Source organism: Coregonus lavaretus (assembly GCF_964263955.1).
Source record: "Coregonus lavaretus genome assembly, chromosome: 28".
In the NCBI taxonomy this organism is placed as follows: domain Eukaryota; kingdom Metazoa; phylum Chordata; class Actinopteri; order Salmoniformes; family Salmonidae; genus Coregonus; species Coregonus lavaretus.
Window position 1 is genome coordinate 35,031,787 of NC_140015.1, and position 115,272 is coordinate 35,147,058.

The window sequence follows — 115,272 nt, forward strand, 5'->3', positions numbered from 1 at the left end:
GTCATAGATACAAAGATGAGTCCTCTATATATGCGCTTTACCCACGTGTGTTCTGGCTCTGGCCCAGCCCATCAGTTTCTGGGACCAATCAGAACGGTTAGAATGTGTTTGCATTCTAGATATCGTCAGGGAGGTAATCAGATCCAGACTCAGAAGACACTAACATCCGTAGGCGTGGCATAGCATTTGGTCGGAACAAGGAGTTTGGTTAGCCAGGCAACATCTCAACTACTGCCTGAAACCAAAATAAAGTCTTAACAAAGCTTAAAGAAGGTATGAATGGGTCAATGTACACATTGTAAAACAGATTTGTTTTTTACTTCTGAAATGATCTGCCTTATGTTTACGGTAATAGTACTGCGTGATCATAATGTTTGTTGTATTTTAAAACATAAAGTCAATAAAGGCTACGTTTAGACAGGCAGCCCAATTCTGATATTTTTACCAATCACATCAGATCTTTTCACATCAGATCTTTTTCAGAGCTGATCTGATTGGTCAAAAGACCAATTAGTGAAGAAAAAAAAACATTAGAATTGGGCTGCCTGTCTAAACGCAGCCAAAGTGACATAGTCTTAGTTGAGATGTGTTACCTGAACACAGTGCTGTAGATTACTTGATCATCCTGGGCCTGTTTCCCCCTAGGAGTAGGTCTAAAAACAGGAACACAGTAATTATCATGGTTGTGGAATTCTATTGTTGTTATCATTGCCTTTTCCATTATAATTGCTATTGCACAAATCATTGTTGCTAAAGGCTGGTTTATACTAGGTCTAACAACATGTCTGTAGACCATTAGAATATGAAGAAGTGTCGTTGGCAAAAACGACATTTAATTTATACGCAGGTCAACTGTCTGTGGACTGTTGTTGGGACGGTCATTTTCCTTGTTGCAGAGAGGATATAACAGGTTGGTACCTGGATACTACACTGTAGAGGTCCTGCTTGGCTTGCTGCTCCCTGAACATGTGGAAACAGAAACACATATATTGTTATTGGTTATCATAATATATACAGTGAGGGAAAAAAGTATTTGATCCCCTGCTGATTTTGTACGTTTGCCCACTGACAAATAAATGATTAGTCTATCATTTTAATGGTAGATTTATTTAAACAGTGAGAGACAGAATAACAACAAAAAAATCCAGAAGAACGCATGTCAAAAATGTTATAAATTGATTTGCATCTTAATGAGGTGTCTTTTATACAGGTAACGAGCTGAGATTAGGAACACACTCTTAAAGTGAGTGCTCCTAATCTCAGTTTGTTACCTGTATAAAATACAGTATTTGACCCCTCTGCAAAAAAGATTTCTGGCTCCCAGGTGTCTTTTATACAGGTAACGAGCTGAGATTAGGAACACACTCTTAAAGGGAGTGCTCCTAATCTTAGCTTTTTACCTATATAAAATACACCTGGGAGCCAGAAATCTTTTTTGCAGAGGGGTCAAATACTGTATTTTATACAGGTAACAAACTGAGATTAGGAGCACTCCCTTTAAGAGTGTGTTCCTAATCTCAGCTCGTTACCTGTATAATGAAATGGATGAGGGAGAGGAGAACGTCTCCCCTGGAAAGAAGGTCCATTTTGCCGGAGAAAGCAAAGAGAACCAGAGGCCCGATCAGAAGCAGAGTGTGAAGAGCCAGGAGCTGAGGCTGAAGAAGAGGCTGCAGGCAGCCAACATGCGGGCCCAGCAGACCCTGGGGGAGGTGGCGAGGCACTACCAGCTGAAGAGCTGGCAGATCCTAGGCATCCGCTAGCCCCCAAAGCGTCTGCTGCATAGGGCCTGACTATCAGTGTCATGTGGATGGATGACTAGATAGTTGTCTTAGGTGTGTCCCAGAAGTTGCAGGCTCTGCTTTAGTGTTCCTGACTAACATTAGAGAGTTTCAGAGCTATTGAAGCTAGCGATCCATACCCTTTAGAGAAAATATGTAGCTTTAATTTATTTGTATTATGGTGAGTGATTTGTACTGTGGTGAAATTGCCAAATTTTGGAAGCCAGATATCTGTTTTTAGTGGTGTTTGTGTTTTTTCAACCTTAACATTTCAAATGTCTTGTTGATACACAGAATTGCACTGAAGTTATGATTTGTGAATGTGATTTATAACCACTATGTACATATTGTATGGTGGCATGAAATATATTTAAAGGGCAATGTTAGTACGTTATCTGAAGATGTATAAATAGATGTACACTCCCACATACACTTCTCTTCTGGAAATATGTAAATGTTTTGCAAATATGATATTGGGATGGGTTGGCAAACTTTGAGGCTGTTGTTTTCTGTTAAAAACAGGCACTGGTGACCTTCAACAAATGTCTGTTTGGGCAGGTCCACTTTCTGTTTAACTGTGAACTGATTGACCTTTGTCCTTAATGCTTTATTGTTCCTTTGCCCTTGAATTGTCTCCTATTCATCTAAAATTGGCATCATGTACTTTATTTTGGTTTTGGCAGTATAAAAATATAGAATAATGTATGCACTCACTAACTGTAAGTTGCTCTGGATAAGAGTGTCTGTTAAATGACTCAAAAAATATATATATAGTGAATCCTGTGAATGTGTGAGGGCCTAGCATTCAAAGTTGTTCAATCTATTGAAGTAATTGCCAGGACATTTTACCTCTCAAAGATGTTTGAACAGATGGTTAAATAATACGTCGATTTTCATTTATACCGATAGTCTAGTTGGCCAAGTCTTTTCAGTTTGTAAGTGCTTGACAAGCAAGTAGTCTAACCTAATGTATTTTGGATGGATACCATTTTGTTACCACACAGAAATAAGATAAGGGAGATGCTACACGCTATCCTAAGGAATGACGAGTCAGAATTTTGGATGAGTTCCCAGTTCATTCCAAACAATGACGTTGATGTCCTCTGTAGCTCAGCTGGTAGAGCACGGCGCTTGTAACGCCAAGGTAGTGGGTTCGATCCCCGGGACCACCCATACACAAAAAAAAAATGTATGCACGCATGACTGTAAGTCGCTTTGGATAAAAGCGTCTGCTAAATGGCATATTATTATTATTATTATTACACCTGTCCACAGAAGCAATCAATCAGATTCCAAACTCTCCACCATGGCCAAGACCAAAGAGCTCTCCATGGATGTCAGGGACAAGATTGTAAACCTACACAAGGCTGGAATGGGCTACAAGACCATCGCCAAGCAGCTTGGTGAGAAGGTGACAACAGTCGGTGCGATTATTCGCAAATGGAAGAAACACAAAATAACTGTCAATCTGCCTCGGCCTAGGGCTCCGTGCGAGATCTCACCTCGTGGAGTTGCAATGATCATGAGAACGGTGAGGAATCAGCCCAGAACTACATGGGAGGATCTTGTCAATGATCTCATCGGCAGCTGGGACCATAGTCACCAAGAAAACAATTGGTAACACACTACGCAGTGAAGGACTGAAATCCTGCAGCGCCCGCAAGGTCCCCCTGCTCAAGAAAGCACATATACAGGGCTGTCTGAAGTTTGCCAATGAACATCTGAATGATTCAGAGGAGAACTGGTGGAAGTGTTGTGGTCAGATGAAACCAAAATCGAGCTCTTTGGCATCAACTCAACTCGCCTTGTTTGGAGGAGGAGGAATGCTGCCTATGACCCCAAGAACACCATCCCCACCGTCAAACATGGAGGTGGAAACATTATGCTTTGGGGGTGTTTTTCTGCTAAGGGGACAGGACAACTTCACCGCATCAAAGGGACGATGGATGGGGCCATGTACTGTCAAATCTTGGGTGAGAACCTCCTTCCCTCAGCCAGGGCATTGAAAATGGGTCGGGATGGGTATTCCAGCATGACAATGACCCAAAACACACAGCCAAGGCAACAAAGGAGTGACTCAAGAAGAAGCACATTAAGGTCCTGGAGTGGCCTAGCCAGTCTCCAGACCTTAGTCCCACAGAAAATCTGTAGAGGGAGCTGAAGGTTCGAGTTGCCAAACGTCAGCCTCGAAACCTTAATGACTTGGAGAAGATCTGCAAAGAGGAGTCGAACAAAATCCCTCCTGAGATATGTGCCGACCTGGTGGCCAACTACAAGAAACGTCTGACCTCTGTGATTGCCAACAAGGGTTTTGCCACCAAGTACTAAGTCATGTTTTGCAGAGGGGTCAAATACTTATTTCCCTCATATAAATGCAAATCAATGTATAAAATTTTTGACATGCGTTATTCTGGATTTTTATTTTGTTATTCTGTCTTTCACTGTTCAAATAAACCTACCATTAAAATTATAGACTGATCATGTCTTTGTCAGTGGGCAAACATCAGCAGGCGATCAAATACTTTTTTCCCTCACTGTATGTATTTCTTAAAAGTAGCATTCTTACCATATAGAGCCGTAGATGGGCGTAGCTTCCTCATTCTGCTGTTGTCTAACAGAGGACATGAACACAAAACACAGTGCAGTTGGTTAAGGTAACATCACCCATTTATTTGTGTATTGTTTAATCAATGATCACTTTACTTACATGTTTGCCCTTTGCTTGGTGTTGATGTGCACTGTTGCATAGGTGACTTCTTCCTGTTGAGATGGTTCCTCCTCTCTCCGCTCTTTTGTCAGGCTACAGTCTGACGTGGGGCTGGTTACATGCACTTCTGTGGTCTAGATACAGTCAGTTAGAGACAGAGAAAACACCGGCAATGCATTTGTGAACAGCAGAACTTTCTGCACAATAGTTTTTAAAAAATCTGGGCAGAACAAAGTTAAGCTACAATATTTCCGCTTCCTTATTGTAAATGATCACACTTTCACACCAATTTCCACTGCGAATCAGCCGGTACACTTGCTCCTACCCACACACAGACGTATACAATTACGGTGTATGCTGGTTACAGGATTTTCTGCTTGCATCTCTCTAACCACGAACGTTATGGGTGTTTTTGTGGTGAAGACTCTAGGCATGCTGATGGCTGTAGCATAAATGGTGACTGCTTGCATTTTGTTCTGTACATTTTGTTCTGTACTACCATCATAACAATTAGTTTGAGGATAATGTAAGAATGATTGTGTGGTTGCAACACAAGAGCACAAATATGACAAGCGTATAGCCCAAAACAAATAGCTGGTAACAAATAGCTGGAAAAATAGCTGGTAACAAATGGTTTAAAACATGTTGTCACCTGTGTGTTCTCTTCTGAGTCTGGTTCTGGTGGTGTAGTCTGTTTCCTGAGGACACAGAAATAGACAGCACAGAAATGACTCATTTAGAATGCTAAGTAAATCATCTTAAAATATTAGTTTGAAGAAATAGTGGTTGAAACCTACCTGTTAGCAACTAGATGCCAAGCGACCATAGGCACAATGATAATCATTGACACTACAGCAAGAACTGCAATAAGTATTGTTTGTGTCACAGCTGCCATCCCCTTAGCATGCTCTGCATATGAACACAAAAGTGTTTACATTTAAATTACATTTGAATCATTTATCAGACGCTCTTATCCAAGGCGACTTCCAGTTAGTGCATTCATCTACAGATAGCTATGTGAGACAACCACATATCACAGTCATAGTAAGTACATTTGTCCTCAATAAAGTAGTGATCAACCAAGTCAGTGTTAGTAAGAAAAGGCAAGTGCATTTGTTTTTACATTTCAGTTTTCTGATTGTTAGAATTGTTACTTTTTATAACCCATGTTGTGGTTACAAAATGTTATGGTACTTACCGTTGACTCTCAGAGTTAGAATAGTAGAATTCTGTCTTCCATGCTTATTGCTGACGACACAGAAGTATTTCCCACTATTACTAGTTTGAGTACCATTAAACCGTAGCTCAGCCTGATATACCATTTCCAGACAACTGTCTCCATCTATTTTAAACCAAGTGTAGTTCAATGCTGGGTTAGCATTGCTGCTGCAGGTCAGAGTAACATCACTACCCTCCAGTACTTCAGATGACGGCCAGACTGAGAATGAGGTATTCCTAGGGCCATCTGAAAGAGATCAGACCACATCATCAGGTTGTTATCTTACATCAGTGGCTTTTTAGAAAACAGTGTTACTTGTTAATAAAACCTTCCTTTACTCACATTCAACATTGACCCTGATAACGTCAGAAAGTGGTCTATTGTGATGCTTTGGCAAACATGAGTAGTTTCCAGAGTCTTGGAAGGATATGTCACGGAGGTAAAGAGTTGAGGACTCCTCTTGCAAGGGTTTTCTGTTCTTGAACCACATAACTGCAGCTGAACAGTTGTTCATACAGGTCAGATTCACACAATCGCCTTCTTTTATTGGTCCGTGTACTTTGGGTGTTGTCATCGAAATTATCAACTCTAAAAGTGGAGAAAAAAACCTGGTAAATGTCCTAATCTATAGACAATGCAATGGTGAGCTAAGCCCGTTTCACTTCTGAAGCAAATGAAGGAAAACAGACTTACCAGAAACATTCAGTTTTGCACCATTCTGACCCGTCCACTTGCCGCCTTTGTTAGTTTCAAATCTGAATGCATATTCTCCACTGTCTCTCTGCTCTACTTGGTGGATTTGCAAAGAACAATTATGAACTTTGTTACCAACGTACTCAAATTTGGTGGCGGCATGAGTTGTGTTATTACTATCAATGATGAAAGGGCCATCAAAAGACTGTTTCCTCCCGTGACTCCACATGACCTTTTCCACTATTAGCATCACAGGATATTGATATGTGCAGGGAATGACAACAGAAGAGCCAGTTACTGCACAGATCTCTTTCTGTTGATATTCCACGAGCCAGTCGCTGCACAAAACCCCTGAAACAGAAATCTAGGTTTTATTGATTTACACTCTCCTAAGTAAATACAGTGCCTTGCAAAATTATTCATGCCCCTTGAATTGCTTCACATTTTATTGTGTTACAAAGTGGGTTTAACATTGATTTAATTGTCAACAATGTACTAAAAATACTCTGTCGAAGTGGAAGAAAAATTCTATTTTTTTTCATAACTAAAATATAATTGTTGCATGTATTCAGCCCCTTTGTTTAGGCAAACCTACATGAGTTCAGGAGTAAGATTTGGCTTAACAAATCACATAAAAACATGGACTCACTCTGTGTGAAATAATAGGGGTTGACATTATGTTTGAATGACTAACCCTTCCTCTGTACCCCATACATACAACATCTGTAAGGTCCCTCAGTCAAGTATTGAATTTCAAGCACACATTCAACTACAAAGACCAGGGAGCTTTTGGAAAGCCTCATAAAGAAGGGCAGTGATTGGTACATGGGTGACAATAAATCAGACATTGAATATATCTTTAACCATGGTCAAGTGAATAATTATGCTGTGGATGATGTAATAAACCACCCAGACACAACAAAGATAGTCATCCTTCTGAACTGAGCTGCAAGACAGGAAGGAAACTTCTCAAGGATGTTACCATGAGTCCATTGGTGATTTAAAACAGTTACAGAGCTTGAAGAATTATGAAATTCTAATATTTCACAATCCAGGTGGCTAAAGCCCTGAGAGACTTACCCAAGAAGACGCATAGTTGTAATCGCTGTCAAAGGTGTTATTAACATGTATTGACTCAGGGAGATTAACACTTATGCAACAACTATATTTTAGTTATTTAATTTATATATATATATATTTTTTTTTATCCACTTTGACATTACATGTGATTTTGTGTAGATTGTTGACCAAGAAATTACAATTAAATCAATTTTAATCCCACTTTGTAATACAAATCCAAGGGGTATGAATACTTTTTCAAGGCACTGTATTTAGACAGTGAAGCTCTATAATCCAGCATTTGGATTTGAGATCAAATGTTTTATATGAGGTGAGAGTTCAGAATGTCACCTTTTATTTGAGGGTATTTTCATATATATGTTTTACAGTTTAGAAATGAATGCGCTTTATGTATCTAGTCCCCCCATTTTAAGGTGTCAAGTATTTGGACAAATTCACTTATAGTGCAATATTGTGTCATTTTGGAGTCACTTTTTCTTATTATGATATTTATCTGTCTGTAACGGTCTCACTCATAATTTTTCACGATTCATTCAGGACTATCCGTTATCCTGGTAGCATCCACATTAATGTAGACGTGTTTAGAAACATATTTACAATAAAAGTGACTCCAAAATGACACAATACATTATATACCATTTATTTCTATTGGGCACAAAATAATTTGAAACACAACCAAAATCCAAACAGCAAATTTATCCAACAAGTTTGTAGAGTCACAAGCTTGATGTAATCATTGATTGCTAGGAATATGGGACCAATACTAAACTTTAATGTATATATAAAAATATATATATATATATGCCGACGCCCCACAGTTTGGGAACCACTGCTATACACTGATGTCTATCATTTTAAACTGTTTGGCAAAATATTACTCTGGAAAGTCTAAGCATGATACATATAATGAATTAGTTCCTAGTTGTTATAATTACATTTAATTAATATTTTTAATTTCCTTTGTCGTTCTTACCAGGCAAAAAAAGTAGAGCCAGAGCCATTTCCATCCAGATGGGTTGTGTCAGCCCAACACTCATCTCTGTAGCCACACAGCAATCTCTCTTAAGGTCCTCCACTTGAAACAGAGTTCTTCATACAGCAGTCAAAAATGCAGAGTGAACCTCAGTCCTCTAGTTTAAACACAGACATTTTGTGTCAATTAATTTAGGGGCCTGAAGTTACTCATAAGGAGCTGCGCTGCAAAAAGGCAAACTGTCTTTGCAAGTGTCATCAAAAGACAAAAAGTCTGGGTGTATCAGCTAGCTAATGAGCTGAGTGAGAGTCACCTGATGATATCAGAGACGCTCTCTGAAACCAAATCAGGTCATTTTACCACAGGCACAACGTGCCTTCAGGAAGTATTCATACCCCTTGACTTATTCCACATTTTGTTTTGTTACAGCTTGAATTCAAAATCGATTAAATCGATTTTTTTTGTCATCCATCTACACACAATACCCTATAATGACAAAGTGAAAACATGTATTTAGAAATTGTTGCTAATTTATTGAAAATGAAATACAAAAATATCTAATTTACATAAGTATTCACACCCCTGAGTCAATACATGTTAGAATCACCTACAGCTGTGAGTCTTTCTGGGTAAGTCTCTCAGAGCTTTGCTCACCTGGATTGTACAATATTTGCACATTATTATTTTTTTAATTCTTCAAGCTCTGTCAGGTTGGTTGTTGTTCATTGCTAGACAGCAGTTTTGTTGTATTATTTTTATTTCACCTTTATTTAACCAGGTAAGCCAGTTGAGAACAAGTTCTCATTTTACAACTGCGACCTTAGATTTTCAAGCTGCCATAGATTTACAACTGCCATAGATTTTCAAGCCGATTTAAGTGAAAACTGCAACTAGGCCACTCAAGAACATTCAATGTTATCTTGGTAAGCAATTGCAGTGTATATTTGGCCTTGTGTTTTAGGTTATTGTCCTGCTGAAAGGTGAATCTGTCTCCCAGTGTCTGTTGGAAAGCAGACTGAACCAGGTTTTCCCCTAGGATATTGCCTGTGCTTAGCTCTATTCTGTTTCTTTTCATCCTCAAAAACTCCCTAGTCTTTGCCGATGACAAACATATCCATAACATGATGCAGCCACCACCATGCTTGAATATGAAGAGTGGTACTCAGTGATGTGTTGTATTGGATTTGCCCCAAATATAACATTTTGTATTCATGACATAAAGTTAATTTCTTTGCCACATTTGTTACAGTTTTACTTTAGTGCCTTATTGCAAACAGGATGCATGTTTTGGAATATTTGTATTCTGTACAGACTCCTTCTTTTCACTGTGTCATTTAGGTTAGTATTGTGGAGTAAGTACAATGTTGTTGATCCATCCTCAGTTTTCTCCTATCACAGCCATAAAACTCTGTAACTGTTTGTAACATTGGTCTCATGGTGAAATCCCTGAGTGGTTTCCTTCCTCTCCGGCAACTGAGTTAGGAAGGACGCCTGTATCTTTGTAGTGACTGGGTATATTGATACACCATCCAAAGTGTAATTAATAACTTCACCATGCTCAAAGGGATATTCAATGTCTGCTTTTTATTTTTTATTTTTTTACATCTACCAATATGTGCCCTTCTCTGCAAGGCATTGGAAAACATTGCTAGTCTTTGTGGTTGAATCTGTTTGAAATTCACTGCTCAACTAAGGGACCATACAGATTATGGTATGTGTGAGGTACAGAGATGAGGTAGTCAATAAAAAAATCATGTTAAACATTATTAAATCAAATCAAATCAAATTGTATTGGCCACATGCGCCGAATACAACAGGTGCAGACATTACAATGAAATGCTTACTTACAGCCCTTAACCAACAGTGCATTTATTTTTTATAAAAAAGTAAAATAAAACAACTACAAAAAAGTGTTGAGAAAAAAAGAGAAGAAGTAAAATAAAATAACAGTAGGGAGGCTATATACAGGGGGGTACCGGTGCAGAGTCAATGTGCGGGGGCACCGGCTAGTTGAGGTAGTTGAAGTAATATGTACATGTGGGTAGAGTTAAAGTGACTATGCATAAATAATAAACAGAGTAGCAGCAGCGTAAAAAGATGGGGTGGGGGTGGGGGGACAGTGCAAATAGGCCGGGTAGCCATGATTAGCTGTTCAGGAGTCTTATGGCTTGGGGGTAGAAGCTGTTGAGAAGTATTTTGGACCTAGACTTGGCACTCTGGTACCGCTTGCCGTGCGGTAGCAGAGAGAACAGTCTATGACTAGGGTGGCTGGAGTCTTTGACAATTTTGAGGGCCTTCCTCTGACACCGCCTGGTATAGAGGTCCTGGATGGCAGGAAGCTTGGCCCCAGTGATGTACTGGGCCGTACGCACTACCCTCTGTAGTGCCTTGCGGTTGGAGGCCAAGCAGTTGCCATACCAGGCGGTGATGCAACTAGTCAGGATGCTGGTTTATTGCACATAGAGTGAGTCCATGCAACTTAAGACAATTTTTACTCCTGAATTTATTTAGGCTTGCCATAACAAAGGGGTTGAATACTTAGAGACATTTGAGCTTTTCATTTGTAATTAATTTGTAATTAACTTTGACATTATGGGGTATTTTGTGTAACACAAAATCTCAATTTATTCAATTTAACACAACAAAATTTGGAAGATATCAAGGGGTGTGAATACTTCCTGAAGGCCCTCTAAGTCATTTCCACTTATACTGTATGTTAGCCACAAACAGAGACCTGTGGAGGTTGAGGGCGTGACCCAGATTGTACTCTCTGCTCCGTGCAAAAAAAAGTAGGCCTACCAGTCACAACTGCTGATGGGGTCCAGACCAAATAAGGAGAATATAGTTACACTGAAGTGATTTTGTATGTAATGTAGTACGTTGTCCACATGATGGCAGACTACTGTGTATGACTCACATTTCCAGAAGTAAATTATTTCCAAATCTATGGGTTATTCCACACAGAAGATTAAAGAATAAACCAACTATATGAAAATGCGGCATACACGTGTGAAACCAAAAATGGATATTAGACAAAACAGAGAATAGTTTAATACTGTAATTGAAAAAACTAAAACTTTGATAAATCTATTTTTTTTTTCATTTTAGCAGACGCTCTTATCCAGAGCGATTTACAGTTAGTGAGTGCATCCATGTTCATACTGGTCCCCCGTGGGAATCGAACCCACAACCCAGGCGTTGCAAGCGCCATGCTCTACCAACTGAGCTACACGAGACTACGAGTCTATTTAAAAAAAAGCTCTCAAAAGGTTTACTGTAGGCTAGGTAGGCTATATGCTAAACTTCAGTGGGTCTCCAATAAATAAATAAAAACACACCCAAAAAAAACATCACATATTCATTATTATATAGGAAACTTGGAGCAACATTGTGAATTGTAAACCTTGTAAATCATCAAAATTAAAGTGCTTAAAGTGCTTTGATTTGAGCAGAACCTGACGTTACTACTCTTCAGCAGTTCTGACCTTTTGGTGAGTTTTATAAGCGGATACATTCGCTTCATCTAAATTAAACGTCAGATCATATCTGACACCATACCCCCCTTCAGACTAGCGTACATCCCTGGCTCTCCAACGCGTAAAACGGATCAATCCATACAGGATTCTATCAAGCGGAATATGAATCACCCACTCTATTGTAGCCTAGTTGACGAAATTTAAATACGATCACGAGGTCACTATATAAAGAAAGGACAGTAGGAATAAAACATATACCAAGTTCTCATCGAGGTGAAGTTATAGGGAGAAAGTTAAAGGAGCGCAAGAACGAGAACTTCACACAGTGTTCGACATGGAGAGGTCGGTTAAACTTGCTTTAGTAATTGTAGTTATTTCCATGCTGGTTTCTTGCAACCCAACAGAAGCGTGGTACAAGCAAGTTTCCGGCCCAAGCTACTACTCGGTGGGCAGAGCTTCGGGTTTGCTGTCCGGGATCCGGAGATCACCATATGTTAAGAGGTCCGAGACCGAGTCGGTGGCGGACAGCGGAGAGTCTACGGTGAACAGCATCCTCTCGGAACAGAGCAGTCGACTGAATTTGGTCCTTAAATCTATGGTAAGAGGCTATATTTTACATTACTTATGTTCAATTGAGCAATGGACACAGGCACTTCCTGTGGTCCATAAAAGTGCTTAAAGGTGCGTAAAAGTTCAACATTGCACAGGGCACAGAACATAAGAATGATCAAAAGTAGTCCAATTATGTTTTAGTTTTTTTGTTGGTAGACTATTATATATTTCAAACAGTTTATTTCTGAGAGCACACCCTGAAACTGGATCATGAAGGTCCATTCAGCACCACCAAGTAGCCTACAGCCTCATTTTACAGTCAAGTTTGGGATAGATTGGAAGACACCTACAATAAATCAAAAGGACACATTAGAATATCAGTTAATAAGGTCATAAATTATTCTTTTCAAAATCCACATTTTGGGGAAATTAATCTCAAATCAAACAGGCACAGCAGGTCTTGAACATCAATTAACCTTCTCATAATTCGCTTAATGTTGCATTATGTTCATTAAAATGGCTTGTTTTTTTTGCTGTTTCAGCCTATTTGTATCAAAGACATCACACCGAACATGCAGAGCTGCGAACTTGTTCAGGATGGCTCAAGCTTATTTCAATGTAAAGCAGACGTGTTCGTATCGCTCGACTCATTGGACTGTGTGGAAGCATGAGCAGCACCCCGAACGTGGATGGACTGATAATGTTCGATGGAACCGAATGTTTCTTATTTTCCATGGCACAAATATAATTGTTTTGTGTAAAAGTCTGTTTTAGCGTCCTGCCATGCGCGTTCTGACTACTACTTCCCCTAACGGGTAATAGCCAATGTCTCTGTTAAAGCATTTTTATTTAATGTATAACAATGTACATATTAATGTATTAATTTCTGAAAATGTATCTTTGTTCATGAATAAATAAGTCTTATATTGCACTCAAATTATTTGACCCAATTATTTTGCCCTATAGGCCAAAATTAATCCAGCTTCATAAATGTTATCAATAATTCTCACCCAAACACCTACAAAATAATCACCTGTGTATGTAAATGTGAAAAAGAAATGTTAGTTAACTCAAATAGGCTATAATGCAAACCACTCAAGCTTGGCATACATCTGCCTCCATCTTAAAATAATTACCATCACAAAGACAAGTAGGCCTATATATTAATTTATTGAATTAAAACGCTTATAAAATAAATGTCAACACCAACATGATTATTGGAAGAAGAAAAAAAATACAGCCAAAATGAGGAATGTCCATTCATATTAACTTAGCTCAGTCCTTTAAATCCATGATGGCAATAATAATTAACTAAAGGATATAGCTTTGAATGTCCTGAGCAACTAAATTAAGTTGGTTTTACAGATCATAACAGTAAAAAGAAATGCACACAAACACAATGACAGCTGTCTGTAGTTAGTATATATTACATATGTTAAAAAATATATATATATAAACAAATATCCATCAATAAAATCTAGAAAGTGTCGTTAAGGCACTGTTGCAGTCAATGGACCCAGGTCAGGTCTTATAGCAACGAGACCACCTCCAGGTTCTCCTTGATGATGGTGTCCATGACGACGTGGAAGACCACCTGTACGTTGTGGGTGTCCGTGGCGGTGGTGTAGTGGTGGTAGACCAGCTTGTTGGGGGTCCTGTTGCAGGCCACAAACATGGCAGTGATGTGACGCGCGGCAGCATCCACATCCCAGTCGGCTCCTGTATAAGGGGACATAGCAGAGAAGTCATGTCAATTGAGTGACATATACCCAATTGAGTGAAGTATACAAGTTGAATTTCAAGTTCAATCTCCAAAAACGGACTGGCCATAGGGCAGTTCGGGCAAATGCCTGACGGGCTGGTCCATCTTTAGCCCATGTTTAGTAAATATAATTTTTTGTGCTGTGATCATTATTTGGGTCCTCAAAAAATAAGTAAAAAAGAGCCATTAGAAATTCCCGGGCAAATATACACTGCTCAAAAAAATAAAGGGAACACTTAAACAACACATCCTAGATCTGAATGAATGAAATAATCTTATTAAATACTTTTTTCTTTACATAGTTGAATGTGCTGACAACAAAAATCACACAAAAATTATCAATGGAAATCAAATGTATCAACCCATGGAGGTCTGGATTTGGAGTCACCCTCAAAATTAAAGTGGAAAACCACACTACAGGCTGATCCAACTTTGATGTAATGTCCTTAAAACAAGTCAAAATGAGGCTCAGTAGTGTGTGTGGCCTCCACGTGCCTGTATGACCTCCCTACAACGCCTGGGCATGCTCCTGATGAGGTGGCGGATGGTCTCTTGAGGGATCTCCTCCCAGACCTGGACTAAAGCATCCACCAACTCCTGGACAGTCTGTGGTGCAACGTGGCGTTGGTGGATGGAGCGAGACATGATGTCCCAGATGTGCTCAATTGGATTCAGGTCTGGGGAACGGGCGGGCCAGTCCATAGCATCAATGCCTTCCTCTTGCAGGAACTGCTGACACACTCCAGCCACATGAGGTCTAGCATTGTCTTGCATTAGGAGGAACCCAGGGCCAACCGCACCAGCATATGGTCTCACAAGGGGTCTGAGGATCTCATCATCTCGGTACCTAATGGCAGTCAGGCTACCTCTGGCGAGCACATGGAGGGCTGTGCGGCCCCCCAAAGAAATGCCACCCCACACCATGACTGACCCACCGCCAAACCGGTCATGCTGGAGGATGTTGCAGGCAGCAGAATGTTCTCCACGGCGTCTCCAGACTCTGTCACGTGCTCAGTGTGAACCTGCTTTCATCTGTGAAGAGCACAGGGTGCCAGTGGCGAATTTGCCAATCTTGGTGTTCTCTGGCAAATGCCAAACGTCCTGCACGGTGTTGGGCTGTAAGCACAACCCCCACCTGTGGACGTCGGGCCCATGGAGTCTGTTTCTGACCGTTTGAGCAGACACATGCACATTTGTGGCCTGCTGGAGGTCATTTTGCAGGGCTCTGGCAGTGCTCCTCCTGCTCCTCCTTGCACAAAGGTGGAGATAGCGGTCCTGCTGCTGGGTTGTTGCCCTCCTACGGCCTCCTCCACGTCTCCTGATGTAGTGGCCTGTCTCCTGGTAGCGCCTCCATGCTCTGGACACTACGCTGACAGACACAGCAAACCTTCGTGCCATCCTGGACGAGCTGCACTACCTGAGCCACTTGTGTGGGTTGTAGACTCCGTCTCATGCTACCACTAGAGTGAAAGCACCGCCAGCATTCAAAAGTGACCAAAACATCAGCCAGGAAGCATAGGAACTGAGAAGTGGTCTGTGGTCACCACCTGCAGAACCACTTCTTTATTGGGGGTGTCTTGCTAATTGCCTATAATTTCCACCTGTTGTCTATTCCATTTGCACAACAGCATGTGAAATGTATTGTCAATCAGAGTTGCTTCCTAAGTGGACAGTTTGATTTCACAGAAGTGTGATTGAGTTACATTGTGTTGTTTAAGTGTTCCCTTTATTTTTTTGAGCAGTGTATTTTCTCAGTCCGCCCCTATCCATCTCTATAGGCTTGTAAGCTTATTCCATACAATCATAATCATCATCATCATCATCATCATCATCAATACTCCATCACACGATTACAAAGACTGTTCCCCATCATCATCCATACTCCATTACAAAGACTGTTCCCCATCATCATCCATACTCCATTACAAAGACTGTTCCCCATCACCATCCATACTCCATCACACGATTACAAAGACTGTTCCCCATCATCATCCATACTCCATTACAAAGACTGTTCCCCATCACCATCCATACTCCATCACACGATTACAAAGACTGTTCCCCATCACCATCCATCACACGATTACAAAGACTGTGACTCTGGTATAAGAGTGCTGTATGGAAACATGTTTTGTAGCTATCATGCACCAATGGGGTTTGCTGTCCTAAAAATGAAAACGGTGGGTGTCTACTGAGCCGTGCTCCTAGCTAGTCCTTAAACCACACAGTATCAGCTAGATGTGTGTTTGTTTCAAAATCATGGAAGGACACTTGAAAAGTTTGGGAAAATCCAATGTGTCTGGAGATGTGAAAATAAATAAAATGTCTCATTTTGGCATGATGAACTGAAACTCAGTGAAAAAGTTATTATGTTCCGTGACAAGTTCATACCAAGTTCACGCAAAACAACTTGGTTCTTATACAGTGGAAAACCAGAGAGAGAACAATCTCTGCAGCTCCACTGAAGACTGAATCACCTCTATTTTAATTATGAAGCCTCCAGTTCTGAGGGATGAGAGTGAAATATTTAACTGTTACTGAGCCCTGAGGACCAGAAAGAGGCTGTGTATAAGTGAGGTGCTATCGGTCTGCCATGATAACCCCCCCCCCGGCAAGACATTATTCTGGCTTCTGAGACAGTGGCTGCGTCTGAAATGGTATCGTATAGAGCTCTGGTCAAAAGTAGTGCACCATGTAGAGTATAGGGTGCCATTTGAGACGCAGACATTGTCTTGTTTCTTGATACTCCCATTGGGAATGCAATGAGTAGGTTTCCCCTCATGCTGCAGGGGAAACTGCAGGAGTTCCAATCTAAAGAATGTGGCAGCGTAAACCGGAATGTGGATACTGGATGTATATTCGAGGTAACAGTAACACAAGGATGCCTGCAGAGAAGGGATTCTCTCCCTATGGAGAAACTGGTCCCGCTATAAAATGACACGCAGCTTATAAAGCCTTCATAAACACTACATAAATGTATAACCGTATGTCATGCTCTATAAAGGGCTCAAATGTGGCATAACTGTGACAACCAATGTCAAATGTGCATTAACCCACTGTCAAATATGACATAAACCTGTGCTTTATAAAGGGTGGCATAAGCACTGCTTAATAAAGGCTTTCTAAATCAATAAATTGAGGCTTCACAAAGCATTTATAATCTTGTCATGCATCTTGGTAGAGCATTGCAATGCCAGGATAGTGGGTTAGATTCCAGGGACCATCCATATGTAAAACTGTATGCACATGATTAAGTCGCTTTGGATAAAAACATCTGCTAAAATAGCATATATTATTTTACTCCAAAACATTTCTAGAATGGCCCAACCGCTTTCCCTCTTGGGTGCATAGCCAATATTGACCTCAACATTCTGCAAAATGCTGTGCTGCAGGATGACAGGCTCTAAAGTGCAGTCATGCACAGAAAACCAATAAAAATGTCTAACGCCTTTTAAAACCATTTAAAAATGTGCCTAATTCTGTTTGTCTCCCCCAAATTCCGTTTTCTTCTCGGTTTTGTTTTTCCAGATTTTCACAAATCTTTCTGGTTTTCCCCCAGTTGTTTTACACACTTTAATAAAAAATAATAATAAATGAATTAGATTTTCTGTGTTCACAACAATGCTTAAACCGCATCAGGGGACAACTTGGTCTAAAAAAACAAAACTTAGATTTTTTAGTGTAGTTACCCTTTAACACACTGTTTGGTTAGCAATGTTTCTGTAGCAGAGTAAGCACACGTGATGGAATTAGCTAATCAAATGGCCATTTGTTTTGCCACTGGACAGCGAAAAATAAGTGAACCTTTTTAATTTTGTGGTAGTTAAGGTTCAAGTCAGATTACATAGCTACTTCAAATCATTATTTCAAATCATTTTGGTGACTTCACAGCAGTTGCTAGACAGCTAACATTAGCTCGATAGCTAGCTAACGTTAACAGCATAAGTTCGATAGCTAGCTAACTATACCAATACGAGATATACAGTGGGGAGAACAAGTATTTGATACACTGCCGATTTTGCAGGTTTTCCTACTTACAAAGCATGTAGAGGTCTGTAATTTTTATCATAGGTACACTTCAACTGTGAGAGACGGAACCAGAAAATCACATTGTATGATCTTTAAGTAATTAATTTGCATTTTATTGCATGACATAAGTATTTGATACATCAGAAAAGCAGAACTTAATATTTGGTACAGAAACCTGTGTTTGCAATTACAGAGATCATACGTTTCCTGTAGGTCTTGACCAGGTTTGCACACACTGCAGCAGGGATTTTGGCCCACTCCTCCATACAGACCTTCTCCAGATCCTTCAGGTTTCGGGGCTGTCGCTGGGCAATATGGACTTTCAGCTCCCTCCAAAGATTTTCTATTGGGTTCAGGTCTGGAGACTGGCTAGGCCACTCCAGGACCTTGAGATGCTTCTTACGGAGCCACTCCTTAGTTGCCCTGGCTGTGTGTTTTGGGTCGTTGTCATGCTGGAAGATCCAGCCACAACCCATCTTCAATGCTCTTACTGAGGGAAGGAGGTTGTTGGCCAAGATCTCGCGATACATGGCCCAATCCATCCTCCCCTCAATACGGTGCAGTCATCCTGTCCCCTTTGCAGAAAAGCATCCCCAAAGAATGTTTCCACCTCCATGCTTCACGGTTGGGATGGTGTTCTTGGGGGTTTTACTCATCCTTCAAACACGGCGAGTGGAGTTTAGACCAAAAAGCTCTATTTTTGTCTCATCAGACCACATGACCTTCTCCCATTTCTCCTCTGGATCATCCAGATGGTCATTGGCAAACTTCAGATGGGCCTGGACATGCGCTGGCTTGAGCAGGGGGACCTTGCGTGCGCTGCAGGATTTTAATCCATGATGGCGTAGTGTGTTACTAATGGTTTTCTTTGAGACTGTGGTCCCAGCTCTCTTCAGGTCATTGACCAGGTCCTGCCGTGTAGTTCTGGGCTGATCCCTCACCTTCCTCATGATCATTGATGCCCCACGAGGTGAGATCTTGCATGGAGCCCCAGACCAAGGGTGATTGACCGTCATCTTGAACTTCTTCCATTTTCTAATAATTGCACCAACAGTTGTTGCCTTCTCACCAAGCTGCTTGCCTATTGTCCTGCAGCCCATCCCAGCCTTGTGCAGGTCTACAATTTTATCCCTGATGTCCTTACACAGCTCTCTGGTCTTGGCCATTGTGGAGAGGTTGGAGTCTGTTTGATTGAGTGTGTGGACAGGTGTCTTTTATACAGGTAACGAGTTCAAACAGGTGCAGTTAATACAGGTAATGAGTGGAGAACAGGAGAGCTTCTTAAAGAAAAACTAACAGGTCTGTGAGAGCCGGAATTCTTACTGGTTGGTAGGTGATCAAATACTTATGTCATGCAATAAAATTACTTTAAAATCATACAATGTGATTTTCTGGATTTTTGTTTTAGATTCCGTCTCTCACAGTTGAAGTGTACCTATGATAAAAATTACAGACCTCCTACATGCTTTGTAAGTAGGAAAACCTGCAAAATCGGCAGTGTATCAAATACTTGTTCTCCCCACTGTAGCTAGCTAGCTAGCAGGCTAAACTAAATAAAAATCGCCCTAGATCCAGCCACTTCAGTCATGTCATGAGATTTATAAATGAAAGAGGATTATAACACAAATCGAAAGGAGTTTTCCCATCTCCCCATATAGAGTATTTCTGGTGCAGCACAGAAATGCCCTTATCCAGATGGTGACAAAATACTGTTTTTTATACCGAACAAAAATATAAAAGAACGCAACATGCAACAATTTCCAAGATTTTACTGAATTAGTTCATAAGGAAATCAGTAAATTGAAATGAATTTATTAGGCTCTAATCTATGGATTTCACAAGACTGAGAATACAGATATGCATCCGCTGGTCACAGGTACCTTCAAAAAAAGGTTCATAAAATCAGTCAGTATCTGGTGTGAACACCATTTGCCTCATGCAGCGCAGGCCACAATCAGGCTGTTGATTGTGGCCTGTGGAATGTTGTCCCACTCCTCTTCAATGGCTGTGCGAAGTTGCTGGATTTTGGCGGGAACTGGAACACGCTGTCATACACGTCGATCCAGAGCATCCCAAACATGCTCAACGGGTGACAAATGTCTGGTGAGTATGCAGGCCATGGAAGAACAGTGCCATTTTCAGCTTCCAGGAATTTTGTACAGACCCTTGCAACATGGGGCCGTGCATTATCATGCTGAAAAGTGAGGTGATGGCGGCAGATGAATGGCACGACAATGGGCCTCAGGATTGCGTCACGGTATCTCTGTTGCGTTTTAGCAATTTGAATGCATTGTGTTCGTTGTCCATAGCTTATGCCTGCCCATACCATAACCCCACCATGGGGCACGCTGTTCACAACATTGACATCAGCAAACCGCTCGACCACACGTGGTCTGCGGTTGAGGCCAGTTGGACGTACTGCCAAATTCTCTAAAACGATGTTGGAGGCAGTTTATGGTAGAGAAATGAACATTAAATTCTCTGGAAACAGCTCTGGTGGACATTCCTGCAGTCAGCATGCCAATTGCATGCTCCCTCAAAACTTGACACATCTGTGGCATTGTGTTGTGTGACAAAACTGCACATTTTAGAGTGACCTTTTATTGTCCCCAGCACAAGGTGCACCTGTGTAATTATCATGCTGTTTAAATCAGCTTCTTGATATGCCACAGCTGTCAGGTGGATGGATTATCTTGGCAAAGGAGAAATGCTCACTAACAGGGATGTAAAGAAATTTGTCCACAAAATTTGTGCATATGGAAAACTTCTGGGATCTTTTATTTCAGCTCATGAAACGTGGGACCAACAATTCACATGTTGCGTTTATATTTTTGTTCAGTGTACTTTAAGGTTGGAACCAACATGCACCTCCAGCAGGAAGAGAGGCAAGAACCAGTCGTCCGCCAGCTCAGGGACAAGCTACACTATTCACAGCCCTGTGTAGTGTTCAATGTAATTGCATTGCTTGACTTTGAAACTTAATTTGTATTGTTTTAAGAATGTAAAGAGAAAATGTATGGTTTAAACGGGTCTTTCAATTTATTTTTGTTTTAGCTATTAGTGATATTAGTGATAAATTTGTTAAGTGTTAACATTTCACTAAGCCTTTGCGTATGCGTTATGACCAAAGCGGTCTGACTTTATAGTAAGTACAGAGTCATATGATACAAGGCATTTATGCATGTGTTATAAAAGACCAAAGGGCTCTGACTTCAAATCAACTGTCAATAAATAGGTTATGCTTTGCTGATCGTTGAAGGTTCTCTCATGATCCACAGGTTACTGTAGGGCGTGATGTATTTCGATGAGTTGATGGACCTGCAAAATGTACGTTTGTGTGTGTCAGAGCCCAGATGATTTGCAGTAGTCCTACCAGAGACTACCACACCAGGTATTACTCTTCTGTTCCCATGGAGACCAGGGCTTGATTACAACCTGTTACAAAAGGTGCCAACATTTTGTGGCTGATCTTTCTGCAGGGGAGTGGGTGAATGGGTCAAAGACCTGACTGAGCCCAGCCCTGCAAGGTATGGCTCGTTATATTGTTGTGTCCGTGTACTGAGGAACATTTAACTTGGTTCCAGAAGAAAGACACTTATATGTGCCATGTGCACAATAGCGTACATAAGCCTGGGATATCAACCATTCAAAGTTGGCTATAGTGGGAGTGTCCATAGAATTATATGGGAGTGACCTTACTGAGTAAATTGTTTGTCGTCATCAGGCTATGTCCTTTGTTAGCAAAAACATTACCCCTGGTCATCACTAGTTAACACAGCCACAACATCTTCATTATGGCTAAACCCTGCCCATTTCCACAATTTATCTTCTTAAAAGTTGATTTTAAACCAAACTGCTAACCTTATGCCTATCCCTAACCTTAAATTATGACCAAAAAGCACATTTTTGTTTTGATGATTTAGCTAATTTTGTCTGTGCTATTTAGTGAATGCCATTCCCCTGGCCTTAAAAAAAAGAAGCTAGCTAATGGCTTCACCGAGAAGATGAAAGACTACACCATTAAAATCTGTGGTCAATGTGTGTCGCACTTGTGGGGGAAAACTATCCCAATTAGAGTTAAACAATCTCCAAAACCTTCAGACCGATACAACAGAGGCGCACACGACACGTGGGGGAAGGTGTTGTGGGAGATGATTGATTGGTAGATTAAGCCAATGAGCAATGCTTCTCACGGCACTCTGTATTGGGTAACGAAGGACAAGTTTGATGGTTTGGTCTACCAGACCGTCGGTGCATTTGGGCGGAAGGGTCTGGGAACGAGATGAGGTGTAATGGGACCAACATGACTTCACTTTAGAGCGTGTGCCATCTTTCAGCACAACATGTCACCCTTTATAAACATGTGTTTATATAATATTCGACATAGTGGGCTGTCACATTTGACATTTGTGATTGTCACAAAAACAGGCCACATTTATGAAACCTTTATAAAGCATGACATACGGTTACAGACACTTTGTAACACATTTATGTAATGCTTATGAAGGCATTATGAAGAATAAATGAAGCATTTATAAGCTGCACCGAGAAACTGGTGTATACAGTGCCTTCGGAAAGTATTCAGACCCCTTGACTTTTTCACTTTGTTACGTTACAGCCTTACTCTAAAATGGATTAAATAAATAAAAATCCTCAGCAATCTACACACAACACCCCATAATGACAAAGCGAAAAAATAAAAAATATATATTCAGCCCCTTTGCTATGAGACTCGAAATTGAGGTGCATCCTGTTTCCATTGATCATCCTTGAGATGTTTCTACAACTTGATTTGAGTTCGCCTGTGGTAAATTCCATTGATTGGACATGATTTGGAAAGACACACACCTGTCTATATAAGAAAGGTCCCACAGTTGACAGTGCATGTCAGCGCAAAACCAAGCCATGAGGTCGAAGGAATTGTCCGTAGAGCTCCGAGACAGGATTGTGTCGAGGCACAGATCTGGGGAAGGGTACCAAAAAAAATTATGCAGCATTGAACGTCCCCAAGAACACAGTTGCCTCCATCATTCTTAAATGGATGAAGTTTGGAACCACCAAGACTCTTCCTAGAGCTGGCCACCCGGCCAAACTGAGCAATCGGGGGAGAAGGACCTTGGTCAGGGTGGTGACCAAAAACCTGATGGTCACTGACAGAGCTCTAGTTCCTCTGTAGAGATGGGAGAACCTTCCAGAAGGACAACCATCTCTGCAGCACTCCACCAAATCAGGCCTTTATGGTAGAGTGGCCAGATGGAAGCCACTCCTCAGTAAAAGGCACATGACAGCCCACTTGGAGTTTGCCAAAAGGCACCTAAAGACTCTCAGACCATGAGAAACAAGATTCTCTGGGCTGATGAAACCAAGATTGAACTCTTTAGCCTGAATGCCAAGCGTCACGTCTGGAGGAAACCTGGCACCATCCCTACGGTGAAGCATGGTGGTGGCAGCATCATGCTGTGGGGATGTTTTTCAGCGGCAGGGACTGGGAGACTAGTCAGGATCGAGGCAAAGATGAACAGAGCAAAGCACAGAGAGATCCTTGATGAAAACCTGCTCCAGAGCGCTCAGGATCTCAGACTGGGGCAAAGGTTCACCTTCCAACAGGACAACAACCCTAAACACACAGCCAAGACAACGCAGGAGTGGCTTCGGGACAAGTCTCTGAATGTCCTTGAGTGGCCCAGCCAGAGCTTGGACTTGAACCCGATCTAACATCTCTGGAGAGGCATTGAAAATAGCTGTGCATCAACACTCCCCAACCAACCTGACAGAGCTTGAGGATCTGCAGAGAATAATGGGAGAAACTCCCAAAATACAGGTGTGCCAAGCTTGTAGAGTCATACACAAGAAGAGTCGATGCTGTAAATCGCTGCCAAAGGTGCTTCAACAAAGTACTGAGTAAAAGGGTCTGAATACTTATGTAAATTTGACATTTCAGTATTTGTATAAAAAACCTGTTTTTGCTTTGTCATTATGGGACATTGTGTGTAGATTGAGGGGGGAAAAAAACAATTTAAATCAATTTTAGAGTAAGGCTGTAACGTAACAAAATGTGGAAAAGTGAAGGAGTCTGAATACTTTCCGAATGCACTGTATAGCCACCAGGATCCATACTGACCATACATAGCCACCAGGATCCATACTGACCATATATAGCCATAGGCTCTATCACACATTCATCTGATTATTTTGGCAGCAGAAAGACTATACCTTTTGATTTATGTCAAGTAATGCTTTATTTTCTGATATTTTAATCTACGTAGTCCGACATACCTGAGGAATACACACGAAGAGTTAAAACTGATTTTGATGCTTATTGAAGGAATAATGCAAAAAGCTTTATTTCTTTGACACATACAATTCTGCGTTTTTGGATTGACTGACTTGGCCAACAGCGAAAACTAACCAGAATTGATACCAAGAAAGTGTATTTTTATTCTTTACTTTACCTTTGTAACTAGGGAGGTAGAGTCGCAAGTGCCTTCCTGAGTTTAAGATCTTCTCCTGGAAGAGGTCACTTTTGTTCATTAACAGAATCTGAAAAAGATTTGATGACAATAAAAATAATAAATCTGATGCGACTAGAGCTTCATTCCACAAGCATAAATAGCTAAATCAATGTCAACATTTAATCATTCAACATTTGAACAATTCCTAAGGACATAAAGATGTAATAACTCAATAAAGATAGAACTCAAAATGTTCCGAAAGTAAATCTTTAAATAGGAGCTGGAGAGCTTGTCAAAACACTCTCCCATACATTCCTTATAAACTCACTCCTGACCTATACCAACTCACATAACATGACACACAATGGCTTCCTAGAAGAGAACCAAAAAGACTGATATCGTTTTTCAATGCAGGGTCCACAGCTGGTGTCAAACCTGTGAATCACAGTGACAAATATCAATCCTTAGCTAGTAAGAGAGAAAGAGATACCAGTAATGAAACCTAAAGGTGAAAGACGAGGGAAAAGGGTTGGGAGGTTGGCCACTGTGACAATATATTCTGAACAAAAAATATATAAAAACGCAACAATTCATTTTCTCTAAGATTTTTACAGTTCATTTAAGGAAATCAGTCAATTGAAAAATGCATTAGGCCCTAATCTATGGATTTCACATGACTGGGAATACAGATAGATATGAATCTGTTGGTCACAGGTACCTTAAAAAAAAGGTATGGGCGTGGCTCAGAAAACCAGTCAGTATCTGGTGTGACCACCATTTGCCTCATGCAGCGTGACACATCTCCTTCGCATAGAGTTGATCAGGCTGTTGATTGTGGCCTGTGGAATGTTGTGCCACTCTTCAATGGCTGTGCGAAGTTGCTGGATATTGGCAGGAACTGGAACACGCTGTCGTACACATCAATCCAGAGCATCCCAAACATGCTCAATGGGTGGCATTGAGTATGCAGGACATGGAATAACTGGATTTTTCAGCTTCCAGGAATTGTGTACAGATCCTTGCGACATGGGGCCGTGCATCATCATGCTGAAACGTGAGGTGATGGCGGCGGATGAATGGCACGACAATGGGCCTCAGGATCGCGTCACGGTATCTCTGTGCATTCAAATTGCCATCGATAAAATGCAATCGTCTTCGTTGTCTATAGCTTATGCCTGCTCATACCATAACCCAACCGGCACCATGGGGCACTCTGTTCACAACGTTGACATCAGCATACCGCTCGCCCACACAACCCATACACGTGGTCTGCGGTTGTGAGGCCGGTTGGACATACTGCCAAACTCTAAAACGTTGGAGGCGGTTTATGGTAGAGAAATGAACATTCAGTTCTCTGGCAACAGCTCTGGTGGACATTCCTGCAGTCAGCATGCCAATTGCACACTCCTTCAAAACTTGAGATATGTGGCATCGTGTTGTGACAAAACTGCACATTTTAGAGTAGCCTTTTATTGTCCCCAGCACAAGGTGCACCTGTGTAATGATCATGCTGTTTAATCAGCTTCTTGATATTTCACACCTGTCAGGTGGATGGATTATCTTGGCAAAGGAGAAATGCTCACTAACAGGGATGTAAACAAATTTGTGCACACAATTTGAGCAAAATAATCTTTTTGTGCGTATGGATCTTTTATTTCAGCTCATAAAACATGGGATCAACACTTTACATGTTGCGTTTATATTTTTGTTCAGTGTAACTAACGACTGTCAGAAAACGACACCCTCGACCAAAAACTGACGATGACTCACATCCACAGTCTAAACGTCTTTTACAACCTTTTACAGTCTAAACGAGACAAATTAAACAAGCTCGTTACACGCTTTTTATAAACAGTTCCTCCGGCCTTGGCGCTGAACTGAGATTACCTCAATTATGCCCCTTGTGTGGCAATTGCCTGTGTCTGAGGCAATTAGAGGTAGTTGTGCCGCCTGCGGCTGGCTGGGCAGAGGTGGTTAGCAGGAGGCACTCTGAGGGCTTTAATCCACTGGGCTTCCCTCAGCAGGTCACAGCGTCGTGGTTTTATTTAACCTTTATTCATACAGCTAAGTCAATTAATAAAACACCATGATGCGATGGCGACCTGTTTGAATGTTGTGGAAAGTTCAGAAGGATCATGTAGAACAGACAGACGTGTAGAATAAGGCATCACGTCAGCTCAATATGTGATATGCCTGAACGTGGCCCTGGGCTCTGCCACAACGCATAGACAGCCCCGACATCAAACACATGCCATTGGAATAAAGGTAGGTGTTTCCTCTAAAACTACTGATCCAGGGACAGATATTATTTCCTCCCCATAATGGAGGAAATAAGGTTAGGATTGGGTGGTAGGCTAATCTATATTCTGATCCTAGATCTGTCATTAAGGGCAACTTCTACCTGCAGCTGAACATGGGTAACATGGAAGTGGCCAGAGGAGAAATGGTCACTGAGGTGGACAAAGTAATTTGTAATTGGTGACCTTGGTTGAGTGTGTAATGGTTTTAGTTAGGGTTGACATTAATGTTTGGGAAAGGCAATCATTTGGGAGGATGGTGTTATGGCAGAAATTAGTTTAGACTTTGTCAGACAATCTCCATGTAAAAACTTACCAATGAGGTACTTCTGAAAACTGTGTTAGTGCAGATGGATGTAAAGAGTTCAAGGCTCTCTTGTAGCCGGTTCTGAGAGGGAGAAAGAGCGAGAACAGGGAGAGAGGGATATGAACAGAGAGAACGAGACAGCGATAGAAAGGGGGGGGGGGGGGGGGGGGGGCGAGAGAGAGGAAAGAAAATCAATGATCCTGGACATAAAAGATCAAAACAAAGGTTCACAATGTCAGATAAAACACAAAATATTTTGATTTCAAGTCTAGTTCAAATATTTATGGTACCATACAAAGCTTTAGGCCTTTCTACTGGTTTGTTACATTGTTCTGATGTAGAGAAGGCATTGTAGTGTACACAACATCCCCCTCTACCTTTTAATCTAAGCTGAGACTGAAGAACAGCTCCAACTCCCATACCTTCTGCTAACTGGCATATACTATCTATTACCATAGAGCGGTCCTCCATCAGGGTCATGTCGTAGCCACTGAGCGCCACAACAAACAGCACGGCCCGGACACAGTCAAAGTAGCTGAGCCACTTCCTCCTCTTGGTCCGCTGGCCACCAACTTCATACATCCTGTAGGTAGGCAGACGGCCAGAGACCGACAGACAACTTTATTCACAACTTCGACACAGACATGAGGTGACAGAATGAAGTAACACAGGCTACAGCTTCTGGTGTCAATCATTTAATTTCCAAAGAGTTGTAAATATGATCTACATAACACTCCACAGGGGATATCATTGTAAGTTTGAGGTTGAATGCACCCTGAAACAAAATGCCATAAATAGTGTATGAAAGATGGACGGAGACAAACTTCATATTACCAATGGAAAGCTTAAGAAAGATTTGACAGAGTGGAACAGTCACTTGTGGAGAGAGTTATTGGCAGCAGTGTCCAGATGCAACATGACAAGGAAAACAAAATTGATTTCATGTCCCTGTTAACAGAACTTCAATTTCAGTAATTATAGTGTCACCTTGAAATGTGATTAACATCAAATGAAGCTAAAGAACTTAGTTATCCATTCAAACGCATGAAAATAGTCCAGAATGTTGAACAGAATTGACTGGAAAAATAAACGTAAAAGCTCCAGAACCACCCATCACAAATGTTTCCAACTTCCACATTTCATTGATTTGTCCTTCTATCCACACAAGGTGTCAGGCACAAGGGAAATGAGAGTTCCAAAATCAATGTGATTCTCCACTCCAACTCCAGTTCCGTCTTGCCATCGATAAAATGCAATTGTGTTCGCCGTCCGTAGCTTATGCCTGCCCATACCATAACCCCACCGCCACCATGGGGCACTGTTCACAACGTTGACATCAGCAAACAGCTCACCCACATGACGCCATACACTTGGCCTGCGGTTGTGAGGCCAGTTGGACGCACTGCCAAATTCTCTGAAACGATGTTGGAGGCGGCTTATGGTAGAGAAATGAACATTAAATTATCTGGCAACAGCTCTGGGTGGACAGTCCTGCAGTCAGCATGCCAAAAGCACGCTCCCTCAACACATCTGTGGCATTGTGTTGTGTGACAAAACTGCACATTTTAGAGTGGCCTTTTGTCCCCAGCACAAGGTGTGCCTGTGTAATGATCATGCTGTTTAATCAGCTTCTTGATATGCCACACCTGTCAGGTGGATGGATTATCTTGACAAAGGAGAAACACTCACTAACAGGGATGTAAACAAATGTGTACACAATTTGAGAAATAAGCTTTTTGTGCATATGGAACATTTCTGGGATCTTTTATTTCAGCTCATGAAACATGGGACCAACACTTTACATGTTGGGTTTATATTATTGTTCAGTGTATATTATACCGAGCACCACAAGCAAACACAGGAGCTCAGGAATAGGCCTACTGTACTCCAATCTCTAGGGATTAACACCAAGATGGGTAAAGTAGTAGTCTGGTCCCTTAGCGAACAACTCTTCTGAGAATTGTCTAAAGCACACACAGTAGGAGTAGAGCATGGGGAGTAAAAAAAATATATAAAAAAATAACTGGAAAACTAGTATTCAGTGTTGAATCCCTGTAAAGCTCAGGGTCTTGGTGACACAGGTCATTATGATACAGTGCCCAATCTGCATCGAACGGTCACCAGGAGTGTGATTGCACTACCCTTGTCATAGACAATTAAGCAGTTTGTCTTTGGGGTCACATTTAGTTTTAAAACCGGGCAGAGCAAGGATAGCCTGGTCCCATACTGCATACAACTCTTCCGTAGGAGTCATGTAATTAAATGAATGAACACACAACAGAAAGGAGTTAGCTACTTACCTGACTACATAACAAACATGCAACACAGAGAGGAGTTAGCCATTTACTGGACTACCAGGCTACAGCAGCGATCTCTGAGATTCCGGTCATTGAGGTAGAGTATTTTTGTAACCATTACAAGACCGCTACATGACTGGGTCATGATGCGCGTTCATAAAAGTGTTGCTTGTCATGATAAGAAAAATTTAAGTTGACATTTAACGTTGCTGAAGTTTCGTTTTACACCTGTATCCACTTCTAATACCTGGTAGTGTCATTGATCATTCTTCTACGTCGACAGCACAAGAGTGGAGCTGAAGCATGATGATGTGACGTGTTCAGAAGGCTGGAGCACAAGGAGAATCAGCAAGGAGAGAAAGGGGTGGCGGGGATTTAAAGTGGCCATTAGGAGGAAACCTCTGTTGCTATTCCTTCGCTCATAGAAGCGCAGAGAGAGAGAGCGAGCGCGACATCAATATCTCATAGGTCTGATTCATTCCTCAGTCAGCCATCTCAACCTTTCAGCTGTGAGGGGGTGTCTGCTAGCACTCCTTAGGCACCCCTGGCTAAGTCGTGAGAAGGGCCAGACAGGGCTACCATGGGACATCAGAGCCCAGAGAGTAGGGCAATCACCAGGGTAGACTGGTTTATAACCCAACCCCCTCCCACCCTGGAGACCAACCCCCTCCCACCCTGGAGACCAGCATGCTCTTTCTTTATACCAAGACACTTTGGGAAAAGTGCAGTCCAACAAATGATTCTGATCATCAGAAGGCCTATTCAACTGTTTACTACATTTGTTTTTCAGTCAAACAGAAGCCCTGGCTCTTGGTTTCCTATAAAGCTGAAGGATAGAGCTGGAGAAATGTAACAACTCAAGTTCATAGATGGAACTTTGGAGCTGCCCAAATCCATCCCCACATTTAAAAACAATTGTTGTTTCAATGGGCGCACTCATTTTGCAAGCGGGGAACAACATTCACCGCCCCCGCCCCTACAGTACTCAATACAATGGCAAACTCCACCTTCGCCACCCACATAGTTTGGCACCCCCTGGCTATTATTCACATTTGAAACATTTGGCCACATTCATTATTCAATAAGGCCAATTGAATGAGACAGCAAAACATTTCACTGTGAAATTATAGGCATTTAAAGTATATTGCATGGAGATTACAAGAAATGTCATGCAGATGTAAGGGGATTTGATTTAAACTCATACATTTCATTATTGAACAAATTAAACCAAGGGGCAAAACTTTCCTCAATATTTAATGATTCCATAGAAACACAAAACCCTATCAGCACTACATAAACTAGAATATTACCAATTGCTTACAGAAATGCCTTAATCATTTATGCAACGTTGTGCCCTTTGTCCATGGCATCACATTGTGGGAACAAAGTGATATGGCTGAGGCATGATTCACTAAGTTTCACCCACCCCTCCACGTCACAGCAAGGCAAGCCAAAAAAGAACAAAGGCGAATTCAAGGCTCTGAGGAAGGTGTCTGACAAGCCGAAACGTAATTGTTTCTGTTTTCCCCTGTAGTACATTTTAAAATCATGGTAGACATCCGAGTACTCCTTTTCTTTTTCTGATATAGTCACAATATGACGTGCCCTACTGTAATTATTATGTTTTTTTATTGTATTCATGCTGGGCTGAAGCACGTCTGGGTACGCTTGCATTTATGAATTCAAGCCTCTGGAAAACAGCATGTTGGGAAAGTGGTTGCCATCTGTTAGAATACATTACATTCTCTTATGACGTGATAGTGATTCACGGACAATCTTCTTGCACAGTTCTGCTCTGTGCATCAGGAGACCAGAGACAAACTGTGACAACTTGTCTGAAGCCATTTCTTTTACAATCACTCACAGCTGAAACACCAGACTTATACAGAGGCTTATTATACACATGCATGAAGCGATGAGGGGAAATTGTCTTCATACTACAACAGTTTACTAGAATGAGTCGATACAGAAGACTGTTTTGAACATGTATTTTTCTTGTATTGGTTTGAGATGAAGCTCCATGGACATTCAGAATAAAGCTCATTTGAAAATGGTCATACTCAAGGAACCATAAGATGACGACGATCACAAGAGGAAGTTGGCAAGCAGAAAATTGTTTGAAATACCACCATCGCCTGTAATCATGTAGTGTGGTCAGTATGACGCCTACCCTCTCTAAACAGTCATACCACAAACCCATTCACACCACCACCCACATGCCTACTGAAATAACACTATGAGACTGAACTGAGAATATATGATCACGCAGAATATTTTCTGAAGGTATCAATGGGTGTCATTGTCTTATGACAGAGGGCGTCATTCTAACGGAGTCGTTAGTTACACTCTGAAGTAAGACAATGGAGGTGTACATATTTTTTTAAAGAAGAACATTTGGAAAATAACATTTAGAAAGCAAGATTAATGTATTGGACAAGATTGGTGGGTAGACAAATTATGGACTGGTTTAGATACAAGGCAATTCTCACATGAGATAGAACCAGTGAAAACCCTTCCTTACCTGAAAACCATGTGATTGACTGGAAACCGAGTCTCGATGATTCCGGAGGTTCGCACTCTCACCCGCAGTACGTCCACCTCAGTGGGAATGTATTTGGGAGCGATGATCCGACTTATGTTCTCAAAGAAACTGTGAAAGGCAGTCAGAGGAAATCACAGTCAAAGGAAACAATCAGCTTTAAGACTTTGTGTAAATGGTTTAACTGAAGAACATGTCGGGCACTGTTGATAAAAATGTTTTACCAACATGGTGAATTTGCCCCCAGTTGTATGTTAAAATTGTGTTCAAAATGTATTTAAAATATTCAGAGGTTTCATTGATGCATTAACCAGTGAATAATAGAGTAAAGATAGAAGCATTACATTGAGATATATATATATATATATATATATATATATATATATATATATATGATGAGTTGTATGAGGTCTCTGAGGCAGTTTAATTAGTAACTTGTACAGATAGACACACAGAAAGAGAGACAGAGAACTACATTAAGCAGTCATTTGGTAGTGTGAGATCAGAGGACAGTCCACTCAGTTCCTAGCTAGGTGGGTTCCACCACCAGAGGACCAGCAGTCTAATCTATTTGAACAGACAAACGTCCACACTAAAGGTATTCCGTGAGAGATGCTTTGTGTTGAACGTGTTCATAGAAAACTCCCTTAATCCGTAGGCTCCACGGGGACTTGAGTCAAAAGATGTCCATAGTGATGAGAAAGGAGGGATTGTCAAAAACAACATCCAAAACTGTAGATGGTGTTAAAACGCAACAAGCCTTAAGGAAATGCCAAGGCTCTAGAATTTGCAATTATGAAGCATGTTCCGTGTCAACACACCTCCGAGGCCTTTACTCATCGTATGCAAATCAGGTTCATGAGCCATCATTATAAAACGCAAGCTTTTTGCTGGAATACTCAGAAGGTATAATGGTAGAACTGTATTACCATAGACTGACTGTTTCAGCCGAGCTCTAAAAGCAATGTCCTTTCCATAAGAGAGAAAACTCATCATTAGAACACATCAAAACAACAAGTCACAATAAAAAAGGTACAGACAACCATTAGAAGGGAAAGGCCAAATGAGCAGTGTTGATATAAGTGGGGAGGAATAACATGAGACATATTGGAGCTGACCTTTTGATCACAAAGCAACACACACAAGCTGGCGCAGTAGAGAACGGCACGAAGCGTAGTAAACTGATAGCTACAGGGTGCGACGGCGAGGCTTCCGCCAACCACCTTCCTACCCACGCTGCACTCTACACCTCCCCGAGCCAAGCATCCGTGACATTCCGGTCCAGTCTCTTCGTGTCAGCCACCAAGGGTTCACATCCACTCCCTCCAGCCCCTCCCTCCATTCCTTCAGCCCTCACACCCTCCCAGAATGCAGCACTCCCTACATGGCTGGTGATTTTGAGTTGCGGCCAACAGGTCCTGGGTTCAAATAGTATTAGTTTCCATTCAAATACAGTGAGCGTTTGAATGAACCTGGCCTGGAGCGTGCCGGATGGATGGGGGCTATTCCATTGGTTCCATTGTGCCAGTCAAGTTCAATTAAGCGCAGCTAAAGTATTCAAAAGAAAATAAATACAATTTAAACCCAGGTCTGGCGGCCATGAAGCCCAAACTGTCCGCTGTCCGGCAGGCCATAGTGGCATCTCAGTGGGCCACAGAGGCCCAGGCTACAGGGGCGGGAGCTCCAGGCAGACTCCGCTGCAGCGGGGGGTTGATCCAACCTGGCACCCTCAAAGAGGACACAAAGCCTGGGTACGGTCATGACACCCGCACCCCCTGCTGGGCTGCTGTCTTGGAGGATCGTGAGTTTGGAAGCAGAGCTTCAAAGTGATGGGGATGGACTGTACAAGCAGAGTTATTTTCAGCTTGGGTTAGCAGTGTTTACAGAAGCCAACAGTCCAGTTCCTCAGCCTCTAAAACCCCAGTGGAATAGTAAAGAACTACAGGTCAGGAGCAGGTCTGAGTCAACTGTCATTTCTGTAACAAAAGAAACAAGTCTGTATGAAAAAACAGTTGTCTCTTTTACATGTAAGTTGTCAGTTCACTGAACAGCCTCTTGGACAGTCTCAATACACTAAAATGGCTTCCTCTCCTCATCACCACCAATGGGTGAAATGACAGGAAAGGTTTCCATTATATTGCTTTCACCTGAAATGACCTGTCAGATCAGTGACCGGCAGAGGAGAGAAGACGAGGAAAAAAACTTGACAGAGCCTTCGAGTCCATCATGTAAAAAGAGCAACACGGGTTCAGTCAATGACAAACACCTCTTGGCATTTTTTTTTTTTTAATGGTAATTTCCTCCCTTCACTCTCCCTTAACATTCAGAGAAAGTCAAAGTGTGTCACGACTGTCTGATCTGCCAATTCATGTGGAAGAGATCAATTAGAACAGGTGGTCTAACAGAGACAGAGGACAGAGACAGGGGAGAGAACTGGGACAGAGGACAGAGACAGGGGAGAGAACTGGGACAGAGGACAGAGACAGGGGAGAGAACTGGGACAGAGGTAATCCTTAGTCATATCAAGGGTGTTTGAAATGGCACCCTAAACCCTAGTGCCTACAGGGCTCTGATCGAAAGTGCTGCACTATAAAGGGAGTAGGGTGCCATTTCAGATGCAGACAAAGACACTTTATTGACGGGTGGACGGGAGGAGAGAGGACAGTGGGAGAGAACGGGAGGAGAGGTAGAGAACGGGAGGAGAGAGGTAGAGAGCTGGGAAGAAGGAGGTAATCCTTAATGTCACATTACGACTCCCGCTCTCAGCCAGAGTAGGAGACACTTTAACGAGTCCCGAAAATGAAGCGTCATGGTGGACTGGTCTTTCCTTAGTCCGGGAAGATACTTAACACCTCACACGACAGAACCCGGCACCTGTTTCACTGATAAGAGCATACTCTCTTTCTCTCTCACAAAACATTAAAAACACATGCCCTTTCCATGGCATAGACTGACCAGGTGAAAGCTATGATCCCTTATTGATGTCACTTGTTAAATCCACTTCAAATCAGTGTAGATGAAGGGGAGGAGACAGGTTAAAGAAGGATTTTTAAGCCTTGAGACAATTGAGAAAAGGATTGTGTATGTGTGCCATTCAAAGGGTGAATGGACAAGACAAAATATTTAAGTGCCTTTGAACGGGGTATGGTAGTAGGTGCCAGGTGCAATGGTTTGAGTGCATCAAGAACTGCAACACTACTGGGTTTTTCCACGCTCTCTCCGTGTATCAAGAATGGTCCACCACCCAAAGGACATCCAGCCAACTTGACACAACTGTGGGAAGCATTGGAGTCAACTTGGGTCAGCATTCCTGCGCAACGCTTTCGACACCTTGTAGAGTCCATGACCCGACGAATTGAGGCTGTTCTGAGGGCAAAAGGGGGTGCAACTCAATATTAGGAAGGTGTTCCTAATGTTTTGTACACGGCGCATGTGCGTGCGCGCGCGCAGCATACCACCCTACATTCCACTGCTGGCTTGCCTCTGAAGCTAAGCAGGGTTGGTCCCTGGATGGGAGACCAGTAGCCCTTGATCATGACTCAGTTCCATTACATTACACATTAGAGTCATTGAATGAAGGCGTCTTCTGTAGGGGGGAGTTTTATTAAGATCCGTGACGCTCGGTCTGAACATTAACACATCGCTTGCGGTACGGTTTTGGAAGCATAAAGAACTTATCGTTCATATTGGCGATAAATAATTTTCCAAAATCAAAAAGGTTAAATTGATACACACCTTTATAGATTTATGGTTCCCACACGGCCATATTACAGCGCTTGTTTACGGAAAACAGAGTGGACTACCTGTGCTAATTAGCTATCTGCGTCTTCGAACACCTGTTTGTAAACGGAAGACTGACACCACAAACGTGTTGTCTCTGAAAAAGAGAGTGTGAAATTATTTTGATGTGATATGAAAGTAGAGGGATTTATGTTTCTAGAACCGTACCGCAATTGAAAATCAATTCACGTTTAGATGGAGTATTTGGCGGTTTTGGCTTCCAGAGCCAATTCACCCTTTAAACAGAACATGTAAGGTCCTTGGACGAAGGAGTAACGTTAGGCTGCTTTAGTCCATTATTGGGCTAAGAGACCAGATGCTGCTGGAAGTGGTGTTGGAGGGCCAATAGGAGGCACTCTTTCCTCTGGTCCCAGGGCAGTGATTGGGAATATTGCACTGAGTAGCGTTCCGTCTTTCAGATGGGACATTAAACGGGTGTCCTGACTTTGTCTTCATTAAATATTCCCATGGCACTTATCGTTAAGAATAGGAGTGTTAACCCCAGTGTCCCGGCTAAATTCCCAATCTGGACCTCATTCTAGCATGGCCACCTAATCATCCCCAGCTTCCAATTGGCTCATTCATCCCCCCTCCTCTCCCATGTTACTATTCCCCAGGTCGTTGCTGTAAATGAGAATATTCTCAGTCAATTTACCTGGTAAAATAAGGGTAAAAAAAAACTATTTTTCCATCAAACAAACTCATGAAATCATTGTGAAACATAACTAAAGAGAGCGGAGCAGAATGCTACCTCCGTTAACCCAAACCTACATCATCATAATCCACACTTTACTTGATCACTGGAAAAACACCCTATTGAGCAAATGTAAATGTCCCTGAAAACAAGGCATAAAGAGGCCCTAAATTGGGATTTGAGGACACTTGAAACAAAGTGTCGTAAAAACCCACCACGCTTCACATGAAGCGCCTAATTGCGTCGCTCACCAAGGACGTGGTGCGATGTCCCATCATATCACATGCTTAGAAACACAGCTGATCAACCCCCACAGGAGATGACGTGTGTCTATGACACCAGAACAATACAAAAATTACCATTCTGATCATGACCGCAGTTCAGGGCAGGGGTCTGTTTTAAGAACATGTAAAACGCATGCACACCTCCAACTACAGAGAATGACGCCATGGTGTTTAAGTACCCATCTAAATAAGTGATTCGAATATACAGGAGTATCTTCAAAGAGGTCAAATCGGGCACAAACTGGTGCAGATTAAATTGGAGCTGGGTAACTTTGTGTGGATCCATCACCACCCCCTCTGGCTTACAAACCCATACATAGCCCTCTAACAGTCTGATGCCACCTTACCAACAAACCTCCATACATGCCCTCTGATGCCACCTTACCAACAAACCTCCATACATGCCCTCTAATGCCACCTTACCAACAACAGCCCCCCAGGTGGTGGGTAAAGTAAAGCGGAATTGCTGTGACGCAGGACACATGGTCGCTACCTAGCTCATAACGCAGACAGTCAGAAGTCTTCTAACCAATTATCCCAGTCACAACCCACCTCTGTAAGTAGTAGTATGTATATGTATGTACTACGTAGTATGCACACAATCCCCTGTTATCGTCCCCTCACTTGCTCACTACCCAAGATACACTAGTCACACATCAGACAAGCATTTCAAACTTAATTTGCATGCCCTTTCTTCATGTCCTTTTTGAACCAACCACCACGTTTACAAAGATATTCCGCAGGCATTACATTATAATGAAGGACCAATTAAAAATGTCAATTCAGCAAAATGTCAGGATAATCATTTCCTGTGACGGATGTATTTTTAGCTACAATCCCATTATGTGTGTATCGACGAGGAAGTAAGCAAAGGCTTCCCTTGTAGAACCTGGGAGGATCCACACGGCATAGTCAGTCTGGATGAGGTGGGACAGTGCAGATAGAACATGCGTCACAATCCCAGTAGCACGATTCTTGATTTTCCATGGCAAAGAAGAAAAGAAGCCACGAGGCAGATTATTAAACTCTATGGGCCTTTAAGAACCTGCTTTTTGTCAAATGCTTTCTGCTATACCTTAAATTATAGGATGCGAGTGACAGTGAAAAAGATGAGAAACACTGCCGCTACCTTGCGCTCCATATGTTGTTTCCTTGCCATGATAATACTTCAGAGTACTGTGATACGGAGTATGGTGACAACACTACATGTAAGGTACTCACTAGAGCGCAGAGTCGTTGAGTTGGAACTCGTAGCCCCTGGCGGCTGCAGCTCTCACACCCTGGTCGGCCCAGAGAGCACAGAAAGACAGGGCCACAAACGGCAGCAGCTCCCCGTCCTCCCCAAAACACTGGCCACAGGACAGCACAGAGCGGGCATGGGCCTGCATGGGGACAACAGGCAGAGGGCTTAATGATCACCAATACTCCAGGGAATATAATGAAAATGTCCTGTCTCGGGTTGTGGTCTTTAGAGAATTAAAAACGCATGCTTTTTTATTTATTTAAGTTTTGCTATGTAAAAATGTGTGTTTCTTATTGGACTAGTCCAGGTAGTCCCTCCCTGTCTCAGTCTGTTTTCTTCCATTTGGTGCCTAATGAACAACCCAGCTAAATCATAATGGGACAGATGTAGAAGATAAATGCCAGTCCCTGTGCCCATTTGTCATTATCAGTGAGGTCAAGAAAGATGCGTCAGGCAAAGAGGCCTTTAAACTTCGAGAAATCACTTGTGATCGTGTTAGGGATGTAGCTAGGAGAATACCAGAGCAAGACTGACATCTGAGCACTAAAGTTTCAAGAAGAGGACACTGGCCAAGGGCAGAGATACAGTGGGGAGAACAAGTATTTGATACACTGCCGATTTTGCAGGTTTTCCTACTTACAAAGCATGTAGAGGTCTGTAATTTTATCATAGGTACACTTCAACTGTGAGAGACGGAATCTAAAACAAAAATCCAGAAAATCACATTGTATGATTTTTAAGTAATTAATTTGCATTTTATTGCATGACATACGTTTTTGATCACCTACCAACCAGTAAGAATTCCGGCTCTCACAGACCTGTTAGTTTTTCCTTTAAGAAGCCCTCATGTTCTCCACTCATTACCTGTATTAACTGCACGTTTGAACTCGTTACCTGTCCACACACTCAAACAGACTCCAACCTCTCCATAATGGCCAAGACCAGAGAGCTGTGTAAGGACATCAGGGATAAAATTGTAGACCTGCACAAGGCTGGGATGGGCTACAGGACAATAGACAAGCAGCTTGGTGAGAAGGCAACAACTGTTGGCGCAATTATTAGAAAATGGAAGAAGTTCAAGATGACGGTCAATCACCCTCGGTCTGGGGCTCCATGCAAGATCTCACCTCGCGGGGCATCAATGATCATGAGGAAGGTGAGGGATCAGCCCAGAACTACACGGCAGGACCTGTTCAATGACCTGAAGAGAGCTGGGACCACAGTCTCAAAGAAAACCATTAGTAACACACTACGCCGTCATGGATTAAAATCCTGCAGCGTACGCAAGGTCCCCCTGCTCAAGCCAGCGCATGTCCAGACCCGTCTGAAGTTTGCCAATTACCATCTGGATGATCCAGAGGAGGAATGGGAGAAGGTCATGTGGTCTGATGAGACAAAAATATAGCGTTTTGGTCTAAACTCCACTCGCCGTGTTTGGAGGAAGAAGGATGAGTACAACCCCAAGAACACCATCCCAACCGTGAAGCATGGAGGTGGAAACATCATTCTTTGGGGATGCTTTTCTGCAAAGGGGACAGGACGACTGCACCGTATTGAGGGGAGGATGGATGGGGCCATGTATAACGAGATCTTGGCCAACAACCTCCTTCCCTCAGTAAGAGCATTGAAGATGGGTCGTGGATGGGTCTTCCAGCATGACAACGACCCGAAACACACAGTAAGGGCAACTAAGGAGTGGCTCCGTAAGAAGCATCTCAAGGTCCTGGAGTGGCCTAGCCAGTCTCCAGACCTGAACCCAATAGAAAATCTTTGGAGGGAGCTGAAAGTCCGTATTGCCCAGCGACAGCCCCGAAACCTGAAGGATCTGGAGAAGGTCTGTATGGAGGAGTGGGTCAAAATCCCTGCTGCAGTGTGTGCAAACCTGGTCAAGACCTACAGGAAACGTATGATATCTGTAATTGCAAACAAAGGTTTCTGTACCAAATATTAAGTTCTGCTTTTCTGATGTATCAAATACTTATGTCATGCAATAAAATGCAAATGAATTACTTAAAAATCATACAATGTGATTTTCTGGATTTTTTTTTAGATTCCGTCTCTCACAGTTGAAGTGTACCTATGATAAAAATTGCAGACCTCTACATGCTTTGTAAGTAGGAAAACCTGCAAAATTGGAAGTGTATCAAATACTTGTTCTCCCCACTGTATATGTCTAAAACTGGGCTGACTAGTTACACTGTATGATCCTGTTAGGTCAACGTGTAAAATGGGGAATAGTTGTGGTTCACGTATCTGTTGCCTGGTGTAACTACGTATTTTAAATGGTCAAATCAAAAGGCACTAACAAGGTGGTCAGTAAGTAGCTCCACATGGGATGATGTTCCAAGACTAGCTACTAGCTCTTCTCCCTCACCTTGTTTTTCTTGTTGGCCAGATTAATCCGCAGCAGTCCCATGCCGCGCAGCACAAACTTCATGGAGGTCAGGAGGTTATCCAGCACTGCAGCCTGTGGAGGGAGGGAGTTGGAGTTTTATTTCAGTATACATGGCAGCTACAATCTGAAGTGTGAATAAATCAAGAAAACAAAGTAAATCAGCCCCCATACCATACATCCAGACGCACAAACTCCCTCCCTAAACTCCCAAGTAGTTATTTGATTAAGCATCAGTAAAAGCATTTCCTTACAGAATGGAAGCATATTAATCAAAGAGCTTTTCCATGTTCTCATATGGGTCTGTTAATTAATTCCATCCTTTACGTCAATCATTAATTTTTTTCCCCTTCCCATGGCGCTTGTTTTTGCAACATGGTTAAACAAGAGGGAATTAGGGGTGTACACCCTCCCTGCTACAGTAGGTGATGAAGGAAAACCTCCCTGCTACAGCCCAGATAGCCACAGCATGAGATGAAGGAAAACATGAAAACAGAGGGATTACCTCCATCACAAGCTAGTCAGGGGAAGCTGTTCTCATTCCAGATCCATGACATGGAATTTCCTTATACACTTAATAGGCCCGTCTGCTCATCCTTATAAACACATGTAGGCCTACATACAGTGCCTTGGGAAAGTATTCAGACCCCTTGGCATTTTCCACATTTTGTTACAGCCTTATTCTAAATTGGATTTATTTATTTTTTTTACATACACACAATACCCAATAATGACAAAGTGAAAACAGGTTTAGACATTTTAGCAAATGTATAAATAATAAAAAAACGGAAATACCTTATTTACATACAGTACCAGTCAAAAGTTTGAACACACCTACTCATTCCAGGGTGTTTCTTTATTTTTTACTATTGTAGAATGTCCTTGAGTGGCCCAGCCAGAGTCCGGACTTGAACCCGATTGAACATCTCTGGAGAGACATGAAAATAGCTCTGCAGCAACGCTCCCCATCCAACCTGACAGAGCTTGAGAGGATCTGCAGAGAAGAATGGGAGAAACTCCCCAAATACAGGTGTGCCAAGGTTGTAGCATCATACCCAAGAAGACTCAAGGCTGTAATCGCTGCCAAAGGTGCTTCAACAAAGTACTGAGTAAAGGGTCTGAATACTTACGTAAATGTGATTTCAGTTTTTTATTTTTTATAAATTAACAAATATTTCTAAAAACTATTTTTGCTTTGTCATTATGGGGTATTTTGTTTAGATTGATGAAGAAAAAAAACCAATGTAATCCATTTTAGAATAAGGCTGTAACGTAACAAAATGTGGAAAAAGTCAAGCGGTCTGAATACTTTCCGAAGGCACGTACACACACACACACACACACATTTCCCATTTGGGAATAAAGTTGTGTTTGTTATACTAGTCTTAACAAGCATGTTTTGATTGCCCTATAGCTTCAATAATGTTTTCATAGATACTGTATATATAGCCTACATACCTTGTATACAATCCTGTTGTGTTAAACCCAAGGTCCCTATTACTACAGAGGGCAGTATGCATTGATCATGGTATTGTGACTGTTGAAACAGCATTAAGCCAACAACATAACAGGCTATGGACCTGTCTGCTATGGACCTGTCTGCTATGGACCTGTCTGGGTCCTTTAGAATAGTGAGAAAGTAGTGTAACAAAGCCAAGAATCCCCTTTAAAGAAAAAAACTAATACCACAACACATTCTAGAATCCCTGCCAAGGAGGGTAAAGTGTACAGTACCTTGAAGCTAATTAGCTCTGGTTTGGAGAAGCCATGACTGTGGATTACCTTCATCTGCTTGACCATGGTACTCTTACCACTCTCTGCAGCACCTGGAACAAAGTAGTCATCACATCTGAGCAGTCTAATGCTAACTTAGATGATCACATAAAAATAAATACATTAAATATATTCTGCAGTGACATGGTTGGCCATATGTGATTTGCAACCAACCTGGTCTCAGAGCATTTCGTATTTTTCTGTACATAAAAACGAGACACTGGAATGAGTATGATATGTTATGTTTCGTATGGTATGTGTTCATTTGTGGATGTCTATCACCCATTTCATATGATGTTACGAATTACAATTTCTATTATATGTTACGAATTTGTAAAACATTCAATATATTACGAATCTGCAAAACATATATGTTACAAATTCTAGCTAGTTGGCTAACGTTAGCTAGCACGCTAATGTTAGTTAGGCTAGGGGTTAGAGTTAAGTTTAGGAGTTAGGTTAAAGGGTTAAGGTTAGGGGAAGGGTTAGCTAAAAGGGTTAAGGTTAGGGGGAAGGGTTAGCTAACATGCTAGTAGTTGCAAAGTAGCACGTAGTTCAAAAGTTGCTAATTAGCTAAAACTGTCCATAATGAGACTCGATTTAGCAACCGTTTGCATTATAAGGTTAGGGTTAAGTTTAGGAGTTATGTTAAAGGGGAAGGGTTAAGGTTAGGGTTAGGCGAAGGGGTAGCTAAAAAGGTTAAGGTTAGGGTCAGTGGTGGAAAAAGTACCCAATTGTCATACTTGAGTAAAAGTAATAAGACACCTTAACAGAAAATGACTCAAGTAAAAGTGAAAGTCACACAGTAAAATAGTACTTGAGTAAAAGTCTTAAAGTATTTGGTTTTAAATATACTTAAATATCAAAAGTAAATGTAATTGCTCAAATATACTTAAAAGTTTCAATATGTAACTTTTTGGGTGAACCGACCAAAATCACATAAAAAAATGTGAGTTATAGATCTATTATTCTACTTGAACGCAAGTCTAAGAAGCGGTAGATCTGTTCTATGTGGGCTATTTCTATGCTTCCCGTTCTTAAGTTTTGTTTTTGCGTCTTTTACTTTCGTTTTGTACACCAACTTCGAACAGGTAAAATAAAAAAATTTAGTTATGGAAAATATATTTCACAGCGGTTTAGATGGTTCAATGATTCACAACACTATACCATCTTATCTTGTCAAAAACTGAAATTAGGCTAACTATACTGAACAAAAATATAAACGCAACATGTAAAAAGTGTTGGTCCCATGTTTCATGGGCTGAAGTAAAAGATCCCAGAATTTTCCCATATTCACAAAAAGCTTCCTTCTCTCAAATTTTGTGCACAAATATGTTCACATCCCTGTTAGTAAGCGTTTCTCCTTTGCCAAGATTATCCGTCCACCTGACAGGTGTGGCATATCAAGAAGCTGATTAAACAGCATGATCATTACACAGGTGCACCTTGTGCTGGGGACAATAAAAGGCCACTCTAAAATGTGCAGTTGTGTCACACAACACAATGCCACAGATGTCAAGTTGAGGGAGCATGCAATTGGCATGCTGACTACAGGAATGTCCACCAGAGCTGTTGCCAGAAAATGTAATGTTCATTTCTCTACCATAAACCACCTCCAACGTTGTTTTAGAATTTAGCAGTACGTACAACCGGCCTCCCAACCGCAGACCACGTGTAACCACGCCAGGCCAGGACCTCCATGTCCAGCTTCTTCAACTGCGGGATTGTTTGAGACCAGCCACCCGGACAGCTGATTGAACTGTGGGTTTGCACAACTGACATTTCTGCATACTGTCGGAAACTGTCTCAGGGAAGCTCATATGCATGCTCATCGTCCTCACCGGGGTCTTGTCCTGACTGCAGTTTGGCATAGTAACTGACTTCAGTGGGCAAATGCTCACCTTCGATGGCCACTGGCACGCTGGATAAGTATACCCTTCACAGATTAATCCCAGTTTCAACTGTACCGGGCAGATGGCAGACAGTGTGTATGGCGTTGTGTGGGCGAGTGGTTTGCTGATGTCAATGTTGGGACCAGAGTGCCCCGATGGTGGTGGTGGGGTTATGGTATGGGCAGGCATAAGCTACAGACAACCAGCACGATTGCATTTTATCAATGGCAATTTGAATATGAAGAGATACCGTGACGAGATCCTGAGGCCCATTGTCGTGCCATTCATCCGCCACCATCACCTCATGTTTCAACATGATACTGCACAGCCCCATGTCGCAAGGATCTTTACACAATTCCTGGAAGCTGAACATTTCCCAGTTCTTCCATGGCCTGCATACTCACCAGACATGTCACCCATTGAGCATGTTTAGGATGCTCTGGATCGACAGCGTGTTCAAGTTCCCACCAATATCCAGCAACTTAACACAGCCATTGAAGAGTAATTCAACAATCAACAGCCTGATCAACTCTATGCGAAGGAGATGTCGTGCTGCATGAGGCAAATGGTGGTCACACCAGAAACTGACTAGTTTTCTGATCCACGCCCCCTACCTTAAGCTATCTGTGACCAACAGATGCATATCTGTATTCCCAGTCATGTGAAATCCATAGATTAGGGCCTAATGCATTTATTTCAATTGACTGATTTCCTTATTAACTGTAACTCAGTGAAATCTTAAATTGTTGCATTTATATTTTTGTTCAGTGTATTACAGTTTTAGTAACCAACGGCTGAGCGATTTCTGCATAGTATAACTTTAAGTATCAAAAGTACAGATACCCCAAAAAAAACGACTTAAGTAGTAGGGCCTACTTCAAAGTATTTTTTTTCTTAAGTACTTTACACCACTGGGAAGGGTTAGCTAACTTGCTAAGTAGTTGCAAAGTAGCTATCGTGATGAGATTCAATCTAGCAACCTTTGGGTTTCTAGAAATTCGCATTATACCCACCCACCAAAACTCCTTTCATATTTGCCTTAAGTAACCATCTGTCTTATGTAACCATACCAAAAGGTATCATGTATTAAAGTCTCTCGGATTTAGATACAGAATAATACGAAATAATATGAGACCAGGTTGTTGCAACACACACATGGACACACCGCACGCACTCACAAACTTACCAAGCAGCAATATTTTGATCACGTTCACCTCAAGTTTCGCTTGCTCGAACAAATCTCTTTCTATTTTAGAGTTTTGAATTTTCGCCCTTTTCTCCTCCTCAGTAACGTCGGAGACGGGGTGAATGCAAATTGATCTCACGCACATCTAGGTTTGAAAAGTCAACTTTAGTCGAATATATTTTCTGTTAGGATGTCACATAACGACCGTCCGGAGACGTGTACTTGTTTTAAAATGTATTGAAAAACAAATTAGGTGTACACATTAACACAAACAAAGACAAGATTTGGAGATACCTGCAGGGGGGCTGGCAGAATATTGAAAAAGCGAAACATCTTTGAGGTAGCCTACCGCATAGAGCGCAACGTTTGCAACAAACTGGGGCTGAAAATTCAACACGAGATAAAGCTAAAAGAGAAATTAGGTAAGCCTAAAGAACAGGGAATATGTCCAAGGAATTTATATAGGCTATACTACTCTGTGGTCCAATCTTGCAGCTAAACTTGCAGTTTAGTTCCACATGGGAGGTGACCAAACAGAAAACACCTGTGCTTTATTAGTGGAGAGAGCCCTGCTCATTTCATGAAGATATCAATCACGGGCGCGAAACTTAATTAAAGCCTACAAATACCTATTACAGTGTTCTATAACTAAGTTGATGGCTTTATTTAAACAGATACACATGCATAGTGCTTTATAATACATTAGGATTATTTTGATTTAATATAGAGTATTAGCAAACGCGGCGCAGGGTAACAAACCCCGGGTCGCTGGCGTTAAAGGGGCAATCAGTAGTTGCTAGATCTATTTTTGGATTTATAAATTAATTATATGTACCCATTGATTAATGAAGAATATAACATATAAATGCCTCATGAGCTTAGTTCAACTGTCTTACCCCATCAGAACCCAAAATATATTCTTGATTTACTCCAATGTTTGTAAACAAAGTAAATGTAAACACACACTATATAGCCTCAAAACATGGTTAAAACTATTATTTTGGATGGTCAGTCCTTGCATCCATAGCTCTGTCTATGAATCTGAGAGTGGTTACATTTCTCCAGCCCCATCCCTCAACATTTTACCGAAACAGGGGCGGGGAGTATGGTGCCAGGAAAATAACCTCTCACTCAACATCAACAAAACAAAGGAGATGATCGTGGACTTCAGGAAACAGCAGAGGGTGCACCCCCCTATCCACATCGACGGGACCGCAGTGGAGAAGGTGGAAAGCTTCAAGTTCAACTAGGCAGCAAACATTATCGCCCTAACACACTTACTATTAGTCAAATCCTTTTTAAAAGAGGGAAACAAACTCAAGATGACCAACACAGTTTTTCAGATGGAATTGTTATTATTGACAATGATAATATACTGTACCAAATTCCACAGCATTTGTCATTTAGGAGATCAGAGTTGTCAATACCATACATATGATAACGCTGTAGCCTATACAGTACATTGAATATATTCCAACTTTACAGACAGACAATGTTTTATATGCTTTTGAAACATATGAGGTGATCTGACTGAAAAATATACATTTATGAAAAATATAGTATTTAATCCGATTTAAAGTTTTGAAATTGTGATTACTTCTCCAGAGGTTTACTTAAGACTTTTGATCATATGACAGTATAAGGTCATTAGTTTATCTAAGTTAACAGCACCGTACATATTTCATAATCTCCTATCGTTTAAAATAATTTGCCATTAAAAGCATCTTGTTAAAACTCAGTACAGTGCTCTACCAGAATGTGCAAGGATAAGTAGTGTCTTTTAAAGAGGAAGAGTGACCTGCTGTGGCTAAAACAAGAAGTGCGGTCGAAAGTTGGGCAATGGGTCCTGGAATAATAGTTTGCATTTGGAGTAGTGGATAACCGTTCTATCTATATAATAGATTCATTCTATAACATAGAACAGTCCCAAGGCTTTGCAGTCAGTACGTGCTGGTAGTATTATCTACATGAGGTCCCATAGGTTGGCCCATCTACACAAAAGGTGCTATATAGAACCTAAAAGGGTTCTTCAGCTGTCCCCATAGGAGAATCTTTTCAAGAACCCTTTTTGGTTCCAGGTAGAACCTTTTTGGTTCCAGGTAAAACCTTTTTGGGTTCCATTTACAACCCTTTCCACAGAGGGTTCTACATGGAACCCAAAATGGTTCTACCTGGATCCAAAATGGAACCAAAAAGGGTTCTACTTGGAACCAAAAAGGGTTCTCCTATGTGGACAGCCGAAGAAGCCTTTTGGAACCCTTTTTTCTAAGTGTAATATTCAATACTGTTTCTCTACTAGAAGCTGATTAAAACTGGCCGAAAGCTGAGGGAAGTCTCTGATAAAAGAAAGCTTTCAATTGATGATTATCCCACAAAACATTATTGAATCATTAATGACCTCATCTTTTCCCAAGGTAAAATCGACCAATAGAATGCTCTCACAGACATTTTCAAACCCATCCCTGAACACCTCTAGTGGTTTCAACATCTTCCAGAGAGCTCTCCTGGTTAATATTCATTTATAATACATACATACAGTACATATATACAGAGATAGATTAGATAGGACTGTAAGTTGTGAGTGGATCAGCCCATTGCCACGACGACAGCAGCAACAGTACCTTGGAGAATGACAACGGCTGCATTCAAAATGGCACCCTATTCCCTATATAGTGCATTACTGTTGACCATCGGGCCCTTGTCAAAAATAGTGCACTATATAGGGAAAAGGGTGCCATTTCAGACGCATCCAAAGTGTTGGCTGCTCAATAATCGCTGTACGAGGAGCAGCAGAGGTGGTTTGATGGGTCACCAAAGCAACAAGCCCAAGCCTCGGCCGACCGACCTAACCACTAGCCTCTCGGTTCCCCTGTCCGACTCACTGAGTCGAAAAAATGCCCATAAATGAATAATGAATAATTCTCCTGTTTTATAAAGGTCAATCAACCTCAAGAAAAATAACTTCCGGTATGAGAATTACTTGGAAAACAAATATTAGTCTGGCCTTAACTTACGCAGCCAGACTTATTTAGAGACACACCTGTCTGTTTCCACAAGACTAGGCTGGGACTTCTGGTTCCTTGTCTGGTTATAACTCAGTGACTATGTTGGGCCTTCTGGTTCCTTGTCTGGTTATAACTCAGTGACTATGTTGGGCCTTCTGGTTCCTTGTCTGGTTATAACTCAGTGACTATGTTGGGACTTCTGGTTCCTTGTCTGGTTATAACTCAGTGACTATGTTGGGACTTCTGGTTCCTTGTCTGGTTATAACTCAGTGACTATGTTGGGCCTTCTGGTTCCTTGTCTGGTTATAACTCAGTGACTATGTTGGGCCTTCTGGTTCCTTGTCTGGATATAACTCAGTGAGGGAAGGGTAGATAGTGAGAGGTCTACACTGTTTGGGTGGTCCGTCAAACCATAAGAAATAAAGGACATGTAAATGCATACATCCTGTATTAAGACAAAGGAAACATCCTCACCTAACACATTACCATGTCGAACCTACAACAGAACTCCCATTGTAAGAATACTGCATGTTGTAAACAAAGGCATGCTGTCTGTCGGGGCCGGCTGTTGGTAAGGACAGTGTGTGACCTGGAGGGTGTTGGTTGGGAGTTGGAACACAGGGGAGGTGGGTTGACTGCGCTGCATTGGTGGTGGGGGTTGGATGTTTTGGGTTTAGTCAGTCTCAGATTGACCCTGAGGGTGGTCAATGGTTCCTCGGTGTTGGGAGTGCTCCTTCGGGCCTGTCGTCCTACAGCACAGCCTGGGCTCTCTCCTTGCTCTTCTCCTCCTCTCGCCTCTTCATGGCCTGGATCATAGCCATCTCTTTGGCCTCTTTCTTCTGGTTCCTGGCCTTGAACTGCAGCCTGCATCACAGGGGACACAGAGGGGAGGTTTCAATAGTATGCAGAGGGCTATTAGTTAAAACCATCATAGTAAAGCATGGCATATTTACACTTCTGTGATTTCAAGTATAGTATAATTTTAATGTCTTGGTAGAGCGTGATTCTTGCAACGCCAGGATAATGGGTTCGATTCCTGGGACCACCTGTACGTAACATTTATACACGCATGACTGTAAGTTGCCTTGGATAAAGATTCTGCTAAATGGCATACATTATTATTATATCTAAAGTGGGAGCTGAAGACGCACACCCAAAACGCTGTGCAGGTTCAGACAAATGGTTCATACACTTACAAAGTAGAGAAAGGTTACTGGGAGTAATATAGTATGTGACTTTCTTGACTTTTCCCCAATATTATCATGATGACGTGACCTTAGCATCATTGAAACTACAGAGATATTATCATGATGACGTGACCTTAGCATCATTGAAACTACAGAGATATTATCATGATGACGTGACCTTAGCATCATTGAAGCTACAGAGATATTATCATGATGACGTGACCTTAGCATCATTGAAACTACAGAGATATTATCATGATGACGTGACCTTAGCATCATTGAAACTACAGAGATATTATCATGATGACGTGACCTTAGCATCATTGAAACTACAGAGATATTATCATGATGACGTGACCTTAGCATCATTGAAACTACAGAGATATTATCATGATGACGTGACCTTAGCATCATTGAAACTACAGAGATATTATCATGATGACGTGACCTTAGCATCATTGAAACTACAGAGATATTATCATGATGACGTGACCTTGGCGTCATTGAAACTACAGAGATATTATCATGATGACGTGACCTTAGCGTCATTGAAACTACAGAGATATTATCATGATGACGTGACCTTAGCATCATTGAAACTACAGAGATATTATCATGATGACGTGACCTTAGCGTCATTGAAACTACAGTGATATTATCATGATGACGTGACCTTAGCATCATTGAAACTACAGAGATATTATCATGATGATGTGACCTTAGCATCATTGAAACTACAGAGATATTGCAGTTCTCTAATCTCTCTAGCTGGCTACAGGACATACCAGGTTGTCTCACTTCTTCCTGCCCTTACCTGTTTTTGATGATCCTCTGAACAATGTCATCAGTGGTGAGGCTGTTCATACTGTCCACAGTGTGCAGTATTCCTTTCCTCCTGGGCTGCTGCATTTAGAGAAACACAGTCCAGACTTAAACATTAACTTAGACATTGCACGCTTTGGATAAAAGTGTTTGCTAAATGGCATATATTATTATATATTATACTGTATATTATATTAGTCTTCCAAATTCATTGTAACCACTATGTAACCAAGTAACAAATACTTTTTAAATTAATAAGTTCATCCCTCTGTTTTTCTGCGAGATTGCCTTGATGGGAAAAGTAAGCCCCACGATTAATTTTTCAACATTTTTCGTTAACTAAGTTAACTAACACATCCTTTGGCCGCCATTCCTTCGAGTTCTCTGCTGCCAATGACTGGAACGAATTGCAAAAATCTCTGAAGCTGGAGACTCTTATCTCCCTCACTAACTTTAAGCATCAGTTGTCAGAGCACCTTACCGATCACTGCACCTGTACACAGCCCATCTGAAATTAGCCCACCCAACTACCTCATCCCCATATTGTTATTTATTTTGCTCATTTGCACCCCAGTATCTCTATTTGCACATCTACAGTGAGGGTAAAAAGTATTTGATCCCCTGCTGATTTTGTACGTTTGCCCACTGACAAAGAAATGAACAGTCTATAATCTTAATGGTAGGTTCATTTGAACAGTGAGAGACAGAATAACAAAAAAAAGTCGAGAAAAACGCATGTCAAAAATGTTATAAATTGATTTGCATTTTAATGAGGGAAATAAGTATTTGACCCCCTCTCAATCAGAAAGATTTCAGGCTCCCAGGTTTATTTTATACAGGTAACGAGCTGAGATTAGGTGCACACTCTTAAAGGGAGTGCTCCTAATCACAGCTTGTTACCTGTATAAAATACATCTGTCCACAGAAGCAATCAATCAATCAGATTCCAAACTCTCCACCATGGCCAAGACCAAAGAGCTCTCCAAGGATGTCAGGGACAAGATTGTAGACCTACACAACGCTGGAATGGGCTACAAGACCATCGCCAAGCAGCTTGGTGAGAAGGTGACAACAGTTGGTGCGATTATTCGCAAATGGAAGAAACACAAAATAACTGTCAATCTCCCTCTGCCTGGGGCTCCATGCAAGATCTCACCTCGTGGAGTTGCAATAATCATGAGAACGGTGAGGAAACAGCCCAGAACTACACTGGAGGATCTTGTCAATGATCTTGTCAATGATCTTGTCAAGGACCACAATGTGGTCCTCTGTAGCTCAGCTGGTAGAGCACGGCGCTTGTAACGCCAAGGTAGTGGGTTCGATCCCCGGGACCACCCATACACAAAAAATGTATGCACGCATAACTGTAAGTCGCTTTGGATAAAAGCGTCTGCTAAATGGCATATTATTATTATTATAATGATCTCAAGGCAGCTGGGAACATAGTCAGCAAGAAAACAATTGGTAACACACTACGCCGTGAAGGACTGAAATCCTGCAGCGCCCGCAAGGTCCCCCTGCTCAAGAAAGCACATATACAGGCCCGTCTGAAGTTTGCCAATGAACATCTGAATGATTCAGAGGAGAACTGGGTGAAAGTGTTGTGGTCAGATGAGACCAAAATCGAGCTCTTTGGCATCAACTCAACTCGCTGTGTTTGGAGGAGGAGGAATGCTGCCTATGACCCCAAAAACACCATCCCCACCGTCAAACATGGAGGTGGAAACATTATGCTTTGGGGGTGTTTTTCTGCTAAGGGGACAGGACAACTTCACCGCATCAAAGGGACGATGGACGGGGCCATGTACCGTCATATCTTGGGTGAGATCCTCCTTCCCTCAGCCAGGGCATTGAAAATGGGTCGTGGATGGGTATTCCAGCATGACAATGACCCAAAACTCACGGCCAAGGCAACAAAGGAGTGGCTCAAGAAGAGGCACATTAAGGTCCTGGAGTGGCCTAGCCAGTCTCCAGACCTTAATCCCATAGAAAATCTGTGGAGGGAGCTGAAGGTTCGAGTTGCCAAACGTCAGCCTCGAAACCTTAATGACTTGGAGAAGATCTGCAAAGAAGAGTGGGACAAAATCTCTCCTGAGATGTGTGCAAACCTGGTGGCCAACTACAAGAAACGTCTGACCTCTGTGATTGCCAACAAGGGTTTTGCCACCAAGTACTAAATCATGTTTTGCAGAGGGGTCAATTACTTATTTCCCTCATTAAAATGAAAATCAATGTATAACATTTTTGACATGCGTTTTTCTGGATTTTGTTGTTGTTATTCTGTCTCTCACTGTTCAAATAAACCTACAATTAAAATTATAGACGGATCATGTCTTTGTCAGTGGGCAAACGTACAAAATCAGCAGGGGATCAAATACTTTTTTCCCTCACTGTATCATTCCAGTGTTAATCCTAATTGTAATTATTTTGCACTATGGCCTATTTATTGTCTTACCTCCATAACGTACTACATTTGCACACACTGTATATAGATTTTCTATTGCGTTATTAACTGTACGTTTTGTTTATTCCATATGTAACTCTGTGTTGTTGTTTTTATCGCACTGCTTTGCTTTATCTTGGCCAGGTCGCAGTTGTAAATGAGAACTTGTTCTCAACTGGCTTACCTGGTTAAATAAAGGTTAAATAAAATAAAAAAATAAAAAATAAGTGATGGCCATTATCCCCTTTGGTTTTCTACCAGTCATAGACTTCCCTTTCAAAGAGCACCTTATACCAAGTCCCCATGGCCTTATAGTTTTTTTATCAATTGGAGTGCACCAGCACATTGTTTTTTAGTAACAGAGAGTTATGTGTCAGAAAACTACGCAGGGTACTTACGGCATAGGGGTCAGACCCGTCTTTGTCAGGATGCACCTCTGTCTTCCCATGACACACAAGGTCCACCTGCAGAGGCAGACCATGCAGGATGAGACCCAACACTAACCCACTGTAGATACCATGCAGGATGAGACCCAACACTAACCCACTGTAGATGGATCATGTAGGGTGAGACCCAACACTAACCCACTGTAGATAATATGCAGGGTGAGACCAACACTAACCCACTGTAGATGGATCCAGTAGGGTGAGACCAACACTAACCCACTGTAGATAATATGCAGGGTGAGATCCAAACTAACCCATTGTAGGTGGACCATGTAGGGTGAGACTCAACACTAACCCACTGTAGATACCATGCAGGGTGAGACCCAACACTAACCCACTGTAGATACCATGCAGGGTGAGACCCAACACTAACCCACTGTAGATACCATGCAGGGTGAGACCCAACACTAACCCACTGTAGATACCATGCAGGGTGAGACCCAACACTAACCCACTGTAGATACCATGCAGGGTGAGACCTAACACTAACCCACTGTAGATAGTTACCAATGGAGTGTCCACAAACGTTAGCATGCTCAGCCTGGTTCAAATGGCTCTGCAGAACAAGTGTAGTGTCTTGAGCCCTTACCTTGAAGTGGTCCAGTAAGTCTCTTGTGACTGCATAGGGCGCACCGATCACCACCTCAGAGACATACTGCAGACAGCAACAGAACAGAACATGTTAGATTCATCCACTCATCACTTCTGCTCATTATTTTACTTTAACTGGGAGTCCCATTGAGACCAAGGTCTCTTTCACAAGGGAGACCTGCATACACACTATTTACAAAACTACTCTTATAAAAGAGATGTACAGTATCTCTTTTGAAAGAGATGTACAGTATCTCTTATGAAAGAGATGTACAGTATCTCTTATGAAAGAGATGTACAGTATCTCTTATAAAAGAGATGTACAGTATCTCTTATAAAGAGATGTACAGTATCTCTTATGAAAGAGATGTACAGTATCTCTTATGAAAGAGATGTACAGTATCTCTTATAAAAGAGATGTACAGTATCTCTTATGAAAGAGATGTACAGTATCTATTATGAAAGAGATGTACAGTATCTCTTATGAAAGAGATGTACAGTATCTGTTACGAGGAGAGCGAACTTACTCGACAGGCCAGCACACTGAGTGTTCTCTCATGGACATTCATGATTGGGTAATTCTTCCCTTTGTAGCGATTCACCTCCTGAAAAATACACACAAAATCCAAAAGTAAGAATAAGATTAAGCAAATCTCCACTATTAAGGCCAGGACTTAATTTGACTGTGGGTTGGTTACAGGCATTGCGGTTTTTAAAGGCAATTTCAGAGTAAGCCGACATATGCAGCGTTTACCGTGAATGGGATCACCGTGAACGTGGGAACATTGCCTTTGAAAGCCGAAATGCCCATAACCTGCTTTCAGATTAAAGGCCCATTTTTTAAATCAGTGTTATTTCCTGATAGTTTCTGGTTGAAAATACAATCTGTTTGCATGGGCGGGGGTTTCGGCTTGGCTGGTGACATCACCAGGCGGTAAATTGGTTAATAGACCAATAACAAAGATATTTCCAAACCTCTCTGCCAATAACAGCTAGTTTTAAGTTTCCCCTCCCCACTCAGATCACTCCTAGTCAGTCCTTGCAAAATTCTTGCTTGAGAAATAGTTTTTTGCTAAAAAAGCTATTTTTGTCAATTTTAATGGACAATTATTACAGTAAGGTACTTAATTGTTACCCCACTATAACATATGGCTTGTCTGACTCGCCTGGTCAAAGTGTAACCCCAATATAACATATGGCTTGTCTGACTCACCTGGTCAAAGTGTAACCCCAATATAACATATGGCTTGTCTGACTCACCTGGTCAAAGTGTAACCCCACTTTAACATATGGCTTGTCTGACTCACCTGGTCAAAGTGTAACCCCACTTTAACATATGGCTTGTCTGACTCGCCTGGTCAAAGTGTAACCCCACTATAACATATGGCTTGTCTGACTCACCTGGTCAAAGTGTAACCCCAATATAACATATGGCTTGTCTGACTCACCTGGTCAAAGTGTAACCCCACTATAACATATGGCTTGTCTGACTCACCTGGTCAAAGTGTAACCCCACTATAACATATGGCTTGTCTGACTCACCTGGTCAAAGTGTAACCCCAATATAACATATGGCTTGTCTGACTCGCCTGGTCAAAGTGTAACCCCAATATAACATATGGCTTGTCTGACTCACCTGGTCAAAGTGTAACCCCACTATAACATATGGCTTGTCTGACTCACCTGGTCAAAGTGTAACCCCACTATAACATATGGCTTGTCTGACTCACCTGGTCAAAGTGTAACCCCACTATAACATATGGCTTGTCTGACTCGCCTGGTCAAAGTGTAACCCCAATATAACATATGGCTTGTCTGACTCACCTGGTCAAAGTGTAACCCCAATATAACATATGGCTTGTCTGACTCACCTGGTCAAAGTGTAACCCCAATATAACATATGGCTTGTCTGACTCACCTGGTCAAAGTGTAACCCCAATATAACATATGGCTTGTCTGACTCGCCTGGTCAAAGTGTAACCCCAATATAACATATGGCTTGTCTGACTCGCCTGGTCAAAGTGTAACCCCACTATAACATATGGCTTGTCTGACTCACCTGGTCAAAGTGTAACCCCACTATAACATATGGCTTGTCTGACTCACCTGGTCAAAGTGTAACCCCACTATAACATATGGCTTGTCTGACTCACCTGGTCAAAGTGTAACCCCACTATAACATATGGCTTGTCTGACTCACCTGGTCAAAGTGTAACCCCAATATAACATATGGCTTGTCTGACTCACCTGGTCAAAGTGTAACCCCACTTTAACATATGGCTTGTCTGACTCACCTGGTCAAAGTGTAACCCCACTTTAACATATGGCTTGTCTGACTCACCTGGTCAAAGTGTAACCCCACTATAACATATGGCTTGTCTGACTCACCTGGTCAAAGTGTAACCCCACTATAACATATGGCTTGTCTGACTCACCTGGTCAAAGTGTAACCCACTATAACATATGGCTTGTCTGACTCACCTGGTCAAAGTGTAACCCCACTTTAACATATGGCTTGTCTGACTCACCTGGTCAAAGTGTAACCCCAATATAACATATGGCTTGTCTGACTCACCTGGTCAAAGTGTAACCCCACTATAACATATGGCTTGTCTGACTCACCTGGTCAAAGTGTAACCCCACTATAACATATGGCTTGTCTGAGAGCTTGGAAACTGCCTCCAGAAAGTCCACATGGCCGATATCTGAGAAGACAGTGGTCAAGGCTGACAACAACAACAACAACAACTATAGTATCTATGAACTAGGCCTCTGAGCCCAGTCTATAATCTCAAACCTCTCCGCATACTGTAGATGACTGGGCCCAGGTGTTTTAGCTGACCACAGGACCAGCTAGTTATAGAAAAATAGAACATCTAAATCACATAATTGTAGTGCAGCTAGGTAGCATTAGGGGTGTTTGTCTTTCTATGGCCCAGTTTTTCTTGGTCAGGTCACATGGTCAGAAAATAAAAACTCCTTGCCCTAACATGGTAGATATGAGTGTATAGAGTCACCTGACATTGATGTATCCTACCATCAGGGCCTTCAAAGCCGTCAAAGAAGGCCTTAGTTACAAGTCAAACCATTCTTATGTACATGTAACTGCCAAAATAAAGGAAACACTTGAGTAAATGAGGGATACAAAGTATATTTCCACGAGTGGTCACTGAATGGTTTGATGAGCATGAGAACGATGTAAACCACAGTCCATGGCCGTCTCAGTCACCAGATCTCAACCCAATTCAACACTTATGGAAGATTCTGGATCGGCGCTTGAGACAGTGTTTTCCACCACCATCAACAAAACAACAAATGATGGAATTTCTTGTGGAAGAATGGTGTCGCATCCCTCTAATAGAGTTCCAGACACTTGTAGAATGGATGCCAAGGCACATTGAAGCTGTTCTGGCTCGTGGTGGCCCAACACCCTATTAAGACACTTTATGTTGGTGTTTCCTTTATTTTGGCAGTTAACTGTATCAACTCACATCATATTATAGACATGGTCAGGAAAGGCTCCTGGCCATAGACATGGTAGATATGAGGAGGCTGCTGGAGGGAGTAAAAGCTGGAATGCAATGAATGGAATGATATCAAACACAGTGAAAGTAGTGCATTCATGGAGCCACCAGACAGAGGATACGGAAGAGGTCGAAGGCTCCAGCCACATAGATGATGGTGTCCCCAGGCTGAGGCTCCTGTCCTGAGGCAAACTGGATGATCTTCTGGGATGTCTGGAGGAACTGGGACACTCCCGTCCATGGACTATGGCCCTTCGGACCCTGCAACACCCATAATGCACAAAGAGCACAAATAAATACATTGTAACACTTGACAAACCACGACTAAATGTTAATTCCAAGCCAGCAATGAATGATATCATTACACTGAGTAATAGATGATGCTGTATGATATTCCATACAGAGGCTATACAGCTGGAACCTCTGAGGGAGTTCTTGAGCCAAATGTATTGTCCATAAATGAGTTCATTGGGCAGAAAGGGAACACCACACCACGCCAGTATGTGGCAGCTTGACTTATTCAAATCCTATAGCATTTGGTATTCAAAGTTGGTATTCAATATTCACTATGGTAATTTCTCATAGGAGAAGATGATCACACTTCGCCACCCAGTGGCCAAATGAGTAAAACACCATCTGAGATCCCTCTTCTTGGACATCCAGTAGCCAGTCAGTCGGCACTCTGAGGTATATCTCAATGTCCGTCAGAGCCCCCCAACACATTTATTCAACACTGGCCAAATACATGTATTTTTTTCTCTCTTTCAACGTTTGAAAAATACAACCCTTGTTATGTAACGGTGATCATTCTAAAGTACCATTCTCTTTCCCACCCCCATTTAGAATCCAAACGTTGTTAAAATGTAGATCCTCTGGTCAGTTTCTGCATTCAGAGGGAACAGAGGTGGTAGTCATTACCAACTGGCCCGGCCCACAGTTTTGATTATCAACTGGGCACCACAATAACGCCCTTTGTTTCAGAGAGAGTTGGCGAGAGTTGGGGGGGGGGGGGTACTAAAGTTGTGTCAGAGAAGAGTCTACCCAGGATTTGGACACATAGTAGACCATTACAAAGCGGTTGCTATGGTCAAGTGCACTCTGATTTTTAAAGGGCTGTTCGTCATTTAAATTATCAAAAACAGCTGTACATATCACAGAGTGAGCCTTTGTGGAATTTTTAAAGATATCACTTGGCACCAGCCAAACATTTCTTAAAGTTGTACTTGTATGAGAGTAGACATGGGACCTACCTTCCCAAAGTTGTCTGTGTGCTGTTGATAGTCTGAATGGCCCTGAGGGGGACACAGGAGAGAAAACAGGCATGAGTTCATCTATTATTCAACTGTAACAATAGGAGCTAAGAGACATGACAGATAGGAGCAAATCATCACTTCTACATTTTCACTTAGTGATGCATTGATGTCAATAGGAGACTAAGTGGAAATTCAACTGAAGTGGAAGAAGAACTCCTGGTTCTATTGTAGCCTATAAGGGTTTGCTATACTCACTATGGTAACCAATGAGGGGTTGCTATACTCACTATGGTAGCCTATGAGGGGTTGCTATACTCACTATGGTAACCAATGAGGGGTTGCTATACTCACTATGGTAACCAATGAGGGGTTGCTATACTCACTATGGTAACCAATGAGGGGTTGCTATACTCACTATGGTAGCCTATGAGGTGTTGCTATACTCACTATGGTAGCCTATGAGGTGTTGCTATACTCACTATGGTAGCCTATGAGGTGTTGCTATACTCACTATGGTAGCCTTTGAGGGGTTGCTATACTCACTATGTTGCTGTGGTGTGCTTTGGTCATCAGGAGCATACGACCAACCAGGTCTGTGGTAGAAACTCCCTGGGTTCGCTTGCACTCCCTGGAACAACACCAAGCCATGACACAAAATTGTACAATTGTAGACAGAGCATAACAACAGCAATAATAATATAATAATACAAGAATGTATTAAATGAATATATAATATAGTGAACAAAAATATAAAGGCAACATGCAACAATTTCAAAGATTTTACTGAGTTACATTTCATATAAGAAAATCAGTCAATTGAAATAACTTAATTACGCCCTAATCTATGGGTTTCACATGGCTGGGAATACAGATATGCATCTGTTGGTCCCATTTGCCTCATGCGGCTGTTGATTGTGGCCTGTGGAATGTTGTCCCACTCCTCTTCAATGGCTTTGCGAAGTTGCTGGATATTGTCGGGAACTGGAACACGCTGTCGTACACGTCGATCCAGAGCATCCCAAACATGCTCAATGGGTGACATGTCTGGTGAGTATGCAGGCCATGGAAGAACTGGGACATTTTCAGCTTTCAGGAATTGTGTACAGATCCTTGCGACATGGGGCTGTGCATTATCATGCTGAAACATGAGGTGATGGCGTCGGATGAATGGCACGACAATGGGCCTCAGGATCTCATCACGGTATCGCTGTTCATTACATTTGACATTTTAGTCATTTAGCAGACGCTCTTATCCAGAGAGACTTACAGGAGCAATTAGGGTTAAGTGCCTTGCTCAAGGGCACATCGACAGATTTTTCACCTAGTCGGCACGTGGATTAGAACCAGCGACCTTTTGGTTACTGGCACAACGCTCTTAACCACTAAGACTACTTGCCACTTAAGTATCACTGTAACCTATTTTAGTTTCTCATCACTGCATCGCATGTCCCTGGCGGCATTTTGATTGCCCCATCATGCTGCCGTCATTCCATGTTAATATAAATTAATTCACTTCAGATACGGATGGAGCATTGTAAATGCACGTTTACGCATAGTCCCCAGGGCATTTTCAGACCCACTAGGCCTGTCAGGTAAACAATATGTTTGTTGTCTTGTCTCCGCCATTTCCAGGTTGCTCAAATTCGAATGGTTCGCCAAATTTGAGTTTGTGACAAAACAAGCAATGTGTAGACAATCATTGTACCATCTAAACCCCAGTGAAATATATGTTCAGTAACCAAACATATTGTATTTTCAGCTGTTTGAAGCTGTTGTTCAAAACCGAAAGTAAAAGATGCAAAAACTAAACTTAAGAACGGGAAGCATAGGAATAGTGCACATAGAACAGATGTACCGTTTCTTAGACTTGCTTTCAATGAGAATAACAGATCTATTACTCACATTTCCATGTGCATTTGGTAGGGTCGCCCAAAAAGTTACATATTGCAGCTTTAATATGTCTGTTTGCTAAATAACATGATGTCTTGTGTCAAACTTTATTTTGCAATTTAGCTATCCTCTACAGCAGGGGTGTCAAACTCATTTTAGCTCAGGGGCCACATGGAGGAAAATCTATTCCCAAGTGGGCCGGACCGGAAAAATCATGGTATATATAACTTAAAAACAACAACTTCAGATTGTTTTCTTTGTTTTAATATGATCAACATACAATATAAAGCTGGAGCCTGAGGACAGTGTGTCCAAAATAGTACAAGCACAACATCACTATTAATCATAAAACACGTCAAGTTTATTTGAAAATTCTAAAGAAAAAGAACACACAAACACACAATGCCTCAGTGATTAACAGAACTGTTTCACAGATCACAGAACTATATCAGGGGTGTCATTTCTCAGGCAGAAATGTAGATAAAAATAATGAAATCCTGTTCCCCAAACAAGTGCAAGAACCACAGAGTCAAGAATAGGTTAAATATACAAATAAAATAAAATCAATTAAAAACAATAGCACATCAACATAAAAACATATAAACATAAAGCTGGAGCCTGAGGACAGTGTCCAAAAGCACAACATCACTATTAATCATAAAACACCTCAAGTTATTTGAAAGTTCTGAGGACAAAGAACACACAAACACACAATGCCTCAGTGATTCACAGAAGTATATCACAGATCACAGAACTATATCAGGGTGTCATTTCTCAGGCAGAAATGTAGATAAAAATAATGAAATCCTGTTCCCCAAACAAGTGCAAGAACCACAGAGTCAAGAATAGGTTAAATATACAAATAAAATCAATTAAAAACAATAGCACATCAACATAAAAACATAAACATAAATCTGAAAGCGTTGCTCAAACTCCCGTAACAGTCCCGTTATTTTATCCTTGAACCGCTTCATGTCTGCCACATGTTGGGTCGCGCACACACTGACAGCGCGGGACCAGTCCACTCCGACCCTGTCCAGCGCGCCGACGAGTGCGGTAAAAATATCAGCTGCTGTCGTTGTATCTGTCATCGGCACCAACTCCACGAACTCCTCGGTGACGGTCAATGTGTCATCAACTCCGCGGATGAAAATGGCCAGTTGTGCAACATCTGTAATGTCCGTGCTTTCATCAATTGCAACCGAAAACGTAATAAATGACTTTACTTTTTGCTTCAACTGGCTGTCCAAATCCACTAAAAGATCGGAAATCCTGTCTGCAACTGTGTTTCTTGTCAGGCTGATATTTGCAAAAGCCAGGGCACACAATCTCCGCTGCCTTCATCATGCATGTTTTTACAAATTCACCCTCACTAAATGGTTTTGAAGCCACTGCGATTTCATTAGCAATGAGGTAGCTAGCTTTCACTGCAGCGTCACTGATGTCTCGGCTTTGATTAAACACAGACTGCTGTTTCTTCAAACCCACCAACAGTTCATTCACCTTCTCTCATCTCCGCTGTCCTTGAAAGTTGTCATATTTGTCGGCATGAAGACTCACATAGTGGCAACGAAGGTTATATTCTTTCAGCACTGCAACATGCTCTGAACACACCAAACATACAGCTTTCCCATTCAATTCCGTGAATAAATAGGATGACCATTTTTCTTGGAACACTCTGCACTCTGCATCCACTTTTCTCTTTTTTGACAGAGACATATTGGGGCAATGAGGGTGCCAAAGCATATAATGTTAAAAGTAGAAGCCGTAATAAATATTGCGGGCAAAACAAAGTAGCTCATTGGCTGCACGTGCTTGACCTACTTGCTCTGCCCCGTTATAAACAATTTGCTTGCTTAACACAATTGCTATTGCGCCATCCAGTGGACGCAATTGGAACAGCAGTTTATTTTATTGAAAAATTGCAGCGCATTTTTATACTTTACAAAAAAAAAAAAAACTATTTTTTTTTTTCTAAAAACATCTCGCGGGCCGGATTAAACCCGTTTGCGGGCCTGATCCGGCCCGCGGGCCGTACGTTTGACACCCCTGCTCTACAGGGACAAGGGAGAATCTATGCTGTTGATAGTGGCTCAACGTATGGAACGCCATATAACACTGGAGCGTCATCCATGGTCGTGCCGAAAACTCCTGTTCACTGATCTACAGCTGTGCTGTTCAGAGCTACTTGGTTGCATAGGAGTGGACTCTACTAAGGTGAACTCGAGAGCTCGTCGAACGGCCTCTCCGACAATCCATCGCAGAAATCGTAAATTGGTATCGCATAATAATCAGAGACCACAGGTTTCATAAGTCTGTAAGCTAGTTATTTATATTTGATATTAAGTTGGCTTACATAATCGTAGCCTTGCTTAAGTGGTGCTTTGCAACATTATTCATTTTATCAATTGATTCATCAGTGATTTAAATGGAATATTTCCTCCTTAGACCTACTACTGACTTGAACTCTCATCACTTGGCATTTTTATGTCATTTGTATTTAATCTCGTCATAAACAAAATGTTTTCCGTTTACTTGATATGTCGTGTCAGTCCCTGCAATCAGTTCTATCTCGAATAATGGCAACCTTTTCTAGCAGCAAACTGTGGCAGGGTGGCCATCGACAGTAACATCAATCAAGAACTGTGGATTTCATCTTCAGTTATGTTGCCCGTAGCTTATTAATGCAATTTCATGTTTTTGTCTTTTGGCAAACTCCATTTCCTTCACGTGATTTAGGGTTTCTGATCTGGTCTTTTCACCTTAAATCACTAGCCTCCCTCCTAAGCGTTCTGCTGTAAACTTCCGACTTCAACTGTGTGTGTATATATATACAGTGGGGAGAACAAGTATTTGATACACTTCCGATTTTGCAGGTTTTCCTACTTACAAAGCATGTAGAGGTCTGTAATTTTTATCATATGTACACTTCAACTGTGAGATACAATTGTGAGATGCAATAAAATGCAAATTAATTACTTAAAAATCATACAATGTGATTTTCTGGATTTTTGTTTTAGATTCCGTCTCTCACAGTTGAAGTGTACCTATGATAAAAATTACAGACCTCCACATGCTTTGTAAGTAGGAAAACCTGCAAAATCAGCAGTGTATCAAATACTTGTTCTCCCCACTGTGTGTGTATATATATATATATATATATATATATATATATATATATATATATATATATATACACACACACGTACAGTGCCTTGCAAAAGCATTCATCCCCCTTGGCGTCCTTCCCACCCTGATGCACCACAACCTGTAATCAAAACGGACTCTTATTTGGATTTCATGTAATGGACATACACAAAATAGTCCAAATTGGTGAAGTGAAATGAAAAAAATAACTTATTTCCAAAAATTCTAATTGCCATCGTTAAAATGCAATTGTGTTCATTGTCTGTAGCTTATGCCTGTCCATACCATAACCCACCGCCACCATGGGGCACTCTGTTCACAATGTTGTCATCAGCAAACTGCTCGCCCACACGATGTCATACACATGGTCTGCGGTTGTGAGGCCGGTTGGACATACTGCCACATTTTCTAAAACGACATTGGAGGAGGCTTATGGTAGAGAAATGAACATTCAATTCTTAGGCAACAACTCTGGTGGACATTCCCGCAGTCAGGCGTCACTACAGACCCCCTGGTTCGATTCCAGGCTGTATCACAACCGGCCGTGATTGGGAGTCCCATAGGGCGGCGCACAATTGGCCCAGCGTCGTCCGGGTTTGGCCGGTGTAGGCCGTCATTGTAAATAAGAATTTGTTCTTAACTGACTTGCCTAGTTAAATAAAGGTAAAATAAAAAAAATTAAAATATATTGCACGCTCCCTCAAAACTTGAGACATCTGTGGCATTGTGTTGTGTGACAAAACTGCACATTTTAGAGTGGCCTTTTATTGTCCCCAGCACAAGGTGCACCTGTGTAATGATCATGCTTTTTAATCAGCTTCTTGATATTCCACACCTGTCAGGTAGATGGAATATCTTGGCAAAGGAGAAATGCTCACTAACAGGGATGTAAAACGTATACGCTTTTTTGTGTGTATGGAACATTTCTGGGATCTTTTATTTACATGTTGCATTTATATTTTGGTTCAGTGTATATTATTAATGACAGCTTTAGTTCAAGGTTCATTCCAGCTTGAGTCACTCTCACCTGTACCTCCCTGACCTCTTCACCTCTTCGTATGTGTCCTTCCCATCCACTGTTAGTGTGATGTCATCTGAAATCACACATTCAACATGTCTGCTATACTCTGATCAAGGTGACAGACATGAGATACTTTATAGCAGGTCAAGGGGCAAGATAGAACCATTAGATATTGGTAATACACAAAACATGATCCTGGTTAAATAAAGATGAACTGAATATTCAGAACCGGCCCACCCATTCAAACATCTCAGCAAACTCACCTCCGTGCACACAGAAGTCACTGGAGTACTTGTCCAGGGTCTCCAGTGTGGTGACGTAGGGCGCTCCCTCCACTATCTCATCCACCCACTTGATGGCTCGCACCATCTTGTATCGTTCAGCCTGGGTGAAGACCGGGGGACCCTTGTGCTGTGAGATCTCACCTACAGGGTGAGGAGATATTATTACTAATGGTCATTGATATTCATCAAAGCACACCAACCACCAGATGCTAATAGCTTTAGAGAGTGTTTACACTTGGCATTAAAGGGATAGTTCATCTTTTAGTATTTTGTTCATTAGAACACTGTTAACACAATCACCCAAAAAGTGTGCATATCAGCAGTCAAGTTTTCAAGATAGAGCACTTTCAATACAGAGAAAAAGCTGTGATGATGCCTTTTGATCATGATGAAATTAGTTGAGTGAACTATCCCTTTAACAAGCATCCTGTGGTCAGTTTCCGGTCCACATTCAGATCCATATGTCTGGACATTCACAGCTGATGGTAAGAGACACATTTTATGACCATGTTTACTATAGACAAGTCATGAACAGATAGTGATCTGAACATCTTGATCAGTTAAAAGTATACTCAGCGAGACGTTGCAACGAACAGCACCGCAGATATTGAGATGAACGCGATGCAAGACTTTGCTCTCACACAGTCTCACAGAGTATCTGTGCATGTGCACCGGTGTGCTTCACACTGCTACAACGCGGTAGCTACGGAACCAAAACAGCGGACAAGTTTAGCCTCACAATTCAACGCTCTTAGTGGTTGCATAAATTGACCCCCCCACAGCTGATTCAAATAATCAAAGCTTGATGATGAGTTGATTATCTGAATCAGCTGTGTAGCGCTAGGGCAAAAAACTAAACGTGCACCCAGGGGCGGGCCTCGGACCGAGTTTGGGAAACCCTGCCATACTGCATGCGCTGTAGCCAACTGTCATGTTGTTGTCAACCATTGGTATGACAAGGAACAAAGAAAAGAGTAGGCCACCAGGCTGCTACAGTAGATAGTGTGATGGACTCAAACAATGAAAACATGCGTACAACATAGGGATATACTGTATGACCGCCAAGACTTGGTTGACTGTGAACTTGTTTCAATAAAGTGAAATAATCCCAGAACTGTTTGTGTTGTCTGCCAAGTTAACCCCTATGCTCATTGGCATGCCTGGCCATAGAAGTTGGCAAGACAGCACAAACAGATCTGGGTCCAGGCTAGAAATGATCCAGGTGGGTCTGAAAACAAACAAGGGCTTTAGAGTCTGTGTATATTTTTTTGCAAAGTCATCAAAACTGGACGCGACAATGACCTTGTCTGTTACAAACCTAAGGGGGGGGGGGGGGGGGGGGGGGGAAAGAGGGAGGGGGGGGGGGGGGGGGGGGAGACAGGGGAGGTAGAGATACATTATTAACTGTATAATAGTTTTACACTGAGTGTACAGTACGTTCTCCACACTGGAGCAGCGATAATCCATTATCACGCCTCTCTCTCTCCTCTCTCTCTCTCTCCTCTCTCTCTCTCTGTGTGATAGAGAGGTTATAGCCTACTATCTATGTGTTCCTTTGTCCTTGACAGACCACAGTGTGTGAGGCTCTATTGTTTGAGTTAAGCCATGTAGTTCTGGGTTATCGTAAACACTAACATGGCGCCCGTCGCACAGTGTGCCTGTCGGTCACAGTGTCAAGAGTGCCTTAGTGTGCCTGTCGGTCACAGTGTCAGAGTGCCTTAGTGTGCCTGTCGGTCACAGTGTCAGAGTGCCTTAGTGTGCCTGTCGGTCACAGTGTCAGAGTGCCTTAGTGTGCCTGTCGGTCACAGTGTCAGAGTGCCTTAGTGTGCCTGTCGGTCACAGTGTCAGAGTGCCTTAGTGTGCCTGTCGGTCACAGTGTCAGAGTGCCTTAGTGTGCCTGTCGGTCACAGTGTCAGAGTGCCTTAGTGTGCCTGTCGGTCACAGTGTCAGAGTGCCTTAGTGTGCCTGTCGGTCACAGTGTCAGAGTGCCTTAGTGTGCCATGGGAGGCACTGATTTGTTGTTGTGTCCCAGCCACTGTTTGGGTCCCTGTGTTACTACTGTCACAACAGCCACAACATCTTACAGCACACAGGTGGCTGGTGTTCATTAGGAACAAGAACAAGTCCAGGTAGTCCATCCTTGTTTCAGTCTGTTTTTATTCCATTTGGTGCCTAATGAACACAATCCTGGTTCCTGGTAGTGATGACGTTATTAAAGCAGTGGGAGGCTGGCAGCCAGACACCTCCCCATGTCAGGGTGAAGGGTTGGGAGCGAAGGAGGAGAGGGATAGGGTCAGGCTGGGAGATGCTTTGGTGTGTGTGTGTGTGTGTGTGTGTGTGTGTGTTTGGGGGGTGTTGGCTCTGTGTTGAGGTGATGCAGGTCAGGTCTGGTTGGGGTCTTGGTTGGGGTGAGAGATGTAATGGGGGACTGGTAGTGGTAGTTGAGGGCTGAAAGGATGAGGTCACTATGCTGGGTCTGTGAGTCTGAGGGGATTGGGAGAGTGGAGGTTATTCCATGGAGGTCAGGGTCACATTCATTAGGGCCCACAACGGAAATTAAGAATTCTTATTGGATGAGGTAACTAATGGTTTTGGTCCAGGTAACTCCTCCCTGTTTCCATCCATTTTCTTACGTTCAGTGCTTAATGAATACAACCACTGGTGTGATGGAGGCTCTCCTGTTGCATGCTGGGACTAGAACCCCAACCCTGGTGTGATGGAGGCTCCCCTGTTGCATGCTGGGACTGGAACCCCAGGCCTGAAGCTCTTACCGTCTGTGTGTACTCCAACGATGAGGTAATCTCCCATGGCCTTGGCCTGCCGCAGCTGGTTGGAGTGACCATAATGGACCATGTCATAGCTAGAGGAGGGATAACAAAGCAACAGTTAATACTAGGGAGAATGGAGGGGAGATTGTCAACAGAAACTGGTCACCACAGAAGCTATCAACAAATCAAATCAAAGTTTATTGATTACGTGCACACGGTACTGTGAAATGCTTTCTTGCTTTCTCTCCTCAACAACATTAGACAACCACACCATTAGAGAGAAATACAGAAACCCAGGGGAAAGAACTAGCCAGGGTCCTGTTCAGTAGGGCACACTGTAGCAAGATGTTTTACAACAGATGTGTTGTTATCAGGACAGGTTCAGGTTAAGGTTCACCTCCCAGTTACAAAACATGTTCTCCCTATTGGACAGGACCCTGGTGTTGCTGCTTCAGAACTGATTATGTAACTGTTATGTGGATCCATCTTTTTTGTATTTATTATTATTATTTATATCACATCCAGCATGTGTTATATTATTCGATGATGCAATGACAATAAAAAACAACTGTTTCAACCAGTCACAAACATGTCTTAGAATTCATATGGTCAGTTTCCAAAACGCAGATTAAGCCTATTCCTGGATTTAAAAAACACTTTCCCACTGAGCATGTGTTGTAATATAGGAGTAGGCTTGATCTGGTTCCGGGAAACCTGTCCATAATGTACATTTTAGACCATCAAAGTAACAAAGTCAGAGAAACAGATTTACTACATCCATAGTAGTCATGGAGATGAGCACTGAGCACTCCATCTGTAGCTAATTAGATTTTAGGCCAGATTGGGACTCAGATGGTACAGGGTAATCTAGCAAGGTGATGACTAAAAGATGGACATTAGCATTAGCCTGCTATCACTCAAACTGCTGACATGACAGGCCATACAGTGGTTTGGTGTCTGTTCCGGCTCCTCACTCACTCAGTGGTGTTTGAGGTACAGGTACAGTGAGAATTAGCACAGCAAGTGGTAATGCTATACTGTAGGCCCCCTGATGTATGGATTCATAAAGCCTTTAGAACAGCTACATAAGACATTATACCATCTGTCATAGTCAGTCATAAACATTATGAACCATGGTATAAGATACAATGAAGCTTGTCATAATGGGTACTATAGATGACAGGACGTTGTTGTCCTGTGACCTTTTGGATTTATGACTTTCCCCATTCCATTCCCTAGGCCTGGCTGTGGTATTCAAATCTCACCCTACGAGGTCCGGAGCCTGCTGGTTTTCTGTTATACACTCACCCTACGAGGTGCGGAGCCTGCTGGTTTTCTGTTATACACTCACCCTACGAGGTCAGGAGCCTGCTGGTTTTCTGTTATACACTCACCCTACGAGGTCCGGAGCCTGCTGGTTTTCTGTTATACACTCACCCTACGAGGTGCGGAGCCTGCTGGTTTTCTGTTATACACTCACCCTACGAGGTCCGGAGCCTGCTGGTTTTCTGTTATACACTCACCCTACGAGGTGCGGAGCCTGCTGGTTTTCTGTTATACACTCACCCTACGAGGTGCGGAGCCTGCTGGTTTTCTGTTATACATGATTATTATTTCGCCACCTGGAGTCCCAGGTCTAAATCAGTCCCTGGTTGGAGGGGGGAAAGTTGAAGTTGATTTGAATTTGAGGGCCCTAGGCTATAACTTCCCTTATGTGGAAATGGCATCAAACCTCCTCAGTAGCATGTTATAGCGGAACTGGAATAGCACATTTGTAGTCATGTAGCCTGTGTTATAGAGGCACTTGACATAAATGCACATTGCCTACAGTAAAATATTACAGAGAAAGTTGAAACCTGGAGTATTCTTATCGCCAGTGTATTGTGTCAATAAAATGTGTGTTAATGGTTAATGGCCATTATTGTACATAACAATTTGTTCTTAACTGACTAGTTAAATAAAGGTTAAATAAAAATAAATAAATAAATATATTCTACATCTAGTAATTTGACAGATCATAAAAGTGGATAACAGCAGTCATAAACCATTTACAACTACTTTACATGACGTGCTTGCTATCGCTGCTATAAAATGGCATCAAATTAGAGATGTCACGCTTTAGAGATGTCCAGCCCAGAGCAGTAAGAGAATGTCATGTTGCTAAGGAGCCTGTCTGTCTAAGGGGTAGGGTAGTGATGACACAGTGAACGCCTGAACCATGGTGTGATGTGGTCGTATCACTATACACTGCACAGACTTGTCTTGTTCCTACTTTGTACTGCCCTTAAGTGAACTTTCAAGATGGAGCACTTAATGTTATCACCTTTTTTTTTAATCAGCTTTCTTTCCCACGTGGCTGTTCTTAAAAGCGTTATCAACGGTACCGAATGTTAAATGAACACGTTGTGTGGCGCGACCAAAAGGACATTGTTTTGTGTGTGATGACTGAACAGCATTAGCAGTCCCTGACCGTTTCAGACGTTTCCTTCACGCTGTCTGTTAGAGCTGTGGAAAGGAATACACCTTTATTCTAAATGGGGGGCATAATGTGACTACTGAGTGTAGCTGGTCAGGCCAGAAGTTAAGTGTGTGTGTGTGTGTGTGTGCACCTGCGTGTGTGTGTAAGGAGACTGAGACAAAGGACTAATGGTTACATAAAAGACTATGCTTGTGAGGGAGGCCCTGCCGTCCTGGGCTTGGTGTCCATGTCTGTCTGTCTGCCTGCCTTCCTGTCTGTCTGTCTGTCTGCCTGCTTGCCTGCCCTTGGACAGTGTAACCCAGGAACGCTAGGTGGCTTGCAAGGTGGTCTGGCCTGGGGTGATGCTGTTCCTGTTGTTTTTTTTAAGCAGGGGAGGAATCACCAGAGGATCACAGGCCGTAATGAAATATTAAGTAGTGTGGCAAGGTCAGCTAGCAGACAGACACCCAAACAGCACCAGAGCTGTTTGACAATAACACCAGCTAGGTCCTAGTAGGGAATGGTATAGTGGTATAGAGATAGCACAGAAAGGAGTGCACAACTAAATAGATAAATGATAGATAAACAGAATCACTATAATAAGGTAAATAGGATCAAATAGATCAAAATAATAATAAAGGATAACTATAAGCATGTAAAGATAGATCCTTTTAAGTCTACACCATGTCACGTGATGACAAAGTACACTTACTCTATGGTTTTTTTAACTGACATATTTTCCAAATATACAATCTTTAAGTGTTCGTGCACTTACTGTAAGTTTAAATTGATCGATTGAGGATCAATGTCTAAAATCAATCATGTACTCAATTTTGGAGCAATCATGTCGTTAAGGGGATCCTTTAATTGTTTTGTGACAGTGTAATTACAGAGCAGAGAGCACTACCAGAGGCAGTGGACAGACAACTGAAAAGCACAAGCCCAACAAAAGAAGTCCCAAGACCATCTAATTTCCATTACTGGCTGAGACCCCCTAGTCTGGCTGATACCAGTCCTCCTGACTTCAGAGTCTGGCTGATACCAGTCCTAATGACTTCAGAGTCTGGCTGATACCAGTCCTCCTGACTTCAGAGTCTGGCTGATACCAGTCCTAATGACTTCAGAGTCTGGCTGATACCAGTCCTAATGACTTCAGAATCTGGCTGATACCAGTCCTAATGACTTCAGAGTCTGGCTGATACCAGTCCTCCTGACTTCAGAGTCTGGCTGATACCAGTCCTAATGACTTCAGAGTCTGGCTGATACCAGTCCTAATGACTTCAGAGTCTGGCTGATACCAGTCCTCCTGACTTCAGAGTCTGGCTGATACCAGTCCTAATGACTTCAGAGTCTGGCTGATACCAGTCCTAATGACTTCAGAGTCTGGCTGATACCAGTCCTAATGACTTCAGAGCCTGGCTGATACCAGTCCTAATGACTTCAGAGTCTGGCTGATACCAGTCCTAATGACTTCAGAGTCTGGCTGATACCAGTCCTCCTGACTTCAGTGTCTGGGAGGCTGTTTGATGTTGTCGGCACCAAGTGTCGATAATGAACGGGACTGTGCCTTTACTGGTTGGTTGTCCTCTGTGTCTCTCTCACTCAAACACGGACAGCCACTCAGAGCCCCCAAGTGTCTTCCCCTTGCTTAACAACTGTTGGGTTTTCAAATCCAAACAATGAGAGGTCTCAACCCCCAAGATATATATTTTTGTTGTTGTTGTTGAAAGAACCAATCAATATGCCTACTCTGAGACGGATTGAATATACAATTATAACGACTGGCTTTCCAGACCATTGGGGCACAGCTTGCTGTGTACAACGTGGGTCTGCAAATCAGCAAGGCTAGCAACCCTCCAGCAAGACAGCCCAAACATTTGTTCTCATTTTTGTTATTGGTCAAATCTTTACTTGATGCCTGCGTCTAATGGTTTCTCGGATTTACCACAAATACTTCATATAGAAAGGCTTGATCCTATGCTATCTCTCTCATAAAGATAATCTATGCCATCATTAAAATGTGCTTGGATATACTATCTATACATGATCCACCATGTACCATAGATACATGAAACAGGCCTAGAAAGGCTTCTTGTGCTATCTCTCATAAAGATAATCTATGGTGTCATTACATCTGTTAGGATTATTACTACTGGGGATTTACTGACAGACATCACCTCAGAACGACTCTTCCCCTGACAGCGGTTATTACTACTGGGGATTTACTGACAGACATCACCTCAGAATGACTTCTCCCCTGACTGAGATTGTAAACTGCATATTTATAGGCTGTGTTCTGGGTCGTCTTGATTAGGGCACACACGTTTTCAAACATTTTGCAACGGTAAACGAAAATGAGCATCCAGGTAGTCCCTTCCTGTTTCAGTAGGTTTTTTTCCTTCTGTTTGTTGCCTAATGAACACAACCCGGCCTGGCAGCAGCTATGTGAAAGCCTGAGTGAGGAGTGTCAGTAGACTTTAGCGCTCAGTTGATGATGTTGCTAACTTTGACCTTGGCTACCTTCTGTCACTGGAAACCAATTAAGAACAGAATGTCTCCAACTTCAACCCTAAAGGCAGGACAGATTAGGGTTGCAAAATAAATTCCCTGGTTTTCCAGAGATCCTGTTTGAATTCCGGATTTCCTGCTTATTCCATCCTGATTCCGTGAATTCTCCAACAGGGATTTCGGGAAAACCAGCGAATTTATTAAAAGTTCACTGACTTTTTCAACCCTAGCTAGTCCGGATAGATAGTCGAACAGATAAGGTCTCACTGACACTGATCTTTTTTAAATTATTTTTTTATTTTATTCTTAGACAATCTGACAAGTGACACTCCTACAATTGATAGTTTAGCAGATTTAGGGCTAGATTCAATCACATCCAAGCGTTAACTAGTTAACCTGCATAGCTGATGTTTTGGCGGTGTCGGAGGTGCAACTGCGTTAGAGCTGTCAAAGCAGAGTGGCTGCTCGTGTGATCATTGTCACAAAGCCACACCTGTCCCACTCGCGTTAGAAGTTCAGAACGAGTAAGTGTAGGCTGTATAGAAAAAAGTACACTCACAAAACAAAGTAATGAGGATTTCTATCAGCCTAATAGAGGTGTAGATTACAGCTCACATTCCAGTGTTCAAACTTGTAAACAAGGCTGCATGGGATTTCTCCTAATGTGACTCCATGCAGCCAATGGCAACGTCCGCTTTAGGTATAATGCCGCTTGTTGGTTTGACAGCTCTAACGCAGTTCCACTTCTATCACCGCCAAAACAACCGCTATGCGGGTGTCGGCTAGGGCGGATCTGATAGAATCTAGCCTAATGTCTCACTGACAGACAAAAAAATAATCATCATTTCCTGAGTCAATCTGTCCAGTGCCACTCCTAGGGCCTACTACAGCTGATGCTGACGGTGCTAGATGTCAACAACAATATGGTGATGCTGCTGAACTGTATGGCCAAACAATGTACTGTATTTAGTGAGGACAGACGAGTGAGACCGCAGGGCATGAACTTTCATGGACATGGCAGGTGTGGGCCGAGGGGTTACTGAAATGATCTCTGTTGACACTGGCTCTCTTTGGGAACTCACCCCACCGATTAATATTCTGGAATCCGAAACATTCTGCAACATTCCATCAAACCACTGCTAGGCGGCTGCACCAAAATGACTGGAATTCTCCCAGAGAAAGCTGCCGTAATCCTGGTATTCACGCGCATGAATTCAAAGCGTGTTTTTTTTCCCTACTTCCCCGACGTGGGTCAGGTACATGTCCTGTAGCTTCTGACTCTGGCCCAGGGGGAGAGTATGTGTGACGGTGTTTCTCATGGCAGAAACACTCAACAATGTCAGTGTTTAGTTTACACACACTACCACTACATTTTGAAACAAACTCTGACCACTGAACAATGGCGGGCTTGTTTGTGTCATAAGCAGGTTACAACACAGAGGAGGAGGGTGTTGTGGTCTAAACACCTACAGTACAATACAGTGGGTGTCAGGGAGGTGGAGCGAGTGATAGTGCAGGCCTATGGGGCGCTGTTTGTAACATGCTGTATTTTGTGAAAAATATGAATTCCGTGCAACAAAATGCAAACATACAAAGAAATATAGCATGCAACAAACGCCCTTGTTCCTGGAGAAAGGGACAGATGTTGAAGACTTCGGAGTGCTGACACTGTACTCTGAAGTGTGTTGGAAGGAATGTGAACTGTTGACACTGGGTATTATCTCAGAAGTCCCCTTTCCTGTCTTGAGTTACCTGACTTTTACCTTACTTTCTGCCTCAGCACATGAGAATGGGTGATTGTGTCTCCGTATGTGTGAGTGTTATGGTAGCAGAACCAACTGCCGAATTGGCAATCAATAAGTCAATACATTAATTCAGTCCTGGTATAGGTGTATTTCACATGGGATCATTCCATTTGGAATATAATAGTATTAATTCTGCTATTCTAATATTGATGATAAAGGCCTAGGCCAAGCCTACTCATATTTTAAATATAGCCTATATGGGTTTGGCATGGCCATCTCCTTTAGGCTACATGTTGCCATGACATGCATGCTTGGGGGATTGTGGTATTTAGGTGGTATTCAGTGCATTGTGTACAGGAATCTATCTGTAATTCTAGATCAAATATCCGAAATCCACAGCAAAAGAAGTAGAGTTAAGTTGTACACTCGTACAATAGTGTGCACCTGCAGCCCGCAATTCGGGGCGTTCCTGCAAATGGGCATTCCTACATCTGCAGGAACGCCCCGCCCCCCCTCAAGCATCCCATTGGTTACTTCATGAACATCCCCCCATTGAGCATCCCATTTGTTCCTGCATGAAGGCCCCCCCTCGAGCACCCTATTGGTTCCTGCATGAATGGGCAAAACCATGTGCTAGTTAACTAGCTAGTTAGTGACACCGTGTGCTAGCTTGCTAGTTAGCTAGCACACAGTGTCGCCCCGCCTGCTATGTACCAGAGAAACAAATGTGCTCGGCAGGCGGGGGCGAAGGACACTATCTACCGGTCGTCCCCGCCTCCCGCTAGCACAGCAGACGGGAAGCTAGGGCGACACCGTGTACTAGCTAGCTTGATATACTGAACAAAAATATAAACGCAACATGTAAAGTGTTGGTCCCATGTTGCATGAGCTGAAATAAATGATCCCTGAATTTTTTCATACGCACAAAAAGCTTATTTCTCTCAAATGTTATACACAAATTGGTTTACATCCCTGTTAGTGAACATTTGTCCTTTGCCAAGATAATCTACCCACCTGACAGGTGTGGCATATCAAGAAGCTGATTAAACAGCATGATCATTAAACTCTAAAATGTGCCACAGATGTCTCAAGTTTTGAGGGAGCGTGCAATTGACATGCTGACTGCAGGAATGTTCACCAGAGTTGTTGCCAGAGAAATTAATGTTCATTTCTCTACCATAAGATGCCTCCAATGTGGTTTTAGAGAATTTGTTAGTATGTCCAACCGGCCTCACCACTGCAGACCACGTGTAACCACGCCAGCCCAGGACCTCCTCATCCGGCTTCTTCACCTGCTGGATCATCTGAGATCAGTCACCCGGGCAGCTGATGAAACTGAGGAGTATTTATGTCTGTAATAAAGCCCTTATGAAGGGAAAAACTCATTCTGATTGGCTGGGCCTGGCTCCCGAGTGGGTGGGCCTGGCTCCCAAGTGGGTGGGCTTATGCCATCCCAGGCCCACCCATGGCTGTGCCCCTGGCAGTCATGTGAAATCCATAGATTAGGGCCTAATTTATTTATTTCAATTGACTGATTTCCTTATATGTAACTCAGGAAAATCGAGGAAATTGTTGCATGTTTGATCAGTATAGTTAGCCACATCGTGTGCTAGCTAGCTTGCTAGTTAGCTAGCACACGGTGTCGCCCCCGCTTCTCGCCTGCTGTGTACCGGAGTCCTCCTTAGGACTAGCTGGCTAAACTAGCACACAGTGTCCTTCGCCCCAACACCTGGCCTCGCCGTCGAGGGCTGAAGGACACTGTCTACTACCAGTGTACGGCTAACTAGCTACCATTGTCACCCCCACCCCTTCTTCTGTGGCGTTTATCGTTGGCTGGCATCCAAACGTATTGTGCATTAACGCCACCAACTGTACTGGAGCACCCCCACCTCCCGCGTGTCCATAACTTAAAAATGGACCAATAGAAGTATAAAGAGGGGTTCCTGCAGATGCAGGAATGCCCACATGCAGGAACACCCCGAATTGCCGGCCACAATTGCACCCTTCTCCACTTTTATGCACACCATGCGTGCATGCAGTTTGCCTAGGCGACGGTCGCCGTGCATAGCCTACCCTATCGCTCGAATAACATGCAAAGTGAATACCCTGTTGGCATGTTGACATTAATGAGAGTAAGACTGGAAGGTAAACACACCTGGCACGAGCCAATTGAAACACCTTTCTGTTTTGACAGGCGGGATGCCGATAGAATGGAAATAGCATGCGCTGCTGTTTATGGCAGTATTTCTAAGACGTGCATTGGCTATGGACAGTTCACTGGACATCAGATAAATGGCGAAATTATGTTACGTTTCCAACACATTAAAATGTGCAATCTTTGAAATAGACATACCTAAGTTGGGCCGTTTAATAGCGGTTGGCACCCCTCAAGTTTATGAGAATAATTCCTTTAATTGTCGGCGTATACATGCTCAGGGCAACAATGTAGCAACACAGGCCTTATATGTAGCTGTCTCTGTAATGCTATTCTGTATCACTCACCACCCGTCGCACCACACCCGGATAGTTCGTCTTCTCTTCTCCGGACTGCAAGCTGTAGCGCCGAGGTTCGTCCCTGCATCTTTCCCTGTTGTGTTCATTTGGTGATGTCCGTTCTTGATCATTTTGTGCACGAAAAGACTATGATGATATTATATATGATATTTCAACGTAGCCTATATCCTAGACAAGCAACCCCTAATAATAGCACGAACGAAGACACAAATATGCCTGAACCGTTCGATTTTATGTATAGGCTTTATCTAATGTATGTCCCTTTGCAGGATAACCGGTTTCTGCATAGAAGTGACGCCTGAGAAGCAGCACCGTGGGACAACGCCTCCTATCCCGGGGAAGTGGCGTCACATGGCATTGGATCGTACGATGACTGCTAGTGGATAGCCGACATATTGTTAAACAATAGGGGCATGCTCCACTGTCATGTGATTGCATCTGTATTCACACTTAAGGCTAACCATGTGCATACAAATGAAGAATATAGTTACAGTGTGAAATTAAAATTAAATAGAAGAGGACACCTGGTCCCTGTTCTTCACATTCATTCTCTAACATATAGGCTACAATAGGCTACATCCATAATCCATCAAATAGCAGGTCACAGAGCCTGCAAGTCCCTTAGAATAGAATACAGCCTACACATATACAATAGAATAGAATAGACACATATAGAATAGAAACGTCACGTATAGAAAGTTTGGACACACCTATTAAGTGTGTCCAAACTATAAACCATATGTGTGTCCAAACTATAAACCCACCTATAAACCCTATAAGGGTTTTTCTTTATTTTTACAATTTTCTACCTTGTAGAATAATACTGAAGACATCAGAACTATTAAATAACACATATGGAATCATGTAGTAACCAAAAAACAAATCAACATATATTTTATATTTGAGATTCTTCAAAGTAGCCACCCTTTGCCTTGATGACAGCTTTGCACACTTTTGGCATTCTCTCAACCAGCTTCATGAGGTAGTCACCTGGAATACATTTCAATTAACAGGTGTGCCTTGTTAAAAGGTAATTTGTCGAATTTCTTTCCTTAATGCTTTTGAGCCAATCAGTTGTGTTGTGACAAGGTAGGGGTGGTATACAGAAGATAGCCCTATTTGGCAAGAACAGCTCAAAGAAGCACATTTTTTATTTATTTTAATTTTACCTTTATTTAACTAGGTCACAGAGCCTGCAAGTCCCTTAGAATAGAATACAGCCTACACATATACAATAGAATAGAATAGACACATATAGAATAGAAACGTCACGTATAGAATATAATATATTCTTATAGAATAGAACATACACATGTATACCTGTATAATAGAATAGACACGTATAGAATAGAATACAATATACACATATAGAATAGAATAGAATATACACGTATACCTGTAGAATAGAATAGAAAATGCACATATAGTATAGAATACACACATATAGAATAGAATATACACGTATACAAAAGGATATACACGTATACAATAGAATATACACATATAATAGAACATACACGTATAGAATAGAATATACACGTATACAATAGAATATACACGTATGGAATATAATATACACGTATAGAATAGAATATACACGTATAGAATATAATAGAATATACACATATACCTGTAGAATAGAATAGAAAATACACATATAGTATAGAATATACACATATAGAATAGAATATACACAAATAGAATAGAATATACACATATAGAATAAAATAGAATATACACATATAGAATAGAATATACACGTATACAAAAGGATATACACGTACATTTACATTTACATTTACGTCATTTAGCAGACGCTCTTATCCAGAGCGACTTACAAATAGGTGCATTCACCTTATAGCCAGTGGGATCACCACTTTACAATGTTTTTTATTTTTATTTTTTATTTTTGTGTTGGGGTTTGGGTTGGGGTAAGGGGGGGGTAGAAGGATTACTTTATCCTATCCCAGGTATTCCTTAAAGAGGTGGGGTTTCAAATGTCTCCGGAAGGTGGTGAGTGACTCCGCTGTCCTGGCGTCGTGAGGGAGCTTGTTCCACCATTGGGGTGCCAGAGCAGCGAACAGTTTTGACTGGGCTGAGCGGGAAGTATGCTTCCGCAGAGGTAGGGGAGCCAGCAGGCCAGAGGTGGATGAACGCAATGCCCTCGTTTGGGTGTAGGGACTGATCAGAGCCTGAAGGTACGGAGGTGCCGTTCCCCTCACAGCTCCGTAGGCAAGCACCATGGTCTTGTAACAGATGCGAGCTTCAACTGGAAGCCAGTGGAGTGTGCGGAGGAGCGGGGTGACGTGAGAGAACTTGGGAAGGTTGAACACCAGACAGGCTGCGGCATTCTGGATGAGTTGTAGGGGTTTAATGGCACAGGCAGGGAGCCCAGCCAACAGCGAGTTGCAGTAATCCAGACGGGAGATGACAAGTGCCTGGATTAGGACCTGTGCCGCTTCCTGTGTAAGGCAGGGTCGTACTCTCCGAATGTTGTAGAGCATGAACCTACAGAATCGGGTCACCGCCTTGATGTTAGCGGAGAACGACAGGGTGTTGTCCAGGGTCACGCCAAGGCTCTTCGCACTCTGGGAGGAGGACACAACGGAGTTGTCAACCGTGATGGCGAGATCATGGAACAGGCAGTCCTTCCCCGGGAGGAAGAGCAGCTCCGTCTTGCCAAGGTTCAGCTTGAGGTGGTGATCCGTCATCCATACTGATATGTCTGCCAGACATGCAGAGATGCGATTCGCCACCTGGTTATCAGAAGGGGGAAAGGAGAAGATTAGTTGTGTGTCGTCAGCGTAGCAATGATAGGAGAGGCCATGTGAGGATATGACAGAGCCAAGTGACTTGGTGTATAGGAAGAATAGGAGAGGGCCTAGAACTGAGCCCTGGGGGACACCAGTGGTGAGAGCACGTGGTGCGGAGACAGATTCTCGCCACGCCACTTGGTAGGAGCGACCGGTCAGGTAGGACGCAATCTAAGAGTGAGCCGCGCCGGAGATGCCCAGCTCGGAGAGGGTGGAGAGGAGGATCTGATGGTTCACAGTATCAAAGGCAGCAGACAGGTCTAGAAGGACAAGAGCAGAGGAGAGAGAGTTAGCTTTAGCAGTGCGGAGAGCCTCCGTGACACAGAGAAGAGCAGTCTCAGTTGAATGACCAGTCTTGAAACCTGACTGGTTTGGATCAAGAAGGTCATTCTGAGAGAGCTAGCAAGAGAGTTGGCTAAAGACGGCACGCTCAATAGTTTTGGAGAGAACAGAAAGAAGGGATACTGGTCTGTAGTTGTTGACATCAGAGGGATCGAGTGTGGGTTTTTTGAGAAGGGGTGCAACTCTCGCTCTCTTGAAGACGGAAGGGACATAGCCAGCGGTCAAGGATGAGTTGATCAGCGAGGTGAGGTAAGGGAGAAGGTCACCGGAGATGGTCTGGAGAAGAGAGGAGGGGATAGGGTCAAGCGGGCAGGTTGTTGGGCGGCCTGCCGTCACAAGTCGCAAGATTTTATCTGGAGAGAGAGGGGAGAAAGAAGTCAAAGCATAGGGTAGGGCAGTGTGAGCAGGACCAGCAGTGTCATTTGACTTAACAAACGAGGATCGGATGTCGTCAACCTTCTTTTCAAAATGGTTGACGAAGTCATCCACAGAGAGGGAGGAGGGGGGGGGGGGGAGGATTCAGCAGGGAGGAGAATGTGGCAAAGAGCTTCCTAGGGTTAGAGGCAGATGCTTGGAATTTAGAGTGGTAGAAAGTGGCCTTAACAGCAGAAACAGATGAAGAAAATGTAGAGAGGAGGGAGTGAAAAGATGCCAGGTCCGCAGGGAGTCTAGTTTTCTTCCATTTCCGCTCAGCTGCCCGGAGCTCTGTTCTGTGAGCTCGCAATGAGTCATCAAGCCACGGAGCTGGAGGGGAGGACCGAGCCGGCCGGGAGGATAGGGGACATAGAGAGTCAAAGGATGCAGAAAGGGAGGAGAGGAGGGTTGAGGAGGCAGAATCAGGAGATTGGAGGGAGAAGGATTGAGCAGAGGGAAGAGATGATAGGATGGAAGTGGAGAGAGTAGCGGGAGAGAGAGAGCGAAGGTTGCGACGGCGCATTACCATCTGTGTAGGGGCAGAGTGAGTAGTGTTGGAGGAGAGCGAGAGAGAAAAGGATACAAAGTAGTGGTCGGAGACATGGAGGGGAGTTGCAGTGAGATTAGTAGAACAACAGCATCTAGTAAAGATGAGGTCAAGCGTATTGCCTGCCTTGTGAGTAGGGGGGGGCGGTGAGAGGGTGAGGTCAAAAGAGGAGAGGAGTGGAAAGAAGGAGGCAGAGAGAAATGTAGACGTAGGGAGGTTGAAATCCCCCAGAACTGTGAGGGGTGAGCCATCCTCAGGAAAGGAACTTATCAAGGCGTCAAGCTCATTGATGAACTCTCCAAGGGAACCTGGAGGGCGATAGATGACAAGGATATTAAGCTTAAATGGGCTAGTGACTGTGACAGCATGGAATTCAAATTACATTTTACATTTTAGTCATTTAGCAGACGCTCTTATCCAGAGCGACTTACATGAGCAATTAGGGTTAAGTGCCTTGCTCAAGCGCACATCGACAGATTTTCCACCTAGTCGGCTCGGGGATTAGAACCAGCGACCTTTCGGTTACTGGCACAACGTTCTTAACCACTAAGCTACCTGCCGGGTTAGGGGAAAAATTGAGAATGTCCACTTGGGAGAGATGAGGATTCCTGTGCCACCACCCCGCTGACCAGATGCTCTCGGGGTATGCGAGAACACGTGGTCAGACGAGGAGAGAGCAGGTGGAGTAGCAGTGTTTTCAGTGGTAATCCATGTTTCCGTCAGCGCCAAGAAGTCGAGGGACTGAAGGGTAGCATAGGCTGAGATGAACTCTGCATTGTTGGCAGCAGAACGGCAGTTCCAGAGGCTGCCTGAGACCTGGAACTCCACGTGGGTGGTGCGTGCAGGGACCACCAGGTTAGAGAGGCAGCAGCCACGCGGTGTGAGGCGTTTGTGTAGCCTGTGCGGAGAGGAGAGAACAGGGATAGGCAGAGGCATAGTTGACAGGCTGCAGCAGATGGCTACAATAATGCAGAGGAGATCGGAATGAAATGAACTAAACATCTGGGAAAGGAGAGAGCGGGGCCTCCCTCACCACAACTCCCAAATATAACTCTCCCAACTTCCACCTCAGAAACTATAATTGTTGTAAACTACAGCGGTTAAATATTTTCTAGGAATAGACTAACTTAGTTTATTCAGCTAGCTAACTAGGTGCAGTATTATTCCGTGAAAATCGTCCAGGCACTTAGTCATAAGACGCCACAGCCAGCTAGCATGCCGGACTCCAACAACACGGTTTAGCGCCAATACTCGGCCACAACAAACCACCAGTGTATCAATACGTATACAACCACCACGTATACAATAGAATATACACATATAATAGAACATACACGTATAGAATAGAATATACACGTATACAATAGAATATACACGTATGGAATATAATATACACGTACAGAATAGAATATACACATATAGAATAGAATATACACGTATACAAAAGAATATACACGTATACAATAGAATATACACATATAATATAATATACACGTATAGAATAGAATATACACATATAGAATGTACACGGATAGAATAGAATATACACATATAGAATAAAATATAATATACGTATAGAATAGAATATACACATATGGAATAGAATATACACATATAGAATAAAATATACACGTATACAAAAGGATATACACGTATACAATAGAATATACACATATAATAGAACATACACGTATAGAATAGAATATACACGTATACAATAGAATATACACGTATGGAATATAATATACACGTATAGAATAGAATATACACGTATAGAATAGAATTACACATAAAGAATAGAATATACACATATAGAATAGAATATACACGTACAGAATAGAATATACACATATAGAATAGAATATACACGTATACAATAGAATATACACATAGAATAGAATATACACGTATAGAATAGAATATACACATATAGAATGTACATGTATAGAATATAATATACACATATAGAATAGAATATACACATATAGAATCAAATAGAATATACACGTATAGAATAGAATATACACGTATAGTATAGAATACACATACAGTGGGGAGAACAAGTATTTGATGCACTGCCGATTTTGCAAGTTTTCCTACTTACAAAGCATGTAGAGGTCTGTAATTTTTATCATAGGTACACTTCAACTGTGAGAGATGGAATCTAAAACAAATATCCAGAAAATCACATTGTATGATTTTTAAGTAATTAATTTGCATTTTATTGCATGACATAAGTATTTGATCACCTACCAACCCGTAAGAATTCCGGCTCTCACAGACCTGTTAGTTTTTCTTTAAGAAGCCCTCCTCTTCTCCACTTTTTACCAGTATTAACTGCACCTGTTTGAACTCGGTACCTGTATAAAAGACACCTGTCCACACACTCAATCAAACAGACTCCAACCTCTCCACAATGGCCAAGACCAGAGAGCTGTGTAAGGACATCAGGGATAAAATTGTAGACCTGCACAAGGCTGGGATGGGCTACAGGACAATAGGCAAGCAGCTTGGTGAGAAGGCAACAACTGTTGGCGCAATTATTAGAAAATGGAAGAAGTTCAAGATGACAGTCAATCACCCTCGGTTTGGGGCTCCATGCCAGATCTCACCTCGTGGGGCATCAATGATCATGAGGAAGGTGAGGGTTCAGCCCAGAACTACACGGCAGGACCTGGTCAATGACCTGAAGAGAGCTGGGACCACAGTCTCAAAGAAAACCATTAGTAACACACTACGCCGTCATGGATTAAAATCCTGCAGCGCACGCAAGGTCCCCCTGCTCAAGCCAGCGCATGTCCAGGCCCGTCTGAAGTTTGCCAATGACCATCTGGATGATCCAGAGGAGGAATGGGAGAAGGTCATGTGGTCTGATGAGACAAACATTTAGCTTTTTGGTCTAAACTCCACTCGCCGTGTTTGGAGGAAGAAGAAGGATGAGTACAACCCCAAGAACACCATCCCAACCGTGAAGCATGGAGGTGGAAACATCATTCTTTGGGGATGCTTTTCTGCAAAGGGGACAGGACGACTGCACCGTATTGAGGGGAGGATGGATGGGGCCATGTATCGCGAGATCTTGGCCAACAACCTCCTTCCCTCAGTAAGAGCATTGAAGATGGGTCGTGGCTGGGTCTTCCAGCATGACAACCACACACAGCCAGGGCAACTAAGAAGTGGCTCCGTAAGAAGGATCTCAAGGTCCTGGAGTAGCCTTGCCAGTCTCCAGACCTGAACCCAATAGAAAATCTTTGGAGGGAGCTGAAAGTCCGTATTGCCCAGCGACAGCCCCGAAACCTGAAGGATCTGGAGAAGGTCTGTATGGAGGAGTGGGCCAAAATCCCTGCTGCAGTGTGTGCTAACCTGTTCAAGACCTACAGGAAACGTATGATCTCTGTAATTGCAAACAAAGGTTTCTGTACCAAATATTAAGTTCTGCTTTTCTGATGTATCAAATACTTATGTCATGCAATAAAATGCAAATTAATTACTTAAAAATCATACAATGTGATTTTCTGGATTTTTGTTTTAGATTCCGTCTCTCACAGTTGAAGTGTACCTATGATAAAAATTACAGACCTCTACATGCTTTGTAAGTAGGAAAACCTGCAAAATCGGCAGTGTATCAAATACTTGTTCTCCCCACTGTATATATAATAAAATATAATATACATGCATACAATAGAATATACACATATAGAATAGAATATACACATATACAAAAGGATATACACGTATACAATAGAATATACACATATAATAGAACATACACGTATAGAATAGAATATACACGTATACAATAGAATATACACATATGGAATATAATATACGTATAGAATAGAATATACACATATGGAATATAATATACACATATAGAATAGAATATACACATATAGAATAAAATAGAATATACACATATAGAATAGAATATACACGTATACAAAATAATATACACGTATACAATAGAATATACACATAGAATAGAATATACACTTATAGAATAGAATATACACATATAGAATAAAATAGAATATACACGTATAGAATAGAATATACACGTATAGTATAGAATACACACATATAGAATACAATAGAATATACATGCATACAATAGAATATACACATATAGAATAGAATATACACATATAGAATATAATATACACATATGGAATAGAATATACACGTATAGAATATAATATACATGTATACAATAGAATATACACATATACCTGTAGAATATAATAAAATAGACACAGAATAGAATAGAATATACAAATATAGAATAGAATATACACATATAATAGAAAATAATATACACATACAGTACCAGTCAAAAGTTTGGACACACCTATTCATTCAAGGGTTTTTCTTTATTTTTACTATTTTCTACCTTGTAGAATAATAGTGAAGACATCAGAACTATTAAATAACACATATGGAATCATGTAGTAACCAAAAAACAAATCAACATATATTTTATATTTGAGATTCTTCAAAGTAGCCACCCTTTGCCTTGATGACAGCTTTGCACACTTTTGGCATTCTCTTAACCAGCTTCATGAGGTAGTCACCTGTAATGCATTTCAATTAACAGGTGTGCCTTGTTAAACGTTAATTTGTCAAATTTCTTTCCTTCTTAATGCCTTTGAGCCAATCAGTTGTGTTGTGACAAGGTAGGGGTGGTATACAGAAGATAGCCCTATTTGGCAAGAACAGCTCAAAGAAGCAAATGTTTTATTTATTTTTATTTTTATTTTACCTTTATTTAACTAGGCAAGTCAGTTAAGAACAAATTCTTATTTACAATGACGGCCTACACCGGCCAAACCCGGACGATGCTGTGCGCCGCCCTATGGGACTCCCAATCACGGGCGGCTGTGATACAGCCTGGAATCGAACCACGGGGTCTGTAGTGACGCCTCAAGCACTGAGATGCAGTGCCTTAGACTGCTGCGCCACTCGGGAGCAAAGAGAAACAACAGTCCATAATTACTTTAAGACATGAAGGTCAGTCAATACTGAACATTTCAAGAACTTTGAACGTTTTTTCAAGTGCAGTCGCAAAAACCATCAAACGCTATGATGAAACTGGCTCTCATGAGGACCGCCACAGGAAAGGAAGACCCAGAGTTTCTTATTGGACAAATTCAGATGGTCCCTTCCTGTTCCGCTCTATTTTCTTCCATTTGGTACCTAGTGAATACACCCCAAGGCCCAGCCCACTGTGTTTCTAGTTAATACACCACAGTCCATTCTGGGTGGTGTGGTCACAAGCAGGGGATTCCTCTACCTTACCACCTGTTGGGTCATGTGGCACCACCTTGGGTAAAAACCTCTTAGACACTGAGTATACTAAACATTAGGAACACCTTTGTAATATTGAATTGCACCCCCCTCCATTTGCCCTCAGAACAGCCTCAATTTGTCGGGGCATGGACTCTACAAGGTGTTGAAAATGTTCCACAGGGAAGCTGGCCAATGTTGACTCCAACGCTTCCCACAGTTGTGTCAAGTTGGCTGGATGTCCTTTGGGTGGTGGACAATTCTTGATACACACAGGAAACTGTTGAGTGTGAAAAACCCAGCAGCGTTGCAGTTCTTGACACAAACTGGTGCGCCTGGCACCTACTACCATACCCAGTTCAAAGGCACTTACATATTTTGTCTTGCCCATTCACCCTCTGAATGGCACAATCCATGTCTCAATTGTCTCAAGGCTTAAAAATACTTATTTAACCTGTCTCCTCCCCTTCATCTACACTGACTGAAGTGGATTTAACAAGTGACATCAATAAGGGATCATAGATTTCACCTGGTCAGTCTATGACATGGAAAGAGTTCCTAATATTTTGTACACTCAGTGTGTGCTGCTACAACATACAGTAACTTCCCTCTCCCTCTCTGCACTACCTATCCATGTCCAGCAGAGGGAGAAAAGCTCCACCATATAATATTGCTATCACACTATGTTATTACAGTGGCTTGCAAAAGTATTCACCCCCTTGGCATTTTTCCTAATTGATTTTTGGGGGGTTTGTATCAATTGATTTACACAACATGCCTACCACTTTGAAGATGCAAAATATTTTTTTTTTGTGACAAACAAGAAATAAAACAAAAAAACATAAAACTTGCATAACTATTCACCCCTCCAAAGTCAATACTTTGTAGAGCCACCTTTTGCAGCAATTACAGCTGCAAGTCTCTTGGGGTATGTCTCTATAAGCTTGGCACATCTAGCCACTGGGATTTTTGCCCATTCTTCAAGGCAAAACTGCTCCAGCTCCTTCAAGTTGGATGGGTTCCGCTGGTGTACAGAAATCTTTAAGTCATACCACAGATTCTCAATTGGATTGAGGTCTGGGCTTTGACTAGGCCATTCCAAGACATTTAAATGTTTCCCCTTAAACCACTCGAGTGTTGCTTTAGCAGTATGCTTAGGGTCATTGTCCTGCTGGAAGGTGAACCTCCGTCCCAGTCTCAAATCTCTGGAAGACTGAAACAGGTTTCCCTCAAGAATTTCCCTGTATTTAGCACCATCCATCATTCCTTCAATTCTGACCAGTTTCCCAGTCCCTGCCGATGAAAAACACCCCCACAGCATGATGCTGCCACCACCATGCTTCACTGTGGGGATGGTGTTCTTGGGGTGATGAGAGGTGTTGGGTTTTCGCCAGACATAGCGTTTTCCTTAAAACCAAAAAGCTCAATTTTAGTCTCATCTGACCAGAGTACCTTCTTCCATATGTTTGGGGAATCTCCCACATGGCTTTTGGCGAACATCAAACGTGTTTGTTTATTTATTTCTTTAAGCAATGTCTTTTTACTGGCCACTCTTCCGTAAAGCCCAGCTCTGTGGAGTGTACGGCTTAAAGTGGTCCTATGGACAGACACTCCAATCTCCGCTGTGGAGCTTTGCAGCTCCTTCAGGGTTATCTTTGGTCTCTTTGTTGCCTCTCTGATTAATGCCCTCCTTGCCTGGTCCGTGAGTTTTGGTGGGGGGCTCTCTCTTGGCAGGTTTATTGTGGTGCCATATTCTTTTTTAAATAATGGATTTAATGGTGCTCTGTGGGATGTTCAAAGTTTTAGATATTTTTTTATAACCCAACCCTGATCTGTACTTCTCCACAACTTTGTCCCTGACCTGTTTGGAGAGCTCCTTGGTCTTCATGGTGCTGCTTGCTTGGTGGTGAACCTTGCTTAGTGGTGTTGCAGACTCTGGGGCCTTTCAGAACAGATACTGAGAACATGTGACAAATCATGTGACACTTAGATTGCACACAGGTGGACTTTATTTAACTAATTATTTAACTTCTGAAGGTAATTGGTTGCACCAGATCTTATTTCATGGCAAAGGGGGTGAATACATATGCACCCACCATTCTTGAAACAAGTTATTTTTGTTGTTTCACTTCACCAATTTGGACTATTTTGTGCATGTCCATTACATGAAATCCAAATAAAAATCAATTTAAATTACAGGTTGTTGTCACGGACTCAGCCGAGGCTGCCCCTCCTCCTTGCTCGGGCAGGCTTCGGCGTTCGTCGTCACCGGAGTACTAGCTGCTACCGATCTATGTTTCTGTGTTCGACTTGTTCTGTCTTGATTGTGTACACCTGTTTCCCATTATGTTGTATTGTCTTCCCTATTTAACCCTCTGTCTTTCATTGTGTGTTGTGTGTGATTGTTATCGTTATCGGCAGTCGTTAGTGTGCAGGTTATTTCCTCCCTGTGTGGAGATTGTGTATTCTCAGTTTACTTTCTAGTAAAGTACGTTTTCTGATCAGCTCTGTGTCCTGCGTTTGACTTCACCCACCGCATTTCACTGACGCCTTTGACAGTTGTAATGCAACAAAATAGGAAAAAACGCCAAGGGGGATGAATACTTTTGCAAGGCACTGTACTCAGAGTAGAACGAAGATTACTTGAACACATTGTGTTTAGTAAGCACCTAGAATAATACATAGCTTTGTCCTTGAATTTCCCTTTATTAACACCACATGATGAAAACATAAATGGTCCATATTTTTGACTGTGGCATTAGAATAGAAGATATAGATATTTTCCATGATATCCATTTGCGATGATAAAGGTATTGCTGACACAGTACCCAACACATTACATTACACACCTAACACGACAGGCTAGGGAGTAGCACAGCTTCAGCCACAGCCCTCCCTTGAAATGTTTCCGGTCTGCAATGGGATTCGAACCGGCAACCCTCTCTAACCTCAAGGCTACCGCCACCCACAAGAGCAGAATCAGACACCATGGGGCTTGAAGTATTGCTCTGAGGTCTACTGCCTGGACTGCTGATGTTTTGTGCAGCTATCCGTCATGCAGCACATTACCAAAATAAGTGAGTGGATACCAATGAGAGAACATTTATAAACGCAGCATGCAACAACATTTATGAACGCAGCATGCAACAATTTCAAAGATTTTACTGAGTTACAGTTCATATAAGGAAATCCGTCGATTGAAATAAATAAATTAGGCCCTAATCTATGGATTTCACATGACTGGGCAGGGGTGCAGCCATGGGTGGTCCTGTCAGGGCATAGGCCCACCCCCACAAAAGGGCTTTATTACAGACAGAAATACCCCCCCCCCCCCAGACGATCCCACAGGTGAAGAAGCCGGATGTGGAGATCCTGGGCTGGCGTGGTTACACGTGGTCTGCGGTTGTGAGGCCGGTTGGACGTACTGACAAATTCTCTAAAATGACGTTGGAGGCAGCTTATGATAGAGAAATTAACATTAAATTCTCTGGCAACAACTCTGGTGGACATTCCAGCAGTCAGCATGCCAATTGCACGCTCCTTCAAAACTTGAGACATCTGTGGTCTTTTATTGTCCCCAGCACAAGGTGCACCTGTGTAATGATCATGCTGTTTAATCAGCTTCTTGATATGCCACACCTGTCACGTGGATGGATTATCTTGGTAAAGGAGAAATGCTCACTAACAGGGATATAAACAAATGTGTGCACATAATTTGAGAGAAATAAGCTTTTTGTGTGTATGGAACATTTCTGGGATTTTTTATTTCATCTCATGAAATAACACTTTACATGTTGCGTTTATATTTTTGTTCAGTGTAGTTTGCTGTTCATGAATAACACTCATAATAACTATTTTTAATAGATTTGTCCTCTAAAACTATGACATTTGGATGATGCTATGCTTTGGCAGAGTAGGGCATGGTGGTAAATTAACACCACAGCTGATGGGGATGGTGGTAACATTAATTGTGCGGTCGGCGGCAGCCAGGCGGGTTTAGGATCTAGGGCAGTGCACCTACTGCAGAAGTGTCCTACATTGCCCACCAGAACACCTTAACCCAACCCGCCAAATTAATCAAGTCTTCAGAGGCCATAGAGCCCGTCTGGGGCAGCCATCGTGGGGAGGGGGGTTAGGGGTGGGGGAGTGAAGCATTTGATGAGGACAGAGAGACCGTCTGGGGCAGCCATCAACGGGAGGGGGCAGGGGAGTGAAACATCTGATGAGTCTGATGAGGACAGAGACCTGTATGAGCTGATAGGAGGGAGTGGTTGGACCAAGAAGCTATGATGGGTTACACAGAACAGTTACACCCTGTTGGAACTATCTTCCTAACCCCAACCACACTGTGCTGGTGTGGATATGTACCTTTCACTGTGCTTTACATCACAGTTCCCCCAACTACAGTGGATGGATGTGTAACCAGGCCAGCGCAGTACCTACAGTTCTGCTCGGTTTGGTTCAGCTCAGTAGCCTAGTGGGAAAATGGTATTAGTCTAGAGTAGACTCTAGACAGAACCATAAGTTATTTTCTAACCAGGTTCCCCACATAAAATATGTTCTGAATGTGAGTCAAGGTATACGCATTCATGTGATGTCTGATGTGATAATACACAGAGGGCCCCAGGAGGCCCAGAGGGACAGGCCATGACTAACTCACTACTCTTCCTAATCTAGGACAGCTAGGCACACCGCCACATCCTTCATGACTCTCATGTTTTAGTCGTGTCGGGCCATAAATATGTCCGCCGAGGTTAGTCAAACTAGGTCGCCCGCCCGACGGCTTTTTTTGGATTACAAAAAAAAAAAGAGGAAATTGTGCCATCTAAATGATCACCGCCTCCCGAAAACCCACCCTGGACAGCAAAATGCCTTCCCCGTCAGTTTATTTTTACTATCATCAAAGTGGGTCAATGACGCCACAGAATAATATGACGAATCCCCATTTCAACATTGACAGTGTCTGAATGGGCCACCACAGAAAGAGAGGGTCACATCTAATAGTCCTTTTCAAAACCTTTTTATTGGTCATATAGAAAATAAAGTAAGCTGTATCAACAAACATACTATATATACACACACACACATCAATAACTTAGACACTTCAGAGAACCACGGTTAAAACCACAGTCGTTATATATGAATACATCATATTACTTATCTACAGATTGCAAAAAAGTACAATAATTTACAAATAGTTACAACAAACTATTCTGTTTTCCATACAAAGTACTGCAATATCTTATTACAACCCATACAGAAAAATAACAAAAACTGATTAATAACTTTATATACCATTCAGACACACTTCCAACAGCTTTATTTTCAGACTTTATACCTTTGAAACATAGACTTATACTCGAGTGAGAAATACCTGCACAGTCAAATGTTCACCAAGCATAATTTGATAAAAGCCTACATTTCCCTACTAGAGCTAGCAAATCGTCACACAAGTGCTGATAAGTTATTAATCCTCTCTAATACAACTCGCTTTTAAACAAAAAGCCATAACCAAGTAAAAACGAGATCAGCTGCAGAACAAATTAATTCCAGTGTTGATAAGATCAATATCAAATACACATTCAACAAACAAAGCTAAATCAATGGAGTTTCAGGAGATAATGAGCAGTAATGACTGAATTAGCAGCATGGTAGGAACCAAACTAATCAAAACACAGATGACAACAGAAATTGCAAGTGGCCCTTATGTTACTTAGGATTGTGCTCCTGGTCACTTCTTATGCCTCAGTACATGTAACTTCAGCCCTGTTTTACCATTGTTATAAATCACACATCTACAGACCGTATAATGTATAAAATCTGTAGGTTTAGTCTATAGGACAGGTAATACCAGTCTTCTAATCTACGGCGTGATATTTATGACAAAGGAAATTCATAAAAGACTGAATTCAAATTAAATGTGTGAATACATATTCCGTTTCTGGTGGTTCTAATATCACTCCATAGTCTTGGGGTTTAGGGGCTTCGGACAGGGTAAGTCTACTGTTTGAGAAGGATTCACTAAGGCCTTGGGCTACTTTCCCTTTAGACAGGCATTACAGTGAGCGAACATCTGTGGTGTGTCCAGTGAGGTGGAACGTTCAAGAACATTGCAGATAAAAATTATAACGAATGGATCTGACACAATTCCCAATTCTATCATGACAGGTAATCATATCGGTTCTACACAATATATTTATATCTGAACATTTGTACCCTCTTTAACAGTTCCCATGGTTTTCAATCTCCTTAACCAACATAAACCAGGGCCAACTGTTGTTCGGTACGTGTGTGTGTGTGTGTGGGTGGGTGGGGTAAAAGAACAACGCCACAAAAACCTTTACAAAGAATTCCAATCCAAAACAACACAGGAGCTCTTGGTATAAAAATCATTAGACCACAGTCACTTGTCACTATTACACCAATATAGATTACTCTTCTAGCTTTACTCACCTCTCACGCCTGTCCACTGAGTTTGCATATTTATAAGGGTTACTTTTTCACGACAGTCTACACTACCTACAGTAGCTACAGTGGGGGAAAAAAGTATTTAGTCAGCCACCAATTGTGCAAGTTCTCCCACTTAAAAAGATGAGAGAGGCCTGTAATTTTCATCATAGGTACACGTCAACTATGACAGACAAATTGAGAAAAAAAATAATCCCAAAAATTACATTGTAGGATTTTTAATGAATTTATTTGCAAATTATGGTGGAAAATAAGTATTTGGTCACCTACAAACAAGCAAGATTTCTGTCTCTCACAGACCTGTAACAACTTCTTTAAGAGGCTCCTCTGTCCTCCACTCGTTACCTGTATTAATAGCACCTGTTTGAACTTGTTATCAGTATAAAATATATAAATAAAAGACACCTGTCCACAACCTCAAACAGTCACACTCCAAACTCCACTATGGCCAAGACCAAAGAGCTGTCAAAGGACACCAGAAACAAAATTGTAGACCTGCACCAGGCTGGGAAGACTGAATCTGCAATAGGTAAGCAGCTTGGTTTGAAGAAATCAACTGTGGGAGCAATTATTAGGAAATGGAAGACATACAAGACCACTGATAATCTCCCTCGATCTGGGGCTCCACGCAAGTTCTCACCCCGTGGGGTCAAAATGATCACAAGAACGGTGAGCAAAAAATCCCAGAACCACACTGGGGGACCTAGTGAATGACCTGCAGAGAGCTGGGACCAAAGTAACAAAGCCTACCATCAGTAACACACTACGCCGCCAGGGACTCAAATCCTGCAGTGCCAGACGTGTCCCCCTGCTTAAGCCAGTACATGTCCAGGCCCGTCTGAAGTTTGCTAGTGTGCATTTGGATGATCCAGAAGAGGATTGGGAGAATGTCATATGGTCAGATGAAACCAAAATATAACTTTTTGGTAAAAACTCAACTCGTCGTGTTTGGAGGACAAAGAATGCTGAGTTGCATCCAAAGAACACCATACCTACTGTGAAGCATGGGGGTGGAAACATCATGCTTTGGGGCTGTTTTTCTGCAAAGGGACCAGGACGACTGATCCGTGTAAAGGAAAGAATGAATGGGGCCATGTATCGTGAGATTTGAGTGAAAACCTCCTTCCATTAGCAAGGGCATTGAAGATGAAACGTGGCTGGGTCTTTCAGCATGACAATGATCCCAAACACACCGCCCGGGCAACGAAGGAGTGGCTTCGTAAGAAGCATTTCAAGGTCCTGGAGTGGCCTAGCCAGTCTCCAGATCTCAACCCCATAGAAAGTCTTTGGAGGGAGTTGAAAGTCTGTGTTGCCCAGCGACAGCCCCAAAACATCACTGCTCTAGAGGAGATCTGCATGGAGGAATGGGCCAAAATACCAGCAACAGTGTGTGAAAACCTTGTGAAGACTTACAGAAAACGTTTGACCTGTGTCATTGCCAACAAAGGGTATATAACAAAGTATTGAGAAACTTTTGTTATTGACCAAATACTTATTTTCCACCATAATTTGCAAATAAATTCCTTAAAAATCCTACAATGAGATTTTCTGGATTTTTTTTCTCATTTTGTCTGTCATAGTTGACGTGTACCTATGATGAAAATTACAGGCCTCTCTCATCTTTTTAAGTGGGAGAACTTGCACAATTGGTGGCTGACTAAATACTTTTTTCCCCCACTGTATCTACTATACACCTTTGTGTGTGTGTGTTACTGCATCTCCTGAAGAGATACATGTCGTATGCGAGACATGTCATAGGTCGGGGGTGCCTTTTTTAACATTGTAAAGACACTTCACATTAAGGTTCACTCCACAAGACTGCCACAACAAGAAGAACGCCAACACCCATACTGGGAAATGTCAAGAGTCATATACAGTGGGGAGAACAAGTATTTGATACACTGCCGATTTTGCAGGTTTTCCTACTTACAAAGCATGTAGGAGGTCTGTAATTTTTATCATAGGTACACTTCAACTGTGAGAGACGGAATCTAAAACAAAAATCCAGAAAAATCACATTGTATGATTTTTAAGTAATTAATTTGCATTTTATTGCATGACATAAATATTTGATCACCTACCAACCAGTAAGAATTCCGGCTCTCACAGACCTGTTAGTTTTTCTTTAAGAAGCCCTCCTGTTCTCCACTCATTACCTGTATCAACTGCACCTGTTTGAACTCGTTACCTGTATAAAAGACACCTGTCCACACACTCAATCAAACAGACTCCAACCTCTCCACAATGGCCAAGACCAGAGCGCTGTGTAAGGACATCAGGGATAAATATTGTAGACCTGCACAAGGCTGGGATGGGCTACAGGACAATAGGCAAGCAGCTTGGTGAGAAGGCAACAACTGTTAGCGCAATTATTAGAAAATGGAAGAAGTTCAAGATGACGGTCAATCCCCCTCGGTCTGGGGCTCCATGCAAGATCTCACCTCGTGGGGCATCAATGATCATGAGGAAGGTGAGGGATCAGCCCAGAACTACACGGCAGGACCTGGTCAATGACCTGAAGAGAGCTGGGACCACAGTCTCAAAGAAAACCATTAGTAACACACTACGCCGTCATGGATTAAAATCCTGCAGCGCACGCAAGGTCCCCCTGCTCAAGCCAGCGCATGTCCAGGCCCGTCTTAAGTTTGCCAATGACCATCTGGATGATCCAGAGGAGGAATGGGAGAAGGTCATGTGGTCTGATGAGACAAAAATATAGCTTTTTGGTCTAAACTCCACTCGCCGTGTTTGGAGGAAGAAGAAGGATGAGTACAACCCCAAGAACACCATCCCAACCGTGAAGCATGGAGGTGGAAACATCATTCTTTGGGGATGCTTTTCTGCAAAGGGGACAGGATAACTGCACTGTATTGAGGGGAGGATGGATGGGGCCATGTATCGCGAGATCTTGGCCAACAACCTCCTTTCCTCAGTAAGAGCATTGAAGATGGGTCGTGGCTGGGTCTCCCAGCATGACAACGACCTGAAACACACAGCCAGGGCAACTAAGGAGTGGCTCCGTAAGAAGCATCTCAAGGTCCTGGAGTGGCCTAGCCAGTCTCCAGACCTGAACCCAATAGAAGATCTTTGGAGGGAGCTGAAAGTCTGAATTGCCCAGCGACAGCCCCGAAACCTGAAGGATCTGGAGAAGGTCTGTATGGAGGAGTGGGCCAAAATCCCTGTTGCAGTGTGTGCAAACCTGGTCAAGACCTACAGAAAATGTATGATCTCTGTAATTGCCAACAAAGGTTTCTGTACCAAATATTAAGTTCTGCTTTTCTGATGTATCAAATACTTATGTCATGCAATAAAATGCAAATTAATTACTTAAAAATCATACAATGTGATTTTCTAGATTTTTGTTTTAGATTCCGTCTCTCACAGTTGAAGTGTACCTATGATAAAAATTACAGACCTCTACATGCTTTGTAAGTAGGAAAACCTGCAAAAATCGGCAGTGTATCAAATACTTGTTCTCCCCACTGTATATCCAGATATTATTTTCCAGTCAATGTAAATATCTAAGCATATTCAGAAGACATAGTGAGGATGTTTTCACGTACATACAATATATATCAGGGCTGTGTCTGATGACACCCTATTCTCTATAGAGTGCACTGCTTTTGACTATGCAGGGAATTGTTCATTTCAGATGCCCCCTGATCTGATGTGGGCTCAGAGGTGTGGGGAATAGTAACTACATTAGACACTGGAGAGTGCAGACCTTCTATTCTCTTCTGTTCAGGTCTACCCATCATACAACTTCTAGTGTGCTGATAGAAGTCTATGAGCTAGGAGAAACTGTAATGATTTGGTTTTACATTAGTTAAAGGTGATTTGGCATCACTTTCTGAACATTTGCACGGTTGCCCCCATCACTCCCATTGATTTTTAGCTGGCAGAGGATAAAGTTAGTTGACGTATATTGGCTGTTTAAAGAAATTTGAACCATGGAATACAGTTTCTCCAGGCTCATATAGACTACATTCAGGGCAAGGAACCATCTGACATTAAGTTGTAAAATTAAAATACTGAACTTATCCCTTAATGTCATTACAAAGATACTGTCACCTTTCAATGTAAAACTGCTTACTGATAAATCACCCTTAAAGGGTCAGAAAACAGGGGTGACACTTGGCACGTAAGCAGCATTACTGGCATCAGCTTTTGATCTTCCCACATCTTCTTTCAGTGTCTGAACGAAAGCCCTTTTTAGAAAAATGGTAAATGAGCGACTATCAACATAACTGCCATCCCTAACAGCTTCTTCTCAGAGCTGTAATGGTTTATTTTTAGGGCACCCTTGTTTTCTCCTGAGCAGAACAAGCTGGAGATTAGTGCATGTTTACCCTCGCACAAACCATGAAAACAATCTGACAGTGAGAAGACAACCTGTTATTAGTCACCTGTATAAAGCTGCATGCTGAGCCTCTCTTCTCATAGTTAGAATGAGAACAAGTGATTTCTTCAAGGATACATTTTACAATGCTTGGGTTGGCTACAGGGTAAGAGAGTCAATATTTTGATTTTGCTTAGTCTTTGAAAAAGTAATTGTGAGGCTATTATCCCTTCGCAAATTGCAGGTAGATCCCTTTGGTAAATGGATAAGACAATAACAGTTTAATCTCTAAATCAGAGGCGATGTCCCCCTGGAATTGAAACCAAAGAGGTGAGGAGGGTCACTTAACTGCGATTCAAAATGAACCAAGGGCATTCATTATCTTACCCCATCAAAATGAACCAAGGGCATTCATTATCTTACCGCATCAAAATGAACCAAGGGCATTCATTATCTTACCCCATCAAAATGAACCAAGGGCATTCATTATCTTACCCCATCAAAATGAACCAAGGGCATTCATTATCTTACCGCATCAAAATGAACCAAGGGCATTCATTATCTTACCCCATCAAAATGAACCAAGGGCATTACCATTATCTTATCCCATCTACGCCTGCTCGGTCGACTGTAATAACGTTGACAGTAATAACATCGACTGTAATAACATCGTAATGACAAAAACATTTGTGAATCACAGCTAGCGGAAAAGATATCACAGATGCCAATATGGATGAAGACAATATATGTTGTTTACACCAGCTATATTATCTCATTACAGATTCCTATATAAAATACCGCAGCATGACATCTATACAGTGAACAACACTGCCAACTGCCACTTATACACATCACATCACGCGCTACTCCACACAGTATGCGCCTAGTCACTAGAAAAAGCTACCAGCCTTCAATAGTAAGCCACTTTTGGTACAATTGCAAAAAGGATATCACAGGTTTTTTGTTTTACGTTTTCTTTTCCAGTGTTTCTATAAACAATGCCAGATGCTCGTCTATGCATCAATACAAATCAAGAACTCCAAGTCAACGACTTCTAGAATACACACACACACACACACACACGTTGACAATTAAACAGTAAAGCTTGTGTGAATATTATTTTGGAATATGTGACCAGCCAGTTCACATGTTATTACATACACACAAAAAAATATCTATATTTTTTAACAAAATACTTTCAACTTATTTACTCGATGGAGCACAAATTGAGTTTGAAATAATATTGTACCCCCAAAGCATTATCATCATAAGATCTTGTAAAAACATTCTGGTTCTCAGATATTGGAGAAAGAAGAAATCTTGTTATCTTGGAATGGCAGTCAACTCCAACATCACACCTATTACTATTATTATTATTATTATTATTATTATTATTAACCCATACCAAGTAGGCTATTGTATTATTTTGCCGATCAGATTGACTCATTCCACTTACATTAACCATGTAAGAGACCTTTTGTATTTTTCAGTGCATACGTGTATTATTGCATCTCCTGTTCGTAAAATTATGTGACAGGCTGAATTTAACCAAAATAAATGCTTAACTTAACAGAATTTCCTGTTCCGTTTTTTTTACCAACTAAAATCACATGAACTGGTCTGATGGGTGAGTTACTAGTCCTTACTGAAGGTTGCTCACAAAACATCAATAACATACAGTACAAGTTTGAGACCATTTCCCTCTTCTCATAGTAGTCAGTGCATTCTAACAGGCACAGGCTTGTTGCTAAGTGCAATCACTCTTTCTCCACTTGTGTACGAAGAGAGGGCTAAGAACTTGAAGCATAATGCCAACCGGTTGTGGCTAGACTGTTGGTGGCTAGTAGTTATGAAACAGTGCATTTCCCCATCAAAATCCGGTGTCGGGACAGAAAATACTCAAAGATGGGCCATCTGGAGGAAACAAACACTAAACACTTAGTACCATGTACAAAAACACACCAATCAATCGAGAGCTCGACTTCCGACACCAGATGGAGTGATATCAATTATGGATTGGACTACGTCGTACGGCCTTCCTGGACTCACGTGACGTTTAACCTTTTGGAATCCAGTATGTGAAAATACACTATAGAGGATGTGTATAGTCCAGTGGAGGCTCATTGTAATGGCTGGAATGGAATTAATGGAACGGAGTCAAACATGTGGTTTCCATATATTTGATGCGTTTGATACCGTTCTATTTATTCCATTCCAGCCATTACAATGAGCTCGTCCACCTATAGCTCCTCCCACAATCCTCCTCTGGTGTATGCATTTCTGCTTGTACAGTGCCAAGGCAGAATGGAAGTATGGTTTAGCCTATTAAAGGCTGTCTGATAAGGGTGGGTGTGGCCTCTGCTGCTGGCCAATTGAAAGAGTGTTACTAGTAGCTGGTACAAAGGTTTGGGGGGGTTGTGTTGTATGTTCTGGCCCAAAAGACAGACAAGGGAACTAATCCTGTGGTCCATGATGATACACTGACTATAGTACACGTTGTTTCATTAGTCTGATAACTCCACGCCGCCCAACCCACGATACTACGACCTGGCTCCCGTCTTGGACTTGATGATGGTGATGACGCTGGTGGCCGTTGCCACCTTCCCGGGGACCAGGGGCCCCATGACCCCCCCGAGGCCCCGACCCCCTGGGGTCAAGGCCACTGCTGCGGCCGGGCTGCGCGCCACAGTCCTGGCGAAGCTCTGCAGAGCCTCGTACTTGGAGCGCAGCGAGTCCAGCTCCACCTTCATGGTGGCGTTCTCCGCGGCCAGTTTGTCCACCTCCAGCTGCAGCGCCATCTTCTGCTTCTCCAGCTCCTCCTTCTGGGTTACCCGCTTGACGCGGCAGCTGGCTGCGTAGCCGCGGTTCTTCAGGGTGCGTCGCCGCTGCTTGAGCTGCAGGATCTCGTCCTTGGTGAGGCCGCGGAGGTGAGCGTTGAGCTCCCGGACGGACATGGTCACCAGTTCGTCGTCCGTGAGGCTGGTCCCATTCTCCCCTGGCTCCCTCTTCACCTGAGGGGGAAGTGAAGGAGGGTATGGGATGATTATTTATTTATTTTGGAGGTAAAACATTTTTCAGTAAAAAGTACATAGCCAGAGGATAACTAATGGAAGCATTATACAGCAGTTATTTTCAATGTGGTCCAAAGAGCAGGGGAAAGGGGGGGGGGGGGGGGGGTGTGGTCAGGAGAAGTGGAGGAGGAAGGGGGAGGGAGGACAAAGAGAGGGAGAGGAGGACAGGAGGAGAGGAAGAAGGGTGATGAGTAGTGAGAAAGGTTAACACAAACAATGACTTGAGTATAGATGGTAAGAAGAACAGACCTTTTCTTTTCTCACTGACAGTGTGAAAGAGACAAATGTTAAGGTAGGCGTCTATGTCCTTCTTTGGTCAGTTTACCTTCAAGGCTTTGTTTCCCTTGATTGTAGTAGTCATGCCACGAGAGCCGCTTCCAACTACACCACTTGTTGGTCTGTGGAAGAGCAGAAGAACTACAATAAGAATCCATATAGCCAGAGGAGCGAGGAGAAGAACAGTGAGGTTTCACTGAGAGTTCAGGTCAAATAAAGAAGAACATGAAAAGAAGGTGCTAAAAAAATATCTGTTCAGAGAGGAGGGACCTTGGACCTTGTCCTCTAGTACGGTTGAGAAGGAATCGAGGAGATAGATTGTGAGGAATAGAGGAAAGGCAAATTGAGACGGAGCAGTTGGTTTTCAGAGATGGCGCAGAGACGGCAGCTCTTCCGCTAACAGTAACAGGCAAACCAATCAGTAACAGGCAGGCCAAATCAGTAACAGGCAGGCCAATCAGTAACAGGCAGGCCAATTATTTGTGCAACTGTGAACTAAAGGACGGTTGGCATTTGATGGTTTGGCACAACTACAGCAGTAGTGACTGTCACTTTGATTTATTAGAAAACAAAACCATCAAGAGGGGAACTTCCTCAACGAGCAGCCACCAGAGAGGAAACACCTCAACTGACAAACAGCTAAGACAAACAGCTCTCACGCACACACACACACCTCAGAAAGAACCGACTGTATGTACCGGTCCTGACACCTCAGACCAACAGCTCTCACACACACACACTTTAAAAAGAACTCAGTCTGGGAAATATGTCCGTTGTCCACGGAAAACGTTTAAAACACATTTAAAAGATTAGCGTTTATTATTGGACAAGTTCAGGTAGTCCATCCCTGTTTGGTGCCTAATGAATACAAGATGACTGGGGAGGGAAACTGTATTCTAGTCAAGTCCATCCTATTCAACTATTGCTGTACATACAGGTGCAGCTCAATAAATTAGAATATTGTGGAAAAGTTAAGTAATTTCAATAATTCAATTGACAAAGTGAAACTCATATATCGTGGATTAATTACACAAAAAGTGAAATAGTTCAAGTCTGTATTTGTTTAAATGTTGATGATTACGGCTTACAGCTCATGAAAACCCCAAATTCAGTATCTCAGAAAATTTGAATGACATAAGACCAGTGAAAAAAGGAAATTTAATACAGACATGTCAGCCTTCTGAAAAGTATGTTCTTGTACATGCAGTCAGTACTTGGTTGGGGCTCCTTTTGCATAAATCACTGCATCTATGCGGCGTGGCATGGAGTCGATCAGCCTGTGGCACTGCTGAGGTGTTATGGAAGCCCAGGTTGCTTCGATAGCGCCCTTCAGCTCGTCTGCATTGTTGGGTCTCGTGTCTCTCATCTTCCTCTTGACAATACCCCATAAATTCTCTATGGGGTTCAGATCAGGCGAGTTTGCTGGCCAATCAAGCACAGTAATCCCATGGTCATTGAACTAGGTATTGGTACATTTGGCATTGTGGGCAGGTGCCAAGTCCTGCTGGAAAATGAAATCAGCATCTCCATAAAGCTTTTCAGCAGAAGGAAGCTTGAAGTGCTCTAACATTTCCTGATAGACGGCTGAGTTGACTTTGGAATTGATGAAACACAGTGGACCAACACCAGAAGATGACATGGCTCCCCAAATCATCACTGACTGTGGAAACTTCACACTGGACTTCAAGCAACTTGGATTCTGTGCCTCTCCACTCTTCCTCCAGACTCTGGGACCTTGATTGCCAAATGAAATGCAAAATTTACTTTTATCTGAAAAGAGGACTTTGGACCACTGAGCGACAGACACTTCTGACGTTGCCTCTGGTTCAGGAGTGGCTTGACACGAGGAATGCGACAGTTGTAGCCCATTTCCTGGATACGTCTGTGCGTGGTGGCCCTTGATGCACTGACTCCTGCCTCAGTCCACTCCTTGTGAAGCTCCCCCACATTTTTGAATGGCCTTTGCTTGACAATCCTCTCAAGGCTCCAGTTATCCCTGTTGCTTGTGCACCTTTTCCTACCACACTTCTTCCTTCCACTCAACTTTCCATGAATATGCTTGGATACAGCACTCTGTGAACAGCCAGCTTCTTTAGCAATGATCTTTTGAGGCTTTCCCTCCTTGTGAAGGGTGTTGATGACTGTCTTCTGCACAACTGTCAAGTCAGCAGTCTTCCCCATGATTGTGAAGCCTACTGAACTGGACTGTGAGACCATTTAAAGGCTCAGGAAACCTTTGCAAGTGTTTTGAGTTACAGTGGGGAAAAAAAGTATTTAGTCAGCCACTAATTGTGCAAGTTCTCCCACTTAAAAAGATGAGAGAGGCCTGTAATTTTCATCATAGGTACACGTCAACTATGACAGACAAATTGAGAAATATTTTTTCCTCCAGAAAATCACATTGTAGGATTTTTAATGAATTTATTTGGTATTTGGTCACCTACAAACAAGCAAGATTTCTGGCTCTCACAGACCTGTAACTTCTTCTTTAAGAGGCTCCTCTGTCCTCCACTCGTTACCTGTATTAATGGCACCTGTTTGAACTTGTTATCAGTATAAAAGACACCTGTCCACAACCTCAAACAGTCACACTCCAAACTCCACTATGGCCAAGACCAAAGAGCTGTCAAAGGACACCAGAAACAAAATTGTAGACCTGCACCAGGCTGGGAAGACTGAATCTGCAATAGGTAAGCAGCTTGGTTTGAAGAAATCAACTGTGGGAGCAATTATTAGGAAATGGAAGACATACAAGACCACTGATAATCTCCCTCGATCTGGGGCTCCACGCAAGATCTCACCCCGTGGGGTCAAAATGATCACAAGAACGGTGAGCAAAAATCCCAGAACCACACGGGGGGACCTAGTGAATGACCTGCAGAGAGCTGGGACCAAAGTAACAAAGCCTACCATCAGTAACACACTACGCCGCCAGGGACTCAAATCCTGCAGTGCCAGACGTGTCCCCCTGCTTAAGCCAGTACATGTCCAGGCCCGTCTGAAGTTTGCTAGAGTGCATTTGGATGATCCAGAAGAGGATTGGGAGAATGTCATATGGTCAGATGAAACCAAAATATAACTTTTTGGTAAAAACTCAACTCGTCGTGTTTGGAGGACAAAGAATGCTGAGTTGCATCCAAAGAACACCATACCTACTGTGAAGCATGGGGGTGGAAACATCATGCTTTGGGGCTGTTTTTCTGCAAAGGGACCAGGACGACTGATCCGTGTAAAGGAAAGAATGAATGGGGCCATGTATCGTGAGATTTTGAGTGAAAACCTCCTTCCATCAGCAAGGGCATTGAAGATGAAACGTGGCTGGGTCTTTCAGCATGACAATGATCCCAAACACACCGCCCGGGCAACGAAGGAGTGGCTTCGTAAGAAGCATTTCAAGGTCCTGGAGTGGCCTAGCCAGTCTCCAGATCTCAACCCCATAGAAAGTCTTTGGAGGGAGTTGAAAGTCCGTGTTGCCCAGCGACAGCCCCAAAACATCACTGCTCTAGAGGAGATCTGCATGGAGGAATGGGCCAAAATACCAGCAACAGTGTGTGAAAACCTTGTGAAGACTTACAGAAAACGTTTGACCTGTGTCATTGCCAACAAAGGGTATATAACAAAGTATTGAGAAACTTTTGTTATTGACCAAATACTTATTTTCCACCATAATTTGCAAATAAATTCCTTAAAAATCCTACAATGTGATTTTCTGGATTTATTTTTCTCATTTTGTCTGTCATAGTTGACGTGTACCTATGATGAAAATTACAGGCCTCTCTCATCTTTTTAAGTGGGAGAACTTGCACAATTGGTGGCTGACTAAATACTTTTTATCCCCACTGTAGTTAGCTGATTAGTGTGAGACACCTTGAGTCTACAATATTGAACTTTTTCACAATATTCTAATTTTCTGAGATACTGAATTTGGGGTTTTCTTCATGAGCTGTAAGCCGTAATCATCAAGATTAAAACAAATACAGGCTTGAACCAGTTACATTTTTGTGTAATTAATCCACGATATGAGTTTCACTTTGTCAATTGAATTATTGAAATTATTTAACTTTTCCACAATATTTTAATTTATTGAGCTGCACCTGTATACTATTCTATCCTATATATTCTATCCCTATACTGTCCATACTGTCTATACATCCCATCACATACACACGGAAAGTATTCAGACCCCTTGACTTTTTCCCACATTTTGTTACGTTACAGCCTTATCCTAAAATTGATTAAATAATTCGGCCCCCCCCCAATCTACACAAAATACCCCATAATGACAGAGCAAAAACAGGTTAGAATTTTTTGCAAATTCATAAAAAATGTAACTTATTTACATAAGTATTCAGACCCTTTGCTATGAGACTCGAAATTGAGCTCAGGTGCATCCTGTTTTCATTGATCCTCCTTGAGATGTTTCTACAACTTGATTGGAGTCCACCTGTGGTAAATTCAATTGTTTGGACAGGATTTGGAAAGGCACACACCTGTCTATATAAGGTCCCACAGTTGACAGTGCATGTCAGAGCAAAAACCAAGCCATGAGGATGAAGGAATTGTCCGTAGAGCTCAGAGACAGGATTGTGTCGAGGAACATATTGAGGGAAAAAAGTATTTGATCCCCTGCTGATTTTGTACGTTTGCCCACTGACAAAGAAATGATCAGTCTATAATTTTAATGGTAGGTTTATTTGAACAGTGAGAGACAGAATAACAACAAAAAAATCCAGAAGAACGCATGTCAAAAATGTTATAAATTGATTTGCATTTGAATGAGGGAAATAAGTATTTGACCCCCTCTCAATCAGAAAGACTTCTGGCTCCCAGGTGTCTTTTATACAGGTAACGAGCTGAGATTAGGAGCACACTCTTAAAGGGAGTGCTCCTAATCTAAGCTTGTTACCTGTATAAAATACACCTGTCCACAGAAGCAATCAATCAATCAGATTCCAAACTCTCCACCATGGCCAAGACCAAAGAGCTCTCCAAGGATGTCAGGGACAATATTGTAGACCTACACAAGGCTGGAATGTCTCCAGACCTTAATCCCATAGAAAATCTGTGGAGGGAGCTGAAGGTTCGAGTTGCCAAACGTCAGCCTCGAAACCTTAATGACTTGGAGAAGATCTGCAAAGAGGAGTGGAACAAAATCCCTCCTGAGATGTGTGCAAACCTGGTGGCCAACTACAACAAACGTCTGACCTCTGTGATTGCCAACAAGGGTTTTGCCACCAAGTACTAAGTCATGTTTTGCAGAGGGGTCAAATACTTATTTCCCTCATTAAAATGCAAATCACTTTATAACATTTTTGACATGCGTTTTTCTGGATTTTCTTGTTGTTATTCTGTCACATGACAGCCCGCTTGGAGTTTGCCAAAAGTCACCTAAAGGACTCTCAGACCATGAGAAACAAGACTCTCTAGTCTGATGAAACCAAGATTGAACTCTTTGGTCTGAATGCCAAGCGTCACATCTGGAGGAAACCTGGCACCATCCCTACGGTGAAGCATGGTGGTGGCAGCTCTGATTGATTGCTTCTGAGAAACAAGATTCTCTAGTCTGATGAAACCAAGATTGAACTCTTTGGTCTGAATGCCAAGCGTCACATCTGGAGGAAACCTGGCACCATCCCTACAGTGAAGCATGGGGGTGGCAGCATCATGCTGTGGGGATATTTTTCAGCAGCAGGGACTGGGAGACTAGTCAGGATTGAGGGAAAGAGAAGAATGGGAGAAACTCTCCAAATACAAGTGTCCCAAGCTTGTAGCGTCATACCTAAGATGACGAGGCTGTAATCACTGCCAAAGGTGAGAGCGCTATCCTACTGGTGGTGAAGAGATAGAAGACAGAGGAACAGCAGGAATCCATAGGAACAGAATATTATCTCTAGTATTCCAGAACCCCTTCCAGCTGAGCTTGTCCACATTGAGTGGCAGAGGGCAGCAGAACACACAATTCTGACGGAGTAGAGCAGCGGCCCTGACGGACTGCTTTCCTCCACACAGAGAAAAAGCTGTGTCAGCGCCACGGCATGCCGAGCCCAACCAAACACACACACACAATAAGCTCATTTACACAGTGTGTGAGAGTAGTGCTTGGCTGTGTGTGTGTGTGTGTAAACGTGATGGCTAACACCTCAATTTCCTAAAATAGCAGTAAATGTGTGAGAAGAAGATGTGTTGACTACACACAGCAGAGACGATAGAGAAACAGAACAAGACAGAAACATAGAGATGAGTAGTCATTCTGAAGTGGGGCCAAAACCGTCCGGGACGTTGCCGTGGCAACAAACAGGTGGAAACGACGGCTCACCTGAGCCAAACCGGATGAGACGGGCCACTTGTTAAAAATGACCTGGATACGACACCATCACACAGGCAGTGGAGGGAAGGAACACAGGGTCACATTGTGGCTTTCATTCTTGATGCTTTCCTTTCAAATACCCGCGTGGAATAGCCTAACAGTGTTTCCTCTCCGCTAGCAAGTAGGCTAACCCCTAACATTCCATTCCACAGTCAGTAGGAATAGATAAGGCGTATTTCCATCTAGTTGAGGCTATAAATAATAGACAGTAAAAAAAGGCACACACCAGTAGTTCCTCTGGTGAGTCACCACCAGGAAGCCTTTCAAAATACTACAGAGATAATGTGATATAGAAATATGACGATGCACAGATAGACTAACGGATGTTGAGAGACAGTCAAGTAGCCTATAGTCCTAGTCCCACTGGCCCAGGCTACCTTCTCTTTACAGCTGGTGTAGCTTGGCTATAGTAGTAGTGTTAGTGATGAGACTTAAAGCGAAAGGCTGCCACATCTACAACCTGTCTCCTTTTTCACAGGTAACATCGTTCAAAAGCAGAATTGCCTTGAAGGCAACACAAATGGACAACTCTGTTGTCCAGGTTTCCAGGTTGAGGAGAATTTCGCGACACAGCTGTGCAGGGTGACAGGCCAGCACCTTGTTCAGCCACACAGCTGCAAGGTGGCAGTGAATTTGAAAAATGTATGGAATCATTCCTCTAAAACTGTCTGGCCAGCTAGCTAACAATCATACAGTACAGAAAAATTATTCAAATTCATTTTACACAATATCTTATCACAGCACTGACAAACCATGGTTGACCAACTCCTTGACCAAATGGCTGACCTTCTACCCCGTCATAAGAAGGTCCATGTCCATTCTAGTATTCTAATTCCACGGGTCCAAATGACCTAACATGGCAGCACAAAATCAAACAAAAAGTTGCTCCATTCCACCACCAGGCACACACACACAGAAAAAACAGCAAGTGATTGGACTGGGACTAGGCGGCAACCTTGCATCTGACAGGTTCACCCTCTTCGACATTCACAGCAGAGGACGGGGCAGCGGGCACCGACGTCCTCCTCACACACAAATGTATTACCTCCCATAAACGATTTCACCTCGTGTACACCAAGAGAACGGAGGCAGAGCCACGGCTCAGGAGATGGGATGGGGGTGGCGGGGAGGGGAGGGACGGATGGGGGACACGGAGCGTCTTTTGTAGGCGCGTGCTGCATTTTTATGAATCGCCCTGGAAGAATGCTGACAAATCAGAGCTGATTGCTCGTAGAGGAGAGACATCACACCTAGAGGAAATGGAAAGCGCCGAGTGTGGCCGCTCACCCCCAGTGAAAGGAGGAGAAAGAGAGCGACTGAGCAAGGAGAGTGGGAGAGAGACTGAGGAGGAAAAAACAGCCTTGTGAAAAATGCACTCTCAACACATTTGGAGGAGCTTGAGAAGAGCATGTTGTGAAAAAAGAAGACAAAAACCCTGATCTCAGCAAGGACCGACCAAGGAGCCAATTAGGGCGGTTAAAGAAGTTGAACTAGCACGACCAGTGCCATCGTGCACGACCAGTGCCATCGTACGCGTCCCAAATGGCACCCTATTCCCTATGTATTGCACTACTTTTGACTAGGTCCCATAGGGCTCAGGTCAAAAGTAGTGCACTATATAGGGAATAGGGTGCCATTTGGGACACAACCATCATAAATCCAACCTTCAAAACACCCATCGAGACGGTCTGCCCCTCCCTAAATCCCATCATCTCTGCATCATATGACCGCTTCTGTGACAAGAGTTAAAATACCTAACTGAATAGCTGGTTTTACTCCCTAGGCCGGCAGGCTGCCTGAAATGTGCAGGAGGATTTCCTCTGCCTACTTTTCAACAGCGCCTGACCATATGCCCTTGCCTTTTACAGAAATCACAACACTTTGTGGGTTGTTTGGGATTAGCCCCTGTACCTGTCCCAATAGCGGCAATAGGAGCCATTTCGGTAGCTTGACCCGCTCGCACACCAGAGAGTAGCGTGGACGCCCACAGCGCACCCTTAGGTAGGACTGACTGTGCGTCCATCACGCTATCCGTATCCGAATCATGCAGAAATGACCTATTTTTTGCTTAAAGTTCTGATTGCAACTGCTCTATTTTGCGCTCTGTCCTCTGGGACTTCACAGTGGTATCAAGCATGTTCATCGCTAGTTTGCTGTGTCGCAATTCGCCCCCTCCTCAACAAGTTCTAGAATTAACATATTCTTTTTAAAAAATCTTATGCATGAAGAATTTCATCCCTAGTCGAATCAAATGTAACATTCTTTACTTTTAAAAAAATCTAATTATTAATACGAGATGATTGCCATACGTCAAAAATATAAATTCCTTGCATATTTCGCCATCACATAAGCTACATATGTTACATAAATCTGTGAATCTAATGGAATAAACTCCAATTTAGTCAAAAATTAAGGCACATTGTGTTCCATTGCCTAGCAACCGTCGTAAACAACTATCAAGCAGTGGTCTTGCAGTTGCATACTTGACATTCGCTAGCCTAGCACGGATCTCAAATTCGGTTTTCATCACTGTCTCGGATTCACATTTAGATGTCCACACTCAAAAATGACATTTGGTAGTTAATTTCAGCAGAGATTATGGCTTTACCATACTTTTTGCATCTTTGTAAACGGGAAAAAACATATAGCCAGAGCACTATGTTAACTAGGCTACAGATACAGATCATGCTAACGTTACAGCAGCAAAGGGAGCATGTTGAAGGAGGGAGGAGATGGAGTCACAGATGAAGGTAGAAAAACGTGTTTATAATAGTCATTAATTTACACTACTGCTATTGGGTATATTTAATAAAAAAGGTAATACAAATATTAACGTAGCAAAGATGAAAAACAGCCGAATTTGTGAAATTGTTTTTCCGACATGTGGTGGTGTGAGGCTTGGTGCTCACGGAATCAGTAGGCTATTAAACAAACACTCAAACAGGCAAGAGAGGCAAGATCTGTCTTATTTCTGTAGATATTCAGTGCATTCGGAAAGTATTCAGACCCCTTCACTTTTTCCACGTTACATTACAGCCTTATTCTAAAATGGATCAAATTAATACAAATATTAAAATCAATCAATCAATCTACACACAATACCCCATAATGACAAAGCAAAAACAGGTTAGAAATGTTGCAAATGTATTTAAAATAAAAAACAGAAATACCTTATTTACATAAGTATTCAGACCCTTTGCTATGAGACTCGAAATTGAGCTCAGGTGCATCCTGTTTCCATTGATAATCCTTGAGATGTTTTTACAACTTGATTGGAGTCCACCTGTGGTAAATTCAATTGATTGGACATGATTTGGAAAGGCACACACCTGTCTATATAAGGTCCCACAGTTGACAGTGCATGTAAGAGCAAAAACCAAATCATGAGGTCGAAGGAATTGTCCGTAGAGCTCCAAGACAGGATTTTGTCGAGGCACAGATCTGGGGAAGGGTACCAAAACATTTCTGCAGCATTGAAGGTCCCCAAGAACACAGTGGCCTCCATCATTAATGGAAGAAGTTTGGAACCACCAAGACTCTTCCTAGAGCTGGCCGCCCAGCCAAACTGAGCAATCAGGGAGAAGGGCCTTGGTCAGGTAGGTGACCAAGAACCTGATGGTCACTCTGACAGAGCTCCAGAGTTCCTCTGTGGAAATGGGAGAACCTTCCAGATGATCAACCATCTCTGCAGCACTCCACCAATCAGGCCTTTATGGTAGAGTGGCCAGATGGAAGCCACTCCTCAGTAAAAGGCACATGACAGCCCGCTTGGAGTTTGCCAAAAGGACTCTCAGATCATGAGAAACAAGATTCTCTGGTTTGATGAAACCAAGATTGAACTCTTTGGCCTGAATGCCAAGCGTCACGTCTGGAGGAAACCAGGCTCATCACCTGGCCAATACCATCACTACGGTGAAGCATGGTAGTGGCAGCATCATGCTGTGGGGATGTTTTTCAGCGGCAGGGACTGGGAGACCAGTCAGGATCGACGCAAAGATGAACGGAGCAAAGTACAGAGAGATCGTTGATGAAAACCTGCTCCAGAGCGCTCAGGACCTCAGACTGGGGCAAAGGTTCACCTTCCAACAGGACAACGACCCTAAGCACACAGCCAAGACAACGCAGGAGTGGCTTCGGGACAAGAATCTGAATGTCCTAGAGTGGTCCAGCCAGAGCCCGGACTTGAACACAATCGAACATCTCTGGAGAGACCTGAAAATAGCTGTGCAGCAACGCTCCCCATCCAACCTGACAGAGCTTGAGAGGATCTGCAGAGAAGAATGGGAGATAATCCCCAAATACATGTGTGCCAAGCTTGTAGCGTCATACCCAAGAAGACTCGAGGCTATTTTCTTAATCAATTTTAGAATAAGGCTATTATACACATACAACATGGTCTAGGAAAAGGCACCAATTCAACAGCGCATTGACGTTTCACAACCGCAGACAGCAACCGCTATCCAATGCACGTTATAAAATAATATTATTTTTATTAGTGTTGCACCATTGTTCTTATGTAATATAACGATCTACAATTTCAGTAGCACATGTCTTAGTGATGGACTGTGCCATCCCCACTGCCTCCACAATGGAATAGTCCACTCAGACAGGGGCGAATCAGACAGGTGTCTTGACACCATTAAATTATTATAATTTTTTGCTACTGCTCGACTAAAGAAATATTGGTCGACCAACAGCGGGTTGCGAAAGTATTCACCCCCCTTGGCATTTTTCCTATTTTGTTGCCTTACAACCTGGAATTAAAATTTATTTTTGGGGGGTTTGTATCATTTGATTTACACAACATGCCTACCACTTTGAAGATACAATTGTATTTATTTATTGTGAAACAAACAAGAACAGACAACTTGAGCGTGCCAAACTATTCACCCCCCCAAAGTCAATACTTTGTAGAGCCACCTTTTGCAGCAATTACAGCTGCAAGTCTCTTGGGGTATGTCTCTATAAGCTTGGCACATCTAGTCACTGTGATTTTTGCCCATTCTTCAAGGCAAAACTGCTCCAGCTCCTTCAAGTTGGATGGGTTCCGCTGGTGTACAGCAATCTTTAAGTCATACCACAGATTCTCAATTGGATTGAGGTCTGGGCTTTGACTAGGCCATTCCAAGACATTTAAAATGTTTCCCCTTAAACCACTCAAGTGTTGCTTCAGCAGTATGCTTAGGATTATTGTCCTGCTGGAAGGTGAACCTCCGTCCCAGTCTCAAATCTCTGGAAGACTGAAACAGGTTTCCCTCAAGAATTTCCCTGTATTTAGCACCATCCATCATTCCTTCAATTCTGACCAGTTTCCCAGTCCCTGCCGATGAAAAACATCCCCACAGCATGATGCTGCCACCACCATGCTTCACTGTGGGGATGGTGTTCTCGGGGTGATGAGAGGTGTTGGGTTTGCGCCAGACATAGCATTTTCCTTGATGGCCAAAAAGCTAAATTTTAGTCTCATCTGACCAGAGTACCTTCTTCCATATGTTTGGGGAGTCTCCCACATGCCTTTTGGCGAACACCAAACATGTTTGCTTATTTTTCTATTTAAGCAATGTCTTTTTTCTGGCCACTCTTCCGTAAAGCCCAGCTCTGTGGAGTGTACGGCTTAAAGTGGTCCTATGGACAGACACTCCAATCTCCGCTGTGGAGCTTTGCAGCTCCTTCAGGGTTATCTTTGGTCTCTTTGTTGCCTCTCTGATTAATGCCCTCCTTGCCTGATCCGTGAGTTTTGGTGGGCGGCACTCTCTTGGCAGGTTTGTTGTGGTGCCATATTCTTTCCATTTTTAAATAATGGATTTAAATGGTGCTCTGTGGGATGTTCAAAGTTTCAGATATTTTTTTTATAACCCAACCCTGATCTGTACTTCTCCACAACTTTGTCCCTGACCTGTTTGGAGAGCTCCTTGGTCCGCTTGCTTGGTGGTGCCCCTTGCATAGTGGTGTTGCAGACTCTGGGGCCTTTCAGAACAGGTGTACATATCCTGAGATCATGTGACACAAATAAAGTCCACCTGTGTGCAATCTAACTAATTATGTGACTTCTGAAGGTAATTGGTTACACCAGATCTTATTTAGGTGCTTCATAGCAAAGGGGGTGAATACATATGCACCCATAATTTTTTTAAACAAGTTATTTTTTAATTTTACTTCACCAATTTGGACTATTTTGTGTATGTCCATTACATGAAATCCAAATAAAAATCCATTTAAATTACAGGTTGTAATGCAACAAAATAGGAAAAACGCCAAGGGGGATGAATACTTTTGCAAGGCACTGTATAGACCAAACAATCGACCAGTCGATTAAATGTGGTCAGCCCTAGTTGTGTGTCCATTGAGCTGAGACACACCAAGAGACAGGCAGGAGGGTCATTCTTCAAAGATACCTCCATCTGCTCTGCTGGCTCAAAATGGTGGTGCTTGGGATGGGGGGGTTGGGAAGGTGGGGTTGAGGGTTAGGGAGGTGGTGGTGGGGTTGGGGTTAGGGAGGGGGGATTGAGATGGAGAGGTTGAGGAGGTGGGGTTGGGGAGGTAGGGTGGTGGGGTTCGGGAGGTTGGGGGAAAGCCACGTCCTCCACTTGACAGCAGTGTAACAAGATTATCAGGGCTGTAAGAGCAAACAAAAACCTGCGGCAACCCGCTTTGGAATCCAGATTACAGCAGCGCCTGCCTCTCTGAATACTAAGCGACACTGAGGGGACTTTCGTAACGGGGGCGCTGGCTTTGTTTAGATGCTGAGAGAAGATGTTATTCATAGTAGGCCTATACCGACGGACTCACCAGCACACACAAAAATATTCACTATAGAAACATGCACACACACAAAATGTATCAAAACATACACACAAACAGACGACTCACTAAAACACACAATGCATGCACACACACACACACACACAAACATTACACGCACACCCACATGATTTAGCCTGTCATTGCTGATTCCTGAAAGGAAGCGTGGTGGCGCTAGGCATCGGCAGCTCCCTAATGAAGTGGATAAACTAGGCTGTGGAGGTGCATGCTGATGAAAGAACAACAGCCAGTGGCACAACAGATCAACATGCTTCTCCAGTATGCGTACACTAGTCCTACACCGTACACTAGTCCTACACCGTACACTAGTCCTACACCGTACACTAGTCCTACACCGTACACTAGTCCTACACCGTACACTAGTCCTACACTGCGTGGTCTGCTCCATTACATTACTGGTTTTGTTCCTCCCGTAAGTCCTCTAAAAACCTGTTCAGGCCTGTAGGTATACTGATCACACAACAGCAGGAGACATCAGGATTTGAGAGCTGTCATTATGGTCTTAAGATTGATTTGTAGTTGTTGTATTTAGCAAAAAACACTTCTGTCACATTCCACACACAGACGATAAATAAAGACCTTTTCATTACGGATAGAGTAGGGATTCAGTCGAGCTGGGCAATATCAACACTAATCCATATCGCAAAATGTACGATATCACCAGAATGCCTGCCATGAGTGATCGGCATGGTCGATAATTTTCGGTTTTTCATCCCATCTCTAGGCTTCAGTCAGTCCAAGCAGTTTCTCTAGTCCAGGGCTCTTAATCTTCTCAACAGACAAGTTTACTAATGATGCACAGATTGCAGCCTTTCCACCACAATTCTGTGTAGTTTCCCCCATTATCAAAAGCCTTGTGTTTTATTCTGTACAACATTCATTAACCTGTGGACCACCTGCCCACAAAGTCAAGTTAAAATGACCCAACTATTAACAACTTCCCATCGATATCGTCTCTCATTTAAATGGAGACTCAGCGATATGAGGTTGCCACAAGCAGCAGAATGAACAGAGAATATTGCAGATGTGTGCGATGCATATCTGCACGTGTAATGGGTACGTGACACTATGCTGCAACAACTTGATCGCTGCCAGACAACAACAGCAGAGAAGTTTAGCCTCGCGCTTCACGCTCTTAGTTGTTGCAGGAGTCTGCCCAATAAATGCGGGGAGGCTGGCTCAATTTATGAGAAAGAAAGAAAGAAAGAAAGAAAGAAAGAAAGAAAGAAAAGAAAGAAAGAAAGAAAGAAAGAAAGAAAGAAAGAAAGAAAGAAAGAAAGAAAGAAAGAAAGAAAGAAAGAAAGAAAGAAAGAAAGAAAGAAAAAGAAAGAAAGAAAGAAAGAAAGAAAGAAAGAAAGAAAGAAAGAAAGAAAGAAAGAAAGAAAGAAAGAAAGAAGAAAGAAAGAAAGAAAGAAAGAAAGAAAGAAAGAAAGAAAGAAAGAAAGAAAGAAAGAAAGAAAGAAAGAAAGAAAGAAAGAAAGAAAGAAAGAAAGAAAGAAAGAAAGAAAGAAAGAAAGAA

General features: G+C 42.5%; 5 protein-coding genes across 5 annotated transcripts; 1 reads left to right on the forward strand and 4 right to left on the reverse strand.

Annotated features, from left to right (window-relative positions):
* Positions 1 to 589: 589 nt before the first annotated feature.
* LOC311103356 (B-cell receptor CD22-like) lies at positions 590 to 8,514 on the reverse strand (the record flags this gene model as incomplete). The annotated part of the gene is made up of 10 exons (XM_084144913.1): positions 590 to 653; positions 919 to 960; positions 4,345 to 4,389; positions 4,486 to 4,619; positions 5,138 to 5,183; positions 5,283 to 5,394; positions 5,684 to 5,950; positions 6,047 to 6,292; positions 6,398 to 6,748; positions 8,451 to 8,514. 10 exons carry the CDS (start codon positions 8,512 to 8,514, stop codon positions 590 to 592), a joined length of 1,371 nt encoding a protein of 456 aa, XP_084001039.1.
* A 3,746-nt stretch (positions 8,515 to 12,260) lies between these two features.
* Positions 12,261 to 13,149, forward strand: LOC311103240 (neuropeptide B-like; the record flags this gene model as incomplete). Its single annotated transcript, XM_084144781.1, has 2 exons — positions 12,261 to 12,524; positions 13,021 to 13,149. The coding sequence occupies 2 exons, from the start codon at positions 12,261 to 12,263 to the stop codon at positions 13,147 to 13,149; spliced, it is 393 nt and encodes a 130-aa protein (XP_084000907.1).
* Positions 13,150 to 13,673: 524 nt separating this feature from the next.
* On the reverse strand, positions 13,674 to 45,585 carry LOC311103551 (guanine nucleotide-binding protein G(o) subunit alpha-like). The gene is made up of 9 exons (XM_084145140.1): positions 45,406 to 45,585; positions 42,289 to 42,380; positions 40,537 to 40,629; positions 38,141 to 38,301; positions 32,144 to 32,272; positions 27,779 to 27,908; positions 27,335 to 27,406; positions 24,722 to 24,809; positions 13,674 to 14,197 (listed from the first exon to the last, which is right to left on the reverse strand). Exons 1-9 carry the CDS (start codon positions 45,548 to 45,550, stop codon positions 14,007 to 14,009), a joined length of 1,101 nt encoding a protein of 366 aa, XP_084001266.1. The 5' UTR covers positions 45,551 to 45,585; the 3' UTR covers positions 13,674 to 14,006.
* A 3,574-nt stretch (positions 45,586 to 49,159) lies between these two features.
* Positions 49,160 to 77,121, reverse strand: LOC311103486 (ethanolamine-phosphate cytidylyltransferase-like; the record flags this gene model as incomplete). The annotated part of the gene is made up of 13 exons (XM_084145056.1): positions 49,160 to 49,274; positions 50,412 to 50,500; positions 53,261 to 53,326; positions 53,898 to 53,963; positions 54,427 to 54,504; positions 56,522 to 56,604; positions 57,546 to 57,684; positions 58,674 to 58,715; positions 59,220 to 59,304; positions 64,741 to 64,807; positions 64,998 to 65,159; positions 67,790 to 67,878; positions 77,000 to 77,121. 13 exons carry the CDS (start codon positions 77,119 to 77,121, stop codon positions 49,160 to 49,162), a joined length of 1,203 nt encoding a protein of 400 aa, XP_084001182.1.
* Positions 77,122 to 99,757: 22,636 nt separating this feature from the next.
* Positions 99,758 to 100,681, reverse strand: LOC311103700 (transcription factor MafK-like; the record flags this gene model as incomplete). Its single annotated transcript, XM_084145315.1, has 2 exons — positions 100,614 to 100,681; positions 99,758 to 100,228 (listed from the first exon to the last, which is right to left on the reverse strand). Exons 1-2 carry the CDS (start codon positions 100,647 to 100,649, stop codon positions 99,758 to 99,760), a joined length of 507 nt encoding a protein of 168 aa, XP_084001441.1. The 5' UTR covers positions 100,650 to 100,681.
* Between the last annotated feature and the right edge of the window lie 14,591 nt (positions 100,682 to 115,272).

Excerpts from the sequence above, each read along its gene's own strand:
- LOC311103551 (XM_084145140.1), bottom strand. The coding sequence starts at position 45,550 with ATGTGCGTGAGATCAATTTGCATTCACCCCGTCTCCGACGTTACTGAG. Across the intron at positions 38,302-40,536 it reads TGGCCAACAAGAAAAACAAG|GCCCATGCCCGCTCTGTGCT; the intron begins GTGAGGGAGAAG and ends GTCCCCATGCAG. Across the intron at positions 14,198-24,721 it reads CTACCTCCCTAGTTACAAAG|GAGCCGACTGGGATGTGGAT; the intron begins GTAAAGTAAAGA and ends CCCCTTATACAG.